Source organism: Schistocerca gregaria, chromosome 2 (genome assembly GCF_023897955.1).
Source record: "Schistocerca gregaria isolate iqSchGreg1 chromosome 2, iqSchGreg1.2, whole genome shotgun sequence".
NCBI lineage: Eukaryota > Metazoa > Arthropoda > Insecta > Orthoptera > Acrididae > Schistocerca > Schistocerca gregaria.
In genome coordinates, this window is record NC_064921.1 from 383,203,593 (window position 1) to 383,332,023 (window position 128,431).

General features: G+C 42.9%; 1 protein-coding gene across 1 annotated transcript; it reads right to left on the minus strand.

Moving 5' to 3' along the window:
* Positions 1 to 9,883: 9,883 nt before the first annotated feature.
* Positions 9,884 to 98,000, minus strand: LOC126320831 (esterase FE4-like). Its single transcript, XM_049994125.1, has 11 exons — positions 97,585 to 98,000; positions 93,088 to 93,225; positions 70,082 to 70,213; positions 68,411 to 68,558; positions 57,359 to 57,544; positions 55,415 to 55,614; positions 48,996 to 49,161; positions 41,132 to 41,313; positions 35,059 to 35,191; positions 11,826 to 11,946; positions 9,884 to 10,772 (listed from the first exon to the last, which is right to left on the minus strand). The coding sequence occupies exons 1-11, from the start codon at positions 97,642 to 97,644 to the stop codon at positions 10,619 to 10,621; spliced, it is 1,620 nt and encodes a 539-aa protein (XP_049850082.1). The 5' UTR covers positions 97,645 to 98,000; the 3' UTR covers positions 9,884 to 10,618.
* Positions 98,001 to 128,431: the final 30,431 nt, after the last annotated feature.

The window sequence follows — 128,431 nt, forward strand, 5'->3', positions numbered from 1 at the left end:
CTATGAGAGTATTGATTGGAAAAGAAAAGTTTTGCCGCGAGAATGATCTGGAAGAAACATTCTGATTTGTCGCTTAGATGAACAGCCAATCAGAATTAAGCTGTTCCCGTACGAATATAGTGGAGTGAGTAATGATTAGAATAGTTGGAGTGAGTCGCTTGCTAACCACGCTATGGATAACACCATGGTAGATAACTACGAAAAATTACTCTACAAATGAAGATATAGTGAGTTAATTGCGGGTCGAGTACCTAGTGACTGAATCAACTGGAGGTACGAATATTTTAATGAAAGTTTGATGGTTCTAAACTAAGTACTTTGAAAGCTATGAGCGTGTGAACTTCTAGTCGTAGTAACAATTCCGTTTTCCATGTTTCGTGTTCTGTATGGTTACTTTGACGAGCAATTCTTTCGAAGAAGACCACTGAAACGACAGAATGTTTAACTTGCGAATAGTCGTTGGTCTGTGACTGTTAAAACGTCAAAATTAGTCGGGTCGGACTTGCAAAGATTCTGGCTGCTTTTTTAGTGAAAATATGTTGTACTGACAGTGAACTTTGAATGATAGAGCACTACCATGTTAAATACGGACCTTGGGTCACATCAGTTTCTCACTGCTATTGTTGGACGACTGATAGACCAACAGTACGTTGGGAAGAAGAGTTTTCGTTCTCATAATTATTAACTGTAATAGCAGTTCCTGTTTTATAATAATAAATCTACTGCAATACCACGCTAATACGAGACAACATATCCAGTGTTTCAGCACTGCTAACCGTTGAAATAGAAAAGTATCGTTATCTGCAGTAACCAAAGGTGTTCTGTGATACAGAGTTCCAAAAGTACTTTGCAAACATCCTTTCAGGCATGAATTTATTGTTTTATGAATCATATTTGGTATTACGAGTTTTATGCAGGTAAAATGTAAAACATTAACACTGCAGTATTCAGCAACAATGTTTTATTCTCAATAGCTAACCTTATGTGGCATTAACTTCCTGTTATACAATGTGTCGTAACTGTAGATTAAATGATTATTGAAAGTAACATGTAACATACAGGATAATAATTATTGAACTGTACGAAAAAACGTGAATAAGTTACAAAATACGGCATGCACGCAGTTTATTCAACACGTAATCGTGGCAGTCGGCACCAACCTTAAACAAACGAGGACATAGACTGCCCGAGAGGAGAGGAGCCGTACGGGGAATAAGCCCGCCTTCCTCTCGAAGGGCTGTCATGCTACGTCCGCGTTCTGTGCTTCCACAAAAGCAGAACTGACATAACTCCTATATGGATCGCTGATTCCTTTCGTTGTGGTGAGAGTCGCATTTGAATCCCGTTATACAGCAGAGTTAGCCACTGCACTCATTTCAAAACAAGAAAAGAAAAATAAAAGCAAACAGTCCACAACACAAAGGAAACTGCAGTACACAAAGCAGTTTGAAGTGGCTACAGCGTAATTGTTTGCTGCTGTTGGCAGCGGTTGTTCAGGCCCGACCTCTACCGGTATCTTACACAACCACAGCTCAAAACACCCCCACCTAAAACTGCCACGATATAGTGTCAGCACAATACAGATATTCGGATTAGGTTATGACATATTCGATATGCTTGCCATTATTGGCGATGATGTGGTGTAGACGAATATCGAACTTCTGCACGGCCCGCTGAGGTGTCGGACCATCGATGCTATCGATGACCTCCTGATTGGCTGTTTTCTGCTCAGCAATGGTTTTGAGGCTATTGCTGTACACCTTATCTTCAATACAGCACCGCAAAAAACGGTCGCTTGCCTTCAAATCCGAAGAATATGGCGGCCAATCGAGCCCAATGCCGATGGCCTCTGGGTACTCCAGAGCCAGAATGCGGTCCCCAAAGTGCTCCTCCAGGACATCAAGCACTCTCCTGCTTCGATGGGGCCGAGCACCGTTTTGCATGAACCACATCTTATCGGAATTGGGGGCACTTTGGAAAATGGGGATGAAATCATCTCCCTAAACCTTCACGTACCGTTCGGTATCACTGTGCCATCAACGAATATTGCACCGATTATTCCGTGACTGGACATTGCACATCACAAAGTCACCCGCTGAGGGTGAAGAGACTTCTCGATCGCGAAATGTGGATTCTCAGTCCCCTAAATGGGCCAATTTTGCTTATTGACGAACCCATCCAAATGAAAGTGTGCTTTGTCACTAAATCAAGCCATACATGTGCATGCTGATTCCCATCATATCCCACAGCCAACCGTGCAATTTGAACAAGGGGATACCCCGGCCAATAAATGCCATACGATCATTTCATTTTCAGCCTAACGCAAACCATGCAGGAGTTATGATGCTATTATTTCATACAGTTCAATAAATGTTACCCTGTAAATTAGTAAGATTACACAAATTGACACCCTAAACTAACACATTAATTTATCTGTTGTTATAATTTACTCAAGTTCATTCAAAACAAATCAAAATTGCTGAACAATATTATTCCTAAAACCCGATGGGTTGTGAACACCCTGTATGATAGATGTTTAGATCACAGATCAATAGAATTTTGCTGTGGGAATTGCATGGAAGATATAAAGTGAAATGTGATCTGAATATTGCAGCAGATATTGAATTAAATATTCTGATATGAAGGATATACTAAGAAACTGAAAACCAGACTTACAGATAAATAGACACATAGGGTCCAATTTTTAAAACTATTTTTAATACTTTCAAGGAATACTAAGGAATGGCGATTCTATGCACTCTATAAATATCAAAAACATATTTTAGTAAACACTGAAGCTGCAAAGTTCAAATTTTAAAACTGCTCTCTTGGAAACCTGTACAATGAACTTAACCTCTTCTTTCTATGTAGTCTTCATATAGAAAGCAGACGATCACAAATAAATTACACCAAGTGTTCTGACACTGAGCTGAAAATTTTCTGAAATTCTGTTTTCTAAAATACAGCCAGAACTTGTCGCTCATATTTTAGATGCTTTTATTTCACCTGTTATTCTTACCATGGAACTAATAAACCACTGAGTTTAGTTTGTTAATATAAGACACAGAACACCTTCTGTGAAATTAGTTTACTTTTTTTCATTTTCGGCCATAATGTCTATGTTTGTAAACCATGACTGTATAGGAAAATTATTTATTTCAAGTTTCTGCTACCGGTCACTTTTTATGTTATGCTCATGTAACATAATGCAACGCGTTTGGAACATGTTTTGTTCGTTTTCAAGCGTTTGTACATATATATATATATATATATATATATATATATATATATATATATATATATATATATCGAGAAATGTTACTTAAATTTAAACAGTTTTAAACTACATGAATGTATAACACTTTGTCTTTTACTGTTGCTGCTGGTGTGGCATTTGGGGGGAAGGAGGGGGCAGTGAATATCTAGAAATCGATGTCAGTGATGTGTTCTGTTGGTTTTCTTCCTCGTTGTTGACTATGTATATCAAGCCTCTATTGGATGCAAATAGATTTGGATCAGTTATGTGTTACGAAAATAGTGTGAATGGCTTTTATATGACAGTTGATCACTTACAGTTACGTCCTCTTGCTGCTTCACCTGTATCACTGTTATAATGGCGGAGCTGTTGATTGACATTACACTATTGCACATTATATTTTGTCACTAATGCCACTGCACAAATTCCTTCGATGCTATAGACATGACACAAGATGGCGGACTATTGCAAGTGACTCTGTATCGATTATCGAGGTTTTGTATCGTATTCTTGGTTCTAGTCGATTATTTCCATTGGCAATTCCTGAATCTATTGAGTTAGAACTGGCTGAAGACTGTTGAAGAATTTTGAGTTTTTGAATATGGTTACTTCATTAAGAATGCTTTGTGTTATGTATGAAAATTGTCATTTCTTCCATGATATCCATTCTTTTACTTTGTCCTATTTTGTATAAAAATTTCGAGGTTGTCTTCGATTTTCAAAGGGCGGCCTGTGTCCTTAATGTGAGTTGATAGTGCTGATTTGTTACATTTATCAAGCCTGTAGCAGTCTAAATCGGGTTCTGAAATTTCTGCCTGTTTGGCTGATATAATATTTATTTCATTGCCTGCAGGTAACTTTGTAAATGGCAGATCCATCAAGATTTGTATCTGGTGGTTTTATATTGTGAGTAAGCTTCCTACGTAGGTTGTTGTTTGTGCTGAAGCTAATTTTTACTTCTGTATTTTTGAATAGTCTTGCTCACTTGTCAGATATATTCTAAGATATGGCATTTTTAAATATTTGACTGCTGGGGCACTGTCAGTTGTGAGTGTAGTTTGATGGTGTTTGTTAATTTTATTTTTTATCTGTTGTGACATGGTACTAATTAGAGAAGGGTCATATCCATTGTTTACTGGAGTATATATTATGCTTTCTATTTCTTGTTGGAGTTCTGTATGTTGAAGTGGAAATTTGTGTGCTCTGTACAGCATTGATTTATAAGCAGCTTTTTTGTGAGAGGAGGGATGTGTTGAGAAGTTTGGTGTGCCAGTAGGTTTTCTGTAAACATTGAAAGCTACTTTTTGGTTCTCTTTTGATATTTTTATGTCAACGAAAGGTATGGTGTTGTCGTCTTCCCGTTTACGGTGGCTGCAAATATAAATAGCATTTATAAATATATTTGCAGCTTTGAATATATTTAATTACAACAATTTCTTAGAAAACGTAGGTAATCTATCGTAGGACTCATACTGAATGCAGTACTACCTGATATGAACAGTAAATGATGCTTTCATTGCACTTATGCCTAGAAATACACACGTCAACATCTGCTCTCACAGGCAAACAAAACCACATAAAATGACTATTAAAGATATCACTCTCATCACTGTTCTTTTGTTCTACGTTCAAAACCATGTATATCAATACTCTTTTATTGCTCTGTTGCGCTGGCCAGGGTGGCCGTGCGGTTCTAGGCGCTACAGTCTGGGACCGCGAGACCGCTACGGCCGCAGGTTCGAATCCTGCCTCGGGCATGGATGTATGTGATGTCCTTAGGTTAGTTAGGTTTAAGTAGTTCTAAGTTCTAGAGGACTGATGACATCAACAGTTAAGTCCCATAGTGCTCAGAGTAATTTGAACCATTTTGCTCTCTTGCCCCTTGCTGGGGGTGAAGTCCACACAAACGAAAACAGTTTTTAGCACTCTTCTGTGAATTGTCACTGCTAAGACCGTGCTCTAAATTTCTTACCTTTTTACACAGTGAAGTTTTTCCATCACTTTTATTACAGCATACAGTTCCCTTCATCACAGCATAAATCCAAAACACCCCATTTCTGCATTCTGCTTTATTAAGCAAAATATGTAATTTTTCAGAAAAGAAGGATACTTACTGTGACACACTTTCTACGAATAATTTGGAATTTAGTAAAACAAAAAATAGTAGTAAACCAGCTCTGCACAAGTATGTGAAGCCACTGGCAGTTGCTTAAACAATTCTCATCATATCTCCAGGTTACCACTTCAGCCTTGAGAGAACTAGCATGCCAATCAAATGAATGGTGAATGAGCGTGGAAAGTTTAAATCGAGCAGTGAAATGAACTCGTCAAGAACCTTGAGATACGTTTATAAGCGTAATAGAAGACAATATTCATGGGAGACTATTGGCAGCTTATAAAACGACGTAACTGCAAAATCAAACACAGAAAGAAGTTGCTCAAATATTTAACATCCAACAAATAAAATGACTAGAACAAAACTCCAAAGAAAAAACAGAAAAGCAATTTTTGTTAATATTGTAAACGCTGAACTGCTAAAATGTGGAGGCGCCCTTCTACAAAAGAGTATACTACATTTACATAATATGTGCTGTAGAAGCAGGGTCACAAGCAAAGATGATATCGCTCTTTAAGAAGGACACCAAAATAGTTGCGCGAACTATAAAGGGATGAGCGTACTTTACACCACATACAAAGTTACGCCAGAATAGTGAACAAGAGGTTAAAGACTATAGAAGAGAGTTTATTGAGCGAAGAACAGTTGTGAATTCGTAGTGACAGATCGACAACAGGTACAGTATTTGTAATAGAACAGATAATCGAAAAACAAAGGGAGTGTAATATGGAAACCCATTTAGCGTTCATTTATTTTATTAAGGAGTTCGATAATGTTGACAGAGAGAAACTGTGTAGCATTATGCGGAAAAGAGGATACCCGCAACACTCAACAAAAGTTGTAGAAAGTCTGCACAAACACACGACTGTAATTTGAGCACTAAGCAGCACTCTACCACGGCCTATATTCACAAACGAAGGAGTAAGGGTGCAGCATTTCACCTACACCTTTTAACGTTTATTTAGATGACGCAATTTGGAAATGAAAGGAGATTTTTAATGGGGAATTTAGATTAACAGTAATTCCCACTTGAATTGTCTGTTATATGCAGACGACGCCAAACTGTCCACGGATAGTGAAGACGACTACAAAAGGTAATACGTTTATTAGGTAAGGTTTGCGACGAGTACCATTTGACGATGTCAGAAAAGAAGGCCAAATAAGTGGTATTCAAAGGAAAACATATTGTATGGACAAAAATGTGATCAACAACAGAACAGGACAGGCTAAACATATCTGTTACTCAAGTTATGACATTACGTATGAGTACGATGGAGACATAGACAAGAACTTAGCAAAATTTGGAAATATATGTGGAACAATAAACAGATCTCTACGACATAAAACACGTAAAGAAACACGATTGAAATTTTTGAAGACGATGGCAGTTCCGATGCTTGTTTATGGAAATTAATTGTTGATTATAAGTAAGCTTCAAGAAAGGCACACAGAAGTGACAGAGATGAGGTCTCCAAGAGCCCATAGATTTAGAAACTTGGAAATTATGGAAGGGCTGAATACATTGAAAATCCTCAAAAACTTTCAAGATGATACAAGAAACTGGAATGTACATCTTGAAAGAATGAGTAGGAAAAGGTTACCTTTCCAGACAAGGTATTTAAGCCAGTTAGGAGAAGGAGTCACGGAAGACCGAAGAAGCAATAGATACTGTAATGGGTGAAACAGAAGAAGGCCTAATGCCTGAAGCGAAGATGATGATGTTGGTTTAAGTATATCGAGAAAGAATACCAGCTCCATGACGCCTTCATGGAATGTTAGGCTAACGAAAGTAGTAACAAACACTGGTTTTTAAAAGTAATGATACAGACAGTTATAAGGATCTCAGGATCACCACACTTAAGGGACTGGATAATAGCCCGGCCAAGTCCTACGTGGCAAGAGAGAAAACTGACATAACTGATGAATTTACAAATTTGACTTCAGATGCTAACCAATAATGAATTATTGTAAAATGTATGTGCACTCCATTTAATTTAATTTTTAATTTAGTTTAATTTAATTTCACGTAACTTTAAAACAAAAGACAAAGTATTACATATTACACATTACACAGATGTTTTGATTGGTGGATGTCTGGTGTCAGTGAAGTTGTGACGTGGAATGTTCCGTCCCCTCTCGTTCCCTGGTATGCCCACACATTGTAGTAAACAGGTATCAGTGCACTCGCACAAAAGCCGTAATGAGTCATGCAGTGGGTAGTACGTTACAATTCGTTTGCCAGTTATACTGTCAATGGCGCTTCGCGAGCCTTTCGTTCAGCAAACGTTTGAATAACATCAAAGTGTAGTTGCCTTAGCCAATTAGATTTAGTTGCCAATATCTCGAATTTGTGAGACTTTCTTGATACAGAGTTGATCTGAGACAGGTTTTGCCATTATACATTGAGGTGTAAGCAAATCCGACGATGAATGCGCTTGTCTCAACTTTTTTTACTTAAGCGTCTTTATTTGTTCCTTTTTTGTTTTCTCTTCATTGCCCCAGTTAGTGTTTAGATTCAACAATGTTGTTAATATCACTTAAATCAAGCTTGCACTCATCCACACCAAACCCGGCAACTGTCTCAAGTTTGTAAAACAAATCACTGTCCGTGTTGCAAACTCAAAGATCTCGAGACGAGGTTGAGACACTACGGTCAGTTCTTTGCACCATTATGCATGAAACAAAATGGCATACAATATAACTGCTCTCCGGTAGTTTCCCGCACTCTGGGTGCCGCTGACAGGTGATAGGTGCTCCCGACGTTAGGAACAGCAAGAGGAATCCCAAGGGTGCCATATTTACAGTAATTCTTTACTTCGTCGTTGACAACTGCTAGAGGAATCCCAAGGGTGCCATAGCTACAGTAGTTCTTTACCACGTCGTTGGCGTATGCTACCAGTCATTGACAAGAAGAGAACTGAGGAATTAGATGACAATTGATGCACAGGTTTTCTTAGTCATTCGTAGAACAGCGAATCTATAAATGAACTGAAACATATAACCTTAAGTTGGTGGAGGCATAACTGCGACATTGGCGACTTGGTAACACTAACCTTTGTTATGACCCAATGACTGATGAATGTTGCCATCCTTGGACATGTCCTGAAACCTAGTATGATAAAAAATTTGTTTTACAATAGCAGTCTGGTATTTTCCAACACAGCACCCAAGGGGATCTGAATCGTTTAGAGACTTCCCCGTCCCCTTGAGTGTTGGGTCTCAGGAATATTTCCATCTCGTGCTCCCCCATCCCTACCCCTCTAGTCTGACCTGGGTGTCCCTAGGAGTGCAGTTCAGACAGAAGGGGAAAAACTCATGGAGAAGGATAGGAAGGAATATATGAGTTCGACTCAAACTAAAGATAAAACAAAAATGAATGAGATTCAGTAAAGACCATACATTTACATTTACACAGTTAACGGGGAACGTAACTGTTTTGCAGGTAGTGGCAGTCCCGTTTGTGGGCTTTCTGAAAAACTGGGAGAAAAACAGCCAAGAATTCATCGAGATTCCCATAGTGTGGGTAAAAAAGGGAAACGAAAGAGATACATAGTAAAGCTGTACGAAAACAAGTCTGCTATTGAGATATGTTGGTGATACACGTTTTACACGACGAAATCTTGAAATATTGAATTTTAGTGAAAATAATGGTATAGATATGGACTGGAGGTTAAATGGTAGGATGGCGATAGAAACGACAGAAAGAGATATTTTTGACAGATGAACATAAATTACAGCGTCTTCGTTATTTTATGTTCATCTGTCAGACTTATCTTTTTATGTCATTTTAATGCTCTCTTTTATAGGAACTGGTGGTAATGATCTGAGAAATTTATCATTAATTAAAACTTAATATGAACTAAAATAAATTTTCAAAGAACTAGGTTACTTAACGTCACGTATGAAGCCGTATCTGTCATTTTTCATATGATATGAAAATTTCTGCTACCTGTGTTGACTTGGTGTTCATCAGGGGTATATACCAGAAGCGTTTGCTGTGCATGCAGACATTCCACTCATATTACGTGGCATTTAGCGTGAAGATTACCTACCAGCGTTTCAGTGCAGTCTTACATGAGCCGTGCACCACCTTCGAAGCAGTTAATGAGCGATACATCTTAAAGCAATTTTACACTGCAGATCATCCAGCGTTGTCGTAGTGCAACAGGTAAATAATTCCACGTCTTCTGTTTTTCTTCCCTTATTCTTATGTGTCACAGTTTTCGAGCACATGCCTAGAAGACGGGAGTTGGTTAAAGCTACCGTTTTTGTAATGAAGGCTACAGTCAAGTGTAGTAGAATCTGTTCATACAAATGTTCTATGTACATACTTTTAAGTAGCACCTAAAACATTAATATGCACCCCAGTGATCAGTCTAAGTGTGAATGTGGTTCTACCATAGTAGGATATCATCAGTAAAGTAACCAAAAGTGTATGAAATTTCGAAATAAAATGTAAAACTTAAGCGTCATTTTTTCTTGTGTTATCATTCAATGTAATATACTGTCCTTAAATTGCATATTTCATATCCTAAAAAATTATTAATCATTGTAGTTAGTGTTTTGATTGCACACTGATGTCCTTCGTGTATTGAAACCCTTCAGATATGTTTTCTGTGGAATAACATGGAAGTAATAATTATAATGGCGACAATTATCCACGAAAACATGGCAGCACAACTGCTTATTTTGTATGATTTTTCAGACAAATTACATGTAAAAACTTAATTTCAAGTAACTATAGAACTAACCTTTCGAAATAAATGTAGCTCAGATAATTATTATTTTGGGATAGTGTGATGAATAATAGACAAAATGGAAAGGTTAAGAAAAATCATATTGCAAGGTATTCCAGAATATATTAATTTCGCGTTTCTGAGAGAGACCAATTCTCTCTATACGGTATAATTCACAAAACAGGTTCTGCGTGGAATCATTATCTTCTACAGAATACGAGATAAGAAAACTTAGGATGCAACATGCCAACATACTAGCATCTTAGTGCAACTGTGTCTCTGAAGAACGCAGTTCTGTTATCGTAAATTCGTTCATAGCACAACAGAGTGAATATACTGAACTTCATATTATGCAGATTCTGCCGTCTGACTACCTGTGTCCTGAAGTAATATCTGTTAGTATCTGTAATAGGGCACAAAAGTTGTTGCTTTTAAAGATTTTCTGTTTAAGCAAGTGACAACTTGTACGAAATTGTTTTACTGTGCTTATTAGTGACACATGAAATGTCATCACGGTAGCAGGTTGTGCCAAAAGGTCAAGTATGGCTCGGATAAGTTAGTTCTGAGGCGAAGGGGTCTCGTTATTTCCAGGTAGTATGGGGTAGATTCGTCGTACTCCTTCCACGTTTCCGTCAGTGGGGAAGTCAGTTCCGGCGTTGGATTGCTGAAACAATAATAATTACATTATTCTATTATAATGCTCATTTTGAGGTGCAAGAATCTTATTTAAGTACTGATTACATTTGCGTCATTTCCACTTTGAAAAGTATGGTAAGCCATGGATGATGAATTCATATGGACATGTTGCTGTAGAACTAGCACAGCAGACATTTCATCTGCTTTATACAGAGTGACAGTCATTGAACTATATGAAATAAAATCGTCGAACTTCTGAACGGTTTCCTTAGGACGTTCAAACTGCATGGTTGGCCGCAGGGCATGATGGGAATTACTATGGACATGTATGGTTTGGTTTAGCGACGAAACCCACTTTCATTTGGACGGGTTCGTCAGTAAGCAGAACTAGCGTATTTAGGGGACTGAGAAACCCCATTTCGCGATCGCGAAGTCTCACCAACCTCAACGGGTGACTGTATGGTATGCCATGTCCAGTCACGGAAAAATCGGTGCGATGTTCCTTGATGGCACAGTGACACCGAACGGTACGTGAAGGTTTAGGAAGATGATTTCATCCGCATTATCGAAAGTGACCCCGATTTCGATAAGGTGTGTTTAATGCAAGACGAAGCTCGACCCCGTCGTGACAGGAAAGTGTTTGATGTCCTGGAGGAGCACTTTGGGGACCGCATTCTGGCCTGGGCCTCGATTGGCCGCCGCTTTCTCCGGATCTGAACACATGAGACTCTTTTGTGTGGGACTGTATTAAGACGAGGTGTACAGCAGTAACCTTAACACCACTGATGAGCTGAAAACAGCCATTCAGGGTTTCATCGACAGCATCCATGTTCCGACGCTTCGACGGGTCATCCAGAATTTTGCTATTCATCTGTGCCACGTCATCGCCAGTGATGGCAGGCGTATCGAACATGTCATAACCTAAATATAAATATCTTTAGTGACGTTTACATGTTGAATCAATTGTGTGCACGCCGAGGTTTGTAACTAATTTACGTTCTTTTCTCATATAGTTCAATAACTGTCACATTGTGACAGGAACCTACTAAAAAATGTGAACATTTAGTTTGATGTTGCTTACTCATATTTAGCAAAGTTTGTCCACATCTTTATCATCTGATCCCTGATAATACCTCCATCCGAATCAGAATCCAGAGTGTCTGCTGCATGCATGTATTTCAAGTCATCGGTGTGAGCTGCACCTGAAAGTAAGTGAAATGGATGTAAGATACATGTAGTGCAGTTTTACTACAGAAGCATACTCATTATGTATTTGAACCCTCGACTGAATCAGTTACTTTGTTCTCAGCTACACAATCAAAACGACGCTATATTTATGGAACACTAGCTGACAAACTCGGCTTTGCCTGGGTATTCATTTTGCCAGTTCTCTATTACACACACAGTTAGCAGCAAAGAAGTAAAAAATTAAAACTTCACGCAAAACGTTCCAGTTTTTCACGCGTCTCAGTGTTTATGACATCTTATTTCCTGAACAATATGTAGCACTATGCTATAAATTTATAGGTGCATTTAGCAGCATACATGGATAATGTCTGCGAAATTTATTGCGAACAGAATTACTAACAAATGATGCGCCAGCTTTTCAAACATCTCATGGTTTGTGACGGTTTATCTTCTGAAATGTGTTACATAAATCCTCCGTATACTGCAGTCTAATTGTCATTTCGTGGAATCACAGAAGGCCTGTAAATGTTTTGGGTATCTTCTTCCGTTTACGTCCTATGAAAAACCTTAGAGTAACAATAACAGTTGCTAGACAGCCGTGAGAACAAGTCTCGACCAACTACGTTTCTGAGAAAATCGGCAGTCCACATGCAAGGCGAATGCGTTTGGAACGGGGAGTGGTAGCAACCATCGTCCTTTGAAGTGGGATTATACTGTTCTCGTCATGTATGACGGTTGCTTAAAGAAGCGTCAGTAAGTACCCTCTGCCCCAAATCCATAATTAAATGCATTATGTGAAGATCACTCTCGATACATAGGAACTGGGAACATACACTCCTGGAAATGGAAAAAAGAACACATTGACACCGGTGTGTCAGACCCACCATACTTGCTCCGGACACTGCGAGAGGGCTGTACAAGCAATGATCACACGCACGGCACAGCGCACACACCAGGAACCGCGGTGTTGGCCGTCGAATGGCGCTAGCTGCGCAGCATTTCTGCACCGCCGCCGTCAGTGTCAGCCAGTTTGCCGTGGCATACGGAGCTCCATCGCAGTCTTTAACACTGGTAGCATGCCGCGACAGCGTGGACGTGAACCGTATGTGCAGTTGACGGACTTTGAGCGAGGGCGTATAGTGGGCATGCGGGAGGCCAGGTGGACGTACCGCCGAATTGCTCAACACGTGGGGCGTGAGGTCTCCACAGTACATCGATGTTGTCACCAGTTGTCGGCGGAAGGTGCACGTGCCCGTCGACCTGGGACCGGACCGCAGCGACGCACGGATGCACGCCAAGACCGTAGGATCCTACACAGTGCCGTAGGGGACCGCACTGCCACTTCCCAGCAAATTAGGGACACTGTTGCTCCTGGGGTATCGGCGAGGACCATTCGCAACCGTCTCCATGAAGCTGGGCTACGGTCCCGCACACCGTTAGGCCGTCTTCCGCTCGCGCCCCAACATCGTGCAACCCGCCTCCAGTGGTGTCGCGACAGGCGTGAATGGATTGACGAATGGAGACGTGTCGTCTTCAGCGATGAGAGTCGCTTCTGCCTTGGTGCCAATGATGGTCGTATGCGTGTTTGGCGCCGTGCAGGTGAGCGCCACAATCAGGACTGCATACGACCGAGGCACACAGGGCCAACACCCGGCATCATGGTGTGTGGAGCGATCTCCTACACTTTCCGTACACCTCTGGTGATCGTCGAGGGGACACTGAATAGTGCGTGGTACATCCAAACCGTCATCGAACCCATCGTTCTACCATTCCTGGACCGGCAAGGGAACTTGCTGTTCCAACAGGACAATGCACGTCCGCATGTATCCCGTGCCACCCTACGTGCTCTAGAAGGTGTAAGTCAACTACCCTGGCCAGCAAGATCTCCGGATCTGTCCCACATTGAGCATGTTTGGGACTGGATGAAGCGTCGTCTCACGCGGTCTGCACGTCCAGCACGAACGCTGGTCCAACTGAGACGCCAGGTGGAAATGGCATGGCAAGCCGTTCCACAGGACTACATCCAGCATCTCTACGATCGTCTCCATGGGAGAATAGCAGCCTGCATTGCTGCTAAAGGTGGATATACACTGTACTAGCGCCGACATTGTGCATGCTCTGTTGCCTGTGTCTATGTGCCTGTGGTTCTGTCAGTGTGATCATGTGATGTATCTGACCCCAGGAATGTGTCAATACAGTTTCCCCTTCCTGGGACAATGAATTCACGGTGTTCTTATTTCAATTTCCAGGAGTGTATATCTGCGAAATGGTGCCCCAAACTGTCAGACTTAGACTTCATCCGCTCTAGTACGCTTAAGTGAAGGCGATGGTATGGGGTCAGTATGGTAGTCTCAAGCACATATGCGGCTTACACTTTAAGATGCGAGGGTTGGTAAAGAATTTGAATTATCACCTTGGAAACTTCATACTTCGAGCAGGGAGCTTGGTGTTAGTTTCCCTCTTGATAACCGCCCTTCAAAGCAACACATTTTTCCCAACGGTAGGTTTGTTGCCGGAAACCTTGTAGCGTAACGACTACACACATTTTAATTTACACACATCAAACAAAAGTTTTGCGGCACCCTTGTCCCCAGAACTCTTGAAGATAGATGTTGAGTGTGGATATTGTATTACAGACAACAGTCGCATCACTTTGATTGTTTAGAATAATGTACACTGACGAAAAAAAAATCGTAACAGGCAGACCTTGTGCGACGTAAGCGAAAGTTGGTAGGGGTGTTTCTACATCTTGAAGATATCTATTCAAATTTCGCGCCAACCGCATAAGAGTGGCGCAAGTAGCAGCAGTATGAGGATGAAAATCGGGATCTCTGTACATATATTCTGTAGGTGTCGTGAGTGTTAGTTATCTTTGAGATTGGACGTGGTGAGTTATTCTTAGTCAAGAACGCCTTTAAGGCGAAAAGACGGTATTATTAACACGTCACTGAGTTTGAGCCGGGTCTTGTAATTGGTCTACGAGGAGCTAGATGTTCCTTTTGCGATACTCCAGAAGGACTTGGCAGAAGTATTGCTGCTGTACGTGGAAGTTATTTGCGGTGGTCAGGAGAATGTACAGTCGCAAGAAGGTGGGGCCCCAGACGCCACGTGGCACTACCGAGAGGGAAGACCATCGTATTCTGTGTATGGCTCTGGTGCCTCGTACTGCACCTGCAGCAGCAGTCGGAGCAGCAGTTTACACCACAGTTATACAATGAACTGTTACTAAACGGTAATTTGAAGGATAGCTTCAAACCAGAAGCAATCTAACGTGCATTCTTCTGATCTCAAACCATCACTATTAGTGACTTTAGTGGTATCAAGCAAGAGCTCACTATTTGGCGGGGTGGAGGTCTGTTGGGTTTCCTAATGAATGTTGGTTCTGCCTCCATGTCATTGGTGGCAGTCTGTTGGTTAGAAGGAGGCCAGTTGAGGGTGTGCGACCAACCTCTGAGCTTGATCGACACACTGTACCTACACCTGGAGATATCATGGTCTGGGGTGTTATTTCGTGTGAAAGCAGGATCACTCTCGCCGTATCCAACGCACCCTGATTGCGAAATTTGTAGGTTAGTCTGGCGGTTCGACCTGTTGTATTGCCATTCATGAATTGCATTCCAAGGGACGTTTTCCAAGAGGATAACGCTCGCTCACTTACCATTAATGTACCCCAATATGTTCTACAGAGTGTCTACATGTAGCCTGAGCCTGCTCCTCGATACTAGATCTGTCTCCGATCGAGCACATATAGGACATCATCGGACGACAACTGCAGTGCTACCCACAAACAGCATTAACCGTCCCTGTGTTGACCGAGCAAGTGCAACAGGCATGGAACTCCATCCCACAAACAAATCAGGCAACTGAACAACAAAATTCTTGAATGAAACATTCTAACAGTTACATCGATTATTAATGTACCAGCATTTCACATTTGCAATACTTTGTCTCGTGCTTACATTAACCTGTCACCTTGCAATGTTAAGCATTTAAATGTGTTAGCTAGATATATGTATTCCCAAAATTTCATTACTCTGCTTTAGTTGTTGCCGGCCGCTGGTGGCCGTGCGGTTCTAGACGCTTCAGTCTGGAATAGCGCGACCACTACGGTCGCACGTTGGATGTGCGTGATGTTCTTAGGTTAGTTAGGTTTAAGTAGTTCTAACTGCTAGGGGACTGATGACCTGAGATGTTAAGTCCCATAGTGCTCAGAGCTATTAGAACCATTAGTTATTTTCTGGGACCTCGATATTTCCCTCAATGTATTATGTTCAAACACGTCTTATCCTGTCACCATCGTATTTTAAAAACAACTGATGTATGGAACAGGTTCGCATTCTGCGACTATGGGTTGAAATCAGCTGTTTGCGACACGTGAAAATTCGTACCAGGCCGGCATTCGAACTTGTATTTCGCGCTTATCACGAGCGGTTGCCTTAAGCACTTTTTTTTTTTTTAAATAGGTGATAGTTTGACCCATTGACCTGGTGCAAGTCTTTCCATTAGGCTCCACTTCACTGACTTGCGTGTCCCAAACTACCCCAGTCATCCAACGAGGGAAATGGGAACTAGTTCAGAACGGCTTCTGAACCACGTCTTTTTTTTCTGGCGACTCCACACTTGGTTGAGATGTGAAGATTAGGTTAAAACAAAGACAGGAAAATAATTACGTATTCAGACCGAGATTCGATCCCGTGACGTACTCTACCGACTTCATCTTCTTCTCTTTGTCTTCTTCTTATTATTATTAGTATTTAATGAACACTGAAAAACCGTAGTTTCATCGAGATTCGATTTCGCAATCTATCAATTTGCAGGCACGCACTTTACCGCTTTTCCTCAATCTTTTGGTTTATAGCCATGCATTTTGCTGCTTTTTTCATTAAAAGTTAAACCAACAGACCTACAAAAATGCAGTAAACTATGAATCAATAACTGAAAAGGCCCATGAAAAGATACCACAAGGACCTACTAACTCAACCGATATCTTGACGACGAAATACTCGATTCAACTAACTGACGAATTAGTCGTGATACAAGGGCAGGCACAAACACATCGAGTATGCAGTGGCTATGTATTGGTGAAAGATGAATGAGTCCGTTCCGTCCGCTTCAGCTACAATGTAATGAATATAGTGACCCAACAGCCATGGATTTTTATTTGACTCTTCCCTCAGAAAGTAGTAAGGTATCAAGATAAAGGGCACTCTCAACGGATCGAGTTAGAAACATTAATTGTTTTATAATCCAGCGTCAGTTCGCTTCGTGACCCTGACAGGTAAATCTATGTTGTTTCATGTCTACGGCTGGACAGCGGGTGCACTGTTCCGTGACACTATGTCGAACATTAATAGGCGCTCAGTGGTACACTGCATTTAGTGTACCACTTGATACTACGAGGACTCCACCGCCATGGGTTGACCAGAAAGGCTAAGATGTAACCACACCGTCCTCCAAGAAGTCATCCAGTCAGTCCCCCCACCCCTCCCCTGCACATTAACGTAATTGTGATAGTGCAGAAATAACTCATAGCAATACAGAATTCACGGACATGTTTCAACTGGAAATCGATCAACATCGACAGGCAAATCAACACTGCCCAACCGCAGACAGCAAAATAACCGCGGCGTGAACGTGTGGATTGTATCAGAGATAGTCAACACGGTGTGCCGAACAAATAAACCAGACGATTTCCTTTTAATATCGGAAAGTCTCAAGCCCCAGATATAACATGCATGCGCGACTACCCCATACCGCAATCGATGCTTCGATAAAAAAAAACGACTAGACAGCATTCTTAGTTTCCTAGCCATCATCGCAGGAAGGGAAAAGATCTGAGAGATGTAAAACGTTTTTCATAAGCTGTAGGTATCCGGGATCCGAACTATTTGAAACAAGTTGAGGGATCGGCGTTCATGTCGCAGGATTGCATCGGGTATCTTCTCCGAAACCGACTTCCAATTATGTTAGCCATTTTGAATGGACAACTCGCAAAGACTTTTGTCCGTCGACAACGAAATTGCAGAATCATCAAAACCCTGTAATATCATCAACCGGCGTTTACCTTCCTTGTTGCGGGCACAATATACAAGGCAAGAGGCATCGAACATAGTTTGAACAGTGGGAACTCAGCGGGCCGGCCGGTGTGGTAGTGCGGTTCTAGGCGCTTCAGTCCGGAACCGCGTGACCGCTACGGTCGCAGGTTCGAATCCAGCCTCGGGCATGGATGTGTGTGATGTCCTTAGGTTAGTTAGGTTTAAGTAGTTCTAAGTTCTAGGCGACTGATGACCTCAGAAGTTAAGTCGCATAGTGCTCAGAGCCATTTGAACCATTTCTTTTTCTTTTTTTTTTTTTTAACTCAGCGGTAGAACTGAGTAACACCACCACATCGTCTGCGAATGCACGTACCGGGGTCGTCCCGTCCAAGAGTATCCATCATTGTAACTGAGCATCAACCCTTCGAAGAAGATGCTCAGTTGATAGAACAAGCAACGACACTGAAAGTGGAATTTTCTGAGGGAAACCACTACGGATGGTAATCGAGAGTAAGAGTTGACCGTTGACGGCCATCGAAGCATGGCTACCTGTAAAAAATTTACGCAAGATCCTGCACGTCAATTCTAAACCCAGCGGCTTCCAGTACCTATAGCAGGAAACCATGGCTGACCCAGCCGAACGCCTTGTCAAAATCCAAAGATGGCAGAGCATCAGGAGAAGAAATAACAGTAGCTACCGATAAAACGTCACGACATTCATCTAATGGCGTCAGCATAGCAGGACCAGGAGTACAGTTTAGTTAGCAACAACATTCTCCAGAAAAGCAGACAGCCGGCTATTCATCGCCCTCTCCATTTTCTTATAAGCAAAATTTATAAAGTAATTGGACGAAATTTATCAGTTGTTGCTTGACCAGAATTTTTAAAAATTATCACAGTTTTGAACTTTAAACGAGTCGGGCACAACCGTCTTCTAAACACTTTTTTAAAAGCAATATAAAATTTGTACCCAACAAAGGCCAAAAACAAAGACAACACTCCTTTGGTAGACCATCCAGCAATAAGTCTACAATCCCGAGCTTGTATAAACAAATCAAATAGAATGACGTATCGACAGGGACGGGAACCTCACACAGCTCAACGTAGAACTGATGGAGGGCCTACAATATGTCAGCTATTGTCATCAAAACATTGCCGTCCTCGGTCTTGAGAGACGTGAGACACACACGTCGAGGTCAAGTCTAATGTCGAATCAGAAGATACAGAGAAGTCAGTTCATCCGTTACCTTCCATCTCACGTTCCTTCAGTGGTAAGAAATGCGCCTTTACAAGCATGACCGTAGGAGGGTCTAATGAACACTTTCATGAAGATCACGTAAGAGAGAGTAGTAAAATTCTTACGTCCTCCGAAATTCCCGCACTCTATCAGCGCAGTATCGCATCAGTCTTCGACATATCGTCGCGTTTGTCACTGAGCCCACTATAACAAAATGGTGGTGTTTCGTGCAGTTGATAGGAGACTACGGTCCCACACTTCCCATATCCCTTTATCTAGAGAAGGATCATTCTGCAAGAGCGCCACATTCAGCCTTGCGAAGCGATTGAAACGATTTCACCGACACGTGTGATTTAAAGTAACAGTCACTGCACAGTGGTCTTTGAAGCAGGCAGGGATGACATTGGCAGCCAAAATCCTACCATGCATCCAATCGGATAAATAAAATGTGCGAAGTCTACTGTTATAAATAGCAGTAAAACAGGTAAATCTAACTAAATTCGGATATTTACAGATCCAAACATGGTGCAGTTACATGAAACGAACTGAATCGTACGGTTCACAAAAGAAGTTGAAATGGGGAGACTGATCTGCAGGATGAAACACACAGTTAGAATCACCACCTATCAAAATACTCTGTGGACTTTTATGTCACAAATAAACCGCGTATTCTGTATAAAAATCAGGAATGGCCCAAAGTGCGTTTGATATGGTATGATGTATAAAGGAGAGTTAAGGTCAAGTGGAGAAAAATACATCGTATTCCTCCACCACTACCAAGAACTTCAATCCCTTCAGCGGGACTGTCCCCCCTAAAATATACAGCAGGGCCCGTCGAACACTCGGGAGCCATATTAAACATCATGCAAAACCGGAGAGAGAAAAACGACTAAATTTAATTTCTCGGAGACATTCGACATCCTCACAGGTATCACAGATAAACTGACGCACGGAAGAGAGCTGCTAGTCCAATTCAGCCCTTTTAACATTCTAGGAAAGAAACGTATAAGCCTGCATACTTTAACAACAAGAAAAATTATTCGATGTGCTGACGAAGTTAATTACTTCGTCTGTGAGTGTCAACGTCTTTTGGAGAATCCACTGACAAATCAGAGACTGGGACGGCGGCTTGCACCCACCGCCTCTGTATGTTTCTTCCTTTTACGAGCCACCGTGCACTCAGGTTTGACGCTTTGTTGGCATCGAGACCCATTGCGCAGGATGAGATCTTTGGAATTCAGATCGCTGCACCAGAGAGTGGTCGGGCATCGCTACATCTGTTTCGAAACGTAGAACTTCCTGGCCTCCAGTCGCCTACATGGAAGTAAGAACAGTAAGTCAACTGAATGGATGATATACAGTGAATACGTATAGACCCCTCAATTTGCCTCTGCTGAATCATTGGAACAACAGATGGCTCAACGACTTCCGCACCTCAAGCAAGGGAGCCATACTAGGAGAAATATTAGAGACTCCAGCAGCTGTTTTCCCACCATCGGCTCTATCAAGAATGCAGGACGCAGTACTACAAGACACAGCAACCAACAAACTTACTTCAGGGAGTGTTGGGTGAGGGGCAGACGTATCCGACTCCTCACCATTCTGCGTACGACGTATCTTAAGTTGAACTGCGGACACTGCCAGCCTGGCAACAACAATTTCAGGACCGTGCTACTAGGGTAAAAGCGGAAAGTCGGGAGCAGCAAGCAGGAAATCCCCTTGTTGTTCCAATGCACTTAGGGCACCAACTTCATGAGCAATAGAGATAAGACCACCTAACGGCAATTTTCATTGTTATTCAGATGAGGACTTCAATACAAATACCCGCAGCGGGCAATTAGATCTTTAGTGGCCACTTTCATTGCAGAGTAAGCACATCCCCACTTGTCCATTGTACGTTATATGAATGTGATAACAACAAATCTGTCGATGGGAAGGTTTGACTACCATCTCCACCGAAATGAGTCCGCCACAACATTGCAACCGGTGTTCAGTGGACCAGAGTTCGTATCGTATCCTTCATATCACCACTAGGGAGCAAATCTTTCAGTATACTGTCGTTAACTTCTGTCGGGAGATTGAACACTCAGACATTTATATAATCCAGTTCTGCGTTAGCAAGAAGTACCATACTTATCGAACCATCTCAGTGTTTAGAGGCAACTTCAGAACTATGACGCAAAAACAACCTATCTACTTATAGTGGACTCAAAAACTAAACAAAAAATACATAGTTGCCAGAATCAAAATAGGCAGTATGAACCTGATCAGATGTTCTTGAACGGTGTCATGAATCTCCAAGGATCCGGGCTGTACAGATCACGGGGATTTGTCGGAACTAACTCTGACGGTACCGTTTGTAGGAGCGCACTTGGAACCCACTGCCGACACTATTCGAACTTCTTCATTACCAACAGACACACACAACTAACGCTACGGACCAAACGACGTTGACGATGTGACACACACGACGACACAAACAACACTGAGCAGAAGCCGTCCCGGCTCGCGCGACTCTGCGGTCAGGCGGTGAACAACCGACATACCCGCTCGAGCGGGTACTTAGGCTACCTGAGCACGCCACGAGGACCAATCCGAACTCCCGTGCATTATTCAGTCACAACCCCTATGGTCGTGCACTTCATGTTCCCCGGTCAGGAGGACGAATATGATATCGTAATTTTAGCCCGTCGATGGATGGGTATATTGTTGATAGATACAATATTTGTGTTTTTAAGAGCGTTGGAACTTTATTAGTTGCAACTAGTTATTTACAGCTGGTCGTAGGCTGTGTTCCAAAAATGAACAACATAGAGACAGACGTGATGGCACTTTCTGCAGGACCTGACCCTCATTTTGCAGGACAATGCTCAAACACGTACAGTGCAATCTGTTACTGATTTGCTTGACTGATGGGGCTGCTAAGTGCTATACCGCCTACTGCACTCCGCTAACGTAAGCCCTCTAGAGTTCAACTTGATTTCTAAACTGAAGGAAACACTTCACAGTATTCGCTTCCGAACTGCTACAAATTCGTCGGGTAACAGACAGTGCCATTCGAACTGTCAACACAACTGGCACTGCTAAAAGTATCCTACGACTTCCACATCCCAGGCAACGGGTTATACACAATGCTGGTGACTACTTAGAAGGTCAGTAAAACTTTGAAACACGTATCTATTTTGTACGAGCTGTAAATAAAGAATTGCCCCTATTAAAGTTTCAACCCTCCTATATTGTCTGTGTCTTCACAATAAAATGGTTTTCAGATATAGGATTGTTTCTTAAGCACATTGTATTGTGAAGATACAGACAGTGTGAAAACACAGACGCTGTAATCATCAACTGATCGGCTATAAATTAAGTAAATATCTGTAACGACAATGTCAACGTGTTGTTTACTTAATAAAGTCAATAATTAAATGATGTACCAAATGTGAAACTATATATTTGGAGTGGTTGGCTTTCACATTACCACGGTTGCAATCAACATGCATTCATTTTTCACGTTTATCGTGAATTATCATTAGTAATTACTTCAGATTTGTTTCTTCGAACATGACAGCCGAAAAGATACGTTGTAATGATTTTGCTTCCATCCACTTTGTGTTCAGGTAAACCTGCGATATCAAAAGAAAAACTTCCATATATTCTTTTTAATCAATTACAGAAATAAAATAAAAATTTTTTCTCTTTGACTGGCGACCATTATCATTTAGTTTTAGTATTTATTTTCAGATAGGAAGTTAGCTGCTGCTTTCATCCTAGTGCTGAACACATGTACTGTTTTTGGATAGATGTCATTAAGTTATCAAAACGATCACTCAGGTAGGAAGTGTGAATTTTATTGAAACTGTATTTTGAATGGAAAGAAAGAAAATCACATATCTATCCACCGCTTCAGGTCTTATACGATAGCGTTTCGCTATAGTTCAAATCGACGTCTAAGCAAGTATCCTATCAGTATAATTTTACTAGTTCACAAAGTAATATGAATACTTCAGTGTAACACTTAGGAGGGACATGAAGTGGAACGATCACATAGGCGCGTCGTAGGTAAAGCAGGTAGTAGACCTCAGTTCATTTTTTTATAAGGGAAATTCTGTCAGTCTGCAAAGAAATTGCATACCTGTGCGACCCATCCTAGAATATTGGTTGCATGTGTGGGACGCTTATTAGACGGTCTTGAAGGGGATTCTGAACGTATACAGCGAAAGAAAGCACGAATGGTCGCAGATTTGTTTGAACCGCGGAAGAGTGTCACAGAGAAGACGAAGAAACTGAACCGGCAGATCCTTGAAGACAGACGCAGATTGTGTCAAGGAAGCCCTAGGAATATACTACAACGCTCCCATAGGGATCGTGATGATAGTGTTAGATTAATTGCTACAAGCACAGAAGCTTTTAAACACTTATTTTTTCAGCGCTCCATACGTGAATGGGACGGACGAAAGCCATAATAACTGGTACAGCGGGACGTACCACCTGCTATACAAATTACAGTCGTCCACAGACTATGGATGTAGATGTAGACGTCTAAACACGATTATAGTCTTCTCAAAGTTGTTTTTAATAATGCCAGTTTCCAATTTAGCAGTAAGTTCTCATTGAAAGGGTTATTAAGAACAGTGAAACTTTAAATTCAAGGCTTGTTTCGAGAGTAAATGTTTCGAAACGTGTGGGGGTCGGTCGCACGATAAAGTCATACATTATCCACTCGAAATGCAATAGCTGAAGCACAGGGGTAAGAAAGGGGAATTGTGTTACTAATTCCTTGACAGTATATAAAAGACGATGATTTTGAATTCAATGATTTTGAAAGTAAGATCTTTTCGACCGACCTGAGTAAAAACGCTAAAAGTTTTTGCTCTTATGCAAAATCAGTGAGTGGGTCAAAATATTCTATTCATTCTCTCAGCGACCACGACCACACCGAAACTGAAGACAACAGAGAGAAGGCCAAAATACTGATTTAGGTCTTCCGAAGTTGTTTCACCGCGGAAGATGGTAGCACTGTCCCTCCTTTCAAACTTCGTACGAACGTCGAAATGGTAGGTATTGAGATAACCGATCGCGGAATTAAAAAGCAGCTACAGTCGCTTAGTAGTGGAATGGCGTCAGGACCAGATGAGATACGTTTAAGATTTTATAAAGATTATGCGAAAGAACTTGCTCTCCTAGTAGTAATATATCGTAGTTCGAAAGGTACGAAACGACTGGTAAAAAGCGCAGGTCATTCCCGTTTTTAAGGAAGCCCGTTATGACATAATCCACATAATGATAGGCCTGCATCGTTGACGTCAATCTGTTGTAGAATTCTGGAACATGTTTTGTGGTCAAGTAGTGCGACGTTTTTGGGAAATGAACATCTCCTCTATAAAAATCAACATGGATTCCGCACACAGATAGCCTGCGAAACACACCTTGCTCTGTTTCTCCTTGAGATCCATAGTGCAGTGGACAACTCCGCTCAGATTGATGCCGTGTTCCTTGATTTCAGTAAGGCATTTGGCTCCGTCCTGCATTACCATTCAATGATAAAAATACTAGCTTATGGAGTATTGGAGCAGACTTGCGATTGGATTCAAGACTTTCTTGCAGATAGACCCCATACGTCGCTCTTAATGGGACTAAATTGACAGATGTTTAGGTAATATCCGAAGTACCACAGGGAAGTGTGGTGGAACCGTTGCTCTTTACAATATACACTCCTGGAAATGGAAAAAAGAACACATTGACACCGGTGTGTCAGACCCACCATACTTGCTCCGGACACTGCGAGAGGGCTGTACAAGCAATGATCACACGCACAGCACAGCGGACACACCAGGAACCGCGGTGTTGGCCGTCGAATGGCGCTAGCTGCGCAGCATTTGTGCACCCCCGCCGTCAGTGTCAGCCAGTTTGCCGTGGCATACGGAGCTCCATCGCAGTCTTTAACACTGGTAGCATGCCGCGACAGCGCGCACGTGAACAGTATGTGCAGTTGACGGACCTTGAGCGAGGGCGTATAGTGGGCATGCGGGAGGCCGGGTGGACGTACCGCCGAATTGCTAACACGTGGGGCGTGAGGTCGCCACAGTACATCGATGTTGTCGCCAGTGGTCGGCGGAAGGTGCACGTGCCCGTCGACCTGGGACCGGACCGCAGCGACGCACGGATGCACGCCAAGACCGTAGGATCCTACGCAGTGCCCTAGGGGACCGCACCGCCACTTCCCAGCAAATTAGGGACACTGTTGCTCCTGGGATATCGGCGAGGACCATTCGCAACCGTCTCCATGAAGCTGGGCTACGGTCCCGCACACCGTTAGGCCGTCTTCCGCTCACGCCCCAACATCGTGCAGCCCGCCTACAGGGGTGTCGCGACAGGCGTGAATGGAGGGACGAATGGAGACGTGTCGTCTTCAGCGATGAGAGTCGTTTCTGCCTTGGTGCCAATGATGGTCGTATGCGTGTTTTGCGCCGTCCAGGTGAGCACCACAATCAGGACTACATAAGACCGAGGCACACAGGGCCAACACCTGACATCATGGTGTGGGGAGCGATCTCCTACACTGGCCGTACACCTCTGGTGATCGTCTAGGGGACACTGAATAGTGCGTGGTACATCCAAACCGTCATCGAACCCATCGTTCTACCATTCCTAGACCGGCAAGGGAACTTGCTGTTCCAACAGGACAATGCACGTCCGCATGTGTCCCGTGCCACCCAACGTGCTCTAGAAGGTGTAAGTCAACTACCCTGGCCAGCAAGATCTCCGGATCTGTCCCCCATTGAGCATGTTTGGGACTGGATGAAGCATCGTCTCACGCGGTCTGCACGTCCAGCACGAACGCTGGTCCAAGTGAGGCGCCAGGTGGAAATGGCATGGCAAGCCGTTCCACAGGACTACATCCAGCATCTCTACGATCGTCTCCATGGGAGAATAGCAGCCTGCATTGCTGCGAAAGGTGGATATACACTGTACTAGTGCCGACATTGTGCATGCTCTGTTGCCTGTGTGTATGTGCCTGTGGTTCTGTCAGTGTGATCATGTGATGTATCTGACCCCAGGAATGTGTCAATAAAGTTTACCCTTCCTGGGACAATGAATTCACGGTGTTCTTATTTCAATTTCCAGGAGTGTATATAAATGATCTAGTAGAAATCGTCGGATGCTGTTTAAGGCTATTCGCAGATGATGCAGTTGTCTGTACCAAAGTGTCAACGCCAGAAAATAGTAATATTTTGCAGGACGAGCTGCAGAGAACTGATGAATGGTGCAGGTTCTGGCAGTTGACCATGAACGTAAATAAATGTAACATATTGCGCATACATAGGAAAAGAAATCCACAACTGTACAGCTACACTATTGATGAGAAACAGCTGGAGATAGCGTCTGCCGTAAAATAACTACGTGCAACTATCCAGAGCGATCTTAACTGGAATGAACTTATAAAACAAATATTGGGAAAAGTCTACACCATGCTCAGATTCATCGGATCAATCTTAAGGAAATGTAACTCATCCACGAAAGAAATGGCTTATAAGGCGCTTGATCGCCAGGTTCTTGAGTACTGTTAATCTATCTTGGATGCCTATCAGGTAGGAGTGATAGAGAAGATAGAGAATTCCAACGGAGAGCGGTGCGTTTCGTCACTAGATCATTTAGCTGGCGAGAGAGAGTTACAGAGATGCTAAACAAACTTCACTGGCAGACGTTACAAGAGAGGCGTTGTGCATCACGGAGAGATTTATTATTGACATTTCGGGACAGCATATTACTTCCCCCCACGTACATGTCGCATGTTGACCACGAGGAGAAAATTTGAGAAATTAGAGCCAATACACGGGCGTACCGACAATAATTCTTCTCACGCGCTATTCGTGGGTGGAACAGGGTTGGAGGGACCAGATAAAATGTTCAGATGTGTGTGAAATTTTATGAGACTTAATTGCTAAGGTCATCAGTCCCCATGCTTACACACTACTTAACCTATCTTATCCTAAGGGCAAACACACACATCCATGCCCGAGGGAGAACTCGAACCTCCGCCGGGACCAGCCGCACAGTCCATGACTGTAGTGCCTGAGACCGCTCGGTTAATCCCGCGCGGTAGGGACAAGATAGTGATACCGAAATTACCCTCCGCCACACACCATTAGGTGTCTTGCGGAGTATGATGTACATGTAGATATAGATGAAGATATACAGGGTGACTCAGAAACGATGTAACATAAGTTGTGAGGTAGTTGTGCATGTAAAAATAAACCGAAAATTTACTATGAATTACGACTTTCGGTCGTTACGTAATTGGAGGGGGTTGAAGACTACTCACATCCATGAATGTTTACAAAGACAAGTGTGAATATTACTTACCGAAATGATGTGTAGGCGCTGTCGTCGACAGAATAACGATGGGACATATGTCTGACACATCCTACAATATTTTTTCAAAAAGTCTCCCACCCATTTCAACGCAGTGACATCTTGGATTTTAGAATTTCGTGACATCTGAAATTTTGGATTTTTTAAAATTTTTACTCTGCCAAAAACAGCACTGTCGCGACTGCAGCACCGGCTAACGGTGGATGGCTGAACTTGGCTCAGGTAGTTGGTAACTATAATACAAGAAAGTTTGTAGAGTCGTGAGTTTTCTTTTTCGAGTTACACTGCGTACACATTTTTCGATACTGAACTAACTCATGGCTTTATAGTTCCGACTTGTTGCATTCACAAATAATTTTATATCGGCAAAAATCACACACTCAATAATAATTCTATTGATTCATCTTAACATGGAACTGAATTTATGTTAGCAGGTGACGATGAACCATCATGATTAGGGGGGTGTCGCTGATGTCAAACTGCGAGCCTCATGGAACTTTCAAGTTTTGCGAAATCGACCATCTAAATTTGTGAATTCATTGAATGCAACGAAACTTATGATGTCGACTCGTGGCTTTCTTAGCCCTCCAGGTCATAAAAGTTTACATCTGAAAAATATTTGACTGCCGCGCGGTCTGAAGCGCCTTGTCGCAGTCAGAGGGCTCTCCCCGTCGGAGGTTCGAGTTCTCCCTCGGGCTTGTGTGTGTGTGTGTTGTCCATAGCGTAAGTTAGTTTAAGTTAGATTAAGTATTGTCTAGGCTTAGGGGCCGATGACCTCAGCAGTTTGGTCCCTTAAGACCTTACCACCAAAATAATTGACTTTTGAGTAATCACCACCACTCTGCAAAGTTGGTACATATCAAGAAGCAGCCAGATGTACGATAGTCTGGAAATTGGAGCTATATATACACCGATGGCTACTAGAAGTGCAATACCAGAAAGGGTAATAAATTACAAAATTTTATTTATTGCGCGAATATGGTATAATAGGGAGAATACGTTTATAATTTGGTCATTTTATGGTGTACACATAATGTGACACGCAGTACACGGAGCTGCCCCCTCTGGCAGCAACAACGGCTCCAACCCAGCTCGGCACTTAATTGCACTGAGCCTGGTTAATAGATAACGGGCACGTCATCCCACGCTGCGTTAAAAAAAAAAAAAAAAAAAAAAAAAAAAGAGTTCATCAGCTGTAGTGGGTGGTGAGTGGTGGCGCACTGGTCTCTCAGCAAACGATGACCAGACATTTCAGTCGGTGAGAGTTCTGGAGAATTTGCTACTCGGGACAACAGTGGAACACCATCTGTATTGATCTAGGCCAATATGACGAGATTATCATCCGGTCTTAGATTGTCATGTAGAAAGATGACGACTCGGAGATCTCAAAATTAGAGCACCACTCCCGTCCTTAACACGCAGTAACGTCACTACTGCTGTCCCAAATAACGACTATTCGAACTTGATACGATTGCGTTGTCACCGTCGTATGGCATCCGACATCATCAGGCCACGTGCTAGGCCAGTATGATGATGAATACGGTGTGGCAACGTTTGTTCTGCTCAGAGGACCAGCACATGGGTATGACCATCAAGGCGATACATGCAGAACCGAGACCTTTCTAAAATGAGGATGTTATCGCACACCGCCTTGTCTCTTCTGCCTGTCACGGGAAGCCGAAGCAATGGCCACTGTGCTGATGGTCCACGCTTCTCCATTTGTTGTAACGCTGTCTGTTGGAAACGAGGCCATTTCTGACTGAAGGCCCGTGACATGGCTTTAGGATCCTGCAAGCAATTGCTATGTCTGCTGTCTCTGGCTCTAGAGCAGTGTGCTGTAGAGACTCAGTACGGTGTTGAACCTAAAGATTCCATATTCGCATAACAGACGTGTGCAGTGGCGGCTGTTGTATAAGAGTACAAGAGCGCGTGAAAAAATCTAATTTTTGACACCTTACGGATTTATTGGGCATTTTTCTGTGAAAGCTGTTAAATGTAATGTAGATGCGGTAATCTGAAATACACGGCACTGAATCCATCGCGCTGTGCTACAGGTACATTGCCCCCCCCCCCCTAAGCTCGATGAATTTGGTATCAGGGTCGAGAGCACACCTTCAAATGCGCACGTTTTAAGGAGCTTCTGAGCATATGCAACTGGCTTGATGTAACTGCCTGATGCGCCAAATACTTACAGATTTGATAAACAATGTGGACGATTCACAATGTGCACTGCTAGCCCTTACCATTGAACTACAAGTTTACGTCAATGGCACGAGGTGGTAGCACACTGCAGCAGACTTTTATTCACGTTAGGTTGGTAAAAATCGCAGTAGGTGCTAGCACACTCACAGATACGCCAATTCACTCACTATATAATAAAATTTAATCGGAAATCAGTATATGTTACAGCTATACTGATAGAAAACATGTTTTGTGATATTCTAAAAGAGATATAGTAAATTAAGTTCTGGTTTTTATCGTAAAGTTATCCATTTGTGGCGCTGAGAACCATAAAGCACATCATTGTCGATTTTGATACCCCAGCATTTATTCATACTCTTGACATATGTTGATCTTATATTGGCTCAGTTTTATCTGTACTTTAGGTCTACATTGTATATATATCTGAACGTTCACGAAAAGCTGTCTAACTGGTTGTTTCGATATTCACTTAGGTACGGGGGTCGGAGACGGTGTCCTTTTCGCCTTATGGCTCTTAGCGGTTCGTTTATGTTCTAGTCAAGTGACGTTATCGGTATATAATACTACCCGAATTTAATAATTTCCCCATTTGGGTTTGGAGGTGGTTGTCCATTAGTCACGTGCTGCGCGGCCCCTCCCGCCGGTGGTGCGAGTCAAAAATGGCTCTGAGCACTATGGGACTCAACTGCTGTGGTCATCAGTCCCCTAGAACTTAGAACTACTTAAACCTAACTAACCTAAGGACATCACACACATCCATGCCCGAGGCAGGATTCGAACCTGCGACCGTAGCAGTCTCACGGTTCCGGACTGCGCGCCTAGAACCGCGAGACAACCGCGGCCGGCTGGTGCGAGTCCTTCCCCGGGCATGGGTGTGTGTGTTGGTCTTAGCATAAGTTAGTTGAAGATAGTTTCAGTAGTTTGTCAGTCTAGGGACCGATGACCTCAGCAGTTTGGTCACTTAGGAATTCACACACATTTGAACATTCATTGAAGCGCTGGCAGAAACGAAAATTACCAGAAAAAGTTAGCAGCAAAGGTATTACGGCCTTCCAGGCCAGATTCGTTGGCTGAAAATGTGACGAAATCAAAAAAGCATGGCTACAAGCGGACATGTAACAAAGAAGTGTATATTAAGGGTCAGTTGTTGTGTGGTTGCAAAGAAAAAATACCTGATTTTCAGCCTGGCAGTGAATTCGTTAGCTAATACATAATTAGGGATACTGTACATTTGTCCGAAAAAACAAAAACCCACGTAGACTCGCACTCACACAAAAATGCGAAACGGAGAGTAGCGAAAGCTTAAAAGATATTTTGTTCTAACCATAAACTGTAATTGATCATGTAGAAAACAACAAAAATCCACAAAAGCAATCTTCCTTTTTCAGACAAGTTATGTATATAATAATAATAATAATTATTATTATTATTAGTTCTTTCCTTTCTCAGGCGTTATGTCTGGTTAAAAATGGAAAGTGACGCAGACCTTGATCAAGCGTGACTTCTTTTAACTGTGCGGTATATGTTACATTGCATTTAGGAACTTTCGGGTAATTGAACATGTATCAATAATAACAGATTTCTGTAGTTGTATATATACGTTTGGTTGTAGCTGCATTGCGTTGACGTACTGGTGAATATTGTGTGGTATGACTCCTGTAGTTGATAGTATAATTGGTACAATGTCTACTTTATCCTGATGCCACATGTCCTTGACTTCCTCAGACAGTTGGATGTATTTTTCAATGTTTTCTCCTGTTTTCTTCTGTATATTTGTTGTATTGGGTATGGATATTTCGATTAGACGTGTTAATTTCTTCTTTTTATTGGTGAGTATGATGTCAGGTTTGTTATGTGGTGTTGTTCTATCTGTTATAACGGTTCTGTTCCAGTATAATTTGTATTCGTCATTCTCCTGTACATTTTGAGGTGCACACTTGTATGTGGGAAATTGTTGTTTTATTACTTTATGTTGAATGGCAAGTTGTTGATGTATTATTTTTGCTACATTGTCGTCTCCTCTGGGGTATTCTGTATTTGCTAGTATTGTACATCCGCTTGTGATGTGATCTACTGTTTCTTTTTGTTGTTTGCAAAGTCTGCATTTATCTGTTGTGGTATTGTGATCTTTAATAATATGCTTGCTGTAATATCTGGTGTTTATAGTTTGATCCTGTACTGCAATCATGAATCCTTCCGTCTCACTGTATATATTGCCTTTTCTTAGCCGTGTGTTGGATGCGTCTTGATCGATGTATGGCTGTGTTAGATGATCCGGGTGCTTGCCATGTAGTGTTTTCTTTTTCCAGTTTACTTTCTTTGTTTCTGTTGATGTTATGTGATCTAATGCGTTTTAGAAGTGGTTATGAAATTGCAGTGGTGTAGCCGATGTAGTTATATGACTGATTGCTTTGTGTATTTTGCTAGTTTCTGCTCGTTCTGTAAAGAATTTTCTTATCTCGATAAATCCCCTTCCTCCTTCCTTTCTGCTTAATGTGAATCTTGCCGTTGCTGAATGTATGTGATGTATTCTATATTTGTGGCATTGTGATCGTGTAAGTGTGTTGAGTGCTTCTAGGTCTGTGTTACTCAATTTCACTATCTTTCACTATATTATTATTAATATTATATTATTATTATTATTATTATTGACAGCACTGAAGTTGTATAAATATGCCGAAAACCATGACCGATATACAACAGACGCTATTAATTTTGCACTCTCACATGTATCTGAATTAAAAAATTGGTGAAATCCCAGAGTGGATACCTGCGAGTCGCCAATGGTCGTGTGATCCCAATGCAAACAACAGTGTTGCAGAACGACAAAATGTAGTCTCTATATGTTAAAATCCTACTGTCTTCGAATTCCGACGAGTATTGGTAGAGGTTTCTCCTCATTACACTAGGAATAACACGATAATCTCACAAACAAACAACGTTGCGACGAGAGTTCTCAATGAGAAGCCCATTGCATGATTTTTCGGGAAATGTTGTATATGGTCTGCTTCCTGCAATTATCTTTAATTCCTTTCTTCGTTAGGGTATAATTATGACAGATCGTCGTCTCAGTGACTTGATTTTGTATCGCTGTTGGAAGTCCCACACTTTCTGTATGCACACCTGCTTGTGTCAAACCACTTCGTCGATGCTTGCACATGGACATGGCAAAGGCCAAAGTCACTCATATTATTATTATTATTAGTATTACACTGAAGTGCCAAGGAAACTGGTGAGCGTGCAGAAGTACCGCAACACGACGTGGCATGGAAAAAAAAAAGTGGAACATTGTGGTAAGTTCCTATGCGATCAAACTGCTTCCGTCATCGGTCCCTAGGTTTACACACTATTTAATCTAACTTAAACTAGCTTATGCTAAGGACAACACACACACCCATGCCCGAGGGAGGACTAGAACCTACGACACGCGCGAGCCTTGCAAAGCGCCTTAGAGCGCCCGGCTACCCCGCGCGGCCCGTGGCATGGATTCGACTAATGTCTGAAGTAGTGCTGGAGGGAACCGGCACCAGGAGTCCTACAGGGCTAACCACAAATTTGTAAGAGTACGAAGAATGGAAATCTCTTCTGAACAACTCGATCCAAGGCATAGAAGATAGGCTCAATAGTGTTCATGTCTGGGGCGTTAAGGCCAGCGGAAGTGTTTAAACTCAGAAGAGTGTTCCTGGAGCCACTCTGTAGCAATTCTGGACGTCTGGGGTATCGCATGGTCCTGTTGGAATTGCCCACGTCCGTTGGAATGCACAATGGACATGAATGGATCCAAGTGATCATACAGGATGCTTACGTGCGTGTCACCCGTCAGAGTCATATCTAGACTTATCAGAGGTCCCATATCACTCCACTTGCACAATCCCCACATCATTACAGAGCCTCCACAAGCTTGAATAGTCCCCTGCTGACATGCAGGTTCCATGGATTCATTAGCTTGTCTCCAAAATGTCCAATGTCGGTGGTGACAGGCCCAGACGAGGCGTAAAGATTTGTGTCGTGCAGTCATCAAAGGTAGGCAAGTGGGTCTTCGATTGCGATAGACAATATAGATGATGCTTCGCTAAGTGGGTCGCACGCTGACACTTGGTTATGTCCCAGCATTGAAATTGGCTATTTACTTGAGGGCTGCACTTCTGTCATGCTGAACGATTCTTTTCAGTCGTCGTTCTTGCAGACTTTTTTTCCGGCCGCAGCGGCGTCTGAGATTTGATGTTTCACCGAGATGCTGATATTCAGGGTACACTCATGAAATGGTCGTACGGGAAAATCCGCACATCATCGCTACCTCGGAAATGCTGTGCCCCATCGCTCGTGCGCCGACTATAATACTACGTTCAAACTCACTTAAATCTTGATAACCTGCCATTGCAGCAGCAGTGACCGATCTAACGACTAGGCCACACACTTTTTGTCTTACGTAGGCGTTGCCGATCGCAGCACCGAATTCTACCTGTTTACATATCTACCTCTACGGTCGCAGATTAGAATCCTGCCTCGGACATTGATGTGTGTGATGTCCTTAGGTTAGTTAGGTTTAAGCAGTTCTAAGTTCTAGGGGACCTTAGAAGTTAAGTCCCACAATGCTCAGAGCTATTTGAAATGCGTGTGGCCGACTCGGGACTTCCGCCTCCCGCGATCCCAGCCGCCTGTGCAAGTCTTTTTAGCTGACACCACTTCTGCGTCCTGGGTGTCGATGAGGAGGAAATGATGATGAAGACAGTATAACAGAGAGTCCCCGAGAGGAGAAAATCGGTGGCCCAACAGGGAATCCAGCAAGGACCTGTTGCATGGCACTCTGCCGTGCTGTCCAGTCAGCTATGGAGGCAGACATTACTATTTAACACCTTGTTATAGATGTACTGCACATTGTTTCGGAGCGAACCTGATTGTAAATCTTCATGAAAATCCTGACAGCCTGAATTCATAATATCGCTTTAGACTGCATGCTTTTTAGACAATCTTTCGGTTCTAGATGGACAATGTTTTTAGAATGCTTCCTGTTTACTAAGGAGTTTTCATATTGTACACGCCATTTAGTAGTACTTACTGTATGTTGTAATATACGCTGCGATGCTTTAGCAGATGATCTATTCAAATCTTCTTTTGAGGAGGAAAAGGGAAAAGTATAATAAGAGATACGTTCTATGTATTTTCGGATTGAGTTACTTCGTGTAATAAAGTAAGTTGAATATCCAAACAAATGACCAAATCATGATTAAATAATGACACACGTTATGCTAATTATACTATTAATTAAGTTTAATCCTCACCTGGGCCACCAGGGTATGCGCTGAGGGGACCAACGAACGAGAACTGGTAGGTGTACACAGGCTTAGAAGAATAGCGGGCCATGCTTCTAACAACAGCGTCTACTCCTTCCACAAAAAATTGATGGGAATCGAACTGCGAAGTGTAAGAAAAGCTTTAATCAATGTTTCCAAGTGGTTCAAGAAACTGAAATGTACACAAAATCATTAATATTCTACTGTACGTTCATTGCACAGAAGGAAACAAGCATGAGTACCATACATTGGACAAATTTTATTCTGTGAAGAACAGCTACGAAATTGTTAACTGTATGCATGAGCTGACTATACCACCTCAAACTAAATTTTTAACCGTGGACATTGTAACATTATACAGCAGTATAACTGTAGATGAAAGATTGAGATAAAAAGAAAGAAAAACAAAATAATAAGTTGATTAGAAATATTAGAGTTTATAGATTTACACAGTGTAATATTATCATACATTTACTTCTCTTTCTACAGCAAAATTTACAAGCTAGGCATACGGCTTGCCAGGACAAGCCCTTTTAGTGGCCTAAAGGTTGAAATATTTATCAGACATACAGAGATTAGAACACTGAAGCTAATGGACAGTATCAGAAGCAAAGTAAATACTATAAGAGTTGATAGAACACACAATGAAGTAACAATTCTGTTTGAATAAATTCAATAGTCTACATAAAATAACCCAGTTCATCCTTGACTGTTAAGACAACAACGCCATACCCTTATTGGATGAAGTAAAATTACTCTTTAATAAATTCACTAGTCTACATAAAAATATTTAACTCAGTCTCTACTGTGAAGAGAACAACACTACACCTTTTCTTGCCGTTAAAATATCAGAATAGAACAACGAGGAGTGTTTCACGGAAACCTTCTATTACAGGCAGCACAACACCAAAATCCTCTACACATCCTAACTCCCACAAAAAGCTACATCTAAGTCAATGCTATGCCTAGCCCACAGATTTACACTTCACTGTACAGAACTCCAACAAGAAACAGAACACAAAAAATGTACTGCAACAAACAATTGATATGATCCTTCACTATTTAATACAATATCACAAAAGATGAAAAGACAAACTCAGCAAACAACAGTAAACTACACTCACAAATGACAGAACCCACCATTGGAATATGTAAACATCCCATATTTTGGTATAATGTCTGATAAATTAGGTTTGTTGTTGTTGTGGTCTTCAGTCCTGAGACTGGTTTGATGCAGCTCTCCATGCTACTCTATCCTGTGCAAACTTCTTCATCTTCCAGTACCTACTGCAACCTACATCCTTCTGAATCTGCTTAGTGTATTCATCTCTTGGTCTCCCTCTACGATTTTTACCCTCCACGCTGCACTCCAGTACTAAATTGGTGATCCCTTGATGCCTCAGGACATGTCCTACCAACCGATCCCTTCTTTTGGTCAAGTTGTGCCACAAACTTCTCTTCTCCCCAATCCTATTAACACTTCCTCATTAGTTATGTGATCTACCAATCTAATCTTCAGCATTCTTCTGTAGCACCACATTTCGAAAGCTTCTATTCTCTTCTTGTCCAAACTATTTATCGTCCATAAATTAGGTAGGTTATACAAAACCACAGACGTAAAAATCAGCTTAAACACTACCAACAATCTAAGTAGGAAGCTTATTCACAATATAAAATCGCCAGATACAGATCTTGACGCATCTGCAACCAATGCAACAAATATTTTATAGATAAGGTAGGTAGATATGTCGGGACTCGATTTTAAGGACCAGAGAGAGTGCTAGAAACTGGAGAAATATAATTAATCAGCATTAGCAACACACATTAAAGATACAGGCCAACCTTTCAAAATCAAAGACAATCTTGATATTTTGCATTAAATCGGAAAAAGGATACCATGGAAAATGCAAAATTTACTTTCATAATACAAAAAATGGTAATACTATTCTTAATGAGACAACTGAATTTAAAACCTCTAATTTCTTGAGTAAACTGAAACCAGTTGTAATGCAGTAGATCTAAATCGTGCCAACGTGAAACAAATGACTAACAGACTGTTAGCATTAAGAATATCGCCCGACAGAAACGATGGTCAATATTCATACACACGTTGCATGGCCAGAATATTATATTTAAGGTATAATGTTGATGTCTGTGGAGAAACTATGTGCAGTGAAAGTACATCAAGAACAGTGTTAGGTTAAGCAGTGCAATAAAGTAATGCTAAACAAGAATTCCGTAACAGTACCAACGATGCACATGAAGCTTTCTACCGTCAGTGTCGTAGGTGATCAACCGACATATAACCAGAACATCACACGAATATCGCACCATAACAACTGATACAAGACAATCAGCATCCCGCTCGGGCTGTGGTGTCAGTCGCAACAACGTGCCACAGCCCCACGCCAACAAAAGACAACACTAGACATCGATTTCTGGCCACCCACTGCCATTCCCCACCCCTCAAATATCACAATACCCACTACAGCAGATGGGAGATACGATACTGCGTGAAGAGTTTGATAGAGCACTGAAAGACCTGAGTCGCAACAAGGCTCCGGGAGTAGACAACATTCCATTAGAACTACTGACAGCCTTGGGAGAGCCAGTCCTGACAAAACTCTACGATCTGGTGGGCAAGATGTACGAGACAGGCGAAATACCCTCAGACTTCAAGAAGAATATAATAATTCCAATCCCAAAGAAAGCAGGTGTTGACAGATGTAAAAATTACCGAACTATCAGTTTAATAAGTCACAGCTGCAAAATACTAACGCGAATTCCTTACAGACGAATGGAAAAACTGGTAGAAGCCGACCTCGGGGAAGATCAGTTTGGATTCCGCAGAAATGTTGGAACACGTGAGGAAATACTGACCTTACGACTTGTCTTAGAAGAAAGATTGCGGAAAGGCAGACCTACGTTTCTAGCATTTGTAGACTTAGAGAAAGCTTTTGACAATGTTGACTGGAATACTCTCTTTCAAATTCTAAAGGTGGCAGGGGTAAAATACAGGGAGCGAAAGGCTAATTATAATTTGTACAGAAACCAGATGACAGTTATAAGAGTCGAGGGGCATGAAAGGGAAGCAGTGGTTGGGAAGGGAGTGAGACAGGGTTGTAGCCTCTCCCCGAAGTTATTCAATCTGTATATTCAGCAAGCAGTAAAGGAAACAAAAGAAAAATTTGGAGTAGGTATTAAAATCCAGGGAGAAGAAATAAAAACTTTAGAGGTTCGCCGATGACATTGTTACTCTGTCAGAGACAGCAAAGGACTTGGAAGAGCAGTTGAACGGAATGGACAGTGTGTTGAAAGGAGGGTAAAAGATGAATATGAACAAAAGCAAAACGAGGATATTGGAATGTAGTCGAATTAAGTCGGGTGATGGTGAGGGAATTAGATTAGGAAATGAGACACTTAAAGTAGTAAATGAGTTTTGCTATTTGGGGAGCAAAATAACTGATGATGGACGAAGTAGAGAGGATATAAAATGTAGACTGGCAATGGCAAGGAAAGAGTTTCTGAAGAAGAGAAATTTGTTAACATCGAGTATAGATTTAAATGTCAGGAAGTCGTTTCTGGAAGTATTTGTATGGAGTGTAGCCATGTATGGAAGTGAAACATGGACAAAAAATAGTTTGGACAAGAAGAGAATAGAAGCTTTCGAAATGTGGTTCTACAGAAGAATGCTGAAGATTAGGTGGGTAGATCACGTAACTAAAGAGGAGGTACTGAAGAGGATTGGGGAGAAGAGAAGTTTGTGGCACAACTTGACTAGAAGAAGGGATCGGTTGTTAGGACATGTCCTGAGGCATAAAGGGATCACAAATTTAGTATTGGAGGGCAGCGTGGAGGGTAAAAATCGTAGAGGGAGACCAAGAGATGAATACACTAAGCGGATTCAGAAGGATGTAGGTTTTAGTGGGTACTGGGAGATGAAGGAGTATGCACAGGATAGAGTAGCATGGAGAGCTGCATCAAACCAGTCTCAGGACTGAAGACCACAACAACAAACAACTACAGCAGCAGAACAGGAAACGAGACAGTTCTAGCTTAATTGACCCTAAAAGTTTCCTCTTCCATTAAAATCCATATGCGTATATGTGCTTCAAATGCGTTGTAGTGAGACAAGTTAAACATTAAATAAATGAAATGACAATTAATTACCTCTACACGAATGTTCCAAAACACTTAAGTACGTGCAGTACTGATTCTTTAACATGGATGTGTCAAAATTTTCCCGTACAGCATTGAAAAATTAAAAACTAAGATTTAATTTTAATGGCTTTTCGTTTCATTATTTTTAAAATGGTAATTGTGTTACTGATTTCGCAGTCTTAAATCTTACGTAATTTTGATGTATATTCTTTTAATACAGCTAACTCTAGAGTCATCTTGTTTTACTCCATGCTTAAAGCAGCAGAAAAGATGGTGGCAGAACTAGACCCAAAAACAAGAGGAAATGGATTATAAAATGCGAACAGTGCCGAGCCGTAATCGTAATATCACGTACAGCAAAAATTCTCGGAAAGATAATTCTGAGGAGAATTTAAGAGAATTAGCATCAGCTTGGATTCGAGAAAGGATTAGGAGCAAGAGAGGCGAATCTAGCACTGAGACGTTTCATCGAAAAGCAAATTAAAAAAATAAACCAAATTATATTACCTTTGTACCACTGGACTAGGCATCTGACGACGTTATGTGGCGAGAGATGTTTAGAGTAGTGAGAAAGCAGGTCTAAAATACAAAGGCATACAGGTGATACTCAGCTTCTATATGAACGAAGTGACTTTACTCAGAAGTATTCATCAGATACAAGAAGCAAAAATAACAAAACGGGTGAGAGAAGGGTGTCGTCTCTCTGCTCTTATATTCAATACTACCTTCAGAAAGCTGCCACCAAGTTCGCGAAACTACTGAGGTAAGAAACAAAGTAAGAGGGTAGAAGACAGACATGCTGCTTTACACAGAGAATATTGTTGTGGTCACCTAGAGGAAAGAATATCTAGGGAAGGTCCTCAGCACAATGGAAAGCAATATGGAATGACAATAAACAAGCGAGACTGCAGTGATGGCATGCAGTACTGAAGAAGAATATTAACCTTCAAGAATAAAATGGGAAGAGAGGAGTTAGAAGTAATAGAGAAATTTACCTATTTTATATTGTGATCACCTTGCCTTGCGCAGTCTGCAACGCTCGCACCAATTCGACTGCTTTGGCTTAATCATCAAACACCTTTCCTTGGACTGATTGTACCTTGAATTATGCAATTAAAAGTTCCAGATTCGCTTTTTGTAGATCGTACAGTCCTTCGAGCTAGATGTTATCGCTTACGTAATTACCCATGTCTGTAATTGTGAAATAAATGAGCTTATGGGCGCTTGTAAATCCATCATAGGAACCTTCTTGTTTGAAATGTGGCCTCTGACTCTCGAGTCTGTGTGAGTGATAACTAGGGATGGTAGAAGCCAGAATTAGTTGAATCCAGCAACCTAAAGCAGCGAAAAATTTAAGGAAGAACTTATTAGCCAACACGAACATCAGTCTGCAAGGAAGGAAATGGATCATGAAAGCATGCGTTTTGAATCTGGACCCATTGGGATGTGACCCTTGGACAACAGAGAAACAAGAGAGAGGACAGCTAGAAGCCCTGGAAATTTGGTGCTACAAAAGGACAATGATCAGATGGAGAGCTGCTCAGAATACAGGAAACGAGATCTTTGTGGAGGCACACCCAAACAAGAAGAGACAAACACGTAGGACACAGATTAAGACACAACAGTATAATTGGAACAATAGCACAAGGAGCTACTGAGGGAAGCAATCACATGGATAGACCAAGAATGTCATACATGCATCAGATTATGAATTATATAGGCTGCACCACATACGCAGAAATAAAGAGGAAGTCAGACACAAGAGGGGAATGACGTACCTCTGCAAACAAACCTCAGGATTGAACACTAGAGGCTCAGTGTAAAATGAGAGGTCGAAGTTTCTCTGTAATTGTTTAACGGCAGTGATTTACACCTGTTACCTTTATTTTCTCCGACTTACTAGAGCGGTGGTGTAGTTGTCCTTCAGTGTGATGTCGCTGCCGTTGTAGTAGAACTCTTTGACGGACGCGGCACCTTTCAACCGTTCTTCCCTCGTCGGAAGTCGTAGATCACATCCCACAATCTCGTCAAAGTTCTCATTCAGGTTGTTTATTTGTTTTTCAGTAGATAATATACCACCCTCTGTCATAAAACACATCGAATATATTAGAATCAAATCTCAACACTGTTGAAAGAGCAAACCACGCTGAAACAAAGAAATCAGTTATAGAATTCAATTATCTGAAGAGATTTACAGAAACAAGGTATGGCTGCTAATGAGTTACACAAGTCTAGAATTACTGGCGTGGTTATTGGCGTTCAGCACAGTTGCTATTTCCATTTTACGCACAACATTTCGACAAGCGACTCTTGGGTATCAGACCTCGTTAACTCGCTGGTTCTGAGATTCATGGAAAACAGTTTGCCCCGAATCGAATCCGTCTCGCCTATTAACGACGAGGGCTGGTTTTCCATTTCCAACTAAATATCCATGTCCCGCCTCAAAATACACGCTACGCAAACATTTAGAAAACATTCTCACACTTCAACATGAGATTTACTTTAGACTCAGACAGATGAGGTACATAAATTCCATCCGGCCATTAACTGTTATTAACGTTAACAAAATCCGTACAACAATGCCAACCCTGGAGAGAAACGGGAAAAGGCTAGGAAGAAGAAGAAAGAAGATTTCGATACCCGAACCAGTTGTCTTCTTCAGATGTTGTGAGTACTCATTGCCATGGACTACAGCCTGAAAAACTCGACGCACCTCAAGAATATACTAAGTCGGTCGTCGAAATGTTGGGTGTATAATGGTAACAATAACTTGGCTGAAACCCGGAAACGCACCATTAATCAATCACGATGAGAAACCATGAGACTTTGGAAATTTGTGGTAAGTTCTATAGGACCAAACTGCTAAGGTCATCGGTCCCTAGCGCCCGTAGGCTTACTCACTACTTAAACTAACTTATGCTAAGGACAACACACACACCCATGCCCAAAGGAGGACTCGAGAGACGTTGCTTCCAGAGTTATTGTTATACAGTTTTTTTCGTGGGGAAATCTTAAGTATCTATATCGTCAAGACTTCTTACAGTAAAGTATACAGGGTGCAAACGATAGCTGTTTTCAACGTACGACAGTGCTCTCGAGAAAGTCGAGACAAACAATGATACAATACATTTGTGGTATATGAATTTGCCAAAGTACACCAAATTAGTCAACAAAAACCGTCTAGAGTACAGCATATGCACGTCGAGTGTTTTCGATATTATGTCGCTCTCTTCTCGAGAAGAAAATAAATAAACACATTATCTGTAGGAAATTAACTTTCGTACTGGGATAAGTTTACGCCATAGGTTGCGGGTTTTATAAGCTATTGGTAAAAACACACAAAAGTGAACTTAAAATGCGCTCACCCTCCACATTCACGCCCCGACTGATAAGTATTTTTACATGTTATTCATGGGGCTTACTCCTATCACCATACAAAAATTGGCAAATATACTAATTATTACCCATATTCGATATATGATTCCACCGGCTTAGTCGACTACTTCGTGTGTGGTTAATGAAAGAAAGAAAACTTTTGTCAATGTTCACGAAAGCTAATTACAACGCAATGAAACATTAAGCTTACAAATCCAGCCGTTATTTAGTAAGAAGGTCAGAAAAAGCAAACAGTTTAGATGTAAATTTTATGCGGATAATACACTCCTGGAAATTGAAATAAGAACACCGTGAATTCATTGTCCCAGGAAGGGTAAACTTTATTGACACATTCCTGGGGTCAGATACATCACATGATCACACTGACAGAACCACAGGCACATACACACAGGCAACAGAGCATGCACAATGTCGGCACTAGTACAGTGTATATCCACCTTTCGCAGCAATGCTGGCTCCTATTCTCCCATAGAGACGATCGTAGAGATGCTGGATGTAGTCCTGTGGAACGGCTTGCCATGCCATTTCCACCTGGCGCCTCACTTGGACCAGCGTTCGTGCTGGACGTGCAGACCGCGTGAGACGACGCTTCATCCAGTCCCAAACATGCTCAATGGGGGACAGATCCGGAGATCTTGCTGGCCAGTGTAGTTGACTTACACCTTCTAGAGCACGTTGGGTGGCACGGGATACATGTGGACGTGCATTGTCCTGTTGGAACAGCAAGTTCCCTTGCCGGTCTAGGAATGGTAGAACGATGGGTTCGATGACGGTTTGGATGTACCACGCACTATTCAGTGTCCCCTAGACGATCACCAGAGGTGTACGGCCAGTGTAGGAGATCGCTCCCCACACCATGATGCCGGGTGTTGGCCCTGTGTGCTTCGGTCGTATGCAGTCCTGATTGTGGCGCTCACCTGCACGGCGCCAAACACGCATACGACCATCATTGGCACCAAGCAGAAGCGACTCTCATCGCTGAAGACGACACGTCTCCATTCGTCCCTCCATTCACGCCTGTCGCGACACCACTGGAGGCGGGCTGCACGATGTTGGGGCGTGAGCGGAAGACGGCATAACGGTATGCGGGACCGTAGCCCAGCTTCATGGAAACGGTTGCGAATGGTCCTCGCCGATACCGCAGGAGCAACAGTGTCCCTAATTTGCTGGAAAGTGGCGGTGCGGTCCCCTAGGGCACTGCGTAGGATCCTACGGTCTTGGCGTGCATCCGTGCGGCGCTGCAGTCCGGTCCCAGGTCGACGGGCTCGTGCACCTTCCGCCGACCACTGGCGACAACATCGATGTACTGTGGAGACCTCACGCCCCACGTGTTGAGCAATTCGGCGGTACGTCCACCCGGCCTCCCGCATGCCCACTATACGCCCTCGCTCAAAGTCCGTCAACTGCACATACGGTTCACGTCCACGCTGTCGCGGCATGCTACCAGTGTTAAAGACTGCGATGGAGCTCCGTATGCCACGGCAAACTGGCTGACACTGACGGCGGCGGTGCACAAATGCTGCGCAGCTAGCGCCATTCTACGGCCAACACCGCGGTTCCTGGTGTGTCCGCTGTGCGGTGCGTGTGATCATTGCTTGTACAGCCCTCTCGCAGTGTCCGGAGCAAGTATGGTGGGTCTGACACACCGGTGTCAATGTGTTCTTTTTTCCATTTCCAGGAGTGTATTATGAAATATTTGAGGTAGCTAAAATTTATGCAGATATCAGTTTTACAATTTTTAAATGCAGTAGCGGGTATGTCCCATTAAAGGATTAAATGGCAACCGGGCGCACTTTTGCGGAGAAGTTGTGTTTTACTTTGTGAGAGATCAAGATGAACATCTGCAAAAAGAGAAATCTGTTAAGGTCATAATAATTACGGCTGCAGTGGGAACTCTAAGTGTCAGAGTCAAAGGAATGTCAGTGCTGCTAAGGTAATGTGCAGACTGAATGACGACGCAAGTGTAGTGTTCTGAGTCGATGTTCGTTTGACTGAAAGTGAGCACATCCCCCCTGGGACAGAAAAAAATGATGTATATCGATGTGAACATAACGCAGTGCCAGGGAAGTAATTTGTTGTTAACAGAGCCATCAGTAAACGATGATTTGCTAGACGAGAGGCATTACTATACAGCAAGAACTGTCAGTGCCATTAAGTAGGAAGCAAGTGGAAAATTGTATGTTTCAGTAAGAAGTGCTAACATGAGCAACGCAGAAGCAGAATAACCACACGAAACAATTGTGGCTACTGTAGAGAACACAGATCTACCAAAGAGAAAGACGAACAGGTAGTATGTCATTGTCCCTCAAATATCAGTGTGAAAGAGGTAACTAACGAAGCACACGGACCAATCGAGTAAGAAGTGGATATTAAATTGTACGACTTATCGCTGGAGGGTCGGGTATAACTTCACCAGTGCTGCTTATCTACTCTGATCTTTTCTGTGAGCAGGATAATCTTCCAGGAACTCCGTTAGTTCTTAGTTCAATACACGATACAAATAGGAGGAGCAGCGCCCATTGTTCAATGACCAAACAGAATTCCGTATAGCCAACAAGCCTTAGTCGATGAGATGATTAAAGAACGACTGGTCCATTGAAGCTAGAGAACTGTCATATCCACCTTGGTCATTGCCCATTGTAATCGTGATGAAGAAATCGCCTACGGGAGAAAAGGAGTATCTATTTTGTGTTGAGTGCTGGAAACTGAATGCTTTAAAGTTACCGGGTATCCATACGTTATCAGATCTTGCACACTCTTGGGATTATCTTCTTTGTTTTCGACCTAACCAATGGGTACAGTCAACTGACTCTACATCCAGACAATCAGGCTAAACCATCTTTTATTATGCCTGGAGCGGCGTACTTGTAAACACATGGTCATTGTCTTAGAGGACCGAATCGCACTCAATATCCGGTTTACCACGACGACGTTATCATTTTGTGGTGAGATATGCAGCAACACGGTGGAGGATTGCAAGCTATATTTGAGAGCAAATCTTTCCTGTCCATGTCAAAATGTCATTTTGCTGTACTTGAATTAGAGTATTTGGGACACAGGATAAACTCAGATGAAATCAGACGTAACTGAAATTGGTGGAAGCCGTGAAGAACCATCTGGAACCGAAGTTTTTTTAGGCACTGTGAATTTCTACCGACGTTACATTCTACGGTATGCCGAAATAACGGAGACAATGATTCAAACACTGAAAAAAGGAGCTGTTTGTAATTGGAGTTTCGAATGTTTACAAGCGATGGAAGCACAGAAAACAGCTTTGAAAAAATCTCACGTATTGGCTTATCTAGATTTCTCGAAACCCTTCATCCTAACAACCGATGCTAGCATTTTCGCTGTCGGAGCGGTTCTTTCGCTGGAAATTGACAGAGAAGAGCTTCCAGATTCATTTGCCTCTTGTCATTTGAACATGGCCGATTGCAACTGTTCGATAGCAGAAAAGGAGTTATATGCACTTGTCTATGATATAAACTACAACCGATGCTTTCAAGCGGTCCGAGAATTCACTGTAGCAACGGATCACGCCACACTAAAGTGGCTACCAACTTAAAAGACCCCAGCACTAGATTAGATAGATGGGCTTCGTGCGTAAGTGAGCAGCTATTGAACGTAGTCCACCGACCCGGGAATTTGCACAGCAATGTGGATAGAATAAGTAGGGAAGTCACAACATGTTTCACAATCGCCCAGGAATAGGAATTAATAAATGCGCAAGAGGCTGACATGCAGTGTCAGTCTTGGAAACAGTGTCACAGGGGCTGCCTACCATACAAATGTTCACAGGCGAAGCTGCTTTTTACATGCCGCTGATTTTAACAGAAGAAACAGCAAGGTGTGGGACTAGGAATGGAAGATCAAGAACGAAGTGCTCTGATTAGAACAGGTCTAAAAGTTTTATAAATAAACTCGGTGTTAACTGTACTAAGTATTGTTTGGGCCCAGTAGGATCTCTTATGGTCATGCGTTTGCTTAATGAAACGATCTTTGATGGAAAGAGTGTTATATGCGTTACTGAAATTGACTCGAGTATTGCCCTGATTTTCCGAAAATGTTTCGGACATTGAAGAGACTCCAGTCATTCCTCACACATTTGAACGATCTTTAGTGTCAAACTATCCCGCATGTAATGAGACGCAGAGCAGATCTCACGAGACAGCACGACCGTGGGGTCGGGGATTTGTCCGCAATTTTGTGTGGCGAAAGAGGACACCTAACACCTCACGTAGCTAAAATATTAGGACACACCATTCGGAAAATCCCGAGAAAAATCGATACAAAGTTTCCTAGGTGCCTTATGAGTGTAAAATGTTGGCCCTCTGCTGAGCGGCCGTCTGGCCTACATGGTTAGCGCTCGGACACTTACGCCAAAGGTCTCGGGTTCGACTCCTCATCCTCCAGCACTTTTTTTCCTTCTGTTGCTTGCAAAATTGCAGCACATTGTTACAGGAGAATCGAGAAATTAATTCCCGGGAAGAGTGTACAAAAATTCATTCTACAATTCACCATCAATTATCGTCACCGATATTCCGAGACATGAGTCAATAAGCCTGGTTTGCCTCAAAATGGTCAAACTCGAAACATTTTCGTAAATGTTAATGGGCCATGTTTTTGTACAGATTTATTGTAAACGCCCTGTGATTGTAAAAAATCCGCTTTTATATGTTGCCCAAGATGTCACAAAAATTTTTGTTTGTTTGTTTTTACGACAATTTTCACTGCGGTTCTTGTTTATAATTATTATATGTATAAAAATTGAATGTTTTCCAATCGACTTTGTTATTCTGATTAAAAAGGCAATGTTTCTCCTCGTATACTTTACAATGAAAAATGGAAAACCCACCGCCATGAATTGTGTTGTTGGACAAAAAGAAAATAATTTTTATTCAATAATGAAACTAATTTGTTAAAGACAATGTAGGTTTGGGAAACTTTCTGAATGATTTGTGGAATAACCAAGAAAAATCAAACAGAAGAAACAAAAAAGTGCCAGAGGAGCAATCGAACACAAGGCCTCTTTCATAAGAATCCGAGCCCTAAACACCTAGGCCAGACGGCGGCTCGGCAGTGTACTAACATTTTATACTCATAAGGCACCCAAGAAACTTTGGATCGATTTTTTCCGGGATTTTCCGAGTAGCGCGTCCTAATATTTTAACCACGTGAGGTGTTAAAGGGGTCCTCTTTCACCAGACAAAATTGCGGACAAATCCCCGACCCCACGGTTGTGCCGTCTCCTTGTTAGTACTCGTACTTGTTGTCGATTTATTCGCATGCACTTGTAATTAAAAGAAACGTATGTATGTAAAAATATTATTATTCAATATCTCATATGGAGAGCTCACACAGGAAAAGCTAGAAATTATAATTCCTCAAAAGAGAGTATAATACTTCACGTGAGTGATACCTCAAGTGCCTTTCACCGCACGCTGTTAAGCCGCTTGCGGAGTCTTGGTGGAAATGGGGATTAGGTTATCCCCCAAAACTTGCCAGTTAACTTCTGAAATGACCAGTTCCGTAATTAATATGGATAGAAAGTTTCTCTTTCACAGCGGATAAGTTTTGTTAGTGCATCAGAGGAAAGAACGCTTCAAGCAGTTCTCTTATACTGATCCTGTTTCAGTGTATTTTTGAAATATAAACAAACGGATATGATTTTTTGTCAGTGCTGAACACTTTACATCTATGTTCAAATCTCCTCTCGGGAATTCAGTGTTGGGGTGTATGTCTGAACAGTTGTGAATGAAATAGTTAGTCAAAGTGCTTCTAGAAAATCTATTTGATACCAGTAGCTGTTTCCGTTCTGCACAACTAGGTGACGTATTACAGACGCTTAATCATATACTAGGAACTACATCTCATGCTGGCGTGAAGCCAAAGCGGTCAGCCATCTTAGGATATGCTTCCGCCTGAACAGGGTTTACCGAAAACTGGTTAACTACGTGTCCGGTGGACACGGGGGCAGTCATGATGCTCTATAAATGAGTGAAACAGGAGAAATTTTCAGAAGGCATTATGAAATCGGAAGTCCCGCTTCCAATGGGAAGTGGGTGTAGTCGTCAATTCTTCACTGGAGTTACTTCAGGAAGTATTATACGATAGAAGGATTACGGATTTTTCAGTTATTTCACATTATTCAGATCTATTTTGGGAAATCATGCTTAACTTCTTGAGATTACTTAAAAGAACGGTATATCAGTACTAAGTATTCTAAGTATATGCATTTATTTCCTTACTCATAAACCAGTTTTAATTACTTTTTGCTCACTACATCTCTCAAGCACAAATTGTGCGTCTGGAATATTAGTAAAAATCAAAATATATTGTAAGAAATTCACAAGTAAATATTATCTTACTCTGTGTGTGTCCAACTCGCTCGAGGTCAGTATTACCAGCCATGAAGGGAACGAGATTGTAGCGGCCTTCTGCAACAAGCGTCCATGGTTTTTCCGTCAAGAAGGCACCATCGTGTTCCGGCTCTGCAGTGGGCGTCCAGACACAGGTGAACAAACTGAGGCTATCCTGTCACAGTGAAATCGTGTTTTCTAAGTCTTTGTTAGATGTAATTGACGAGTGGGACAGTTTACAAACAACACAGACACAAGACTGGGTTGAGTTCTACTTGATTCGTATTTATGGCACGTCCTGAGGTTGTACTGCTTTTAGGACTACATTTGATATTACATATTTCGTGAATTAGGACCTTTACCAGAATAGAAAAGTGAGCATTATACTTCTTAATTATTATCGCAAATCAGTAGAAAACTGAAACAGTCGTAGTACGCTGGGAATTAGCAGAGTGCGTATCGAAATTCCCCTTCGGTGATATTGACATACCAAACATTGCATATCTTGATAAACATTATTTTATAAAATGTTCAAATGTGTGTGAAATCTTATGGGATTTAACTGCTAGGGTCATCAGTCCCTAAGCTTACACACTACTTAACCTAAATTATTCTAAGAACAAACACACACACACCCATGCCCGAAGGTGGACTCGAACCTCCGCCGGGACCAGACGCACAGTCCATGACTGCAGCGCCTGAGACCGCTCGGCTAAATCCGCGCGGAATTACTTTATACCTTTATTCTATCTGAAATATTGTCTGTAGTCGCTCCAAAACACATTCTTTTTAAAAAAACTCTAACAAATGATTACAATTTCAGGAAACTTGGATGATTTATTTAAGAGAAGGAACTCCATAAATTGGGCAAGTCAATAGCGCATTGGTCCTGCACTGCTCTCTACGCAAGCAGTTATTCGGCCTGGCATTCACTAATAGAGTTGTTGGATGCCCTCATGCGAGCATAGTGTTAAACTCTATGCAACTGTCACGTTAGATCGTCAGAATCCCAAGATGGTTGTAATGTGCTGCCCATAATGCTTGAAATGATCTCAGTTAGGGAGAGATCCGGCTACTTGGCTGGCAAAGGTAGAATTTGGCAAACACGAAGAGAAGCAGCATAATCTCTCGCCGTGTGCGGACGGGAATTATCTTGCTCAAATGTAAGCCCAGGATGGCTTGCCATGAAGGGCAAGGAAACGGCGCATAGAATACCATCGACATACCGCTGTGCTGTAAGGATACGGCGGATAGCAGCCAAAATGGTCCTGCTATATAAACAGACTGCACCCCAGGCCACCATTGCTGGTTGTCGTACAGTATGACGGGCGAAAGCCATGTTGGTACCGCTTCGCTGTCCGGCACGTCGCCAGACACGTCTTCGACTAAGACTCTCATTAGCTGCAGTAGAATTTCTTCAGTGAGAAGTTCATCTTCTAAATGTGCTCCGGTGACCAGGGAAGACGTGCATGGAGACGCCCCAGACAGCAGTGGGATACCAACCTTACTGTCGGCGACCATGCGGCCCGGCAACCAGTAGTTATGGTGTCGGGTGTTATTTCTTTTCATAGGAGGACCCCTATCGAAGTCATCCGCGGCATCCTTGTAGCACAGCGGTACGTCGATAATAATCTACGCCAGAAGGAGAGCCAACAACTCTGTCAGTCCATGCTTAGTCAAACAACTGCTTTCATGAGGACCAGACGTTGACCAATGCGTTTTTCTGTCTTAGAGTGTAGTTGACAAAAATGATTTCGAAGCCAGTGCACTAGCTCAGCATGGCAGGCTGGGTGAGGGTGCGGTAAATACTTGCGAGCCGTGCTGCCCGTGAGCTACACCAATCACATGGCCCGAATTGTTTACGGCCAATGCACGTGCTGTCGGGTTCTCCGGCGAACAACAAAGGGTGCTCAAGCCCACAAGGTAATGGTCCAATCCGACTTGTCGAAACCCATCCCGAATTTTTCGATGTAGAATGATTACAACGAACAAATACCTAGTCAAATTTTAGCTGCTAAGACGCACTGAAAGAATTTTTTTTAACTGTTAAGGTTATGCGTTTTCCTCGGGCGAAGAACCGATACCTGTTTGTACAGTCGTTCCTGCCTAGTGCGCGATCGGCGGTGACAAGAGGGCGTAGCACCGCGTAGTGCGAATATCCAGAGTCTCACATGCTAATCTCAAGTATCTAAGCCATTCAAAGAGATGTCACATATCATCAATTTTTTTAATAAAACGAAGTTCATATCGAAATCTAAACTGCTGCAGATGTAATTCGTGCCATAGTAAATTAATCGAGGCAGCGTTTGATGTTACATTACATACGACTTCCATTATTTCAGAATGGTTCAAATCGCTCTGAGCTCTATGGGACTTAACATCTGAGGTCATCAGTCCCCTAGAGTTTAGAACTACTTAAACCTAACTAACCTAAGGACATCACACACACCCATTCCCGAGGCAGTATTCGAACCTGCGACCGCAGCGGTCACGCGGTTCCAAACTGAAGCGCCTAGAACCGCTCGACCACACCGGCCGGCTACCTTTATTTCTTGAAATGCAGTATTTTGTACAGATTCATCACTTTATGGCAGTTCCTGTAGCACACTTCTTATGATAATTTTTGTATAGTGTATATTTTACTAATAATGAAACAGTTCCTCGTTTATTCCCCATAGTAGCCACAATACAAAATATGTGCCACTGAATGACGAAAACGAACACTTTCCTTACACCAGGCACACCTAACGAAACAAAAAATAATGATTTCAGGCCCTTCACGGTCATTGTTTTGTTTTGGAAGTGCGATGGAGTAAGAAATGATCCTGGCTGTTGGTCTGCTTAACGTGCTGCATACCGAGAATACTTAAAGCAATTCGTAAAAAGTGCCTAAGGAACGCACATGTGAGTGAAATTTACGGATACGATCACCTGTTGAACTTCAAACGCCATGGACCTATCGGAAATTATGCTGGCCAACATTATTCTTAATAATGCCTTCCGCACTCGAAACAACTGTGTGCCATGAGTCACAATGGTTGTTCCGGGTGTAATCTGTATTATAACATTAGTCTTTTCGTTGTCCTCCTCAAAGACAGAGGTGTCATTACGTCCAGGCCAAGAACCGAACACAAACAATGAATTAATATCTGCAGTTAGTTGGAAATCGTTTGAATGAACTGTTAAAACATTATTCTTTCCTGCTTTCTTTTCGATTTTAATACGTTGATTATAAGATGTTTGCCACTAAACAGCCTTCTTCTGAATGTTTGCTCCTAACATTCCTTCAGATCTCTGAAGACGGACATAAAGCTGCGGAAATAATAATCGACTCACACTTGTCACAGTCATTGTTGTATATGAATGAGTCATACTATTAATCGATTGCACAATAGGTCCTGTCTTATTTTCGACTCGAAATGAGAAAGTGTGGTTTGCTCGCAGTTCTGATTGGAACTAGTCACGGCAGATGTATGGACTACAGCAAGCTTCGCCTTCACGTCACCTACGAATTAACAGTATCTCCTGTACCACTTTGCTTGCAGTAAACATTGGAATTTTGCGATTCCCTGTACAGTGAGATTTCTTAAATCTGTGTAACCAGGTCGAAGAAACCTTGAAATCAGCAACGTTCATCTCCATTGCGGTTCGGAGGAGCCAGTCTCGTACACCTCCATCGGTAACGGTGCATTGCCTCTCACGAGCAGCTCTACATAGTTCATATCTCAAGAAAATACCTGTAAAAACTGTTATTGATGGTACTTATTTAAGTTTGTGGGTTTATCGTGGTCATTAATGCTTGTAACGGGCCTTTATGGCCACCCTGTACAGCAAATATTTTTTTTCATACTTCCCTGAGTTTCGTTTTGGCGCGTTACTTCGTGTAAGTCTATCTTCCATTCATACAGTTCACTGTCAGATTTTACAAGCAAAATCGAGTTTGCGCACTGTTTAACATTAAACCTTAAACGCAGTAAATATTTAATCGGGATTGTCTCCATTGTTAACATATATGCCACAGCAAAAGCAACTGGTAGTTAGAGTGGGTATTGAATGATTTGCAAATTTGAGTATACATTAACGGCGGACAATTGTTTCAGAGAACTGTCGACGAAAACAGAAATACGCTTTACAAATTACAATCACGCCGAGTCGTATTATGTGTTTACTGATGCGTCATCAGCCAATCGTATGCACTTGCCAAGTTGTGGATGCACAATACTGCCGCATTTTCAACCATGATTTCCGAAATTTTATACACTTTTAAAAAGACTTTCAGTGCGTCTTGGCTGCTAAAATTTTGACAGAGTTTTTCTTTCTGTGTATTGTTCCTGCACAAAATTTTTCAGGGCATGTTTCTACATGTCGGGTTGGGCCACTCCCTAGTCAGTTTTGACCCCACCGTCACATACCCGTAACTTCTACGCTTTCGCGAGCAATGTGTTACACAGAATACTCAGCTCGCGGGCATGTTGCTCGTAAGTGTATACGCACCTTAACACGACTGCCTATCTGGAGAAACGATTTCTCTGAACAGAAAAACTTATGGAAGCCGCGGAAGGAGGAATTTTCCGTGACCAGATTGAAAATCAACAAAAAAAATGTTTTTCGAACCATTACCTTTTTTCGCAACTAACCCTCGATGTGCCAGTGACAGTGCTTACGCTGTAGTTTATTAACTTAATGTTATTACCATCTAAAAGATGCAAATGGTTGATCTATTTCCTTACTTCCGATCTTCGTATCTCATTATTCTGATCCTGGAGCTTTGTGCCGTCTGCAGATTTATTGGACACAGTCGCTATTCAGTCGTTCTGAGGCGTGATGCAGCACATTGAATGAGTATTGTAGCCCATATAGTGCCAGTGGCAACACCTGAGAATTACAAATCCTGGTGTACACATTTCGGTACATTCATAACACTTGAGGGTGTATACCGGACAATTCTGAAATCTTTGAGCATAAGACGAATTCGGGTATTGGTCACACGACAGTTCTCTGACGTATTGCAAAAAGCACAAGGTGTTGCCCTTTCTCGAGACGGTTTGTGAGCCAAAACAAAACATTTCATTAGTGAGAATCGCGGACGAATTTCGTGGTAGTTACAGACAAGCACAGAGTGTGAGCTTGCTATTCAGTATGAATTTAATATTAGGTGGGCGTGAACGAAAACAGCTGGAGGTTCATGAAGAAAGAACAGAGGGTTCAAACTTCGTGTTTGTGAAATGATTTTGAAATTTTATCGATTTGTGATCCATATCTTCGCCCTCAGAAATGAATTCTTAAAGTACACCATTCAGCTACTCTGAAAGATATTCCTGCCTCTCTTAATAAGCGGAAATACTTTCCTAATTTTCTGATCATTCTTTGTGGGTAACACCTGCAATCATCGGTGTTATAACAGCCTTATGCTTTTGTATGGTCTCATTGATGGCCTCAAAAATTTCGGAAATGTTAAGGATTACGAGTCCCAAGGTGTTGCCCCCATAACTATTTGCTCGAAGTAATTTTCAGATGTAACACTTAATTTTACTTCCTTCTGTTACTGTTCGATAAGTAATGTGACGAAATGATTAGATTTAAGTAAATGCAACCGTATCATCATTGTCAAAACAAACTTACTGTGCCTAATCAATTTTTTTTTAATGGGCCAGGATTAAGAAATGAAATTGATATTGTCTGCAGGTGTGGCCGAGCGGTTCTAGGCGCTTAAGTCTGGAACCGTGCGACCGCTACGGTAGCAGGTTCGAATCCTGCCTCGGTCATGGATGTGTGTGATGTCCTTAGGTTAGTTGGGTTTAAGTAGTTCTAAGTTCTAGAGGACTGACGACATCAGATGTAAAGTCCCTTAGTGCTCAGAGCCATTTGAACCATTTTTGAAATTGAAATGCATAGAAGTGTTAGCCTACTTCACGACTACAGTTAACTCATAGTTCTTTTTGTAGTAGCCTTAAATATCCCCAAAATTTCATACATATTCTACATCCTTCATAACTAAAAATGTTCAAAAATGGTTAAAATGGCTCTGAGCACTATGGGACTTAATTTCTCAGGTCATCAGTCCCCTAGAACATAGAACTACTTAAACTAATTAACCTAAGGACATCACACACACCCATGCCCGAGGCAGGATTCAAACCTGCGAACGTAGCGGTAGCGCGGTTCCAGATTCTAGCAACTAGAACCGCTCGGCCACCCCGAACTAAAGAAGTCTTGATAAAGAAATAAAGCTAGTTGCAAGAGGGTCGTTGATTCTTCTCCAATCTGAAAATATAGACAAAAATTATTCTGGCTAGTAGCGGTTGTATGAAAATAATATTTGTATGTCTGTCTACCACGCTTCCTCTTGTAATTGTTTCAGCAGTTGTGGTTATGACGGTACAGCTACTTTTGCTAGATGAAATACTGTAATTAAAGGGTATACATACCTCTTCCGATAGAGCAGCAGTTCTGTCCTTCACTAGTGTGCTCGCATTTATACTTTTGAAAAAATTCAGAAGATCAGTGGAACTTTTCCCAGTATAGCCCAGGTGTTTGGCAAACCGCACTGCTCTGTCTGTAGCGTTTATTGTGAATGCCCAAGGGTTCAATGCTGATCCACTCATCGCTATGGCGCTTTTATACAGACCTGATGAGGAATGAAAGTTTACAATTAATAGGAGTAAACAGACGTGCTTCAGTCTGTTAAGCTATAAACTACCTACTTTGCTTGTGCCGTGCGTACTTGGAGGTACTATCCAACCTAAAAACATACTACTCTTAATAGTATAATTATTAGTCTGTAAATTAAGTACATACTGATGTACGGCTCCCAGTACACTGCCCCCAGTCATCAGTCGATGTAACTTCACTTAACGCCGTGTATATAATGCGATTTACATTTTTAATGAATTCAGTAAATATTGTGAGACTCTAACACTGATGCGAAGCGCATACATTCTGCCCCAATTAGCATTTCAAACTGTCATTTAATTATGTAGATTGAAGCAGGAGAAGTGGGTAGAGAAAGGAAAGGTGGTATTGATGTCAACTGCATCGGGACTCTATGCGGAATCAACGGCGGCGAGTGAAAATTTGTGCTGGACGGGGATTCTAACCCGTGATCTCCTGCTTACTAAGTAGTTTTGTTAACCACTGCCCTATCCGGGCACTGTGTTTATCGCAATTGCGCGAACTATCTCGGTATGCCTTTCACCCCACCCACATTCCCACCTAGCACCACCTCTGCGCAAATGCCACCAACGGTTATAAATGTTGTCAGTTTCCTCGTTGCTGTGGGGCAAAATCTGCATAACGCAAGTCTCCGTACAATTCATTATACGGGCGAGTCAATCACAATCTTACACTGACGCGATCTCGACGTCAATAACTGCCGTCCTCAGTACAAGCTTCTATGGATGCTACGTGCGACGAAGTAGTCGCCCTTATTTCGGAAAGCAACGCAGCGGTTATCAAATGAACGTCCACCTTCCATTTTACACGTTTTTATAACGCATGTATTAAAATCCGATCATTGTTGCATCAATTTTCCTTTTAGTATTGCTTTATAACGTATGGTCTACCTATCCAGCTATTTCTGCGCAATCTGATTATGCCCCAAATGGTTGATACGTGTAATTGATGTTAAATAATTTCGCAACCAAGGCCCTTTTACTTTGAAATGAAAATTTATTATTTGTGCCTATGACGTGCAATCTAGTTGTGTAGCTTTAAAATACGATTTATTCTAATAAATTGTGATTTAATGGCAATTCCTATGTAGTATCGCTTAATTCCACAATCTTATATGAAACGTTGCGTACAAAGAGAGACTGCCTCTTGAAGTAGGAGAATTTTTTTACCTTTATATTTGTGACTGTTAAGGAAAGTGAAATGCTTTACTTAACATATCATTGAATGTATCGGAGATATGTAACGTATGCAATCGGCTCCCATTGTCAGTGAAGTGGCCACTCACTACTGGGAGAAGATAAAAGTTTGCGAGAGAGTACCACATGAAAACAACCATTATTTAAATACATTGATTTGCGTCAATTTTACGCTTCAACTTTTCTGAAACTTTATTCCTTTATATCAATATTGTGTACATCCGCATTCAATCGTGTTTCTTATGCTCTTCCTTCATTTACGTTGCTATGGTGCGCACTTTCTCTGTAAGACAGTACGGTTACCAGGTATTGTAACTGTGGTGTCTATCCGCCCCCGTCTCCGTCTCTGTCTCTCTCTCTCTCTCTCTCTCTCTCTCTCTCTCTCTCTCTCTCACACACACACACACACACACATACACTCACATACACAGTATCAATGCATTTTTTATACCGAGGATTTTTCGCTGAACAATTAATAAAGTTTCAAAAGCAAAAATCAATTACCTTTGCTCAGTGGAGACAGAACGTGGTAATGAACGGATGCACCTCCAGCACTTTGACCTAAGATAGTTACTTTTTGTGGATCACCTCCAAAAGCCTGTATGTTCCTCTGGACCCAGCGAAGGGCCTCTGTTTGGTCCTTTAGACCCATGTTCCCAGGGACCACCTCATCGCCGGTGCTTAGGAAACCTACGGTGATTTATTATTGTAAGGTAAACAAAGCACTTAAATACACACTAAAAAAATAACCTAAAGACTTGTAACAACATTGCAAACTCTGTAATAAATTCTTACAAGTCGAAATTTAGAAGTTATTCAAGCCCATGTCTAAGGAGTTTAAAGTGTGTTACGTTAATGCATTTCAGAGTCGGATTAAAAGTAATATAGATATTTGTAGTACACGTACACTACTGGCCATTAAAATTGATACACCAAGATGCAGATGATAAACGGGTATTCATTGGACAAATACATTATACTAGAACTGACATGTGATTACATTTTCACGCAATTTAGGGTGTATAGATCCTGAGAAATCAGTACCCAGAAGAACCACCTCTGGCCTTAATAACGGCCTTGTTACGCCTGGGCATTGAGTCAAAGAGAGCTTGGATGGCGTGTACAGGTACAGCTACCCATGCACCTTCAACACGATACCATAGATCATTAGGAGCAATGACTGGCGTATTGTGACGAGCCAGTTGATCAAGCCACCATTAACCAGACGTTTTCATTTGGTGAGAGATCTGGAGAATGTGCTGGCCAGTGCAACAGTCGAACATTTTCTGTATCCAGAAAGGCCCGTAAAGACCTGCAACATGCAGTCGTGCATTATCCATCTGAAGTGTAGGGTTTCGCAGGGATCGAATGAAGGGTAGAGCCACGGGTCGTAATACATCTGAAATGTAATGTCCACTGTTCAAAGTGCCGTCAATGCGAACAACAGGTGACCGAGTTGTGTAACCAATGGCACACCATACCATCACGCCGGGTGATACGCCAGTATGGCGATGACGAATACATTCTTCCAATTTGCGTTCACCGTGATGTCGCCGAACACGGATGCGACCATCTTGATGCTGTAAACAGAACCTGGAGTCATACGAAAAAATGACGTTTTGCCATTCGTGCACCCAGGTTCGTCGTTGAGTGCACCATCGCAGGCGCTCCTGCCTGTGATGCAGCGTCAAGGGTAACCGCAGCCATGGTCTCCGAGCTGATAGTCCATGCTGCTGCAAACGTCGTCGAACTGTTCGTGCAGATGGTTGTTGTCTTGCAAACGCCCTCATCTGTTGACTCAGGGATCGAGACGTGGCCTCACGATCCGTTACAGCCATGCGGATAAGATGCCTGTCATCTCGACTGCTAGTGATACGAGGCCGTTGAGATCCAGAACGGCGTTCCATATTACCCTCCTAAACCCACCGATTCCATATTCTGCTAACAGTCATGGATCTCAACCAACGCGAGCAGCAATGTTGCGATACAATAAACCGAAATCGTGATAGGCTACAATCCGAAATTTATAAAACTCGGAAACGTGATGGTACGCATTTCTCCTCCTTACACGAGGCATCACAACAACGTTTCACCAGGCAACGCCTGTCAACTGCTGTTTGTGTATTAGAAATTGGTTGGAAACATTCCTCATGTCATCACGTTGTTGGTGTCGCCACCGGCGCCAACCTTGTGTGAATGCTCTGAAAAGCTTATCATCTGCATATCACAGCATCTTCCCGTCGGCTTAATTTCGCGTCTGTAGCACGTCATCTTCGTGGTGTAGCCATTTTAATGGCCAGCAGTGTACTATTTTTTTCATTCCACAAACATTAAAACTCTTCAGAACCTACAGGGGATCTACATTTTAACTAGACGAGAGCACTAATGGCAGACAAGCAAAAGTAAGTTATTCAAACTCTGAACTGTAGATGTTAATACTGACATATTTTTCTACACGAAACGAATACATACACACACCTTTAGTAACTACAACGTAACTTGCCGTCAGCTTGCTTTTGCGACTTCATATTATGTAAATATTAACTTAGTGTCAATTTTAAATCTGCCATTTTCGTTCCATAAGTAAAAGTGTTGGTGAGAGGAAATGGATTTCGTATGTTTGTAACAGGACTTCATTCTTACCACAAATTTTCTGACAATTATCTGATAGTACGGCCCTGAAAATTATATTAATTCCGCGAATGATGTGGCGTAGCAATTGCTAGAAGCTTGGTAAAAGCAGTTTCCGAACGCGGGAAAGGCTGATCACCACGAACAGTGAGAATGTAGGCACGAGGTGGCTTCCTTTAAGAGTGAAAACTACGAGATCTCACACTGCTGTAAATAGGAACTGTTACTGTGGTTAGGCGGTTGGGCGAGTACGCATCATCTACCCGGAAACAACAGCGTTGCGTTACACTCGAATTTGGCGTTACTCCGCCACTGCTCGAGTATGCAATTGACTGCACATCAAAGAGAACTTGAATTGGAAACCTCATGTTCCAGATACTTTCAACTACTTGAGTTCAGCATCATTTCTTCTATGTCTAATCTTTGATTTAGGTAATGGAATCAAAGGTTCAATTCTCTGATGCGGTATGGAAGAATTCTCTTGGAAAATTCCACACACAGACATAAAGTATTCATTGTACAGTATAAGAATAATACTGATTCATTGTGTGATCATTGCCTCTGCAGTTTGTTGAAAGTATTTTAAATCCCTCTTTGTAACTACAAGAAGGTGTGTCTTTTTTTTCACGAAACGTGTATCGTTTTACCGACATTAAATATCATCAGCGGTCTGCAAAGAAACGTATTTAGAATTGTCTGACATTCTAGATCTAAAAAAAGTGCTTTACAAACTATGATGATTTTCAAAATATCCACGGGTGTACTGCCGGTCTATATTGTCCAACGGGCACAATATTTCGGCGATCAAACATGTCGCCATCATCAGCTGAACTGACGGACTGAGCTCCTGTGAACGTGCTGGCACGGAGATCCGTACGCTATGGCTGCTCAGGGGGAACTGGGTTCAGTCGCTGAAGCTGACGCTGGAATGACGAGCCTGTCCTTGGCTCGAGGTGATGCAGTATAGACATACATATGTCGTTCCTGCAGTTCCTGTAGGGGAGAGAAATATTAATTAACAGTCTAGTCGAATGGTCCTGTCTGGTTTTACCTGAAAAAGAGAAAGACACACTCTGTTGAGGGATTAGTAAAACTTAATCCCTCAGCAGGTCAGGCCAACGCGTGGTTGGCCTGTGATGTGGTTGTTGGCCCAGTCCACGGATGAGCCGGTTGCGGGAGTGTTCCGTCCTCTCGTAGAACTTCCTGGCGATGGCGCGGAACCTTTCTCGGAGAGGCAGGATTCCGGTGTCCTCGTGGAGTTGGCGCGTCGAAAAGCGCCTCGGAAGATGCATAGCAGGCTTCAGGGCGCGGTTCTGTATCCGTTGCAGAGTCACAATGTGAGCATCTGCGGCTTTCCCCCAGACCACGGCCGCATACTCTAACAGTGGGCGAACCAATGTTAGGTAAAGCGTGATGCCGTGTTGCGGTGGCAATGACGACTGCGGGTTTAGCAGTGGATACAGGGCGCGGAGCCGTCCAATTGCTCTCCCTTTCACATCACGGATGTGATGCTTCCAGGTGAGCCTGCGGTCTAGGGTAACCCCTAGGTATTTCGCCGTCCCACGCCATGGGATGGGTTCTCCCAGGATTTCGAGCGGCGTAAGCCCTGGCGGCAGAAGTCTTCGAGTGAAGACGACTGCCTGGCTCTTTGTGGCGTTGAATTTCAACCGCCACTTTGTTGACCATGAGCCCAAGGCGTCGCACCCGCGTTGGAGGCGGTTTCTCAGCACCTGGGCATTCATGCTGCGCGTGAACAGGGCTGTATCATCAGCGTACAGCGCCAGTTCGACTCCTGCCACTTTCGGCGCGTCTGCAGTGTACAGGGAGTACAGCGAGGGGCCGAGAACCGACCCCTGCGGCACCCCTGCACGTATCTACCGATCTGTGGACGTACCGTCGTCAGCCCTCACGTGGAAGGTTCGTTCGGACAGGTACGACCGCAGCAACGTCATGTGAGACGTCGGTATCCATTGTTCAAAGAGTTTGAACTCGAGACCGTCGTGCCACACCGAGTCAAACGCTCGGGAGACATCGAGGAACACTGCGCCAAGGAATTCCCTTGTTTCCAGTGCCCTCATGGCCGGTTCTACTACCCGCAACAGCTGGTGGGAAGTGGCATGCTCTTCTCGGAATCCGAACTGCTCGTCCGGGATGATGCCCTCCTGGGTGACGTGTCGCATCAGTCTTCTCGCGTACAGCCTCTCGAAAACTTTCGAGAGGGACGGGAGTAGGCTGATGGGTCGGTAGCTCGATGCCTGGCGTGGGTCCTTGCCATATTTCAGGATGGCCACGACCTCCGCGTGTTTCCACGCAGAGGAGTACTGGGTTCGGTCGCGGCGGCGGCCGATTTAAATACCCTCCGCCCGCGGCGCGCTCCCTCCGCCGTCCGCGCCCCGCGCCATGGTAGCGCGGTGGAACAGATTGCGACGGCGTCTGAGATGACGTCGGTGTGATGGCTCTGTCCACCGTGGTCCTCACAACTACGCGTTTGCTCGATATTTGCTGGATATTTTGATTATCAAATACGCCGGGAGAAACTCAAGAATCATATGATGATTTTACTTACGACATTTTGAATTTTGCTCACTTGAGGAAGTGTTATCTGCTTGCACTTTTTTGAGGTATTTCCTTGTTGGACGCTGGCGTTGTTTTCGTATAAAGCCACATTGCCTTGCTGCACTACACATTTCATGATGTAAAACATGATACTGAATAGCACCTTTAACGTGTCATTGCATAGTTATTGCTAAACGTGTCTCTGTATTTTGTATGAGTAGTTTTGCCTTGAACAGAACATTTTTAGATCAAGTGAGAACCAGAACTAGCGGATAAGATTGCAACACTTCTCACAGAAAAACATAGAGAAACGATTAACCAGGAGTAGACAAACTATCGGTATGCTACATTGCCACGTTTTGCGTCTAGAAATGTAGAGTGCTGCTAAGTAATGTAGATTTAGGCAAGAAACTGCAGGGGGAATGGAGAGAATACTACAAAAATGAGTAAGGAGATGACACTTGTTCATGTTAACGAAAATTGTACCTAAAATGCCGTAAGTAAAGTCAACAATCTTGTAAAGAACTATTTTTAGGTCTAGAAAGCAAGATAAATTGTTAATATGCAGACAGACGACTAGTCATATTCTATATAAATGAAACGAAACGTTTTTGATTACAAAAGACCGCGCTTTCTTATAAATACGCAAACATATTTCAAATACGTTCAAATAAGATAACATCAGTTGTCCATTCTACAACTACATGTAAGATAATATATAAAATAATTGTCATACTGAAAACAGCCTCCAAACACACCTACTTTTTTATTAAATTTGTAGTGACGAATGAGGCGCTATTTGAAGATAACAGGGTAATTCTGAAATTTAATACTAGGAACAATATTTGTGTACACAGTTCAGACCATACCTTTACTCTTACTCAGAAAGGAACAAAATACACAGTCCTGAAAAATATTTGACCTCTTGCATTGTGAACTGGAGCTAGACACGTAATAAAACAGATACAACAAATTGAAATCATTTTTTCTTAACAATTTCTGCTCAACAGACAATTCCTACTCAACAGTTATTCGAAGGACGTCCAGTAACTTATGCAACATATTTTTTCTCGGCCATTTTCGGTTGAATAAATGTGAAATTTGTTGTGTGACATCATGGAATATTACCACTTCAGCTTTTATAGTTTCATGAAGGTCTGCTAGGTAGCGGTACTATACGAAGCCTTCAAACTGGCGTCTGTAACGGTGGTGCGTTCCAAGAAGAGAGCTGTTATTGAGCTTCTTTTGGCAGAAAACGACAGTATCGCATGTATTCATAGACGCTTGTAGAATGACTACGGGGAAGTTGCAGTGAACAAAAGCACAATGACTCATTGTGCAAGTCAGGTGTCATTACCATAACAAGGTCGCCCAGACCTGTCCGATCTCCTGCGTATCAGCCGGCTGCATACACAGACACACTCGTCCACCATTTGGGGTAGTCCATGGTGTGTGCCGCTAGGTTAGTCGCCGCCTAACAGTAGACCGTACAGAGCAAAGAAAGACAATATATGCCGAGTTAGTTGCGAGTTACAAGGCAGTGAAACGTGGGCTCGTCACTTCGAATGGAAACAGAGCGACAATCCACGCAGCGATGCTAACCACGTCTCTTCTGAATAAAATGTTCAAAGCCGAACCGTCAGCCGGCGAAGTCATGGCGACGGTCTTTTGGGACACTGAAGCGGTTATTCAGTTTGATGTCCTCCCTCATGGTGCAACGATCAACTCGAAAGTGAATTGTGTTTTCCTCAGGAAACTGAAGAAATCACTTCAGCATGTTAGTCGGCACAAAAATGCAAAAAAAAAAAACTTCTACAAAATGAGATTTTCACTCTGCAGCGAAGTGTGCGCTGATATGAAACTTCCTGGCAGATTAAAACTGTGTACCGGACCGAGATTCGAACTCGTGACCTTTGCCTTTCGCGGGCCAGTGCTCTACCAACTGAGCTACCCAAGCACGAGTCAAGCACGGTCCTCACAGCTTTACTTCTGCCAGTACCTCGTCCCGTACCTTCCAAACTTTACAGAAGCTCTCCTGCGAACCTTGCAGAACTAGCACTCCTGAAAGAAAGGATATTGCGGAGACATGGCTTAGCCACAGCCTGGGGGAAGTTTCTAACTTCTCCATGTCAACGTATGGCTTCACACAATCTGCCCAGCTGGAAGGAGCTCACAGACCTTTATTGAACTTCCTTCATCATCCACCCTAGAATCTGGATCTCGCATCTTCCGACTTCGATGTGTTTGGCCCCATCAAGGATGAGCTCTGCGGGAATTAGTACGTAGTTGTTAATGATACAGCAAGGCGTCTGCTCTGATATCGATCAATAGGGTGGTACAAAGCGGGGATACAGACTCTCCCAGTAAGGTGGCGTCAGGTCGACGCATTGAAGGGAGATTATGCTGAAAAACAGGGTTTTGTAGCCAAAAGAGTGACGAATAATATGGTGTGCTATAATTTTCAGTAAAACCAACTTGTTTTCGGAAAAGAGTGTTGTATTACTTACTGAACGATCCTGGTTTTTTTTATTTTATTTTATCTTGGCGAGAGGATTGGAACAAGGTGCACTTATCTCCTTGATGTCGGATGAGGAGCTATTTCGCCGAGTGACAGCGGCACCAGGTGTGCTAACGCGACCCCCAACTCTCCATATGGCATTCAAATGCGTCATTGGTGGAGGATGATATGGCGATCGATTGTTCCCCATTGCCCGTCTGTGGCCAGGTTGGCGGCGCGCGCAAAGTAAGAGGCTAGGATGTGACCATTCGTAAACCTGCTGACATGTTGTACACCATAGCAAGTTGACGGGAATTCACTGACCTGACAAAGTAATGGGATAGCGATATGCACGAATACAGATGGAGGTAGTATCGCCTACAGAAAGTAGAAAACGGTAGCGTGTTAGCGGAGCTGGCACTTGTACTTAGGTGATTCATGTGGATTGATTTCCGACGTGATTATGACTCCACGATGGTAACTAACAGAGTTTCAACACAGAATGGTAGCTGGAGCTGGACGCATCGTCCAGGAACTCAAAATTCCGAGGTCCACAAGGTGAAGAGGGTGCAGAGAATATCACGTTTCGGGCGTTACCTCTCACAACGAACAACGCATTGCCTGATCACATGATCAATTAAAACAGAAGTAATATCTGGTGTTCCTCAAGGAAGTATTACAGGCTCTCTATTGTTCCTGACCTATATTAACGACATAGGATACAATCTGAGGAGATGTCTTAGATTTTTTGCAAATGATGCTGTCATTCACTGTCCTGTAAAGTCATCAGATGGCCAAAATTAATTGCAAAATTATTTAGATAACTATCTATTGTGCGAAAAGTGTAAATTGCCGCCAATAAAGAAAAATGTGACGTTACTCAGATGAGTACGAAAAACATAGGTACTGGCAGAAGTAGAGCTGTGAGGACGGGATGTGAGTAATGCTGGGTGGCTCAGTTGATAGAGCACTTGCCCGCGAAAGGCAAAGGTCCCGAGTTCGAGTCTCGGTCCGGCACACAGTTTTAATCTGCCAGGAAGTTTCAGTACTAAAAGAAATTCGCTAAGTTTCGATTACGCGATAAGCCACACAAATTCAACTAAATACTTAGAGATTATAATTACAAATAACCTAAATTGGAATGATCACATAGATAATGTTGTGGATAGAGAAAACCAAAGACTGCGATTCATTGGCAGAACACTTAGAAGGTGCAAGCTTGCTCGCCCTATTCTTGAGTATTGCTGTGCAGTGTGTGATCCGCATCGGGTGGGACTGGCGGACGTCATCGAAAAAGTTCAAAGAAGAGCAGCCCGTTTCGTATTATAGTGAAATAGGGGAGATAGTGCCACGGACATTACACGTGTATTGGAGTGGCAGCCATTAAAACAAAGGCCCATTTCGTTGCGATGGAACCTTCTCATGAAGTTTAAATCACCAGTTTTCTTCTCCGATTGAGAAAATATTCTCTTGGCGCACAGAGAGAAATGATAATCACGATAAAATACTAGCAGTCAGGGCTCGCACAGAAAAATTTAAGTGTTCGTGTTCCTCGGGCAGCGTTCGAGATTAGAACGATAGAGAGACAGCATGAAGGAGGTTTATTTAACCCTCTACCAGGCGCTTTGATGTGAACAGCAGAGTAATCACGTATATATACACTCCTGGAAATTGAAATAAGAACACCGTGAATTCATTGTCCCAGGAAGGGGAAACTTTATTGACACATTCCTGGGGTCAGATACATCACATGATCTCACTGACAGAACCACAGGCACATAGACACAGGCAACAGAGCATGCACAATGTCGGCACTAGTACAGTGTATATCCACCTTTCGCAGCAATGCAGGCTGCTATTCTCCCATGGAGACGATCGTAGAGATGCTGGATGTAGTCCTGTGGAACGGCTTGCCATGCCATTTCCACCTGGCGCCTCAGTTGGACCAGCGTTCGTGCTGGACGTGCAGACCGCGTGAGACGACGCTTCATCCAGTCCCAAACATGCTCAATGGGGGACAGATCCGGAGATCTTGCTGGCCAGGGTAGTTGACTTACACCTTCTAGAGCACGTTGGGTGGCACGGGACACATGCGGACGTGCATTGTCCTGTTGGAACAGCAAGTTCCCTTGCCGGTCTACGAATGGTAGAACGATGGGTTCGATGACGGTTTGGATGTACCGTGCACTATTCAGTGTCCCCTCGACGATCACCAGTGTAGGAGATCGCTACCCACACCATGATGCCGGGTGTTGGCCCTGTGTGCCTCGGTCGTATGCAGTCCTGATTGTGGCGCTCACCTGCACGGCGCCAAACAAGCATACGACCATCATTGGCACCAAGGCAGAAGCGACTCTCATCGCTGAAGACGACACGTCTCCATTCGTCCCTCCATTCACGCCTGTCGCGACACCACTGGAGGCGGGCTGCACTATGTTGGGGCGTGAGCGGAAGACGGCCTAACGGTGTGCGGGACCGTAGCCCAGCTTCATGGAGACGGTTGCGAATGGTCCTCGCCGATACCCCAGGAGCAACAGTGTCCCTAATTTGCTGGGAAGTGGCGGTGCGGTCCCCTACGGCACTGCGTAGGATCCTACGGTCTTGGCGTGCATCCGTGCGTCGCTGCGGTCCGGTCCCAGGTCGACGGGCACGTGCACCTTCCGCCGACCACTGGCGACATCATCGATGTACTGTGGAGACCTCACGCCCCACGTGTTGAGCAATTCGGCGGTACGTCCACCCGGTCTCCCGCACGCCCACTATACGCCCTCGCTCAAAGTCCGTCAAGTGCACATGCGGTTCACGTCCACGCTGTCGCGGCATGCTACCAGTGTTAAAGACATCGATGGAGCTCCGTATGCCACGGCAAACTGGCTGACACTGACGGCGGCGGTGCACAAATGCTGCGCAGCTAGCGCCATTCGACGGCCAACACCGCGGTTCCTGGTGTGTCCGCTGTGCCGTGCGTGTGATCATTGCTTGCACAGCCCTCTCGCAGTGTCCGTAGCAAGTATGGTGGGTCTGACACACCGGTGTCAATGTGTTCTTTTTTCCATTTCCAGGAGTGTAGATGTAGACATTGAAGCTTTCGTATTGTGGGAAGCGTTGAGCTTCACGTGTTCATTCGATGGTCAGGTTCATATCAATGATTGTCATATATCCTGACTCCGTCACACTCTACGTGGGTAAGCCGACGTACTGAAGCACAGACTGGTAATTAGAAACACTTATCTTAGCACCACCACGTTAACATGTACTAGTTATCTCTACTGTAGCGACTTGTGTTAAGAGAGAATATATAAGTTACATATTAACTGTTATGACGACGGTACAGATTCTCGAAATTATCAATCTCTTCCTAAACTGACTGCTAGTATTATCTCCCCCTAAAGGTTAATATGTTCTTTAAAAGCAATCTCTGTCTGGGTAGTAGCGGTAAATTCCTATGGGACCAACCTGCTAAGGTCATTGGTCCCTAGACTTACACACTACTTATTCTAACTTAAACTAACTTATCCTAAGGACAACACACACACACACACACACACACACACACACACACACAAACACACACACCAATGCCCGAGGGAGGACTCGAACTTCATGCGGGGGAAGCCGCGCGAACCGTGGCAAGGTTCCTGAAACCACGCGGTTACCCAGCGCGGCCTCTGTCTGGTGCTAGTACGTATCAGAATACAGCTGTTTTACCAGCTTCCATGCCTGCTCGAGACTGACAGAGCAGCTTTCAATATTTTCTGTGTAGATTGATTTACTCTGCGAGTATATTCAATTATCAGCAATTTTTATGTAACATTGGGCTGATTTTGTAAGACGTTAACACTTCACTTTACTCGACTAATAATGTTCATTACCCAGAAGTCCCAATCGATAATTTATGTTGACAAGTATGACATCCTGGTCCACGTAGTAGTACGGTCTCGCAGAACCAGCTCCTCCTGTGAAACATCCTCCGTGGATAAAAACCATAACATTTTTCAGTGTTCCATTTCTCGTCGGCGTCTGCAACAACACAAAGCACAATCGCAATGCAATCTGCACATTTACAGTCTAAAGATTACATTCATTTTTTTAGTCTGTTTCAGTTTACGCTAACCGATCAAAAGTTTCCGGACACCTCTATGTAAAGCAGAATTGATCACCATGTGTCTTTAGAGACCGACCCGCCAGTATAAATTCAGCAGGGTGGTATTTTTAGTACAGATCTATTAACAGCAGAATGGATAGGTCAAGAGACTTCAGTGACTTTGAACGTTGACTGGTCGTGACAAATGCGACAGGTACATTTCAGCCCTTATGAAGCTGTCGCATGCCATTGTTGGAGAGATGATTGTGAAGTGGAAACGTGAAGAAACAACCACTGGTAAACCACAACCAGGTAGACTTCATGTAATGACGGATGGGGACCTTTGTGCATCGCTGAGGGTGGCCATGAAATCAGCGGAAGAAACCACTCTCCAGTGGCACAGTGCTACCTCCAGTACAGCTAGCGCAATAACTATGCATATCAAGTTAGAAATAAGCGTGTTCAACGCACGAGTAGCTCCTCATAAGCCACACTTTGTAGACAACGTTAAGCGACGCCTGAGGTGGTATGAAGAGCCACGATAGAAGTCATATGACGATTGCCAACGAGTGGTTCTGAGTGAGAAATTCTGCTGTACCATGTGGGAATACGGTGGTGCAAAGAGCGACGTCAGATGACATAGGACGATTGGAAACGAGTTATTCTTATGAGAAATTCTGCTGTACCGTGAGCAATCCAGTTGTGTAAAGAGCGATGACTGGACCATTGTAAACGAGTGTTTTTTCAGTAATGAACTGTGTTCTACTCTCGCGGCAATCCATTGGAGTAAAGAACGGCGACAGAGGGCAAAAAACCATTGGCAACAAGTTACTGTGAGTGATGAATGGTGCTAAACTCTGTTGCAGTCCTCTGATAGGCGTTGGGTTTGGTGAACGCCTTTAGAATGTGACTTGTCATCATGAGCAGTACCAACAGTGAAGTACGGAGGATATGGTGTCTCGGTAATGGGGTTTCTTGTGTTAGAATGTGATACCCTTCTCTTGGTTAAGTAAACGCCAGCTGCCCAAATATGAACACATGTTAAGCATTGTGCACTCTGTGTAGTAGAGGCATGATGTGGACCCTATAGTAAATCAGCGTCTATGATTCGATGGTCCGTGGACAGTAAAATTCTTGTAAATGAATGGGGCAGAATTCCGACCTGAAACCAGTGGAACACCTTTGGGATGAGTTAGACAGCAGGTTCAAACATCGTTACCTCCTCTGGTTTCGTGTCTTGATTTAGAATGGACTGCCATTCCTCCAAAGACATTCCGGCCCTCACTCGAAGTATCTCCAGCAGAATCCAGTTCGTCGTAAAGCTTAAGATTGGACACAGCTCATACTAGTGCCCACTAGTAGGTTTACGGGTACTGTTGATCAGATGTACTCTAAAACGTTAAAAGCAGGTTGACTGAAGATTTAATTTACATTGTGTTTGTCACAGTTCAATACGTACCCCTGGACCGAACACGCTGAGGTACAAACAGTCCTCGTCACCGATCGCTTCTCCGCTGCTGTACTGGGGACACTTCGGTCCCGCCGTCAGGGTGTCTTTCACGCCAGTCCACGCCGACTTTTTCACTGGTGGCTGCAGAAAGACAGCTTCTGTTTATGTGATACCTTAATGTGCCCACAATTGATCGAGTTAGTCTCTACGATGGCTTCAGAGTGATTTACAAGAAATGTAAGTAAGAAACAACATCAAAATATCAAACAAACTTAAAGGTAAGAATGGTTAAAGGAATTTTTTTGAAGGTGTGAATTTTTCTTAGATGTGATGATTGTAAGAGAAACAACAATTCTGAATACGTAATTTTACAAAAACTGCAACCACAGAAAGCGATTGTAACATAACATTCTCATTCTAATTGCCACTACTGAACTTACATGGACATCTTCCGATGTATGTAATGTTTTCCTTTAAGATCAGAAATGCCTTCCAGAGCTTAATCAGTAATCTAACTCGTCATAAAAATTTAGACACTTAGCAATGTGAAACTTCCTGGCAGATTAAAACTGTGTGCCCGACCGAGACTCGAACTCGGGACCTTTGCCTTTCGCGGGCAAGTGCTCTACCAACTGAGCTCAATTGGTAGAGCACTTGCCCGCGAAAGGCAAAGGTCCCGAGTTCGAGTCTCGGTCGGGCACACAGTTTTAATCTGCCAGGAAATTTCATTTCAGCGCACACTCCGCTGCAGAGTGAAAATCTCATTCTGGAAACATCCCCCAGGCTGTGGCTAAGCCATGTCTCCACAGTATCCTTTCTTTCAGGAGTGCTAGTTCTGCATGTTTCGCAGAAGAGCTTCTGTAAAGTTTGGAAGGTAGGAGACGGATACTGGCAGAAGTAAAGCTGTGAGTACCGGGAGTGAGTCGTGCTTCGGTTGCTCAGTTCAGTCTGCCTTCGGCTGTGCTACGGCACGGACGTCTGTTTACGTCCCTGCCGGAGTAGTTCGCGCTAGCGCAGTTGTTTACCTCTTCGGAGTACTCGCGCGTTTAGACGACTCGATACAGAATGGCACATGCATACCGAAAGTCGACTCTCAAGATTAGTTTTTCGAACGTATATGCGAGACCGAAAGCCTACGAAATAGAAAGGTTCCTACGAGACGAAGTTAAACTTGACTACAACGAACTTATCGGAATCCACCTCTCCATAGTGAGCAGTGTCGTTTACGTCAAGCTGATTAACGATGCAGTATGTGACAGAATCATCCGAGATACTAAACATGGACTCAAATTTCGTCACTCTGATGGACATGTTGGAGAAGTAACTATTGATCATGCAGGACTGGGCTTACGAAACATACGCATTTTCGAACTTCCCTTCGAGGTTCCGTCTGACTTGGTCATTGACGCCTTACGCCCGTATGGAAGAGTGCTCAGCCACGTTCAGGAAAAATGGTCCAACTTCACGACTTACCCCGTTCTCAATGGGGTGCGTCAAATCAGAATAGAACTGACACAACATGTACCCTCGTACTTGTTCATCGGCGGATGCAGAGCTATAATCATCTACGATGGACAACCCAAAACATGCTCAGGATGCGGGAAAGAGGGCCACGTGCGTTCCGAATGTATGCAGCGGAGGATAGTGCAAGTTCCAAATGGCGAACCTGTACCTACGTCCACGTTGACGCCACTGCCACTAACGTATGCGGACGCATTCCGAACAGATCCCATCCCGAAGAATGACCAGGTACAGAATCCTGACAGTTTACGGCAACCGACTGCAGCAGAGACCGCCCCCAGTGACGAAACGACGCACACTTCTGCCGCTCCGGCGCCGACAACGCCCTTAACCGAGCGGAAAGGATCGGTAGGAGATATGGAAATCGATCCTGCGGTTGTGCCGACAGCTGCTTTCGTCCCTGAGCACCGGGAGTCACTTCCGCACTCGGATACGGAGGCGCACACGCGCAAACAACGGTCGCCGAAGCGCCACAAGAAACGACGGCTAGCGCCGTCGGATACCTGCTTACTGCAGTCCATGTCAGACGATCTTGGGTGTAACGTCGATACAGTGCATCCGGAGGTGCAACGGGAGGTTCTACCCCCCACACAGCAGTACGACGCCAATCACGCTAGACAGGAGTTGAATACAGACACACCGGACGGAAAGCCGACGGAAGGAGACCCTCCACCCACCGCAGCAACGCCACCGCCTTCGGTCAGCCCGACCGGAGAGACGCGACGGGAGCTGGACCTCCAGCACAGTAACTGGGCCGACGAATCCGATGCTGACCCACACACTGACGACGCACCCGCAATGGCGAGTGCTGCGTCCACCGGATGTTAACCGCGCAGAAGATGCAGATTGACGCACAGACAGCAGGTCACCGGGCAGCAGCACACAAATTAACATAAGCGTTCATGTGCGCTTTACGCACTGAGGAACAGCGGCAGGCATATCGAACAGCCTCTATTAATATTAATACGATCAGAACGCCTGTAAAATTGCAGTTATTACGAGACATGTTGCATGCGTCAGACGTCGACATCGTTCTGCTGCAGGAAGTATGTGTTGAGAGCTTCCCCGACCTCTATGAGTACGATACGTACATTACACCTACTACCGACGGCGGCAGCGGAACAGCGATACTTCTACGTAGTGGCATAGTAGCCGAGGACGTGGTGTACCTGCCGTCAGCGCGGGGACTGGCTCTCACAGTGCTGGGAGTACGGGTCGTTAACATTTACGCACCGTCGGGGTCCGACAGACGGCGCGACCGATCCCAATTTTACGCAGAGGAGATTGCAACACTATTCTTAGGTCGGTATGAAAATGTCTTATTTGGAGGCGACTTCAACTGCGTGCTCGCACCAAAGGATCAACACCCACGTTATACTTCATGCCCAGAGCTGCGACAACTCATACAGGACATGAATCTCATTGATACATGGGAGAAGATACATGGCGACAGACGTGGATACACCTACGTCACGAGTCACTCTGCAAGTCGGCTCGATCGCATTTACGTAACACGTCGTCTCGAACCTGCGATCCTCGATGCGGAAATGTGGCCTGTCGCCTTTTCAGATCACATAGCATATATTTGCACTGTCTCCCTGAGTCGCCAACAAGTTTGGAGGAGTCGCAGTGTTTGGAAACTGAATACAGCACACCTCAGGGAACCTGAGTGCAGACGCATAGTCGAAGATGCTTGGCACGTGTGTGAACGACGCCTCCCGACATATTCGACGACGTTGCAGTGGTGGCTGGAATGCGTTAAGCCTGCATTGCGCCGAGCGTTAATTGCATACGGAAGAGAGCAGATGATGTGGAGGCGACACACGACGGAATTTTATTTCACGATGCTCCGCGAACTTTCCGTACAAGCACCTTCACAAGAGCGTCGAGCCGGTATAAAACGAGCACAGGCCCAAATAATTTCCATAACGCGCCGCCGTCTGGAGGGAGTCGCAATCCGTGCAAGGGCCTTTGAACGAGTCCGTGGAGAATCACCGTCGATGTATCACGTTATCAGAGAAAAACAACGTAGCCGCAGAACCTTAATACAGACGGTCGTACTGCCAGATGGTCGCCGCATGACAACGCAAAAAGACATTGCCAACGCTTTCGTGGAACACTACGGTCATCTCTATGAAGAAGCGGAACACGATCAGCCAGCCTTTCAGGAGGTCCGTCGAACGCTCTCCGCGTGTCTCGACGAGCCGGCCAACCTGGAGTTAACAGGTGAAATCACAGTTGACGACGTAATGGGAGCGATTGATAAGGGAGCGTCGCACAAATCGCCGGGGCCCGACGGGTTTCCGTTACAGTTCTATCGCACATTTAAAGATCTCATGATTCCACGATGGACTGCCATGTACTGCGAATTGATGTCTCCCAACGTGCCTCTTCCACCCGCCTTCGTGGAAGGAATGATCATCCCCATCCACAAACCATCTGGCGGCACAGGGATACAGGCCTACCGGCCACTGACCCTTCTTAATTGCGACTACAAGATCTACGCCAGGATACTTGCAGCACGTTTTAAACGCCTAATACGTCAAGAGATTTCACTCGACCAAACCCAGCTAGGAGGAGACAGTAATATACAAACGGCACTCAGTGACTACCGCGATGTTATCGCACTGGCATCAACATGTCGTCTCCGGGGTGTATTGGTATCGATAGACTTCGATCGTGCATTTGACAGGCTGAGTCATGCTTATCTCACGGACGTTATGACAAAAATGAAGTTTCCGGAAAGTTTTGTCACCGTCGTTATGAGACTACTCCACGGAGCCGCATCCAAAGTGCTCATCAACGGACGCTTGGTGGGGCCCATCACCATCTCACGATCGGTCAGACAAGGGTGCCCGCTGTCAACGATATTGTATGCCATCGCTGTCGAGCCCCTGCTCTGCGGGCTCCGGAATCGACTCCAAGGAATGACGATAAGGCACAACAAGTTTATATGCCGAACATACGCAGATGATCTAGTGTTTTTAGCACGGTCAGGAGACGAGGCAAGAGCCTCCTTGCATTGGATTAATTTGTATTGTATGGCTACGGGAAGTCGCCTGAACATGGCAAAGTCGGGAGCGATGAACATCGGGAGAGGACTCCCGACAGGAAGTGTAGCACCATTACAGCCGATCAACAAGATGAAATGCCTAGGAATTATCTTCACTACAGACGTTCGACGCACGGCGGCACTAAGTTACAGACATCTTCTGCAAACAATTCGTGCGAGTGTCCGAAGTCACAGGTTAAGGGCACTGGATATGATACAACGGGTCACCTTTGCCAACACTTATCTAGCCTCTCGCATCCCCCACCTGGCACAAGTTCTTCCTATGCCGGTGGTGCTGGCCCGCCGAATCCTGGCGGCACTAGGATATTTTGTGAGCACGGGTCTGCTTTTTAAGGTAGGATACGAAACCCTCACCCTTCCTCGTAGTCGTGGAGGTCTTGGACTAGTCCACGTACGCGACCGAGCAGTGGCTATTTATGTAACCACAACGATAAAGATGTGGACACGACACCAGACAAGTCTGACGGGCACCTTGATAGACGTACTCGCTCCACCTTCTCGTTCGGCTCCGGTAGCGGTGGCTCACATCTCACCATCGCTTACCCATATGCGAACCTTTTTTGTGGAACACAGTTATGTACATATGGAACTACCGACTACCAGGACGGCAACGGCACGTGATATATATCACATCTTAACTCGACGACGGCCGAACAATGCCGTAGAGCGCCGCCAACCAACAGTTACGTGGTCAGTGGTATGGCGTACCGTGCACCATCCACACCTTGATACAGGAACGCGCGCACTGTGGTATCAGGTGGTAAATGGGAAATACGTGACTCGTTCCAGGTTGCATACAATTCATATGGCGGACGAGCCACTGTGTCCGCAGTGCAATGTTATAGACACAGAGGAGCATCGCCTGATATGCGGTCCTTCGGCGGACGTATGGTGTTTGGTCAAAAAAATGATCGCCTTCCTCCTTCGGGTGGGGCCGCAAACAGTAGAACCACGCACATTACTTCTCCCAGATAGGACATATTATCCCCGAACAAAGACAAACGCCGTGACTTGGATTCGAGGTTTGACTGTACGTTATCTTTTCCGAGACGGCAGTAAGAATGTGCTAGACTTCTGGGCCTTATTACAGGAACATCACTCACAGCTTATGAGACATCCGAGATATAGAACATATTACGCAAATTTTTTAGGGAGTGCCTTGCTTGATCCCCCACCCAGTTGGGGTGTCCCGGGTAGGAGAATGTAATTATTACCTATAAGTATTAGAACAAGAAAGGAACAGGACAGTGGAGAGGATCCACAAACACACGTGAAGACGTACCCAACACCAACGCGAGGTATGACGGGATTAGCGAGGTACGCGCCTGAAAGAGGAACGTAGACCGTTGTTGTTTTGTCCTGACGGAAGCAGGATTTTTTTTCATTTTTTATTTTTATTTTTATTTTTTTATATATATATATTTTTCACACTTATGTAAAAAAAAGGTGGACAGTCCACTTATTTACGTTTCCCAGAAAAAATTTATGTTATGAAGTCATCGTCTTCTATATTAAAAAAAAATGCTAGAAGCAGTTTATGTTTGTTATTGCAAAAAAAAAAGTGGTAGAGCACTTGCCCACGAAAGGCAATAAAAAAAAAAAAAGTGGTAGAGCACTTGCCCGCGAAAGACAAAGGTCCCGAGTTCGAGTCTCGGTCGGGCACACAGTTTTAATCTGCCAGGAAGTTTCATATCAGCGCACACTCCGCTGCAGAGTGAAAAGCTCATTCTGGACTTAGCGATGTGTTTCATCTTCCTACGAAATAAGTAAACTTATGAATGTGAACAGTTGAATTCTGGACGATATATTTTACTTTATTACTGAAAACATAGTATTGTACTTCCTTAGTAATTATATTAGATTTCCTTTCCGTTATGCAGGTCTGGAGGTGATCAATTAGGGCAAAAACTGGTAACTGGAATAAGTATGCTATATTGCATTTTTTAAACATAACTGTTTTCGAAAATTACATTTACTGCCCTCACCGCCCGGCCCCCTCCCCTGCTCCTCCGAAATTTGGTTTTGAACCCCCTGGGGCATGGCCCCATTGTAATAGCTTCTAACTTTGATAGTTAAAAAATTTTCAACGGTGGAACTTGGCGTTGCTGAGTCCAGTAAATACAGAGAAACCTTACATACCATTCTAAATATTATCCAACCTGCATAGCTATATGTTCAAAATACGCAGAATGTCGATGATGAAATCCTAATTATCATGTTGTTATCTGCTGTGTCGGCTATTGTGGGAGACAACACAGACACAAGCAACGAATGATAACAAACATGACTTCTCTTTATGGAGTGGCTTCCTGTGCCTCCTACATGCAAGAACTATTTGCAGTACGCAGGCTAAGTGTCGTCTTGCTATTGTTCGGTAGTGATGCTCTTGAAATCTGCTACCGAACAGGGGCCGGCCAGCGATGGGTGGCTGGATAAATCAGCATTGACAGGGGGCGCTGAACTTTGTCTTCCTTTCCATTGGCACGGGGGTCAGCGCCTACTACCTACTTGATCAGTTACGCGGTGCTGCGCTGGTAGGTGCTTTAGGAATGCACATTCTCGAGCGTTGCTCCGTACATGCAGTGCTGAGTAAAGACATGACTCTGATATTTGATTTTTATTTAACAAGGGACACGGACCGGAAGGATGAAGGCTAGGGTTTTGTAGGGTATGACTCGTAGATTTTAATGACTTGCCCGAAAGTTTTGCAACCCTCACCTGTAAGCACATTTGCTTATGAAATAGTGGAAGCAAGAGCTCCCTGCGCTCCTGATGATTTACGCTTATATTAGGTGTATTCCACTTCTATCGACAACAGATGTGTTTGTTACATGCCACGTTTGTATTTGTAGAAAGGCATGTTCTAGCTTCGAGAAATGTTTCGTCGAAACCATTTACTAAACTGACGATCTATATTGAATGATGGGTGCAGCTTAAAGTCCCATGAAGATTGGTGTTTCTAGAGACGGAGAGCAAGCTTATTTCAATAAGGATGAAGGCGAAATTCATCACAAAATTGTTAAATCTGACTTAAGGGAAGATAAGAAATTCTCAGTTAGGGTATTTGGGCAGAGATTTAAACCTCACTCAACCTAAACAATCGTCAAGTGTCTTAATAACAAAGTAACTTCCCTTCGTTTCTGGAACACTGTTATTCTTCTTCGTAAAAGGAACATCAATTAACGTCTATCAAAATTGTCGATACGTTGTTGTACCATATTAACATTTACTCATGGAATAGTTTTCTATACCGCATGATGGTAATTAACATCATTCCGAAATAGATAACTCCCGTCAAATATATCAAAATTAGAAAATATTTGGAGCAAATAATTTTTAAATACCATGTCTTGTCGATGTACTGCATTGCACAGACGTTTGAGAAACGAAGTCAGACGCTCTCTTCAATCACCAGTGCAGGTGTTACTGGAAATTCATATTTCCCTACAGCACCATTCGAGAAACGTCATTCTAATAATTAGCTATCAAATCTGTCATGAATACCTAAATGCTTATGCGTGCTATAGCTAATTATATTTTTGCACATGCCATTCCATGTGAAATGCCACTCAGGGACCCGGTACTCCCTGCTTCGCACGTGTTAAATTGGTCAACTTCATTACTTTTTCGTAAAGAACTACTGAAGTCATAACTGTGAAACTCATAAGCCTTTTTCTGGCAGTGCCTCTATGTTTATTGAACTTGAATTACTTTATTTGGGCGAGAAACATTGGTTTTATTGCGTTTATTTCATTTTCTGGTGCTGCTTTGGGGAATAAGTAGTAAATGTAATCCATGTAAAAAGGAATGTTTCACTGCAGTTTTAGTTCAGTATTTTCTTTTAAGTATTCTACATAATCTACTGAGATATAAACTGAAGCTGCATGAGAGATGTTTGGGCAAGACTCACCGTCAGGTGGCTTGCGGAGTATGGATGTAGATGTAGATGCAGAAAGGACATAAAATTGTGACTGGTACCTCCTATAGATCACCAGACCCGTCTCCTGACATATCCGGAAACTTCAGAGAGAACTTCAATTTTCCAGTACATAAGTTCCCTAATCACCACGAAATCATTCGCGGAGACATTAACCGCCCAAGTGCAACTGGGAAAATTACAGTTTTCTTAGCGGTAGACGTGATACAACAAACTGTGAAACATTACTGATTGCCTTCTGTAAAAACTACCTAGAACAGACCGATCGGAACCCCAATCATGCCGAAAATATATTATATCTAATGGAAAGAAATAGATCTGACTTTTTTCATGATGTAAACATCGAAACAGCTGTCAGTAACCATGAAGCAGCTACAGCAACGACCAATACCGAAGTACAAAGGGCAACTAAAAGAAATAGAAAGATTTATACATTCAGAAAACTAGACAAAGAAGGTGTAGTGTCATACTTACAGAGGACCATGTAGAGTAACTTTGGCTCGAGTTTAAAAGAATAGCTAACAATGCTCTGAATAGATATGTAATTAGTAGAACGGCTCATGACAGGAAGGACACTCCATGGAAAATTCTTAAGAACACAGACGACTTCAGAATAGGTACATAATAAAACATGAGGCTATAGATAGAGAGATGCTTCACGAAATGTGCTTGGCGTCAACCCTTCTGTGACTAACAAGCAGAATACTGTCGAAAGAAATTCTGGTCGTATGTAAAGGCTGTCAGTGGCATGAGAGTTGGTGTCCAGTCACTCAAGTATGAGACAGGAAGTGAAATTGAGAGTTACAAGGCAAAATCAGAACGTTTATTTTCAAATGTGCCTGTACAAAGGATAACACATAATTTAAAAGGTGAGTGACCTAGATATTAATGCCAGCGGCGTAGAGAAACAGCTGAAATAATTAAAACTGGCCTAAGGCCCATATTCCAACGGAATCCGTGTCAGATTATATACCCAATTTGCAGCGGAGTTAGTCCCTCTGTTAACTACAATCTGTCGCAGATCTCTTGAACAAAAAAGCGTGCCCTGTAATTGGAAGAAAGCGCAGTTCACACCCATCTACATTAACGACAGCACAAGTGATCCACAAAACTACCGTCCAAAATCCTTTGCATCCATTAATTGTGGAATCTCAGGTCATAACCTGAGCTGAAACACAATGAGGTATCTCGAACAGAATTACCTCTAGTAGGCCAACCATAGCGGATTTCGAAAACATCAATCATGTAAAACCCAATTCTCACTTATCTCACATGACGTACTGAAAGCAATGGATCAAGACAGTCAGAAAGATGCAGTATTTCTCGATTTACGAAAAGCATTTGTTTCAGAACCACACCTACGCTAATTATCAAAAGTAAGATCTATGGAGTATCAAGCGAAATTTGTGAGTGAACTAAGGGTTTTTTGTAGGGAGGACGTATAAGAGTCTTCGACAGAGGTAGCAGTAACTTCGAATGGTGCCCTACGAAAATGTGTTGATTAATATTGTGTATTAGTAGCACAATCTGAATGAAGCTGCACAAATTTTCAGTTAGGTATTGGCAAGATTTCAAAGTAGTACAAAGATTGCAATCTGGTTAAAGTTTCAGAAATGTAAAATTGTGCACTTCTCTACACTAGAAACGTAATGTCCTGTGGCTATAATATCAGAGAGTCGCAGTTGGAATCGGTGAATTCATACGAATAACTAGGCTTAATATTCGCAGAAACATGTAATCCTCCCATGACCCATACGTGAATAAAACGGGAAAAAGCCATAAAACTGGCAGACTTGATTATACCCTCTGGCATGCACTTCACAGTTGATAAAAGAGTATCGATGTAGAATATGAATATCATGTCTAGATTAGTTTGTAAGAAGCATGTACCAATCATATGACAGAGCTCAAAAACGGAAAATCGCAAGGAAGTATTTTATTATAATAAATAGCGTCAAACTCAGAAATTTCTTTGAAAGAATGAATTCATCGCAGCCACACTCATTTTCTGTATCCTCCACTTCCGCCGGAGACTTTCTTGGTATCCTCGTGTCCCTGCTGTTTAATCCAGTCTCCACGTGCCCATGCTACTTGGCCATCTGTATGCGGTGAATGGCTGGTGTCTGGGACCTCCGACTGCACTGACATCAGATTAAAAGCGTAAGATTTTTAGCATTTGCAGTTTACCCAGACGATCATCATTAAATGAAATTATAGCATCAATGACGTCCTCCATAAATACGATACCACAGGGCCTGTGTTACTCTTAGTTCCTTTGGACATGCTGTGACTACAGCAGTTATAAAATATGTTAAATGTATTCGGTGTTGCGATATGGCCAGCCATCGGCTGTAGAATGGAATGACGACAATGAAAATTTGTGCCGGCTCGAGACGCGAACCCGGACTTCCCACTTAACGCGAGCATGAATGTCCAAAGGAACTTTACATCGTATCCAGAATAACACAGGTACTACAATATCGTATTTATCAAATGACACCGGGAAAACGACTTTCAAGTAAAAAGTCTGACGAGTGTATACGTAATGGATGTACGAGGACAGGTTACAGACGCATGGTTGACGATATATGGAAGTTTTGGTCTTGCATCGATTCTTGCACGGATAGCCAAATGGTAAGGGGCCGCTGGCGATATGAGGGAAATCCAGGTCCGAATTCCGGTGTGGCATACATTCTGGTTGTTGTCATTCCACTCTGCAGCTGATGGTTGTCCATATTCCCATTTGCGACTGCATTTAATGTATCCCCCATCACTGTTTTGAAGGCAAGAAACAAAATTTTAGGAATCTCAAACCAGATGACATTAGTGAATGGCTCATTTCAATTGTGAGTACTGCCTTTCAGATATTTCCTGGGTAGTTCTGTATAGCGTAAGTCTCGATTTATTGGCTTTATTGCATTCGAAACAGAAGCAGGTAGTACAGTTTTGTGAAACTTAGAAGTACCAGTAGGTTCAATGTTCCTGACTTGCGTCAAGATTAGTGACCTGTTGCACCAAATATCGATGTAATATTCTGATCTATGGCATTTCCAGTAAATTTTTTAACGTTTCTTCTGGTGATCATACTATAATATTGCAGTGTCTATTACTCTGTCTGATAGCCTACACTTTGTATATTTTCTACACCAGAAATTTGTATTCTTCATAATCTGTTATATTTTTCGTAAGCGAGTGTCCGTTACCTATTTATGTACGCGTTAGAATCATCATGTCATAAGAAATGTGTCTAACAGATACTAAGTTCCTTATCGAATTTATTGAAAAGTTTCACGGTACCTTCATCTTTCACTCATTTTTCCACTTCTTCTTGACACATATGCGTACTTTGTCTGTTTTACACTATGGCAGCTGCGGAAATATCTTGTGTGTACTCGAAAGTAAGTAAATTTTGTCACTAGTCACAATCGGTACTCTAGAGATATAACGTTTCGAGTTGTGGCTTCTCTTTTGGCAGCCCTCTACAAAAACAACTTATATTTGCGCAACTTTCCTTCTTTTCCTTAACTTCGGTGGAAACACCTTTAGAAGTCGAAATTACCACGGACTGCATAGCTCATCCAAATAATTCTGTGCATCTACGTATTCTGGTGGGTGGCGGTTGTAAGACCACAACAGTACAAAATTTCTGTGGTGCTGCGTACAAAATACAAACCGTATTCAGCGGACACTTCTACCTGAAGCTGGTGTGAAATACGGTACCACTGCAGGTCTTAGAGGTCCAGAATGTAGTCTCACTGTTGCAGTTAGTATAAATAATGACAATATCATTAGCAATTCGGATAATTTTTGCTGCCTTAATGTTACCGTAACCTCTACAAACACTACTGCAAAGATGTACTCAAACAGAATTGAAAATTTCGCCATAATGTAACCACAGTCAGCACATATATCTGTACTTGTGAGCCTAGAAGAGGGTATTAGCTTTCTTGGTGAGGCATCAATCGGATTGAGTCTCGAATATTTCAGCACCACAGGAAAAAAAATTATTTGCACATCCCGTACGATCACAAATTCGAGATACACAGGATCCCTGTAACTGTGTGAAAAGATTTCCTTAAAATAGACTTTTTCTAATAGCTAAAATAATCGCTTTCAATAGACTATCAAGTATCAGTGCAGAAAACAATTCCAACATCAACAAAATAATCACATTTAACTAAAAATACATTACACTTAGAAACCTGAATTGTAACATGGCACTGCAAACAAGAAAACTTCTTTCCTGAGATTACTGCACTGTATCAGCAGTCTTTTAAAAAATTTCTTTTGGAAATTGTACAAATCTTAGAGCATGCAAAAACCGAAATAACATTTAGTTGCGCACTCTTAGCACAAAAATCAAGTAAAACAGATTTCTAGAACTTATTTCTCGATGAATGAAAGATAAATTTAATCAGGAAGAACTAAATAAAGTAATTACGCAAAACCTAATTATTTTTAGATTTTTAGCGTACAGGAATATAGATATCTGAACACGTGGATATTTGTAGAATTTGTGATTCATTACAAACAGTAGTTCATTATTCATTATTGCCAGTCTGCAAATACCTGCTCCTATTGACGCGAACAGTTCAGATGGCGAGACTCAGTCTGCAAGCCAGTGTGGTATGGAATAAAAATAATGTGTGTGAAATCTTGTGCGACTTAACTGCTAAGGTCATCTGTTCCTAAGCTTACACACTACTTAACCTAAATTATTATAAGGACCAACACACACACCCTTGCCCGAGGGAGGACTCGAACCACCGCCGGGACGAGCTGCAAAGTCCATGACTGCAGCGCCTGAGACCGCTCGGCTAATTCCGCTCGGAGGTGTGGAATAGCTCTCCCAAAAATGTACACGCGAGCAGAGGTGTAGTATTTCTGGAGAAGTCTGTTCTTTGCTAAAGAGCAGATGGACATTTTCTTCGATACAGTTCGTCCTAATGTACAACTTAGCGTTAGAGCACTTAGCTTCAAATACCGTGGTGTCACCCACATTATTTCGAATCTTCCTTTGCTTAAAGGCGACTCGCTTATGATATGGTCATCGCCCTTAAGAGAAAAACTTCGAACTTCATCTCCTAATCCTGAGTCGTATAGGTTTTCTAAATGATTGTAACTGAAATACAGGAATAGTTTTTTCCCTGTTACCGTAACCAAATTCCTTCTCCATTCCCATTTAGTGAACTGGTTTTCGCTCTCCAGTAATATCAATATGACATAATCGAGCAGTTTTCGGATGGCGCGCCTGTTGGATATTACACTAGCGTGTAAAGCCGCTGCCACCATACGATCGATGCATCGATATTGGGTCATTACACGGCTGTTCCCAGCAGCTGTGTGCTGCGTGCTTGCACCCAAGTGGGAAAATCATTAGTTTAGTCGAATGACCTCATACTCTACGCTCTTAGAGGAAAGAGTAATTAATGTTACTCAGTATTCATCCCAGTTTCTCCAAAGCGAGACGTATAAAGTCGTGTTTATAAACGCCAATAACTGAAGGATGTATGATTGTTTTAGGCTTTCTAGGATCTCTGTGAATGCCTGAAACAGTCTGATTGAGTAACGATCTAGCACAAATAATAAAACAAGATGGTGCAGTTTTATGTTTGTGGATTTTACGAAATTGTGGTGAAGTGTACACTGAGGTGACAAAAGCCATGGGACTCCTGCTATTGTCGTGTGGGACGTCCTTTTTCCCGGCGCAGTGCAGCAACTCGACCTGGCATAGAGTCAACAAGCCGCTGGAATTCCTCTGCAGAAATAGTCAGTCCCGTGACTCTAAAGCCTTTTAATTATCATTGTGAATGTGTTGTTGGTAGAATTTTCTGCACAAACTGACCTCTCGTTTATGTCCCATAAATCTTCGACGGTATTCATGTCGGGCGACCTGGGTGGCCAAAACATCCCTCGGAATGGGCGGAATGTACTACAAACCATTCGCGAGTTATTGTATCCTGGTGGCATGGCGTACTCTCATCCACAAAAATTCCATTGTTGTGTGGAAATAGGATGTCCATGAATGGCTGCAAATCGTCTCGAAACAGCCGCACATAACCATTACCAGCCAATATTCGGTTCAGTTAGACCAGAGGACCCTCTCCATTCCATATAAACACAGCCAACATCGTTATCGAGCCAACAGCAGCTTGCACAGTGTCTTGTTGACAATTTGAGTCCATTATCGAGCCCTATCATCAGATCTTACTAACTGAGATTTGGATTCGTCTGACCAGGTCATCCTTTTCTACTCGCGTAGGATTCAGTACATACGGTCACTAGCCCAGGAGAGGCGCCCTAAGTGATGTGCTGTTAACATATACACACATGTCGGTCGTTTGCTGCCATAGCCCATTTCTGAGGTTATTTACGCAGTGTTGCTTCTCTAATGGCACTAACAATTCTGCTCAAATGCCGCTGCTCTCGGTCATTAAGTGAAGGTCCGTTGGCCACTGAATTGTCCGTGATGAGTGATAATGCCTGAAATTTGGTATTCTCGGCAAGCTGTTGGCAAAGTCGATCTGAGAGTGATGAATTCACTAACGATTTACACAATGGAATGTCCCATGCATCTAGCTCCATCTAGCATGCGGCCTTCAAAGTCTGTTAATTCCCGTCTTGCGGCCATAATCAAGCCTTTTTACATAACTACATTAGTACAAATGATAACTTCATCAGAGCACTGCCCTTTTATACCTTGCGTACGTGATACCGTATCCCATGGTCTGTTACCTTAGTGTATAATGATTTTAAATTTCCTGTAGGAACTCGAATTCAAATATGTAAATACTGTTGTGCCGCGACATTTTTATTGGGTATGGATAAATAAAACGAAGTCATCATCACTGTTAATGCATGCAGCTCATTGAAGCTGGAGCCGGCCGCGGTGGTCGTGCGGTTCTAGCGCTGCAGTACGAAACCGCGGGACTGCTACGGTCGCAGGTTCGAATCCTGCCTCGGGCATAGATGTGTGTGATGTCTTTAGGTTAGTTAGGTTTAAGTAGTTCTAAGTTCTAGGGGACTGATGACCTAAGATGTTAAGTCCCATAGTGTTCAGAGCCATTTCAACCATTTTTTTGAAGCTGGTCAGACAATGGCTGGCCAGGTGAAATTACATCAGGAACGACGTGCTGATATAACAAGTACTGTCACAACGGCGTCAGACAGTTACCACTTAGCCTGGCCAGCAGAGGGGACAATGTCGCAGTGTCATCGATGCAGCAGAAACGCCGAGTCACTTTGATGAAGGTGACCTAATGCGATCCCAGGCTCTGTTGCGGCTTATGTGATGGGAACCGATGCCTTGGCAGAAAAGGGCCAAACTTGTCTGAATACTGTTGATTTCTAGCCAGAAGCATGCAGTCTGATAGCCATCAACTTCCAGGACACATCCAGGCTGGTGTTTCACTTGACATGACCAGCAACTTGCCACCTCTGGATTTAGTCACTGGTAACCCTAAAGGAGAAAGCTTCCTAGCAGTCAGATCGAAATTTTGAATGTATGTGTATGGTGATGTAGGTTTAGATACCCTGCAATCATTCACCCTGGTGGGTCCTCGTTTGCGAATAACCGACGACTTCGGAATTTTTCGTGAGACGAAATAGCATTAAAAAAGAAATAAAAATATTGGCTTGTTGTATGGTGTGATACATGGAGTAACGTTTTCATGTGCAGAAGGATGAGAGTTCGAATCCCGCCAGGTTTTTAACATTTTGTATTTTTAGATGTTTACTGAAATGAATGTAGTCGTTATTTTTATTCATTTAACTGATTTAAATCCAATTTTTTATTTCTACCCGTTTGACATATCATTTTAATCGTTGTATGAAGTTTCTGATTTGTTTTCATTTGTTCTTCATAGTATTCTTTTTCCACTCGGGATTGTTGTTCAAAATGGTTCAAATGGCTCTGAGAATTAAGGGACTTAACAGCTGAGGTCATCAGTCCCGCAGAACTTAAACCTATCTAACCTAAGGACATCATACACATCCATGCCCGAGGCAGGATTCTGACCTGCGACCGTAGCGGTCGCGCGGTTCCAAACTGAAGCGCCTAGATCCGCTCGGCCACACCAGCAGGCGGAAATTTTGTGATAGAGAATTTAATTATATATATATTATAATATTTCAATATTTTAAAATGCTGATCTGTCAGTTAAATACCGAAAGAGGAAGTAATCTATTTATACTAACTGTGCAGTAGATTCACATATTTACTTTTCGTTACAAGATGTTCGCCTTTTTGGACCTTAATCGTCGTACAAACGTTTAAAAGATATGCTCAATTCTCATTCCACTTCGGACGAAATAATGCAGATGAAGATTTAAACGGAAGAAGGGATTATATTATGTAAAACAAAATAAAAGCAGAGTGAGGAATAGAAATAACGAATAAAACAACATGGACGAAAGGAACATTATGATAAAAGGAGACAAATTAAATCGAAACAAACACATAAAATTAATTAAAATCACATGAACAAAGATTTGTAATGGAAAAAGAATGATATGAAAAATAATGAGAGTAAATGAAGAAGTTGATATGACGATTAAAATGATTCCACAAAGTTATAAAAATAAAATATTAAATCTGAGCCAATTAAGTGAATAAAAACATTGATTAAAGTAATTTAGATAAAAATTTAAAGTACCTGACGAGATTAGAACACACTGCACGTAGACGCCTAACCTTGTAGATTACAACAAGCAAAAATTCAATATGATAATACTTCTTTAATACCATAGTGCGTCATGCAAAATTCCGTTTTTTATTTTTCAGCAACTCGCAAACGAGGGCTCAGAATGATAAATGTCTGCAGGGTGTGATAACTTGGGTCTTAACCTACATAACCGTAAAGACAGTTTTAAAAAGTGGATCCTACCACTGGGGACATCTCCTTATAAGTCTGATGCCGCTGCCTTTGAGGCATCAAGTGGTGGGCCACCAGCTGGGCTACGGCCGCTGTCAGCCTCTTGCCCTGGAAACCTGTGTTACGCGCGCAGCTGTGCTTGGGCGGGGAAACTTTGGTGCTGCTTTCCTTTGCTTGCTGGGGCAGGCCCACCGGCTGGGTGCTGAATCCTCCACACTTGGCCCACAGTGTGATAGTGCTCCCCCTGCCCTTGCAGTGTACGGACTCTAGACTGCATTGCAGGTTTCAATCCGCTAATGGTGTCGGCGTCCTTGCTAAATTACTAAAGCCATGATTTCACCGGCCGATAGACCCTGGAAGCTACCGGTAACAACAAGCCGGTGATTGACGGCTTCAGCTCCCCACCGAGTTTGAACAGCTTACTCCTTGGGGCAGAGGGGGGGGGGGGGGGGGGGGCGGAGCGGGGGGAGGGCACTGACACTTCTGAGAGTCGTCACTAGTGTTATCGTTTGCTGTGTAATAAAGTAAAAGTTCAAAAAAGTTCTTCTTATGAAACTACTTCGCACAACATCCAAACTTCCATATCTCCTGCTCTGCTGCTTCCTCGCCCCGGATGGTGAACTACTGGCTTCCTGACCTTTGAAAAGCCCAGTTCTACCACCCACCGTACAGGCAACCACCTTTGAGCTCTACACCTGATGACAGAAATGGTAGTTACGTTTACCAACTCCCAATTCTGACGTCCGCCGATGGATCCACATCTCGAGCACGGCTAACAGCAGTGTCGTGGTCCACTGTCGACGCAGGTTCAGCATAGTTACACTCCTGGAAATGGAAAAAAGAACACATTGACACCGGTGTGTCAGACCCACCATACTTGCTCCGGACACTGCGAGAGGGCTGTACAAGCAATGATCACACGCACGGCACAGCGGACACACCAGGAACCGCGGTGTTGGCCGTCGAATGGCGCTAGCTGCGCAGCATTTGTGCACCGCCGCCGTCAGTGTCAGCCAGTTTGCCGTGGCATACGGAGCTCCATCGCAGTCTTTAACACTGGTAGCATGCCGCGACAGCGTGGACGTGAACCGTATGTGCAGTTGACGGACTTTGAGCGAGGGCGTATAGTGGGCATGCGGGAGGCCGGGTGGACGTACCGCCGAATTGCTCAACACGTGGGGCGTGAGGTCTCCACAGTACATCGATGTTGTCGCCAGTGATCGGCGGAAGGTACACGTGCCCGTCGACCTAGGACTGGACCGCAGCGACGCACGGATGCACGCCAAGACCGTAGGATCCTACGCAGTGCCCTAGGGGACCGCACCGCCACTTCCCAGCAAATTAGGGACACTGTTGCTCCTGCGGTATCGGCGAGGACCATTCGCAACCGTCTCCATGAAGCTGGGCTACGGTCCCGCACACCGTTAGGCCGTCTTTCGCTCACGCCCCAACATCGTGCAGCCCGCCTCCAGTGGTGCCGCGACAGGCGTGAATGGAGGGACGAATGGAGACGTGTCTTCTTCAGCGATGAGAGTCGCTTCTGCCTTGGTGCCAATGATGGTCGTATGCGTGTTTGGCGCCGTGCAGGTGAGCGCCACAATCAGGACTGCATACGACCGAGGCACACAGGGCCAACACCCGGCATCATGGTGTGGCGAGCGATCTCCTACACTGGCCGTACACCTCTGGTGATCGTCGAGGGGACACTGAATAGTGCACGGTACATCCAAACCGTCATCGAACCCATCGTTCTACCATTCGTAGACCGGCAAGGGAACTTGCTGTTCCAACAGGACAATGCACGTCCGCATGTATCCCGTGCCACCCAACGTGCTCTAGAAGGTGTAAGTCAACTACCCTGGCCAGCAAGACCTCCAGATCTGTCCCCCATTGAGCGTGTTTGGGACTGGATGAAGCGTCGTCTCACGCGGTCTGCACGTCCAGCACGAACGCTGGTCCAACTGAGGCGCCAGGTGGAAATGGCATGGCAAGCCGTTTACACAGGACTACATCCAGCATCTCTACGATCGTCTCCATGGGACAATAGCAGCCTGCATTGCTGCGAAAGGTGGATATACACTGTACTAGTGCTGACATTGTGCATGCTCTGTTGCCTGTGTCTATGTGCCTGTGGTTCTGTCAGTGTGATCATGTGATGTATCTGACCCCAGGAATGTGTCAATAAAGTTTCCCCTTCCTGGGACAATGAATTCACGGTGTTCTTATTTCAATTTCCAGGAGTGTATTTACGGACCTGGCATGGTTGGTTTAAGGCGTGGATGGATGCCCTTCCTGTCAACAGCCTGTTACTGTACTGCATGGAACCGAAGACTTGTATCACAACTGCCCGCTTGTAATGTTATGTGAAACTGGCCGAAAATTTTCTAAATGTTTGCGAATCGTGTAATTGATACGACACTTGGGTACCAGCCCGATATTTACCTAGGAGAACGTGAGACATTGCCTAAAAAGCACATGCAGGTGGGCTGGCACACCACACAATTCGCCGGGCACACTCGATCAGGGGCCGATGCATCCGCCCACGCCAGCAGCGGGTGCTTTAACACGCATAGCTATCAGGGCAGTCTGTAGGAAGGTGTGTAGAGTGGGAACCACATTTTGATTTTTGTAAGCTATTGATGCCTACGTCAGAGTGAGAGAAAGTTACGTTACTGTTAAGCAATCTTTGGTCTTGTTGTGGCCCAGTCTTTACCTCTGTGCAATCTAATACACTCTTAGTTGAAATGTGGTAGGTGATGGACGTATTCAGTAGTGCTGTGTTGATTTGTGCCTGTATCTTTAAGATGAAGAAAGATTTATTGTAAAGGCCATCAAGGATGAATATGATGAATATATTGGAAGGCAAAAAGAATATAAATTTTGAATATTATTATTATTATTGTTAAGAGAAGAAGTCTGAGGTAAGACTGCAGCACTACGCATTTATTCGGAATTATTGTCAGCTAATTAACTTGCTCAGAGCTGAGAGAGAGATCATCCCACTTCACTGAATCATGTATTAAGATATACACTGATTAAGCTGTTTGATTTTTTATAGAAATTCTCTCTTAACACTGAACCATTTTCTAACCATTGTTCGCTTTGCTAAGCATAGTGTTGGTCACACCAATGTCATGTGTGAAGGTCACGCGAAATTTTTCTCTGTCATTTTGAATTCATACTTCATTCTGAAATCGTTGCCTTGGAATACGATTTAATAGGAATAGCTACTCACCTCATTCCGCTGTTTCAGGGAAGCTTATCATTACGCATTAGCACATTGTACCATATGGTATGCAACAGCTTGAATATAGTTTGGAAAGTTTATTTAAAAATATAAATCTAGCTTAGCTGCTTCCTGCTTGCGGTTTGCTATTGCGCTTTCGAGAATCCTGCAACAGTGTTGCCTAGACACGAGGTATATGTAAATTTTGATTAGGTCCAGGAAATTGCTTTGCTTCTGTTCCTCATTTAATACAAAGACAAGCTGTAGTCAGAACTGCTACAGTTCAATTAAAATTAGGTTCTGTGTAGGTAAAGATTAGCATAGGAGTTTAGGTTGGATAACAGTTTTGGTATATGCAGACTTTTCATAGAGTGTGAGGTAAAATCGGGTTAAATTTCATACAGAGACATATAGTGAAAAGATTACAAGTGAACCAACTGTTTTTTTTTTTTTCTACAGGCTCGTGTGCAAAAGATTTGAATACGAAGCGAGACTGTCATATGATCCTGAAGGTGGAGTGTGTGAATTCGGAGGAATCGGCAGTCTTATTGTTATTGTGTGAATTACTATAGATTACTATTTGTAATTAGTGAGGTGCACGCAGTACAACGTGTTAGACCGCAGTGCACCAAGTGCCGAATCAGCACTAGTTGTGTGTCACACGTGGCATCACTTCACTATGGCCATTTTGCAAAAGGACGTGTTGTGTTGAGGTGGCTTATGATTAGGTGTTAAGTGTAGATATTGCAGTTGCCGATATTGTTGTCGTCTCTGTGTCTTTTTCTGTTGTTATCGTTGTTGTATTGTTTGCTTTTTATGTTGTTATTGTGGTGGTGGTTTGATGCATAAGGATCCCACTATGTCAGGGTTCGAAACACAGGGTGTTTTCGAGTGGGAGGCAATTGAGTCATTGATAAATCAAGTTACACAATTGAAGATGAATACGACTGAGATGAAATGTAAGATAGTTGCTATGAGAGAAGATAGGATCCCGTTCAGTTTGACCATTCCTTCATTGGAATCAGATGCCGATAGTTTGGTTACCCCTGTTTTTGAGCAAGGCGAGGGGGAATATATCGTTTTTTTTATAGATGATCTAGTGGCTGCCGTAACCCTGGACTTATGGATCAACGTGCAGTTATTACAAATGACCACACTGCGCTTGACTGGGAAAGCAAAGGCGTTTGTTAGGTATCACAAAGGACTGACGGACGCTTTCACATTTGAGTACTACAGCGCTGTAGGTAGCAGAGTAGTTCCAGATTCGATCGGGAACAGTACTGGGGTATCGCAGAGACAGAACGACTAAGTAGAAACTTTTGTCGAATGTATAAGGAAAGTTAATGAGAAATCGTAAATGACTGATGGAGGGTGACAAACCGAACATACAGTTTCATTACAAATAATGGCAAATAGTGAAATAAACCAGTACAAAAGCTATAAGTTCCAATATACAGAGTACATATTCATTATCTGTAAGGAAACTGTTTCTTTTATCGCTACAGGTCTAGAATCACACTTTTTTTATTTCATTGGTATAACCAGCACTTTACTGAAGTTGCCCTGATATGGGGATTATACATCTTTCATGTTAAATATTTCCCTGTTTTTGTAACGCCGTAAAATTCATTATGGTTCACCTTCATCTGATAGCTGCTTTCCTTTTATGTAGTAGCAAGATATGCAGCCATTGAGGTCTAACTTTACCACATACGTTGACACAATGTCTTCACCCCAATTGGTATGTCATTAGTGTCTGTACGTTACTTTATCTTGAAATACGTGTATTCCGAAAGACTATTTAAGTCATTTTTACGTAAAGTAGTTACCTGATTATGCTTGTTCTTTCATGTCTGAGGATGGTTGTGTGAAGAAACGAAACTATCTAGCAAATTTAGTATTGTATATTAGATTATGTTCAAGGTTCATTTTTTAGTTAACTTTAACATCGAAAACTCACTTACATTCATGAAATTCTAAAAATAAAAATAGCTTTCCTTTGCTTTGACCAGTGAAGCCATGTTACATATAATTTTCTGACATCGGATAAAACTACAATTATTCTATTGCGCCGTTGCATATGAAGGCTGTCAGTCGTAATTAGCGTGTTGTGGGATTTACAAACCTGTATAAATTCACCATTTGTTTAATATCTGTATAGTCAAAGCAATTAATAGTTTTTGTGTCACATAATTATTAACTCATCAAAGGGCAGTGTCCGTGATGACAGTGGAAAGTCTTCGCCGCAATATTATCATAAAATTGGAAACTATTTTCTGTTTTATGTGTAAATCATCGCACAAAATATGTGTATAGATTGTGATTTCTACATTCCGTAGTTGTGCTTCTCTGAGCTGCATTGAGTGGATATTGACAGCGACTTACCTGGAATCGGAGATCTCCAACTGGTGGTTCTGCATACGGAATACCTTCAAATCTGTACATGGGTTTGTCTGTATACGTTTCGAACATCCTACCTCTGATGGTGCCTTCTTCTATGTCGACTGTAACATATTCTACAGCCTGTAAAAGATTTGAGAAGAAAGCAATGAACATAATGAACATGTTAATAAGCATCCTGAACATATCAAACTGAAAATTGGAGGCTCATCAAGAGTACAGGGAATCTTCCTAAAATTAAGAAGGAATTGTGAACCGTCTGCAAGGCATGACATATTTAGGAGAGTGTCTGTGCATTATCATCATAGCTTTTGGAAGATGATTAGACAATAAGAAAGGGCGAAAGGTTAAATGGTCACTGAACGCTGCAGAAGTATTGTCACGGAAAGAAGGAGATACGAGGAAACTTCCGAAACTTCCTATCTGTATATTGTGGACTGTGAGTAAAGTTACGTTGTTTCAAAAAAAAAATCTCCAATTCTGTCTCTGATGAGAGGACTACAAGAAAAAACTCGAGAAAATAAATGACAAAATTTCAGTAGTAACCGTATAAATGCTGTAAATCACTTGATAAATGTTTATTAAGGCTTATTAGCTTCTGCCAGTGTCAGTTCAAATGGTTGGCGACATGTTGAGAATCGTCTTTCATACCTTATAATCTCCTGGTGGTAGAAGACTGGAAGAGGATCGCCATTCTTCAGCCACAAAAGCAATGTAAATTGACATGACTGGAAAATTTGCAATTGACCATGAAAATGTACAAGTGTACCATATGCGCCTTGCAGTCGGGCGTTTATACATGTCTAAATGGCCCTCTCTACTCTTATACAGTGACAATTTAAACGTACTGTTTCATCATTTCTGCCTCCGTATGTAAATGATAAAACAGTAGATTTAAACTGTCACTGAAGAAGACTAGAGAGGGCCATCTAGACATGTATACACCCCTGACAGAGGACGGAAGATATTTAGCAAGAATGCAGGGTCTACTGCCGTATCAAGTGATCAAGAACTACTTGGCCATAGTCAATCGTTCCACTTGATTATGGCCAAAGAGTAAAAGGGTACTTGGTCGATGACTTGAGGTATTTTAAACACTGGATGCTGCATGAATCTCGAGAACAGTTTATTCGACAACATATTTATTTGCTTTGCTTACACTTATGTAGCTGATATAGAAAGCGATGTTTTATTGAAATAGGAAGCGAAAGCTGAACCACAGCAAACGAATGACTGACAGTATGTCATCCATTGTTTTATTTGTACTGAGATAGTCTCCCTCCATAATCTTTTTCTTTGCAGCAGATCCACCGTCTGTCACCCACTGCCTTGATTAGCCTCTTCTCAGCTGTAAATGACTCTCGTTCCATTAATAGGCACAAATCAGCTCAAAAAAGCAGCTGCTTTCTTTTCCTAGATCTACATCCTCATAACTATTCTGTAGTTCATACTTAAGTGCCTGGCAGAGGGTTCGTCAGACCGGCAGACTATTTCTCAACTGCTCCACTCTCGAACAGCTCGTGGGATATTGAAAATTGAAATCCTTTCATGCGAGCTCTACTTTCTCTCAGTTTATTGCAATTATCGTTCGTCTCTGTATATATTGGCATGAAAAAAATATTTTCCAATTCGGAGGAGAAAATTAGTGACTGAAATTTCGGGAAAAATCTCGCCGTAACGAGCAGCGCCTTTGTTTTGTGATTACCACCCCAAGTCGCGTATAATACGCGTGACACTGTCACCTATTTCGCGATAATACAAAATGAATTGCCCTTCTTTGAACCTATTCGATTCCCTCCGTGAATCCTGTCTGGTAAGGATCCTATAGCTGGCAGCAAAACTCGAGAAGAGGACGGAGAAGTGTAGTGTGAGCACTCTCTTTAGTACACTTGTTCTGCCAGTAAAACAGTCTTTGGCTCGTCTTCCCCAGAAAATTTTCTATGTGATCATTTCAATTTAAGTTGTTCGTAATTGTAATCCCTAGGCATTATTTGAACTGGCAGCATTTAGATATGTGTGTTTTGTTGTGTAACAGAAATTTTACGGATTTCTTTTAATACTTATGTGATTGACCTCATAACTTTCGTAATCCCAAATTTCATATCATACATATATCTTGTCTAAATTATTTTGAAATTTCTGTATGGTAAATGACTGCATCATCTGCAAACAGTCTAAGAGTGCTCGTCAGATTGTCTCCTAAATCATTCATGTAGCTTTTACTCGAATACTTTTCGTCAGCTGCTATGAATTGTGAGCTTCCTGACAGGAAATAACAAATCCAGTCGTACAACCCCATAGGTACGCAGTTTGATTAGAAGTTGCTTTTATGGAACGATGTCAAACGCATTCTCTAAATCTAGGAATATGGGATCAGTTTGAAATCCCCTTCCAATAGCACTCATTAATTTGTGTGAATAAAGAGCTAATTAATTTTCGGAAGAACGATACTTTCTGAACCGGTGTTGTGTGTTGTTTCCTTAGAGGTCGTTCATAACATAAAATATGTTCCGAAATGCTGCTCTAAATCGTCGTTAGTGATATGGGTCGCTAAATCGACGGATTATCCCTATTTCCTTTCCTGAATGTTCGTAGACCCATGGGCGTACACAGCTCTCAGAAAAAAACGGAGGCGATGAAAAGTTATGGGATAGCAATATGCCATACACAGATGGCGGTAGTATCGCGTACACAAGGTATGAAAGGGCAGTGCATTGGCGGAGCTGTCATTTGTACTCAGGTGATTCACGTGAAAAGATTTCGGGCCTGATTATAGTCGTACTATGGGAATTAACCGAACGCGGGTATATAGTAGGAGCCAGACGCATGGAACATTCCGTTTCGGAAATCGCTGGGGAATTCGGTGTTCCGATATCCACAATGTCAATAGTGTGCCGATAATACCACATCTCAGCCATTTTCTTTTACTATGCCATTTGCAGCCATTCATTGACTTCATATTCTCAAACCACGATGGAATGAAACTTCCTGGCAGATTAAAACTGTGTGCCGGACCAATACTCGAAATCGGGACCTTTGCCTTTCGTGGGAAAAGGTCCCGAGTTCGAGTCTCAGTACGGCATACAGTTTTAATCTGACAGGAAGTTTCATATCAGCTCCCACTCCGGTACGGCATACAGTTTTAATCTGACAGGAAGTTTCATATCAGCTCCCACTCCGCTGCAGAGTGAAAATCTCATTGTGAAACGATGGAATGTTTATAGATGACATTTTCTCTGGGCCACAGTTACTCGCGATAGGTTTGAAGAACATTCTAGACAATTCGAGCGAATGCTTTGGCCATTCATATCATCTGATGTGGATCCCATCGAACAATTATCGGACATCTGATCTGACCACGGTTTTCCTGTCGTTTAGGGTCCAACCGAAATGGTTACGAGCCCAGGAGAGGCGCCGTAAGCGATATCGTGCTCTTAGCTAGGCTACCATGGGCCTTTAATGGCAATTTTCGCCACACTGTCCTAACGGATACGTTTGTCGTACGTCTACGTTGATTTCTGCGGTTATTTCCAAGCAGTGTTGCTTGTCTGTTAGTAATGATTCTACGCAATCGCCGCTGTTCTCGGTTGCTAAGTGGTCGAATAAACTGTTCTCGGGATTTCTGCGGCATGTAGTGTTTAAAATATCTCGATATTTTCGACCAGATATTCTTTGGCCATTGTCAAGTGCTACGATTGACAATGGCCAAGTAGTTCTTGAGTACCGATTTCAGATGGTAATAGCTGATAGTAGGGTTCGCGTGTGGTCCATGGCTTCGTGAGAAAGATGGATACGGACATGGCCATTTGGACAAGGTACCGTGTGATTTTAAATTTTTCAGTGGTTTCGGCGTGAATGTCGCAAGAGTAATCGGAAAACCGATTTCCCACTTCTTAGTAGAACTACGAATCAGTGATGGTAATTAAATTGACAATAAATTTTTTGCATTGTTAAATCACTTACGAATTCTGCTCCTGACGTTTCGTAAATAGACAGACATGAAATCCCTAAAACAATGATTTATTTCATTTTATTGTTGTCCAAGTATCCGTAATATGTCATCCTGTACCATCAGAGCATTTTCACTTTGCAGAATACTACATTTGTGAATACTGCATATTATTCTGGTGAATTGTGCAGCAGAAGTCAACACTTACTTTACACAGCCAATGTGAAATCAAAAAGAGCAAAACTGGGGTACAGAGCTGACCAAGATAACACAATCCGTCAAGGCGTCCTTTCAATGTTCTAGATTATCTAAGTGCGTTGCGTTCAAAAGAGCTATCCTTAAGAATTAAAGCTCTAGACTGATGTCTGAATCTGGAGTTAACTCTCTGTGACACACATCGTGACTAGTAAATATGGACTTTTGGTGACAGATTACAGAATGTTTATGTTGTTTTTATGCATACGCATATTTTGTTAAACAGAATTCCGTGTACTAAAAGTAACGAATTATGTAGAGTAAACGAAGGTACTCACTGATATAGATACTGGTATTAAACAGAGGTGTAAAACTGCCAACAAGCGAAGTGTCTCCATCGTCCTCGAGATCTCCCTTCCTTCCACGATGGCGGCCGGTGACCCAACTGAGCAGCTCCGTCTGTGTCGTCACAGATAAATGGCAGTGTCAGTAATTATGTGTTAAACGAAGAGAGGACGAAAAGAAAAGGGAACAGCCTACACCTCCAAGTCAAACTGTAATGACAGTAATGGATGTTACTCGTTTTTATAGAGAATGTTCAGTCTGATGAAATAATTAACCTGTCACGTAGATAACAGGCTTATCATGTTATCACGTTAATGCGCGTATTAGTAAATTTGAGGACGGTCTGTTACGCAACTGCATTTTAAGAAAGAATGCGTGTTTAGTAGGAGAGTGCCTTCATGTCGTGATGCTCTAACAAAATAAATATAGTTGATAGCTAATGAAATGAATAATTTCCATTAGAAAGTAACATATAATATGATCCTTTTGACTGTGCCTCAAGGTATATATTACAATGGAACTGCAGAAAACAGTAACACCCATAACTGGCTATAGAAAGCTAAGACAAAAACCTAATTGAATGGTATCATTTCATCACACTAGCTGTCTCTATCTGAAGTAAAATATCCCTTTATATTGTGTCCATTACTGTACAGTTTCACCTCTGTAGCTATTTTCAATTTTCTTTTTGAATTGTACAACTCATCAAGACACACATATCAAAACGTGACCGTAAGAGGTACGCCACAATATCAGACTTCACAATCAAAGCTATGACAAGTGTATCTAGATAGCTTAACAATCACAGATACGAGAATTTTATCTAGACGGTAGTAACCCAGTGTACCGCTAGGGCCATATGAATATCTTGGGATACATACACGTAAAACTAAACAAGAAGACTGGAAGAACAGGAGGTGCAATAGATGAAAATCACTGAGTGAAGAGGACAAAATTATTAGATCAATGAAGTAGCCCGGCTTTCTTTCACTATGCGATTTCATATGAAAGATGCCTCTGACAAAGGTGTATACAACCGCTCAGACATAAGCCAGAAGCGCCAACAAGCAATACATGTTCTTGCCATTGCTTCCTCTGTGGGACTCATCGGTTCAAGTGTAGCGTTGTCTGAGAGCGGTATGAAGTTGCCTTCAACAACCCAACTAGAAACTGCGAAGCATATAACCAGCATACATAAAGAATTCTTCACTCTGCGGCTAAATGTGCGTAGTTTTGAACTTTCCGGGCAGATTAAAACTTTTTCCCGAACCGAAACTTGAAACCCTCGCAGACAACGCTCTTCGCGACTGAACTGACAAAGCAAGATTAAGGAACCGACCTCGCAGCTTCACCTCTTCCAGTAGTGCACCAAAGCGTTCAACCGAAAGAACGTTGCTGTAGAAAGAAAACCGATAAGCTAACACACAGAAAATTGACAATAGGGAGCTCCAAAGGCCTCTTACATTTCTAAATGGTGCTTCAAACTAATCTGAGGAAGGGTCAGCTTCTTGAAGAGGGAGGGAACCAACCGGTCCCTCCTCATAGCTTATAAAGTTGGTAACAAGAGGACAGAAGCAGAAAAAAATAATCGATAAGTGCCTAATACACTCTCGTGGAACAATATAGATTTTTCATATTAGTTGGTTTGCTGCCATGTACTGCCAGGTAATCCATATTAGCGACCTCAGTAGTCGTTGGAAATCGTGAAACAGCAGAATGGGGCGCTCCGCGGATCTCACGGACTTAGAATGTGGTCAGGTGATTCGGTGTCACTTGTGTCATACGCGATGATTTCCGAACTTCTAAACATGCCTAGGTCCACTGTTTCCGATGTGATAGTGAAGTGGAAACGTGAAGGGACACGTACAGCACAAAAGTGTACAGGCCGACGACGTCTGTTCACTGACAGTTCAAGAGGGTCGTAATGTGTAATAGGCAGACATCTTTCCAGACCATCACACAGGAATTCCAAACTGCATCAGAATCCACTGCAAGTACCATGTTAGTTAGGCGAGAGGTCAGAAAACTTCGATTTCATGGTCGAGCGGCTGCTCATAAGCCACACATCACGCCGGTAAATGCCAAATGAGTCCTCGCTTGGTGTAAGGAGCGTGAACATTGGACGATTGAACAGTGGAAAAACGTTTTGTGGAGTGACGAATTACAGTACACAATATGACGATCCGATGGCAGGGTGTGGGTATGGTGAATGCCCGGTAAACGTCATCTGGCAGCGTGTGTAGTGCCAATATAAAATTCGGAGGCGGTGGTATTACGGTGTGGTCGTGTTTTCAAGGAGGGGCTTGCAACCCTTGTTGTTTTGAGTGACACTATCACATCATAGGTCTACATTGATGTATTAAGCACCTTCTTGCTTCCCACTGCTGAAGAGCAATTCGGGGATGGCGATTACATCTTTCAACACGATAGTGCACCTGTTCCTAATGCACGGCCTGTGGCGGAGTGGTTACACGACAGTAACAACCCTGTAATGAACTGCCCTGCCGATAGTCCTGACCTGAATCCTACAGAACACCTTTGGGATGTATTTGAACGCAGGCGTTGTGCCAGGCCTCACCGGCAGACATCGATACCTCTCCTCAGTGCAGCACTCCGTGAAGAATGGGCTGCCATTCCCCAAGAAACCTTCCAGCGCCTGACTGAACGGATGCCTGTGTGAGGAAGTTGTCGTTAAGGCTAAGGGTGGGCCAACACCATACTGAATTCCAGCATTGCCGATGGAGGTCGTCACGAACTTGTAAGTCATTTTCAACCAGGTGTCCTGATACTTTCGATCACAGAGTGTATGTTGGTCAAATATGTATCCCAACATTTCTAAACAGTAGAATTTATTTTTAGACCCCAAGAGATCAACCTTAAAGACCAATGCTTTTGTGCTGTGGGGCAGTAAAGTAGAATAAAAATATCACCCCTCGCTGCTTCCCTACATACCACTCTGCAAGAATTTACAGCAACAGTGCAGCTGCCATTTAGGAACGGAATAAGCACTAAGGAGCCAAAAAATTATGAGTACCTGCTCAAAAGAGTGTTGGTCCCCCTTTTTGACGCATTGATTCTGCCTGTCTTGGATTGGACACGCGCTTGGTTTCCAGAGGTTTGTGGAAATTTCCTTAATTTAAGGACTGGTGGCTTGTGGGCATGGAGCTGGCGTCCGATAGCGCCCAAGTTGTGTATCATCTCATTCAGATGAGACGAATTTGATGATCAAGACATCACGTGAGCTTATCCATCTTAAACCATTGCAGCACGATTGTAACACAGACAGCTATCCTGCTGGGAAATGCCATCGATGGAGAGGAAGACATCAAGAGTAAGGGGATTGCTGGTGGTCGGTGGTAATATTCATAAAGTCCCCAGCTGCCATGGTTCCTTAAATTGCTACCTCAGGTCCCTGAAAGCCCAAGTGAATCTCCCCCCATAACATAAGACTGCTCTCACCGGTCAGCGTGCGTGGTGTAGTGCATATTTCGAGCAGCCGTTTGCCTACGTGACGGCATATCCGAACACAACCATCGACCTGAATTAACAAAAAAGCGAGTTTAACTGACCAGGCGACACGATTTCACTGATATGATGTCCGATCTCGATGATCCTGCGGATACTACAATCATAACGGACCATGCTGACATGGCCAAACAAAACATAATAGCAATTTAATGAAAAAAACAAGGCCAATGGAACGTGGAAAGAGTAGGCAAAGTAGAGGGAAAACATCTATCACCTTTTAACTTATTTAAACAAGAGCCAATTTTTTTCAATTACTAATTTTTAGGTGTTTCAAGGAATATAATTTATATGAGAACAAGCAACCAAACCTATACCCCGATTGAAGCGCTTGAGGAAGTTTCACTATTACCCTGTTCTCAAGAGAAATGTTAACCATCAAATTTCCATTTTTCTGTCATTTAAAAGCAATAATATTCTTTTTTAAAAATAGGTACCATCCATTTAAGAGAAAACAACCATTTTAGGAACCGGCCACATATACGGTCAAGGCAAACTTCAAATTATGTATGATTGTTTAAAAATATTGGTCTTTATGATGCCACCACACTTAATATATTCTTATAACTTCTTTCAGTTAAACAACAAGAAAACCGGTAAAATCATAATGATTTCAGAAAAGGAGGGAAAAAACCATTTGCGAGCCCCGTCCATGTACACCTTCATAGCAAGCTATCAACAACGGTTAACGCCTTACGTAGCTTTTGATACGGTTAGCCATCTGCAGAGCCGCCGTCCCTCTAGAGTTGTCGCAGGTTCGGGCGTCCATCCGCTCCGTCCGACTGGCGTCGCCTTCTACAAGGCGTGGCCCTCTCGACGGCAGCACTAGAACGCACTAAAGCGTGTATTAACGGCCGGTTCCATGCCACTAGTCGAGAAGTAGTTTCAGTAAACTCAAACGGGAGATAAATACGGGTCAAATGCGAAACAGAACAGTGCCTCTGTAAAATCACAGTCAATATGGAAATGCCAAGCTACCAGGGACTGAAAGGAAATTGATAGAAAGCAGCGCCCGCAACTCGAGGCAGCCGTATCGAACCAAAACATCACAGATGTGTCATGGAAACCCAGAACAAGTCAAGAGGTACCCAACAGATGCAAAGGTTAAACCAAACAGTCACTCGACATAGGTAAACTCGGAGGAGGTAGCAATTTATATAGTCCACAGGTGGGGCTAATGATACACACCCATTACGCCACAGATGACGGGAAGAATCCACATTAGAACGCCGGGTGGGCTTCCTAATTAAATGGATAAATATAGCTCAACCGCCAGTAAGGCGACGCGATCCAGGCGTATTCTTCAAGGAATCTCGTAAGCAATCAGCTAAGCCATAAAGGAGGTTTGTAACTAGGATCAAAATCCGTATCATGGCCATTCCCCCAAATAACGGAAGTTCAAGAAGGTCACCAAGTAGTGGAAATGCAACCAGGGCAGGTGATTGTCCCTTTGAAACGGGCGCCAACATCTGCGCCCCTCTAGTTCTGAAAAAACGAAATCACCGTCTGCTGTCTGTACTGGCGGTCGCGTCCCAACTTCTCTTGCCACTTCCGTTCGGCCAGAGCTGCTCCACCCGACTACCCTGCAGCGATCGCTTCGTCGGCCGTATTGCCGATCGCGCTCTCTCGCGGCCAGCGTGGCTGAAATCGAGCTCCCTCCTCCAACAAAACAACAACGTCTCAGAAGCGAAGAAGCGAAGGACAAATTCGAAGGAAACTGTGCCGGGTGGCTCAGACGCTGTTGGATCAACATGGGAACACGTGGGGTACTGTGCTACAGAACAACATATTCAACAACGTGCGCCGAACAGTGTACTCCGAAATGCTTGTGTCTGTGGTAGCATCGTACTTTGTCGTCAGGCCTACAACTGAACGCCATCTGTCTGGCCTTAGAGAAGCCTTCGATTTCTGTTCTCTCTGATGAGGTATGGACGTTCCACTTCTTGTCGCCTAATCGTGGTTTCTTCATCCTTCATCCATTTTCCATAGGTGCTCAAGACAGTAGAACGTGAACAGCCGACCACCTTCGTCGATTCCGATATTCTCGTTCCAGGTACTGTGCCACAACAATTTGGCCTTTGTAAAAGCCGCTTATGCCAATGTATTTCTCGATTTGCACCACTTATCATCGCTAGAATGATTTCCCATTCATCTCTGCCCCGCTCAAATACTTCCCTTAACGTGTCACGCGCCCTCAGCTTCACAGGTCAGTATTCATAAACGCGCTTGGGTACAATAAATTGAAGTATTATTGAAGAGTTATCACCAGAGGCCTGTGCTACCCCACTTTTTCATTGGCCGAAGGATTCCCTGTTCCCAGAATTCCCGTGGCTGTGACAGGAGGCACCCTCCACTTTGTCCTTCAGTTTCTCACCCGAGTTGAAGTGATTCTCTATGAAAAGTTGTTTCAGCGGTCTAAAAACATGGAATTCGCAGGGCGACATGTCCGCACTGTATGCCAGATGCTCAAATTGGTCCCATTTGAAATGGCCATTACACTTTGTGTGGCCTTAGAGATGCGTGGCCTCGTGTTATCGTTGCGCAGAATCACTCCCTCTCCATGAGCAGACCGCGTCATTCGATCTACAGGGACTTGTGTAGACTACGGATTGCCTCACAGTACTCTTATTCCGTGTTCAAAGGATTTGATGAGTACTGGACCCCTGACGTCGAAAAAGACGGGGAACTTCGCCTTACCTGCTGAGAGCACAGACTTGAATTTTTAGGAGGTGGCCACATATGCTTTGCGCCCCTAGATGTTTCACTGTTTTATCTCAAAGCGGTATACGCCAATGTCAACTAGTTTGGTTCTTACGACGTTTCGTACATTTTCAAATGAACACGTCTTACATTTCCTGCAAATGCACCATAACGAAGTTGTAGATAATGAAGTTCTCAAGTAGTTCATCACACACCTCTTTCGAGCGTTTTTCAGTTACTGATATTCTAATGCAGGTCACATGCTTTGAGCTTCTACGACCACTTCCCTCTTGCGTATAGGTTATTATTGTGACCTAAATGAAGGCGGCACCCAAATGCCCAAATGAGAGCTCTGCCATACGAGTCTGGTCGGTACTGTGTTTGAATGTAGCGTCAGTGTGCTGTGATGGATGGGTAATATCTCGAAAACTATCCGTCACGCTGCTTTTTACCTCCCCGGCGAAGGAATAATGGGTGCCGCTCGGTATATGTGCTGTTCTGTGGAAATGCAAATGATTCTAATGTAGTGCATCTAATACGACCACGTTGGTTTTTGGTGGCGAGAATTAAAGGCCGCCGCATCGTTAAAGAGTGCAATAAACCATCACGGCAACAGCACGTGAACTTCATAAACTGTTCCACTAAACCGAACCATATACACGGACGGAAGAGATAGCAACACTAAATAATAATTAATGCAGAGTAATGAAATTTTGTGAATATGTTTGTATGGGTAATATATTTAAGTGATTAACATGGCAAGATCACCAGTTAATGTAAGTGCGATATAAGTCATTGAAAATATGAAATGTTTAATTAATAAATGGTGTAACCTTCATCATATTGATGCAAGCATGCAAACTTGCTTGAAACTATTTGTGCATGACAGTACAGTTATCGTTTGATTACGCCCATATATGCTCGATTGGAGAGGACCACAACAACGGTACGGGGGCAGCGCTAACCTAGCGGAAAACGCCTCCTGGAATGCTGTTCATGAATGGTAGCGCAACAGGTCGAATCACCAGGCTGACTTACGAATTTGCTGCCACGGTGTATAGAATAGCTACCAGAGTGCTTCTGGTGTCTTAAGAAATCGCATCCCAGACAATAATTCCTGATGTAGCTAGAGTGTGTTTAGCACACAGACAGATTGGTTTGCAGGCCTTCAATTGGCCAGCTTTTAACCAACAAACGGCCGTCACTGGCACCGAAACAGAATCATCTTTCAAGAGAAAACAAAACAGAGCTCCAACTCTCCCTCCAATGAGCTCTGGTTTGACACCACTGAACCTAGAAGTATCGATGGTTTGGGGTCAGTGGAACGCACACAATGGGGTATATGTGTCGGAAGTAACCGATTTCTAATAGTTTGTTATGTCATCGTAGTGCCAACTGCCGCTCAAATTTCTGCTAAGGATGCAGTACGAAGCGACAGAGCCATAGGTCGAACACGATGGTCTGCCCTCTTGGTAGTGCCATGTGGCCGTCCTGAACCCAACCTCCTTGCGACGTCGTCCATACTCAGTGAGTTTTGATAGTGGCCCTTCGTCACCTTGAAGGCATTCTTGACTGACATCCACACCACGTCCATTCAGAAAGGCAGTTAACGCTCACGACCGTTACAGCGTGTATTTACAGCAAATCTGATTTGCATCCTTATAGTGACACTACATGCGTCACTCTTATGCGACTGACACGAAATTTGAGTCGACATCATCTTTCAGATGAAACACGCCTACAAGCTTCCGGTTATGTTGGACAACTCTTTATTGAAATAGCGATTTTTCCGTCATTTTATGGGAAACAGACACGAGGATTACGAGGAGCGGTGGGAGGTACCAAATAAATGCTTTAATGAAGAATGGGAACCTTCTGGTCAGCAAGAGAGGGATTGTCCACATTATGACGGGGAACTTCACAACACCATCACCGGCAGTCTGGATGATGCTGTCTGTAATTACTGAGTTCCTGTTGAGAGGTACAGTTGAGCCTTTGGTTTAATCGATGTTGAAGTTTACAACTGGCCCTTTTCTGTGAGGAAGCTGGATTCAGCACCAGCTGCCAGCACCCGACACGTCACAAAGCTACGACAAAAATGACTGCAGCGTATTGCAGCGCCTTGCTGAGAATGCGCAGGACATCACAGAAACTTTCCAATCAGAATGGGAAATTGGACTATTTCCTCAATTGCGGAAAGAAACTGTTTTACTTATCTCTCTTTTAAAGGCCTGCGGATAGCTAATAGCAATCCTAATGCTGAACTCATCCGCTACGTGGTAAACCCTTTCGTGTAGGAAGACGCCGTACAACGAGATTACCTACGAAACAACAATTAAGACATATATTTACGATCTTTCGAAAGGTTATGGCAGTATTTGGTGGCATAATATCCTCGTAAATCACCACGCATGAGCCTTCTGAAAACGTATTCTCATGTCTTCTTCCATTCTTTTCCCTCTCTAAATTATTTTATATAGCGAATCGGTGATGTGGCGATCAGATCCTTTTATGCTAGAGAAAGATCTCTATCAAGTTAGCATTTTAAGTGTGACCCTGTTTCTAGTAGCTGTAGATAGTATTACGACCAAACTAACGGTTCAGCTCTCAAGTGATCTGTATTTGTGGACGTCGTTAAAGTTTTAATTTATTTTGGTCTTACCTTAAACACACGCCAGCTTCGGATTACCAAGAGTACTACTACGAGGCTGGGGAAACGGGCACCATAAAGCAATTTTAAGTTTCGGACAGAAAATTCAGTGTACGTCGTTTTCAACTAGCTCCGTGGCGTTTTATACGTTCCAATACTCGATTGCAAGACGCACTTAATATTCCAAAATGTATCGTATAATAGGCAGGGTGGAGGATGGAGACGAGCAGGTTTCATAGAAGTTTTTTGTGGCATCGGCTTTATTATGGATTCATCGTACACGACTCTATCAGACTATCATACCTTAACGTATTGGTTACAGTCCACCACGAGAGTATTAGAATGGCCACAGGGGCCTTCAGAACGAGTCCCATTCCGATCCTCTCCTTCAACGTTGGGAAGACAAAGCTTGACACCAGCCGATAGGTGCGACAAGCACAGAAAATGTTAACCTTAGCTCCACTCACCTGGACACCTGATGTTGCTCGTCCAGTCAAGGAGCGACCTTTCAACGGTGGGTTTCTGAGAGATGACAAATGTTCCTGTTCTGAAGCTATTTGATTCAGTCGTATTTTCCGTACATTTACTTTAATACATGGTTTTGTTAACAACAGATGCAAGAGACAGTGAAAGGAAACTGCTGTGATGCTGTAGAAACTGTAGTACGTTTAAAATTACTTGATGGCTGACATCTATCACTTGCCGGTACAGTGTTGCCACATCGGCTGCCGGCTACCGCTCGGTTATAGGCGACACAAAGACATGGCGGGTCACTTCACAACTGCTGATAGCAATGTTTGAAGTGGCTGCCGTGAGGTACGATGGAAATACCAAGTGCTCTGTCAATAATTGGTTTTTCATTACGAAAGACTGAACTGCGGCAGACGATGAGTTGTGTAGCCCTGAATTTAAACTGGTGTTCTAATCTAACCACACCCTTGTAATGTGCAATGTATCTGTGAAAGAGCTCTCATCAGTCAGTAGCAGAACTAAAACCACAATCGCTTCGTTCAGGGCGATTGAATTTAACCACTAGGAGCAAACTGAAGACAGAAAATATTGCCTTTCACCGCTAAAAAGCGAAGTGTAATTTCACGATATCATTTCGTGGTTACTCACACTGGCTACACGAACTGCCGTTTAACCCACCGACGAGCAATCCTGGTTGGCACGTGGCTGTAGCTGATGGAAGATACTGGCGGATTCCAAACGAGAAAAAAAGACAAGAAGAAAAATAATGACAAATGAAAAAGTCAATACGATAGTGAAAACGGCGCGTCAAACCATTAGAAATTTAAAGCAAAATTACATTTAAATAAATCGATTAATTGAATAAAAAATGATAATGAAAGTCTTTAGATTAGAATTAGAAGTGAAAACAAAATCGCTATGTTGCAGACGTTTTGAACCTAGGATCTTTAACACAACAGCTTCATGCGCTAGCAGCTACTCTACGACACTATGATACATAACACTCTTACATTTAAGGTTCTGGTAGTGCAATAACAAAGGTGAATTGTAGCTTTCCAAAATTTGCCTTTATGTGGCGTCGTGCGAAACTTTTCTGATGCAAGCCGATCCCTGTGATTATAATAACTGTATATACTGATGAGCTAAAACAGTATCACCAACTGCTCGGTAGCGGTTTTGTTTGGATATAGATCACTGATCCTGCGTATCAGGGTTTCGATAGCTTGTTGGTATGTTTGCGAAGCTGTGTGGCAATAGATGTCTACGCACAGGCCATGTAATTCGCGCAAATAAAGGACAGCTGATTTGCGTACTCTGTGATGGGGGCCGATATCTACTCAAATGGGTTCCATAGGATTTACATCAGGCGAATTTTGCCGCTGACACATCAACGTGAGCTCACCACAATGCCCCTGAAGTCACTGTAGCACAGCTCTGGCTCCGAGACATGGACAATTATACTACTGAAAGACGACGTCGCTGTCGGGAAGACGTCAATCATGAAGAGATGCAGATGGTTCGCAGCTGTCAGCATGTCTTCGATTACTACCGCAGGTCCCACGCAAGGGACTGAATAATACGAGTACTGCTCGCACAAGCCTGTGTCCGTGGCGCGCTGCACGTTACGAGCCGCGGCGTTTGTGGAGACAGACATCACCATAGTGTGCTACACACGAAAAGCCGAAATGTTTCCACTGTCGAATCCCGATGGCCCCATGCCCACTGTAATGGTGACTGACGATGTCGTTGCGTCAACATCTGAATCCATCGGGGTGGTGTCCTGCGATGCTCATGTTCAACAATGTACGATGAACGGTGTGCTCCGAAACACTTGTGCGTGGTACTTTCGCTGTCCTTCCTCTTGCCGTAGATTGTCACGATAGTAGCACGTGAAAATTCGACCATATTCTTCTTCTCAAGATACTCATTCACGGGCTCTGCGTAATAATAATCTTCCTTTTGCCAAAATCGTTTATCTCAAGGAATTTCACATCTTTCATATCTTCGCTTGTGAAGCCCCCATCCGTGTTTGCTCCACTTACACACTTTTTTTACCGCGTCACGAGCCCGCAACACCACCAGACGGCATCCAACGTTGCGGTAGACAGTGGTCATAGTGTTTCGGCTCGTCAGTGTATGTGACATTGAATCGTTTCTATTGTGAAAGGCTCCAATAGTGTTTGGTTAGCACTGTGTATGAAACGTTTGTCCATCTGAAGAAATAGGAGATCAAACGGTCAAATTCAGGATTCGAGATCCAAACAGTACAACAGCTCCAGCACGTGTAATGGCAGCTATGTCGTGCCAACTATCAAGTAATTTTAATCAGGTTATAGAACACAAGATGAAGTTTCATTGTCCATGATCTAAAATAAAGTTACTTTTACTGAAGATTTAGTTACACATTCATCTGAATTTCCATCTTTCATGGTTTATACGAACACAATGGACAAAAGTAAGATGTCGTATCTCAAGTACAGTTGCGTATTATATATACGAACGTGATTGATCATTAAAGTTAGAAGCAATCAAGGACATCAGCAGGGCATTTGGAGGACACATATTAATTTATTCTACTTACGTGTAAAAAAAAAAATCCCTTAAGCTATGCGAAAATACGCAAACTGTTAGATTAAAAGGTCGATCAGTGTCGTACTACAAGCACAAAGAACAAAAGATATGGAAAGATTATATATTCCCAGGTATCTGCTGATAACAGATCTTAGCAGTGAAAGCGATAGTTTAGAGTGATAAAACTGAACCTTGAGTCTATAAGCCTTTAGGCTAATAGGGAGGCGTGTGAGAATCCGTTATCTTCGTAAAACTAATGGCGCGTTTAAGACTATCCACAAAAGCCAGGGAAATAACAGAGTAGCAAGTTTAATTCATAGTGTGCTTTATGTCGAGTTTTTCGGGCAGACAGTAGCAACAGGACGTGCTAACCTACGATGCTGTATTAATGTGCTTTACAATAACCACTCGAAGTATACGGAAACGTGGTCTACAATAACTTCAGACGATTTGCAGGCTAAATTTCTCTTACATTTTTTATTTCACCAACGGTTTAGCCAATAACTAAGGTCAAAGGTTTTGTTTATGGTCATAAACTTGTTTGGAAATGTCCCTTGGCCGCTGATGTCAGATCGAGCAGCACAGAAGACTTCCTGGTTTGTGTTGACAGTAAGTGGCGAATGCGTACAACTAAAATCAAGTCACGTTCGCGGACGACACTTGTCGAGCAGCGATACAGCCAAGCTCGACAGAATGTGGCGCTTTCCAAGTGACGCTCCTCCTTAGCGTCTGTTGCATTTTGCGATTGAATACATTTTTATTACTTCCATTATATTTCGTATCTTGATAAATTTAGTACGTGTCTGGATCATATTTCTGCATAAATGTTCCTATAACTTGGTAAGTGAAAAGTCGCATGATAGCATCACTTCATGGAGCCCCACCACACTGACCAACGCAGCCGTGCTGAAGGACTTGCGCAACTCCTAGGTAACCATGAAAAATGTCAAATCTCAGAACACCCCCCCCCCCTCCCCGAACCGCAATCATCCTTTCCTCCAACAGGTGTTAAGAAGCCTACAGAACATCAAAACACCGACATGTTTTCCACTACCACACCTCAAAAAAATATGAACTGGATCTGATGACACTTAGCATATGGAGACAACTCCTTTCCATCTAACATTTCCCACCTGCACCTACAATTTCATTCCCTCCAACCATTACTCAAAGTTCCTCAAATCTGTATCCCTTACCCATGAAATCAAAAAATACCTACCAAACCTTCACATCCAAGGAATCACCCCAATAAAGAACTCTGTCTTACTAAAGTTCCTGAATCCCAACTTCCACACTGATCTCATCTGCAAAATTCATCACACTACCTTTAGTTCCAAAGCCTCCTTAACATGTCTCACCACCACATCCAGAGCGAAACAACCTGAACCTTCCCACTGTCGTCTCATCCTCGCCACAGTGATCATAAAGGTCGAACGTGAGACCATGGATGAGGATGTGGCATCTGAATTGAACGACCACTTGGCTTTAGAAGTCTGAAACGCCAGGTCTATAGTGAACTTTGACCAACTTCCTTGACCATATTTCCTCTGAATCGGTCACCACCCTGCATCATCTCCTTAAAGAGGGAACACTGACATACCACCACCGCCACAGTTTCAGTTCTTCCAGATCCCATCCTCAGTCCTGCTGCAGCCAAAACATTTCCGTTACAACGACCACCTTACTGAGGATTGTAAAAACGTACATATCTGTCCACCAACAAAGTGATCCATTTTATTAAACAGTCCCTAATCAAGAATCCCCTCCTATCTGCAACACCTGAAACATCTCCCACTGTGAAAAATGCAAAGCGAAGCCACAACCTACCAAATCTAAGCTCACTGCGCCAATTTGTACCTCGGATATCCAAATTAACCCCACCAGTTACCTCTATCCTACTCCTACTGCTGAAGACATTATAAAACAAGACATTCATCCATTTCAATGTCGAACAAAACTCCCTTGCTCCCCTCTCCGTCTTGTATCTCAACATCTAAACTACCTGCTTCCAAAACCATGTCCACATCGTCTTCACCTGCCTTGACACGCTTGTTTGAGCCTCCTCTGGTATTCAAACAAGTCTTATCTCTTATGAGGGATGACAGCCCTAAAGAAATCATGTGCCACAACATCCTCTGGTTACCCATCGCTCAACATCTTTTAGAGCATACCCTATCCCAACATCCACACCTTTATCGTTTATGAAACGTTCCTCCAGCTCTATCACACTACCCAAACCTATCCTTAGACAACCACCTATCTGTGACCACAGGTGAAGTTGCAATTGGCCACCATAGCCCTTCTAATACTCCCAAAGATAACCTTACATTTACCCTCTTTTTACAAACCCTAACCACTATCTGGGCCACCACCTACATATGACCTAATCACCCAAACCCCTACAATTTTATAACCCACACAGATCGTACCCTTTGCACTTATATTACTGCCATTGACCTCAACATCCATAGAAGATCGCTCACAGAATTCCAGTGATGGAGCCAGTTAACTGACTCCATGCAATCTGTCATTGTTCCCACCCCACATCACACCAGTCCTGATAGCAACACCACCCCAGTGTCTCTCTGTCATCTCCCAACCTCCTTGGACATCTCATTGCACAAGATCTGTATCCAACTGCAAGTGACCACCTACCTGTACTCTTCACCATCTATTACACTCAACCTCATCCCCTTGCACTCCATCATAATCTCCCAACAAAAGTTATCCGCGAGTGCTCCTGCAACAACAGGAATACCTACCGCGAATGCAAAGAAAGCCGGCCGGAGGGGCCAAGCAGTTCTAGGCGCTACAGTCTGGAACCGCGCGACCGTTAGGATCGCAGGTTCGAATCCTGCCACGGGCAAGGTTAGTTAGGGTTAAGTAGTTCTAAGTTCTGGGGGACATGACCACAGCAGTTGAGTCCGATAGTGCTCAGAGCCATTTGAATGCAAAGAAACACTGATTGGAATCCACCCCCTGACCTTCCAGAAAACTGATGATATCCCTCGTTGCACATCCTTCCAGAGGCACACCTTGTCACACACAATATCCAACCACATACGTACCAAGGGTGTATATCGTTGTCCCAGACCTCACCCTCACAAGCCCTAATACTCCTCTGATAATCCTGTTGTGTGTACGGCTCCTTCTTTCACGCTCGTAACCGGGATATTCTCACCACCAGCAAATAAAGACACACATCAGGAATTTATTATATGTAATAAAACGACTGGACTGGAGCCAGATATACACCAGATTCGACACTATACTCGAAATTATGTCTTCCAAGTGCTGGAAAACATTCCATCGACCCACAGGTATTTACCCCGCTTTTCCACAACAAAGATCCCTTACCTGGTAATCTGAGCAAAGCTTAAGATTTTGCATCCTGTCCCTCTTATGTCTCCTCCATGACGACCCTCATTTTAATCACTCAGTTTTCCCTAACATCCACAAAAGTACACATACCACTATCCCACCCCTAGCTCCCAGCTTCCAGTACTTGGAGAACATACAACAAACAGAATTAAATACACCAATCACAGTACACGACATAAAACAAATACCCAAAATAATGCAGCACTTCCCTTGGTCACGACATTACTTATCGCCACCTCGAAGAATGCCCCTTGTCCTTTCTACCCTTTACACCTCTATCCTCTCCAGAGGTTACTATCTCAACATCCCATCTAACTCACATCTGTGTGCTGATGACATCGCTTTCCTCACCCTCTACCCTTCACTCCAGAAATCCAAACGCTTCCGCCAAATCCACCTCAATCAGTTTACTTCCTGCTGTAAGGAATGGCTAATCAGGATCAAGTGTTTCAAAATCCAAGCAATAGTTGCAGCACTGAGCTCAAGGAAGGGGATTTGTTCACTATTTTATGGTGTCTGAGTTAAGAGCTGTGCGGCGTATACTAGTGCACTGGCATTATTTAACGTGAAAACGAGATTGCACACTGCACACTGTCTTCGTGTGAAAATTCCAGAGTTAAGTTGAAAAAGGGGACTTGTCATTTGAGAAGTTCTGGTGTTGCACAAATCTCTCTGCTGTTTGATGGGAACAGTGCCGGGCACTCGCTTTTAATTGTATGTAATGGTGGCAAAATGGCCAACAGCAGTGATGGTGAAAATCAACGCTCCGAATTCGTTCGAAAGAAATTGAAACCTGAAATCTGGAAAATAAATATTTTGAAACTGAAGAAGTCAGTGGCGAAGAACATGAAATTTCGAAAGAGGAGCTTGTTACACCAAACTAACTATTGCACACTACAGATAAATATGTTTCGTAAAAGGCTATGCTTACATAACAAATATACCAGGTTATCTAATTCTGTTTATTATTGATATTTACGAAACATTCGCTCTTTTTCGTATTAATATAGCCTTAAAACCTACGTATGTTTCATTTAGGAGAAAAAAACCATTACATTCATGCCGCCTTATTTGTTCACATGCCCACATTACGGATATATGGCTGAATGTGGGCTGCAATATTCCTTTAAAAGATCAGTATGAAACGGTGATTGCCCTCATTTTCCTACATGCAGAAGCGAATTAAAACGTTTCAGTAAGACATGTGATGATAGAAAGATGCAATTATGTAGAGACTTTAATAGCATGAGAAGTAAGGATGCACAGGGCATTTAAGTAAATTCTTTCAAAGTGCCTTACATATCAAGACCGCCAAGCTACGGGATTTTAGTTTCTAACACCAATCAAGATCAGCAAACTATTATTATAGAGATAGTAATAAATCAATAAACGAATATATTATTAGGCAGAACAGAAAAGTGTTGTTGTTGTTGTTGTGGTCTTCAGTCCTGAGACTGGTTTGATGCAGCTCTCCATGCTACATTATCCTGTGCAAGCTTCTTCATCTCCCAGTACCTACTGCAACCTATATCCTTCTGAATCTGCTTGCTGCATTCATCTCTTGGTCTCCCTCTACGATTTTTACCCTCCACGCTGCCCTCCAATACCAAATTGGTGATCCCTTGATGCCTCAGAACACGTCCTACCAACCGATCACTTCTACTAGTCAAGTTGTGCCTCAGAACACGTCCTACCAACCGATCACTTCTTCTAGTCAAGTTGTGCCACAAACTTCTCCCCAATCCTATTCAATACTTCTTCATTAGTTATGTGATCTACCTATCTAATCTTCAGCATTCTTCTGTAGCACCACATTTCAAAAGCTTCTATGCTCTTCTTGTCCAAACTAGTTATCGTCCATGTTTCACTTCCACACATGGATACATTCCATACAAATACTTTCAAAAATGACTTCCTCACACTTAAATCTTTAATCGATGTTAACAAATTTCTCTTCTTCAGAAACGCTTTCCTTGCCAGTCTCCATTTTAAATCCTTTCTACTTTGACCGTCATCAGTTATTTTGCTCCCCAATTAGCAAAACTCCTTTACTACTTTATGTGTCTCATTTCCTAATCTAATTCCCTCAGTATCACCTGACTTAAAAAAAAAAGGCTCTGAGCACTATGGGACTTAACATCTGTGGTCATCAGTCCCCTATAACTTAGAACTACTTAAACCTAACTAATCTAAGGACATCACACACATCCATGCCCAAGATAGGATTCGAACCTGCGACCGTAGCGGTCACGCGGTTCCAGACTGAAGCGCCTAGAACCGTACGGCCACACCGTACGGCCACCCGACTTAATTCGACTACATTCCATTATCCTCATTTTGCTTTTGTTGATGTTCATCTTATATCCTCCTTTCAAGACACTACCCATTCCGTTCAACAGCTCTTCCAAGACCTTTGCTGTCTCTGACAGAATTACAATGTCATCGGAGAACCTCAAAGCTTTTGTTTCTTCTCCATAAAGTTTAATATCTACTCCGAATTTTCTTTTGTTTCCTTCACTGCTTGCTCAATATACAGATTGAATAACACCGGGGATAGTCTACAAAAGTGTCTCACTCCTTTCCCAACCACTGCTTCCCCTTCATACCCCTCGACTCTTATAACTGCCATCAGGTTTCTGTACAAATTGTAAATAGCCTTTCGCTCACTGTATTTTACCCCTGCCACCTTCAGAATTTGAAAGAGAGTATTCCAATCAACATTGTCAAAAGCTTTCTCTAAGTCTGCAAATGCTAGAAACGAAGGTTTGCCCTTCCTTAATCTAGCTTCTAAGATAAGTCGTAGGGTCAGCATTGCCTCACGTGTTCCAACATTTCTACGGAATCCAAACTGGTCTTCCCCAACGTCAGTTTCTACTAATTTTTCCATTCGACTGTAAAGAATTCACGTTAACGTTTTGCAGCTGTGATTTATTAAACTGATAGTTCGGTAATTTTCACATCTGACAACACCTGCTTTCTTTGGGATTGGAATTATTATATTCTTCTTGAAGTCTGAGGGTATTTCACCTGTCTCATACATCTTGCTCACCAGATGGTAGAGGTTGGTCAGGACTGGCTCTCCCAAGGCCGTTAGTAGTTCTAATGGAATGTTGTCTACTAAAGGGGCCTTGTTTCGACTCAGGTCTTTCAGTGCTCTGTTAAACTCTTCACGCAGGATCATATCTCCTATTTCACCTTCATCTACATTCTCTTCCATTTCCATAATATTGTCCTCAAGTACATCGCCCTTGTATAGACGCTCTATATTCTCCTTCCACCTTTCTGCTTTCCCTTATTTGCTTAGAGCTGGGTTTCCATCTGAGCTCTTGATGTTCATTCAAGTGGTTCTCTTATCTCCAAAGGTCTGTTTAATTTTCCTGTACGCAGTATCTATCTTACCCCTAGTGAGATAACCCTCTACATTCTTACATTTGTCCTCTAGCCATCCCTGCTTAGCCATTTTGCACTTCCTGTCGGTCTCATTTTTGAGACTTTTGTATTCCTTTTTGCCTGCTTCATTTACTGCATTTTTATATTTTATCCTTTCATCAATTAAATTCAATATATCTTCCGTTACCCAACGATTTCTACTAGCCCTCGTCTTTTTACCTACTTGATCCTCTGCTGCCTTCACTACTTCATCCCTCAGAGCCACCCATTCTTCTTCTACTGTAATTCTTTCCTCCATTCCTGTCAATTGATCCCTTATGCTCTCCCTGAAACTCTGTATAACCTCTGGTTTAGTCATTTTATCCAGGTCCCATCTCCTCAAATTACCACCTTTTTGCTGTTTCTTCAGTTTTAATCTACAGATCGTAACCAATAGATTGTGGTCAGAGTCCACATCTGCCCCTGGTTCCTAAATCTCTGTCTTACCATTATACAATCTATCTGAATCCTGTCAGTATCTCAAGGCTTCTTCCATGTATACAACCTTCTTTTATGTTTCTTGAACCAAGTGTTACCTATGATTAAGTTGTGCTCTGTGCAAAATTCTACCAGGCGCCTTCTCTTTCATTTCTTAGCCCCAAACCATATTCATCTACTACGTTTCCTTCTCTCCCTTTTCCTACTACCGAATTCCAGTCACCCATGAATATAAAATTTTCGTCACCCTTCACTATCTGAATAATTTCTTTTATTTCATCATACATTTCCTCAATTTCTTCATCATCTGCAGAGCTAGTTGTCATATAAACATGTACTATTGTAATAAGCGTGGGCTTCGTGTCTATCGTGGCCACGATAATGCGTTCACTATGCTGTTTGTAGTAGCTTACCCGCATTCCTATTTTCCTATTCATTATTAAACCTACTCCTTCATTACCCCTATTTGATTTTGTGTTTATAACCCTGTAGTCACCTGACCAGAGGCCTTGTTCCTCGTGCCACCGAACTTCACTAATTCCCACTATATCTAACTTTAGCCTATCCATTTCCCTTTTTAAATTTTCTAACCTACCTACCCTATTAAGGGATCTGACATTCCACCCTCCAATTCGTAGAACGTCAGTTTTCTTTCTCCTGATAACGACATCCTCTAGAGTAGTCCCCGCCCGGAGATCCGAATGGGAGACTATTTTACCTCCGGAATATTTTACCCAAGAGGACGCCATCATCATTTAACCATACAGTAAAGCTGCATGCCCTCGGGAAAAATTACGGCCGTAGTTTCCCCTTGCTTTCAGCCGTTCGCAGTACCAGCACAGCAAGGCCGTTTTGGTTAGTGTTACAAGGCCAGATCAGTCAATCATCCAGACTGTTGCCCTTGCAACTACTGAAAAGGCTGCTGCACCTCTTCAGGAACCACACGTTTGTCTGGCCTCTCAATAGATACCCCTCCGTTGTGGTTGCACCTACGGTACAGCTATCTGTGTCGCTGAGGCACGCAAGCCTTCCCACCAACGGTAAGGTCCATGATTCATGGGTCAGGAGAAAAGTGGTGTAGTGATACATAGGGTCAATTTTATTGTATCTGAGGTTAAAGTTGGTTTCCAAAACGCTGGGCCTGAACTGCCAGGAAGATGGGATTTATGGGAATGTAGCAGTAGGGGTAGTGCGTGAGAGGGTATTTTTGTGGGCAGATGTCTTGAGGAGGAATTCTTGAGAGTGAAGAGGGTTGCCGTTCCTGATGAAGCCTTAGAATATGGGTGGAGAGGAGTGGACAGGAAAGCTGCCCAGACTGGGGAAGGTAGGATGGTTTCCTCTTAGATCTGGCAGGACGGGGTATAAGAAGACTACTAAAATTTCGTTGGAAGAGGATGTGGAGAGTGTGGAGACGTAGCGTTAAGGGAATGTGGTGGTAGAGGGCGGAAGATTGCCAGGAACGTGGGGTAAACTAGTGGGCGGGTAGTGTCGAATTTATTAGTAACGTAGGATATTCGAAGGTACACTTTAAACACCGATGGCAGAGCATGTACAAAGCGCGAAACGAGCGCATTACGAGAGCTGGAAGTCCAGCGAAGCGAACTTATAGTTAATTCAATAAAGAAAAAAATAGTAAATATTATGAGGTTTTATCAGGTAAATTGTAGCTCACATTCATTATTATAATGAATACAATAACAGTGATGAATGAAATCGGGCGGAACGAGAGAGCACAGGGTGTACCGAGAAATATCATGGAGCCCGATAGCGGTTACCGAAAGGAATGCACAGGGAACACCAAAGAACGGCAACTGGGTTACATGGAACACCACGTGTAAGTAAACGAACAGGTTAAGATAATGAGCCCATCACAAATTAAATAGGAGGTAGAGGAGGGAGCAAATGAGGAAGATAGTGCTTACGCAAATGAATCGTTTAATATGTTTAGCTCGCCGCAAATAAGGGAAAAACCAAAGAAACACATGATTTAAAACCAGAATCTGAAGACGGAGTAGAGCAAGATATTGAAAAACCATGAATGATGAAAAACGTATTCAAGCTTTTGTCCACACAAATTAGTACCATTAACAGTAAAACTAAGGCACAAGTTAGTGATCTTGATAATCAACTCAAAACACAAGCAGTGGTATTAGCAGTATTAATAATCAACTGAAAACTCAAGCTGAAGCCATGAAAAACACAGTACGTTAAAATCTGTAAACAGAATGAAAAACTAGTCAAAACACAGGCGTTTTGAATACTGTAATGTAGGACATAAAAGTAGAAGCAAACGATATATCTGCCAGTGCTGTCACTATGCAGTGGCAGATCAATAATACCACAGAGATGTTTGATCCAGAAATCGTGAAAATCCGAGAAACGGTAGAACCTTCAGTGGCAAAGAATGTGGACGAAGAACGTTTCTGTCTGAAAATCGAAATGTAGAAATGCTATCTCACATTTGAGAAAAACAGTTCTGATAAGGTAAACGTAAACAAGTAATTCGTTGTTAACATAAGTGTGATGAAAGCACTTCATAAACTCAAGGCAAATTTTTTGCACTTGAATAGAAAATGAGTCAAGTCAGTCTTTGTCACTCATACAGTACCTTATTATAAAGGCCCCTGGCAGATTAAAACCGTGTGGCGGACAGAGACCCCATCTCTCGACCTTTGCATTTTACGGGCAAGTGCTCTACGAACTGAACTACCCAAACGCAACTCAGGACACGTCGTCACAGCTCTACTTCCGCCACTATCTCGTCTCCTACCTTCCAAACTGCTCTCCTACTTCATTATACAGAATTAGAGGGCGAGGAAAGGTATGATCTTGCCAAGAGACATACTGCTTAGCATCCACTGGATTTCAGGAAACCTAACAAATTGATTTTTTTCCTGGATGTTTAATAGATCAGGAAAAGATTAACGTAGTTATCAGGTGATGGCAAAAAGTGGGGACTTATTTTAAACACAAGTCAGATTACGTTTAATCAATATAAAAAAAAATTACTCAGGAATTCTGGTCAGAACAAAAACAAGAATGTTTGTGGCCAGAATTTATAATGGCCAGACTGTAAAAGAATAGGAGCAGAAAGTCCGTGAGAGATTTCTGCGAGTTCTGGTACCGAAGTACACTTAAGAAGTACACGATCCGAATCTGAAATTATTTGGGATATGTGGAAAAAGCTGCCAGAGGATTCAGAGAGATACGTTAGAAGCAATCATAAAAGTTTTCTGCGTTTCTAGAAAGAGTCAAGGATAAAGATAATTGGCGAGTTAATAGTGATTATCGTCAAAATAGCAACAACAATGGAGATAATCGCACTGATAACGACCAAAATGATGGCGATAGATGTCTTGCGAACAGTGGCGGCTCAGGAATATATATTTTAGGTGGTAATAATAATAATGATAGTAATAATAATATACCTAACTTGTCTGACGAAAGAAAGAAGGTTTCTTATGATGTCGTTGATTTGTACATACTTAAGTAGACTTTATGGCATGAAAGGATATATAAGCTGCCACTATTCTCCGTTTCGTCAGCCAGATATTAATATTACTGAAGTATTATCACTCACCAAGTCTCATTTTCTGAAGGAGGAAAACGGCATAATTTCTTCTTATGAAATGTCGTTCCCTCCATATACTCCACACAAAATTTAATAATAATACAAATTAAACTGCACTGTAAATACACATTAAATTGGAAAAACTATACTGCAACATGACTGACATTATTTATCTTTAATGAAAATCCATACATTTGTTTTTCAGTCCCGCAATTGACTCGATCACTCTACGACTGATGTCCTTAGCACCATTCTCAATGTTTTTCTCAATTACAGGCACTGCCTTTGCGTAAAACATATTCTCCATCCTTGTCTTTCGAAGAAAGGTTTTATTCGTTTCATTGTTGAGAAACAACTTTAACGTTCAACTGTTGTACGACGAGTTATTATTATTCTCATTAGTTCACTTAATTGCGGATATGTGTCTATTTTTTCATTGGCAATATTTATTCTTACTGTAATTATATCTTCAAACTACAATAAATATTATCAAGCGGTTGTTACGTCACGATACCCATGTTATTGTTTTCTGAAGAATATGTCTCCATGTGGTATCATCCTATGAAAAAATCTTGCCAAAGTAAGAACTCAGGGTCTTTCACATTGAACAGAAGGCCGCACCTATCTCCTTTGGTTTTGTCAGATACACGATAAGACATAGTAATTAGTTTTAAATATTCGATTATACTTTCCTTGTTCTCTTTTAATTCTCTTGGCTGTCCGAAAGTTAAACACCCACCTTGTAGCTGCTATTCATCTAGTTTGCACAACTCAGTCTAGTACACTTGTTCTGTGTGAAGATGTGGACAAAAAAGCTGGAAGACTTGAGAGATTAGAAAAAAAATCTGACACATTTGTTTATAGATGCTGCTTTTTGCAGGAAATGATTAAATTTATGAACATAGCAATGAATACAATAAGCCCTAGGATAAACCTGATTAATCCTTGCCTGAACACCGTTAATGTATCCGCTCGTAACAGCAACACCCTTACAGCATTGTGCAATAACCTTTTCTTCTTTCCATCCGCATGCTTTTGCAACTCAGATTTTTTTTACCCTAATTAATGTCTCACCATTCCATAGGTCAGGGTTAAAAGAAGCCCCAAAATTCGTATCTACACGATATCACCAACAGTGGGAACATGGGAAATTTGTGGTAAGATCTTATGGGAGCAAACACATACACACGACTTAATCTAACTTAACTAACTTACGCTATGGACAACACACACACCCATGCCCGAGGGAGGACTCGAACCTCCGACGGGAGGAGCCGCGCGGACCGTGTCAAGGCGCCCTAGACCGAGCGACTACCACGCGCGGCTCACCTACTATTGCGGGGTAGACAAATCTGCTGTTTCGTTTGACATTATTGCTAAGTAATAGGCACTTACTATTTATTGTGTTATTATTTATCTACATACACTTAGCATACAATCTAGAAGTTCATTCTGAACTGTTTTTGATGTACCTTAACACAACTGCACTTCGTAAGTGCTCCTTTATTGAGCCATTAGTAGCACTTCTGAAATTTACGAACCCAATAACACTCTCGGGCTTTCAGAATATTGCCTTTCGTCGTGAGCACGGTGAGCTAACTCAGTTGCCCTGTTCCTCATTATGTTTCCTCACAGACTCCCTGTATACACTGTCAAGCTGAGAATTCACATCCAACATTCGCATTTTTGTGTAAGTAGGAGTTTTCGTCTTTTAAAAAAATTCAGACAAATGTACAAAATCGCCTGTATTAGTTCACGAATTGACTTCCGAGGTGAAAATCAGACATGGTAGAAAATACAGTGCACTTCTTACGTTGCACCCACACACCCACTTAGTCTATCTTAAACGTTCGCTAGCAGTCAAGCTTATTTGGTTTCATCACTTTTTCAGTCAACAGATCTGGTCTGGGAGGCCCTATTTCCTTCGCGGCTAACTTTTTCGGTAATTTAGTTTTATGTTAGCGCTTAAAATAGATCAACAGAGTTCATATTGCCACTGGACACGAAAGCCGATTCACTGTGTTTTTATTGACAACCACGCAGTAAACAGCCAACTTCAAACACGAACTGCCGTTTGTGGAAATGATAAATTCAGGTACAGGCGGCCACCAGGATGGTCTCTTCACTACAGGTAACAGCAACCCACTAAAAGGGTGCATTCTCTTATTAGGAATACAAAATGATTATTGTATGATACAGTCCAAACTTAATACCATATAATTCATTCAGAAATCTATAAAATAGATTTTCCTCTCAGTATAACTATAAGATATACTGACGTCCGATCAAATTTTATCATACAGTGAGTAGACTGATATACTTGAGGAGTGTGCTGTCATTTAACGGGATTTATGCCAATTACAATTCGATTGGAGATATACACTACTGGCCATTAAAATTGCCACACCACGAAGATGACGTGCTACAGACGCGAAATTTTACCGACTCTAAGAAAATGCTGTGATATGCAAATGATTAGCTCTTCAGAGAATTCACACAAGGCTGGCGCCTGTGGCGACACCTACGACGTGCTGACATGAGGAAAGTTTCCAACCGATTTCTCATACACAAACAGCAGTTGACTGGCGTTGCCTGGTCTAACGTTGTTGTAATGCCTCGTGTAAGGAGGAGAAATGCGTACCATCACGTTTCCGGCTTTGATAAAGGACGGATTGTAGCCTGTCGCGGTTGCGGCCTCGTATCACTAGCAGTCGTGATGACAGGCATCTTATCCACATGGCTGTAACGGATCGTGCAGCCACGTCTCGATCCCTGTGTCAACAGCTGGGGACATTTGCAAGACAACAACCATCTGCACGAACAGTTCGGAGACCTTGGTTGCGGTTACCCTTGACGCTGCCTGCGACGGTGTACTCAACGACGAACCTGGGTGCACGAATGGCGAAACGTCATTCTTTCGGATAAATTCAAGTTGTCTTTACAGCATCATGATGGTCGCATCCGTGATTGGCAACATCGCGGTGAACGCACATTGGAAACGTGTATTCGTCATCGCCATATTGGCGTATCACCCGGCGTGATGGTGTGGGGTGCCATTGGTTACACGTCTCGGTCACCTCTTGTTCGCATTGACGGCACTTTGAACAGTGGACGTTACATTTCAGATGTGCTACGACCCGTGGCTCTACCCTTCATTCGATCCCTGCGAAACCCTACATTTCAGCAGGATAATGCACGACCGCATGTTACAGGTCATGTACGGGCCTATGTGGATACAGAATATGTTCAAATGGTTCGAATAGCTCTGAGTAATATGGGACTTAACATCTGAGGTCATCAGTCCCTTAGAACTACTTGGACCTACGTAACATAAGGACATCACACACATCCATGCCGGAGGCAGGATTCGAACCTGGAACCGTAGCAGTCACGTGGTTCCGGACTGAAGCCCCTAGAACCGCTCGGCCATCGCGGCGGGCAGAAAATGTTCGACTGCTGCCATGGCCAGCACATTCTCCAGATCTCTCACCAATTGAAAACGTCTGGTCAATGGTGGCCGAACAACTGGCTCGTCACAATACTCCTATCACTACTCTTGATGAACTGTGGCATCGTGTTGAAGCTGCATGGGCAGCTGTACTTTGTAAACGCCATCCAAGCTCTGACTCAATGCCCAGGCGTATCAAGGACGTTATTACGGCCAGAGATGGTTGTTCTGGGTACTGATTTCTCAGGATCTATGCACAAAAATTGTGTGAAAATGTAATCACATATCAGTTCTAGTATAATATATTTGTGTAATGAATATCCGTTTATCAACTTCATTGTTTCTTGGTGTAGCAGTTTCAATGACCAGTAGTGTACATCTGCTGCACTCTGCTGCCACCTAGAGGCGTTGACATAAACTTGTAGCTCAGTGTTAAGTCCTAGCTGTGCACGCCTTGAGCCCTGCACATGTTCACATTCTTCAAATGTGTATATATTTGACCCATAAGGAGATTAATTACGTCACGCCAGTCATGCGCAAAAGCTCCTTTAATCGCGAACAACCGAAGGTATGCTCTTGAACCTGATGCTAAATTTCACAAAGCCTGAAGGAGTTGCAAGAGCAGAATAGCGCGGTATGTTTAAGTATCGTGTATTTCAGATTATTGTATCTATGTTGGGTTTAATAGCTTTCAGAGGAATATAACCAATAAATCCGCAAGGTGTCAAAAGTTAGGGGGTCCACGTGCTCTTGTGCTCTTACACAGCATCCGCCACAGTGCGTGAACATGGCTCAAAGAGGAAGGGGCAGAGGTCGAGGTACTTCAGCAGTTCCTTGTCGGGAACTTGCATCGAAACGTTACAATGACAGGAACATCCCAAAAAAGTGAGTACCGGGTATGTTGCTTGCAAAACTAACGCAGACAGGTTGTCATGGCCCAAATATAAGAAACTACCGACTTAAATAAAATAAACTTTTTACACATAGGAGCGACCGCGAATTACGTGAGAACACTACAAACGAAGCTACAGGTGCCATCAGTTATTAGAAACGACAGCAGGTAATGAAACAAATACCAGCTTAAGGGCAGAGTTCCCACTAGGAACAATTACGTCAGATTAACCGTTTGTCGGTGTGGAAGCTGTAGTTACGGCAACAGGACAGAGCGAAGACGTCTTAATAGTATGAATTAACATGGTTTAGTAGATAACTACACTCTAGAAAGAGAAAACGTGAAAATATTTGTAGGCGAGGAAGAACGCATTGACAACAGTTTAAATAATGATATAATTTGCGAAAGTGAGTTGTCAGAGATGGCGAATTGGGTGAGGGAAAAATGGTTCAAATGGCTCTGAGCACTATGGGATTTAACATCTGACGTCATCAGCCCGCTAGACTTAGAACTACTTAAACCTAACTAACCTAAGGACATCACACACATCCATGCCCGACGCAGAATTCGAACCTGCGACCGCAGCAGCACCGAGGTTCCAAAGTGAAGCAACTAGAACCGCTCGGTCACAGCGGCCGACGGCACTAGCAGATCGATGATCTGTAGCAAGGGCTAAATAAATGTGATTGGAAGGATATCGAAAGTAATTTTGCGACCAGAGGGTTAGGTGGTAGTGAAAGGAGAAAAGAAAATGTTGAGAATACCACATGGACCAATAGTAAAGCCGAAACAGAAGTATTTAGTACCGTGCATAGTTCGCGAGCAGCTATTGTTAAAGAGGTGGTGAAAAGTGAGAAAAAAGGCGTTGCGAAAATTGCGCGAGCAGACAATAATGTTGAAATTGATGGTAGGGAACGGTTACAGTCACTAGGAGAAGGAGAATAGAACAGGATGAAATCCGCATCGTTACAAATGAAGCATTTCTGAAATACGAAACGCCACCGGGACTAACTGTTGTCAGTAGGCAAGAGGAGTTAGGTATAGACAACGATAGCTTACGAATTATTGAAGTTCACGACCAATACGCACAATTCTAAGTAAAGATAGACGTCATTAGAGCCAATGAAATTGATAGCTCAGACAAAGAGCATATTGTGACCAGAAAAGAACTAATAACGTTAGGGTAAAATCATGACCCTACGTGTTTAAGACACGACAAAAGATCAGGGCAGAAAATTAACATCTGTCTACGAAAAGCGTTTCTGTTAGATCCGACCAGTGACATAAACTGGTCATATATAGAAGATATTTCGTATGACTCCTATGTTGAAATTAATGCCTGGCCACCTCATCAGATTCTATTGCAGACTTGGTTGATCCGCGGTGGATTACCGGGGTCTAACCTTCACAGCAAAGGACGTCGTGGACGCTATATACCCTACGCGTTGAGGTCTCACGACCAGTAGTAATATTAAGGCTTAATTGAGTTTAACAGATCCTTGATAAATGTGATATTTTATAAATGCGTCTTTTTTCTATTCTTGTTCGAGTGTATGAGAATTTATGTTAGTTAGAGTTGTATTTTTGCTATGTGATATTTCTTACTTGTTTTATTATGTGAACAAATTTGGAAGGAAGGAGGGAATGACAAAGATTACTGTCTCCCATATGGTGGATCACCAGGGACAGCGAAACAGGCTGTGGTAATCCTAGTGTTGCTGCATGTCATCAACAGAAGAGCAAAGCATACAGTGCACATACAGCTGTTCAAGACAGATGTGTCATTTTCCCAACAACTGGATGTGCTATTAACCTGTCCTCATTGGACACTGACGTTAACTGTTGATGTGTTGGAGAAAAGGAATGAAACTCGCAGGTTGCAGGATGCATTCGTCGAGTTACACAGGGAACCACAAGGTAACAAAATTGTCATGGAATTCCAATGCGAATATGAGGAACTTACGCTATCATATGGAAAACTGAGACAGATCACTGACAGCCGGCCGGAGTGGTCATGCGGTTCTAGGCGCTGCAGTCTGGAACCGCGAGACCGCTACGGCCGCAGGTTCTAATCCTGCCTCGGGCATGGATATGTCTGATGTCCTTAGGTTAGTTAGGTTTAACTAGTGCTAAGATCTAGGGGATTAATGACCTCGGAAGTTGAGTCCCATAGTGCAAGATCACTGACATTCTACCCACGGTTGCTAGTTGGCAGAAAAAGGGTGTGGTCAAAGCAGGAGGCAAATGATTAAAGACAGGGTTTGGAATGATAGATAACGAAGATATTCAGAACATGACTGACACAATTGGGCAAGTGCAACTCACGCAAGCACCACCAGACCCATATCAGAATGGATCTCCTAGCCACAAACGCACATTAACTTATCTAATCAGTTAAAGCAGAGGAAGGTATCAGTGATCACAAGTCTGTAACAGCGGCTATGACTACGGCTATTAAAAAAAACTTTTAAGAAACGTACAAAAACATTCCTGCTTAGCGACGGTGACAGAATACAAACTGTGAACTATCTCTAAGACAGTCAACAGCAAGTATTCAGTGCTGAGGAAGAAGATGTAGAGTAAAAACGAAACAAAAACTAAAAAACATGATTCATCTTTAGACAAGCGAACAATGTCTTAAGGGTTGCCAAAAACCCATTATCCTGTAATAGCCGTGTTATAAAACTGCTACGTAAACAAGGAAGCCTTATCACAGATTCAGTAGAAGTCAAAACGCACATGAAAAAACAAGAGCTGAACGAAGTGAAAGTGAGTGTAACGATAGCAATGAGAGAAGCGTTCAATGTCTCTGAAAGTCAGGCAGTGCGACTAAAAACCCTAAGAGGTTCTGGTCTCATGTACAATCACGGAACGGGCCGAAATCTTCAATTCAGTCACTTAGTACCATACTGGAGCCGAAATACTGAATTCTGTCTTCGGAAATTGTGTAACTGCGGAGTCGCAGATATTGAGATAACCAACTGCGAAACAGAAAAGCAGCGTCAATCGCTTAGTTGTTGGAAAGGCATCAGGATGAAATGAGACACCTCAATTTTCTACAAAGACAATTTGGAACAACTTCCGTACCTTCTAGCAAAAATTTACTAAAGATCGCTGGAGCAACGAAGGGTACCTAGCGATTGGAAATAGCGCAGGTCATTTCTGTTTGTAAGAAGAGTCGTAGGAGAAGTGCATATAATTATGAGCCTATATTCTTCACGTCAAATTGTTGTAGAATTATGGAAAAAATTTTATGCTCAAGAATTATGACACTTTTGAAGAAAGAAAATCTCTTCTACATAAATCAGCGTTGATTGCGCAAACAGGAGCCCTGCGAAACCAAGCGAGCTCTGCTCCTCCATGAGACCCATAGCGCTGTGGACAACGGCACTCATGTTAATGTGATGTTCCCCGATTTCAGCAAGACATTTTGCACCGTCCCACTCTACCGTTTTGTGAAAAAAATACGAGCTTCCTGGGTAGCGGAACAGAGATGCTACTGGATTCAAGACTTACATGAAGACACAATCAACACTCAACTCTTAACAAACGGAATCGACAGATGTAGTGGTAATTACCGGAATACGCCAAATGTGGTAGGAGCGTTAGTATTTACGATATATGTAAACTATCTAGTAAAAAATGTCGAATCTCCAAAGGGTATTGCCGAATGAAACGATTGTCTACAAGAAGGTAACAACGCTATAAGATGCTACCGATATACAAAAGTACCTGATTAATGTTGCAGCGACTAGCAGTTGAAC

Bases quoted from the DNA above. Each gene is read 5' to 3' on its own strand.
- LOC126320831 (XM_049994125.1), bottom strand. From the start codon at position 97,644: ATGGAGACACTTCGCTTGTTGGCAGTTTTACACCTCTGTTTAATACCA. The intron at 93,226-97,584 runs GTGAGTACCTTC...AATCTTTTACAG, and splicing joins TAATACCAGTATCTATATCA to GCTGTAGAATATGTTACAGT. The intron at 70,214-93,087 runs GTAAGTCGCTGT...GTCTTTCTGCAG, and splicing joins TTGGAGATCTCCGATTCCAG to CCACCAGTGAAAAAGTCGGC.